We start from the raw sequence: 144,179 nt of genomic DNA, 5'->3' as shown, positions 1-144,179 counted from the left end.
TATTAAAATAGGGTCCCGACCCTGTTCCATTTTCAATTCCCCTTGAGGCTAGAGTGACCCATGATTTTTTCCATGTTCAATTTCCCTTGACGCTAAAGTTGCCCATGATTTTTTCCCATGTTAAATTTCCCTTGACGCTAAAGTTGCCTGGGGGGGGGGGGGTCTGTAATGCTAATTCACCTTGACGCTAAAGTGCCCCAATTCACTACTATCAGGCCTTTTTTATATTGGAATGCGTCGCCACTGATTCTCTTTACGTCGAATCAATTTCATGACAAGCATCACACGTCATGGAAGGGTTCATAACGGACTAAATCGGGAGAGTTTTTGATTGGACAAATCCAGTAAACTCTGTAACATACACGATGTCTCCTGGACTTTGATTGTGGGAGCAAGTACTTTGTGAGCAGCTGCTACTGCAGCTAAAGAAGAGGAGGGTGTCGCCGATGTAGAAGAAGTATTTGGTGACGCAGGTTTCCATGTTTCATCAAATGAGGAAGTACGGGTGTCAAATTGGGTTCGGCAGGTATCGCCAACAACGGAGAAGTGGAAGTAATTGAGGCTACTTGAGACACAGTCACCGTCGCTTCCAGTCGTTGTTTGCGAATATGAGATTGCTTCGTGTCTGAAGTGTCTCTCTTGAAGGTAGAATTGTTTTTTGTCTCTACTTTTCTTTTTTCTGGGGACTTTTTCTTTATCTGTGGGCTTTTTTATGGGGATGTGACCTGGTCTTGACACCGTTGCTCTTTTTCTTCTTTTGGATTAGTTTGGCGTCTTTGGGTGTGGCTTTTTTCTTGGGGACAACTTTGGCAGCATTAGGATCTGATTTTAAGAGGGATCGAATGATGACATGTCCTGGAAAACCGCTACATCCAGGTTTCAATATGATTTACTTTTTGGTTTGAGTGTCCATGCGGCGATTGACCAGATGCATCAAGGCTTCTTTGTTTCTCTCCCAAAGTGTTTAGTTTAATGAGGAATGTGAATGATGCCTTGCAGTCATTGACGTGATGTCAACGTAAATCATGGTAAGACGTCTCTGAGACTGGCTTCTAAGATACGAGTACGTATTCGTGGATTTTTTTCGCGACTGATGCCATAGGCACGAATCAATTGACAGGAATATTAGACTGAAGGGAGGTCATGTTGACTCTGTATGAGAGAGACCCAAAGTGTCTGAGGTTTGTATAGATTTTTTGGTTGTCAAGTCAACGATTGCGACGTGTACACGACATGTAATCCGTCTTGGAACTAGTGGTGAAACAGATGGGTACGAAATCGCAAATAATCGGGGTCGTTGGAATTTAAATCCACAAGTAAATAGGCGTGTGGGTATGAGTGGCATCGTCTTACTCATGAGTCAGCCAAGGCGTTCCTAACTGTTTGGCTAAGACTTGCACTTACGATTTATCTCTAGTGCTTTTAAACAAGACCACGTAATGAGCATTGAGACTGATGGTACGATGGGTTTACTTTTTTAAACAAATGTTGATTGATGTAAAAAAAAAACATACTAACATTACGATGACTTCCTTTGTGCGTAAACCACAGTTTAATTTCTTCTTCGTCTTCTCCTAACATGTCGAAAATGGCCTAATGTGCTTGACTAGGCTCAGACTCGATCCCGTCGTTTTCGCCAGGAATACCATACAGCAAACACGATGGAATTGCCTTGACTTTCTCGCAAGAGGTTGTACACCGATTGCCGCTCTTTGTAACACCACACGATCCGTTGGGATGGACTTTCGATCAAATGATGTTTATGTTCGATCAAATGTTTGACAAATTCGGTTTTACCTGAACCTTTAGGTTCGGAAATTACAATGTTGAAAGATGGCGAATATATAAGGCCTCCCAAATGGGACGATTTAAGTCTTCGTCGATGACTTTGAAAGTGGAGGAAGAGGGAGAAGAGACAGTAGATGTAGCCGTAGTGTAGGGAATGTCACTTTTGACACAAAGACAGACAAGACACGAGTTTTCATACTTTTATCAAGACACCTTTATTACAAGTTAATATGGAAAAACATGAAAGACAAAAATAAATAAGAGCCCAATGGTTAAGTTCAACGATGAAATACACATGAAAACGATCAAAGTGGAATATAAACAGGTTACTGTACAACATGGTTTTGGTAACGAATGTGTCCTAGGGATTGTGTGTAATGTTCATAGAATCTCTACATTGGGTACAGTCACACAGGTGTCATTCTTGAATGGCATTTCGGGAATGTCCATGACACCCCTGTCCAGAAGGGAGTAGTTGTCATCGGTGACGGGTCCTTCTTCTGGCACTGTCACTAACACTGTTAAAAAGTTACTTTTTGCACTAGACGTTTAAATTGAGGATCGCAACTTTTGGGCATAATTGGCCACTTCTTTGGTCTAAGACTCGACACCCAAACTTTTCCAGTCACGTACATCTATCCAGTGAGGGTGCAAGTCATATGCCACACACAAATCGTCGTACACCTCTTCAGTACCTACAAGTTGACGAGTCTTTTTTCCCCGTAGGGATCGAGAAATATCCAGATGAAAACGGAAGGCTTTTAACAAAATGAGTTTCTTGTGATCATTTAAAGGGACCACTTTGATGCCTTTTTTTAGTGGTAATTATTGTTCGTAAAGAGTTCACAATGAATCGACTGGTAAAGGAAATAAATCCCAGAAAGAAGGTCACTAAGACACACACCACACGTCGACCCTTACTCCACAAAATCTGTTGTATCAGCACTGATAAAGCTCGTGGCGTGGTACTCCGTTTCAATACCTCTTTTTGTCGGAGGCAATAAGTGTACTTTCTGCACAGATATGATCGTACTCCAGTGGCAATTCTGAATGGTTTAGTCACTAAGTTTCACAACACACCGTTCAGAAGATTCTTCTTGAACTAAGTTTATGTTGTGTAAAGGATTTAGGAAACCCTCTAACTTTTCCTCTTGAATTCGTTGCAGAAAGTATACCTTGTAGTACATCCATTCAGTAAAAAACCAATCCTTCTCGCCCTCGAGTAGTTGATCAATGTCTGACCACTGGGAGACTTTGATCTGAATCAGTCCTCAAATAGCATTCAGGTACCAGTGGTTTAAACATCGGTGACGTAATGAATGCAATATTTTTTGCTTATCATTTGTATTTTGACCAGCTCCTGGTAAATGCGCTCTCTCTCCTCCTTAGGCAAACAACGAATGTTCCCATGTAAAGTATCCATGATCATGTCGGTCAGCATTATTTTATTTAAAATCTTCTCCTCGAGCGAAAGTAATGGACAGAGTGAATAATTTCTGACCACTGCTATTCATGACAAGGGTAAAGAATGTCAATAAAATCTTCTAATGTAAACGTTCTAAAGCGGAACAATCGGACGAGCGCAGACTTGACCCAGAGAAATCTGACGAGTTTGTTGACTTTTTTCACTCTCTTCTCATGAATTTCTCGACATCAACGTTCTACAGTCACCAATTTTGCTTTGACAAGTCCCTTCCAAACAGCTTTGTAGATCTTCTCTTGCAGTTTGTTTGGTAATCCTTGAATATTATTTTTACATGGGTTTTAAATACTTGTCTAGGTGTTGTCTTTCATTTGACTTCTAGCCAAACGGGTTTCTTAAACGATATGGTATGCCGCTTTAATGACCACGGTCCCACTAAAGGTAGGTAGTGACAATACAGAAACCATTGAACATGTTCCAGATAAGCTGAATCTTTCTGCGCCCACTCGTGAAGTGATACACCGCAACTGAAGCATTTAACTTTTCCCCCTTTGCCCAAGAAGAAAATTCCGGCTCTTTCTAATTCCTTGGGGATAGGTCCTTATTTAGGCCATTTTCCTTGTAACGTTTGGAATCGACTTTTAAAGTCTTTCTATTCAGGAAAACGTACAGGGAACGATTATTCGTCTTTCAAAGGTTCATTTCGATGAGGGTACGGTGAAATGCGCAGGTGTTTGTTCATTTTTGAATAACCTCCGTAGGGTGGTAGCTGCATGGTTTCACTTGGAGGATGACATCCACCATGAAAACCAGTAAAACGTCCACGATAACGATTGGTATCGCTTTCGCATCCGTCAGGTTTGACACGCACAGCTTTACTTACCATGGTAGATGTAGTAGTAGCAGTCATAGCAAATTTCTCATGAGTTGGTACTGAATCCCTGAGGTCACAACGTACAGCTCCACGGCCGGTGCACCCAATTGATCGTCTTCTTTGTTTCCGTCATGTTTGAAAACTCTGTTGCATTGATTCAATGTGCACAGACGCTAGCGCATCTGTATTAAGAATGTGACGTCACAGACCCCTCTCTTCTGATTGGAAGACAGACTCCACACTGTGACTGAATTTTGTAACGTGTGTTAGGATTGGTGAAAAAAAATCAATCAGTTTCGATCCGCTCTTCCACTATAAATAACAGCGGACTATTTCATCCCCTTTACCTGTTCTCGTCACAAGATGTGGACAAACGTAGAATCATCTACTCTCGTGTCGTCAATGCTGTTCCGTACGGACTTACCCATGTATGTCAAATCATCATAGGCAATCGTCCGGATCACCGATACGAGCGTTTGGAAAAGAAGAATTTATGCTGTGAGACAATTTATAAAAACTTATTTACGTGACTGTTACTAATTTTGAATTAAGGTCGGGAACTAGGTCAGCTTTATGTGTTTATAAATGAGTCAGTCAAGGTCAAACTATTTTCTGAAAACAAATTCCAAATCACGTGAACAAGATTATATTATAATAGCATGAACAATAAAAAATAAATTTTTAAAGCTGACAAACAAACAATAAAATTAAAATAAATATGAATTAAATCAGATATACGTAACAAGAAGAAGACCTATGCGATGCCTTCTATGTTAACCGAATGATGTTAACAAAACAACAAAAAAACAAAGGCCCTTTTCAGAGCCACTCATAAGCCTCGAAAAGATTTGCTTACTTGCCTAAAAACAATTTTTAGTCGGTTGTAGTTTTTTATGCCATAGACGTGTGTTCATCAATCTATGTATGGTGGATGTGTTATATATGTCTATGTCTATGTCTAAATCCCGTCAGTCCCCCCCCCCCACCGCCAAGCGCGATACAGTGTGGTATACTTTATGAACTGAACTCAGCCCCTTGCAACACTGTTACCCATCTTCATTACCGTGACATCACCTCACCTGTTCCATTCTTATTGTCCCTATACAACAACCCCACTTTCCCTTGTCCATATACAGTCCCAATATTCCCCATGTTAAATTCCGATTTTCCGTATATAGTCCTTGTGGGGTCTGAAAAACCTTGTCCGTATATCGTCTGGGGGGTCTGTAATGTATTTTCCAATTGTCCGTATATAGTCCCACTATACTACTCACAAGACTATTTGTTTTATTGACGTGTCTACCTGAAGTAGATTTTTCTCTTCGTCCTGAAACAGCAATATTTTTTATCAAAAGATTTCTACGTCCACAAATTTAAAAGTATCAAAACTATTGTAAAACTGTTGCAACGGCCTTTGTGGAGTTGTGAATGGCACCATTTATTTTTCATTACCTCGGCATAATGTGGTCAAAATTGTGTTAAAAGTACTGAAAGAAATCCGAAACAGCATCAAACCAACCTGAAAATCTTTGTACATCTCCACATGAATACAAATAACACTACAAAGTTTACTTTTTTCTACCTCGTGTGTTGTTCCATTAATTTCACTAAAATGTATTATATAACAAAGCCAGAACGTCTTTTATAAAAACGTTTAAAAAATTTAAGATAATCCTGTAATGAGCCGAACAAATATAATCAGATACGCTACATACAATATGTCTAACACATTTGTCATTGTTTGTTAATTTATTTAATTTTTTTGTCTTCGTTGCGTAGTGTTTTCAAGATATGGCTAACAAAGCGTTTTGGGATGAACGGATGGATGGAAGAACACACAGACGGAAGGAGAGACAGGATAAAATCAAGATGACCCCGCTGCATCTGAAGTCTCAGTTTTATCCTTGGAATAATACATGAAATGAATGTTATATTGGTTTGTCTAACAAAAATAAATGTATACTTGAATTTTAGTCCTCGTTAGCAACATATATTTTTGTCAATGGTTTTGTAGGGTTGAGGCCGTATTATGCACATGGTAGACGATGCATGGCGGCCAGTAGATTTGGTGGCGAAGAACTAGGGTAGAACCATATTCTTGCTGGAAGCCAAAGGCAAGCTTTCTCAGCTACCAAGTAGGTCGAATTCAAGCGGATAGAGATGAGATGTGCGAGTTATCTGTAATATCTACTCGCTTATAAGCCCAGTTCAACTTCAAACTGCACAAACCGAGATCTGTCGTCGCATATTGTCCTGGTAGATCTGGGTCAACGTAGTTTGGAGTGACAAACACTAAAGACCCTGATCTGCCAACATATTATATGACGACAGTTCAGGGTCTCTATTGTTTGCAGTTGACCTTGATTTAAAACGAGCGTAATCTGTATATAAGCAAATATAAAAATATATACACAAAACATGCTTCTCTAACAGTAAATAAATTTCATTTTCGTATGAATCAAGCAGCTCGTTTCTTAAAAATTACTTATTGTTTTACATTTCATATCGCACATGCATTTATTGCATTGTATGATTAAGTTATATATCATAGAATATAAAGCGCAATAGGTACGTCAATGAATAGCGGTTTCTTTGTATCTCTATAGACTATTATAATTTAAAATCTATCTAGGAACCTCGAAAAATTATGAATGCATGCATACTGGCCAATGTTTTTTTTCCCCTAGTAGTGACCTTGACAGTTGACCTTTTTATCAAGATTTACGTTGAGAAGATTTCATAATTCACTTTTGCGGTCGCTAAATTATAAAGGCACTAAAACAGGTGTTTCAAAAACAATCCTTCAAGAGGAAGGCCACGATCATATTTCCATTTGTAACACGTTACAATGTCAGTCATACACACTGGATAGAACAAAAGTTGTTTTCAAAGTTAGACAAGTGGGGTTTTCATAACAGTTGCAGATTTTTTAATAGTTTTAAAAATTCTAATAAAAACTGAATTAAAAATATATTGAAAAATACAAGTACATAAAGTTCAGTTATGTAAAAATTTAAATTGTGGGTTCCTACCAGTCTTTCATGATCAGGTGTCCTTAATTGGGGTTGTCATTGAACACTTACTGTACACGATAACAGATTCACTTTCATATTAGACTGACTGATATTTTGTTTTTTCATTTTTTCAGAATAATAATTGTCATAGTTGTAGATATATGGACGGATTAGCCACTTGTGCGGAGATTTATAATATATGTTTAATTATTGCACATGCTGTTTACATTTCTTATATTAAAAAAAATATCTCTATCTGAAAAACACAAACTCCAAGCTGGGTCGGTATCCCGGATGAATTGCAGACAATGGATATTTTTTTGTGCAAATGATAGAATTATGTTTTGACGAGTGAGGTTCGATCAATTATTACAGATATGTAGTCTGTCTGAAGAGTGGGTTCCTATAAAATATTACAAAACATTAAGTCTGAAAGAATTATTTTCGATGTTTTGTGAAAGCAAAAGATGAGAGTAGTTATTTAATTAGGAAGAATAAAATATCATACACACGCATACAAATGTAAATAATATTATCGTTCAGGATGAGGATTTTTTATTCGCACTGTAATTCCGCTGAAGTACATTTACTTGCCAACATTTACCACATCAGTCTAGACAGAATTATAACTATAAGGAAATGCGAGTCAAATTGAGGTTTTAAAAAATTGAGAAGTGCGTAGTCGAGACATTTGATCATTCCCTTTTAGTAAACAACGTTTCTTTTCTAGCTGCGGCGGACGGATCCGTAATGTGTCAGTCTCGGTAAATATTTAAATATTTCAAAACGAAATTAGGCACACTTAGATTTTTTCAGTTCGGTTTCTTGGACTGATATAATTATTTTACTGTTGAAGAGAGTTTTCGCCAGCCATGTCACATCGTTTATTTCTTTATTTTTGCACAAAGAAAAAATTCAAACTAGTGTGTGCTGAAACAATAATAATAATAATAATAATAATGATAATAATAATGATAATAACACTAATAATGCAATATAGATTAATAATTATTAAACGATTGTTTGTTTTATTTACTACAGCACAACATTCAGTTTCGACCACACATCGTTTGAACTAGTCCAAACCACACTCACACTGGAGCAAAGGTCAATCCTATTTTTCTGCCTATACCGCCCTCCTCCTAGTAGAAAAAACAAGCTGGCTGACTCTCTCTCTCTCTTTCGAGCAGTTTCCGAATCTCCTGGACTATGGAAATTCGATAGGTGGCAACCTTATTGTTCTTGGAGATTTCAACTTTCACTTTGACTGTCCCGGTAACTGAAATACATCAAAACACATAGATTCCATTAATGTTTTCAACCTCAAACAGTCAATTCACCAACCCACCCATAAACATGGTCACATTTTAGACTGGATTCTTCATAGACCTGATGATAACATTCTACGGTCCTCCCTGATATCCCATGACCTTGCATCAGGTCACCTCTGCATTATATGCCATCTTGACGTATCAGTCCCTAACCCTCCACCTTTATCTGCTACTAAGAGAAACCTCCGTATGATAAATAGAACCAAGCTAATGCACGACATCCAAGCTAACCTAACAACTTGCTTACCTCCTACCGCAAAACAACTCGATAACTGTCTGCGTTCATTACTTGACAAACATGCCCCAGCTACCAAATGCAGAGTATTAATTCAAAAGTGTTCTCCATGGTATAGCAGTGTTAGGGACCAACTTCGCACTGCTAATAGAGACCGTCGTAAAGCTGAGAGGCTCTGGCTTTCCACCAGACTCACTATTCATAAGCAAATCTATGAAGTCGCTAAGAAGAATATCACAAATATAGTCCATGCATCGAAATCAGCTAACTACACTACTAAGATCATGGAAAGTTTCAGCTGCAAAGAGCTCTTCGAGACTACTAACAAGCTAATGTCAAGGAACAAATCAACACCAATTCCAACTACCTTCTCTCCAGTCGACCTTCCGGACATGTTTGCAAATTTCTTCCATGACAAAGTACAAACCATTAGAGATAAGCTTGACACCACAATTTCAATTGACTCGTCGTCACCATACAGTTGGGATACAGAATTTGAGCGGCAACCATTAGCAGCATTTGAACCTGTCTCTATGGATTTCGTACGTAGATGCCTGATGAAGAGTGCACCAAAGTCATGTGAACTTGATCCAGTTCCAACATCACTGCTGCTTGAGTGCTTGGAACCGGTATTGCCTTCACTAACTGATGTTATTAATACCTCTCTCACCCGGGGAAATCCCATCATTTTTCAAAACTGCCATTGTAAAGCCTCTGCTGCAGAAACCAACACTAGACCATAACGATTTAAAGAACTACCGCCCAGTTTCTAATCTCCCATTCATATAAAAAAATCTTAGAAAAGTTTATTCTATCCCACCTTGTATCTCATCTAAATTCAAACAGTCTTTTTAGCAATGTACAGTCTGCATATCGCCTTTGCCACAGTACTGAAACTACTCTTCTAAAAGTAGTTAATGACATTCTCTCTGCGTTGGATAGCGGAAAGATTACAGTCCTCACCCTCCTTGATTTGTCTGCAGCATTTGACACAATACACCATGATATATTACTTCACCGTCTCCAGCATGTAATTGGCATTCATGATACAGCCATACTGTGGTTCAAGTCCTACTTGGTCAACAGGACACAAATTGTATCCGTAAATGGAATACACTCCAGCCCAGTTGATCTATGTTGTGGTGTTCCACCGAGGTCTGTTCTTGGAACTGTTCTCTTCATTCTGTACACTCAGCCGCTTTCAAGTGTCATAGATCATCATCCAGTATCTCACCAATCGTAAGCTGATGACACCCAAATATACAAATGTAGCCACCCAATTGAAGTTGATGCTACCACCCAAGGTGTAGAGAGGTGCATTTCTGATGTGAAATCATGGATGACATGTAACAAGCTGCAGATGAATGATGATAAAACTGACGCCATTCTGATCACAACACAAAGACTTTCCCATTCACATCCTTTACGTCAAACAATAAATATCAGCAACACCAACATTAAATTCACACAATCAGTACGAAACCTAGGTGTCACTCTGGACAGTACTCTCACATTGCACCAACATGTCATGAACATATTCAAGGCTGCATATCTTGAACTGAGATGCATCAGCTCAATTTGCAAATATCTTTCAGTTGATGCCACTAAAACACTTGTGTGTTCATTAGTACTTTCAAGACTGTACTACTGTAACCCAATTATGTCTGGTTCATCTCAATATCTAGTCCAGAAACTTCAAAAATTTCAAAACACAGCTGCTCAGATCATACTTAGAGTACCACGATCAGAGCACACCTCCCCGTTGCTCTGTACCCTACACTGGCTATCTATTCGATCCAGAATCAAACACAAAATTTGTTCTCTGTGCTACGTTTCACTGCCGGACTCTAGTCCAACATACCTATCCAATCTCACCCATGTGTACACACCAACAAGATACTTTCGCTCCTCTTCTGACAATCATAAACCAGGGCCCAGCAATGTGGAATGAATTGCCCATTGAACTTAGACACAAGACACAGTGATCACATTCAAGAGGGCTCTCAAAACTCACTTATTTCGACTGCAATAACAAACTTAAAGACATTATAATGTTTCCTACCTTAAATATTCTCAGCATGATTTTTGTTTTTACTGTTTTTTCTAATTTTATGTTGTTTGTTTTTGTAATAATATTATATGTTTTTTATCTTATAGGTCTTGTCTAATGTTGTAAAGCGCTTAGAGCTCCTAAAGATTAGGCGCTATACAAAGTCCTCATTATTATTATTAATATTATTATTATTATTATTATTATTATTATTATTATTATTATTTATCTACTTTCACAATTAAAACGGAAGTTTTATCTCTGTGCTTTTAGAATGAGCATCTATAAATCCGAGCTTATCACGGAGAGAGAGAGGTTTGTTTGTCTGTCGGATTGATTGCTTATTTGTCTGCTTGTTTCCTTTATGGAAAAGGTTTCCGAAATTCTAGAAATAGATTCAGGTTCCGATTTTTCTGTATGCCTATGTATGGCATGCATTCAAGTCATCAACAAAATACTGTGAACTTGGATGGAACTTGATTCAACCAGTCTACATATATACGTACGTACTTATTTTATATCTTGTTATTGCACGATCGGTAAGCGGGTAATCAGCGGAATATAATTTGTGCAGCATCAGTACGTACAACAAAATGTAATTGCCATCGTTTTAGTTATTAAACTAATCGTGTTATAATATGAGCTAAATTCTAGTGATTAAGATAATTAAAACTAACAACGTGCGCAAATAACGCATGACACCTATTCAGTGATTAATATTTATATTTGAATACTTTATTTTTGATTGATGTCTGCTTATACAGGTGTCATGCTGTTCATCACACGCGTAACTGTCCAAGTCAGACCTCTATACCTTATAGTCAGAGTGACATATCGGAAGAATGTAAGCTAAGGTAGTCAGAACAGGTATATACAATATGCTAATACATGTAGTCAGAACAGGTATATACAAGTTACTTGCATCAACAGTATAAACTACAGATTGGTACCCTAGGGACTGTTGACAGGTAAAAGACGGACAACACTCTACATACGACAGAGGCCCTGCCATACAATAAGCTGAATGTCTAACGTTCATATGCAGCCCAATATTAAGGTTACATTTACTAAACAATATCGAACCTTTTTAAAATAAGAAACTGGTATAAAACTAAACGTGCCTCCTTCTAAGCAACTATATGAAAACTTTGAAAAACATGTCAAATACAAAGGTTAGGTTTGTAGAGAAAAACAACTTAACGATATTCGCTGCAGTTCAATAAAATTTAACAAGACAATGAGATGGAAACATATCCTGCATTAAATAAAGTCGAAAGAATGATATACCATGTAAAAGGTGAATGGGTGGAGAAATAACAAAGATCCTACATTCATTAAAGGTGCATTACTCCAGGTCCCTATGGTTATAATAAAAGCAATATTTGTAAACTATTCTTCGTGAAAGATTTTCTGTTGTACATATAAAAGTAAGACTTCTATAAAACCGACATTGTTTGTGTTGCGTTATCAGGGGGTTCAGTATGCAGAGGTTTCATTAGCCCATGAACGGACTTGTTGGAATTAAAGTGTGGGTCCCAATTTGCAACGTAATTCGGTTACAGAGGGTGTGTTATAGCAAAATATCCATTTTTAGTAAAGTAGACATGACTGTGCCCAGTTCATGCAAAACTCCAATATTATGGAGTTCCAACTTCTTCTTCTATATATATATATATATATATATATATATATATATATATATATATATATATATATATATATCCACCATTTTGAATGATTACATTATTACATTAGTAAATATTCTTACGAAGAACTGTTTTCAGCTCTACACCGAATTTTTTAGTTATTTGGAGAAAACAGAAAATGAATTGCGTCGTCTCGACTTCCTGTGGTCGAATTAAAATGTTTCCTTTTTTTCGTCCTTGGCCACAGGTGTGAAGAACATAAGAGAGTACTGATAAATGCCGGCGTGAAACAATGAACATAGCAACGAAAGCTGACAAATTTGATCATGCATAAACGGACAATACTTTGAACAGACTTACGCGATGTATTAAACACTATATGCTTCATTAATTATATAACTTTGAGGTCTGGAATGAATTATATAACACTTGCAACACCACATAGTCCCCTATATTTACTTGTCGTAGATAAAATGACACACATGAATCTTTCTTCCTACAGTCTGATGTGTGGATTATAGGTTAATATAATTTTTGCGTGCTGGGTCGCCTTAATATGAACCTGGTTCACGTTGGTGTTCTTTGTAATTAGTTAATTGTGACGAAGGCCATTTTTTAGTGGTTGACTGGTGGTATAAAGACAAGACGTGATGCTCTCGTAGAACGTATCTGGTAGTTTTGGAGATCAGATCAAAAGTTTGTCTACATACATCAAAAATACATCGGAACCTGAAAGTACGTTGGAAGTATATTGATAATACACTAGAAGAAAGCTAATAAACCCGGTAATAGAGTGATGTGATAGAATGGCCAAACACTGTTGGATCGTCGCCATTTGCGTAATGTATGCGTGTGCTGTTCATGGAGACGAAGACGAGAACAGATGGAACACAATATGTATCCCTTGGATATATGCAGGTATCATTTCTTTATCGATATGATATATGGATTACTACAACCACCTACATATAAGTATACGGCAGTATACAGATTACGATACAAGCATTAACTGGTGGTAGAAGGTTGAACTAAATTGCAAATAAATTGCAGGTATAAATATAGGAAGGTAGTCAAAAGGGATCTTTTCTAATAACATGTAGTCAATCCACGAGTCCATATATTACCAAAAATTTGATCGAAGTCAATATAAGAATAATAACATCTTGTTACACTGTCTTGTTTATTGTCTTCTCAGTGTAAGATGTTTGAAATGTGTTATTCAGATGTGACAGCACAATCTCCGAAACCAAAATAAAACTTAAAAATGTCGATATTCTTGTACAGTGTTAAGTTGAAGTCATGAGGCTATAAATCTTGTAAATCTATAAATAGTACAATCTAAAATTAGTACATACCCTGCGTTTCTTAAATTTTCATACTATGGTAACTAACAGTTCTTCTGAATTACTGCTGAGGTCTTGTATGGATTTTCCTCAAAAAAGGCAAAGCCATAATTAGCAAATGTCCCGTGTCCCCTATATTGTCAATATTTTGCGTAAGTCAACCTCTGCTCTAACAATGATACAAATCATCATCATCATCATCATCATCATCATCATCATCATCATTAACAACAACAACAACTTCAACAACAACAACATAATCTGGAAAACGTTTTATCACAATATCTGCACGTACATTGTATGTCATTTTCAGATGTGTTCTGTTGAGAAATGCCATTTTTAATAAATTCGAAAGTTCCAACATAATATTATAAATCTTAATACCAGACATGTATTAGGAAAACTGTATGGCAAGCAAATATCCTTTGCAAGGCTCAGTATCTAGGAATAGCCTTTGCATGGCACGGTATCTAGGAATAGCCTTTGCAATGCACATTATCTAGGATGACGCATTGAGAGCACAGCTTAGCAAGTAATGCTGTGTAATTACACAAAAATGTGCAGATATTGACACGGTTTCAGGCCCAGATTGTTTGAGTGTATCAAATTATATAGGTATGCATGGCAAAGGAAAAAATGACAGTCTACTGATGGAACACGAATGAACCGACAAGGTTTCTGAGAATTTGAACTAAACTTAAAGATTGCTGGCGGTATATACATACCACTATGTCGGCCAATTCTGTGGCTCGGGTAATTCTGCGCAACGATACGTCATTTCTGTAAACAGTCGATCACGTGTTATTTTGGGTCTAAAATCCATTTTGTATCATGAAAGAATAATCGAACTTTAATTAAGGAATATGTTATTCATAAAGTGTACAAAAATATCCCACATTTCGATTCGAAAGGAATATGAAAATGTGATTTCTCTATGTCAACATGAAGACCCCACTATAACCCAGAAAATCCTATTTACTATGTATCTGTTAGAATCATGCAATAAATACGTTATATAAAAGCTGGAAACGTATACTTTAAAAAATTTCTGCATCTTAATCCAAGTTTCCAAATTTGCAAGAAGTTGTCCCACACACAAAATCGTCCGCTACCCATCATGTCAGCTTGCCGCTATAACATAATTGTCACGAAATTTCCCCGGCGTTAAGTCTGTTTCTTTATTAATTTTTACCCATAAACGAGACGTTGTAAACACATTACACCCTATTCGGTGTTGTTTCTCTTCCACATAATAGCTTATTATTTTAATAAAATGTTGAAGTTTACTCATTTGTTTACAAGGTCGGTTCAGCTGGCTTAATATCGCTTGGCATCTATTGGCATTGTTACGTTGAATTTTGTAAAACTAGCTATAAACCTGACGTAATTACTCGGCTGAACTGCTGACAGAAACAGTAAAAAGTAATGTATTTCATTTATATAGACCGATGGATAAACATTGCATCTTTTCAAAGCTGTCCGCAGAATTAGACGACATATCGCGAGTCATGAAAACACGGTGGTGGTATCCCGTGCGTCCAAATTTAATATTTTTTGAACGGAATATTCTGGTAACAATTGCCGCTTGTCGAATGGTAAGCACTGCGGTATTTTATTTTCGTCGATCGGTCAAATTAGATATGCGTTTTGCCTCAGTATTGGAGAGGGAACCCTTAGTTGCGCAGAAATGCCCGAGAGCATTGCATTCATGTACTAAGGACAAGGATGAAAATTCTTTTTAAATTTTTACAAGTATTCGTTTCTACCCCTTACAAGAGGGCACCAGCTGAAGACCGCTCAGTAAGAGTTTCTTTCTTTTGAATATGTTTATATGCGCAGTGTCAGCGATGAGAAGACCTGATAAATGCGAAATACGAATGCCTGAAAGATAAATAAGTGAGAGGAAACAAGGCCGAGTATAATAAGATACAGATGAGTGGCGTAATGGATCGTTGGAATGCCGCAAAAAGGAGACAAAGGCAGAAGGGAACCGTTAAGGGATGAAATTCATGATCTACTCGTATTACATATGTTTAAATGCCTAACGTGGCTCAACAATAATCAAGATTGTATAAAACATAAGCCGTCTCTTAAAAACTACTTTCAAATGATCATCGTTTGTATGTTAGGACGCAAGATTTCTATTGATACGATTGTTCACTTATTCTACGTGTCAGATTATACAAATACTTTCTCAGTGTCAACAGGAATAAGTATATCGTTACAGATATGATAGCATTGGTTAAGAGGTCCTTTCCTTTGCTATATTGCTATAACCATTTGAATACATATCCAGATTTCTATTAAAGAAGGACGATGGCATAAATGTCTCTAGCCAGATCACAACGAGGTTAACATCAGTGTGGACAACTACTACTTCCTTCTTTAATGAAGCGTTTTGCCTTTAGTCCTTCTAACACTGAAGCCTGTGTAGACTTGTGTACTTAAGGAAAAGCACACTACTAATCCTGTTACATAAAAACATACTGTTGGATGCACGCATGATTTATATTAATCCTAGTTCCTCAAGAGGATCACCGCGTAGATCATGGATATTTACATGTCCGTGTGCCAAAGTTGGAATACAATCATCAAACATCAAACACATTACTTGTGTCGTCATAAGAACGCAATTCGAATGTGATAATATGATCGTATTGTGTTCATCTGCACACCTTAATTTTACTTCTGTCAGTGTCAGCAGGTAATTTTGATGTGGTGCACAATTTGTTTACCTTTTGTTTTGATTCTTTTTTATGTCACCGTTGGCAAGTTTGAGTGAATACTCTTTACAACGTAGTCTAAAGACTGTTATTGGGACCGATGATGTTGTGAGTGAGATACTCGGTTTTGTCACCGAATTCTGCAAGTGTTTGTGCATGAACTGCTGGGGATCTTTTTTTCATCATGTCATCAAGACAAGCGTTCATGAAATTTAAACTTCCAATGAATCGCAGTTTCCCAGAGAAAAGCTCAAGTACTTTTCTAAGGTGTTGGGATGTATGTGAGTTTTTTTCTGTAACTGCCACAGCAATTTACGATTAGATACGAATTATATACTCGCAGGTTATGCAGCAAGAGTAATGAATTTTGACTGTCGTGGTTTATTATTACATTCATTGCGCACAGCTCCATGGCATCTCCTAGTGGAATGACAATGATCCCATATACAGTCATCGCCAAACACCAGGTAATAACATATCAGTTAACCCTGTTGGTAAAGTCATGCCCGTCTGGTTTTATCATCACCAACGTGTGGTTAATGCTGTCAACACACCTGATCTCAGTCAGCAATATGACAATAACACGAGTAAAACGGTCGTCGCCACTTAAAATTACCATTGGCCGGTTATGCGCAGGATTGACGTACATAAGCTTGCATGCAGAATCGCATGACACATGCTCTTGATACTGGCACGTCGATAAATATCCTGTATCACTATTAGCTCCAGAAATCGGGATCAGCAATGGTTCGAAATTAGTGTTCACAAATACTTCTCGAATAGTTTCCAAAATGTTACAGGTTCTCATCGCCTTTTAGTAATATGGTGCGTTCCTCAATAACGCAATCAACACAGTGTTTGTTCATGCCACACACCCTATACAATATTGTAACTAATACGGCAGAAGGGTGGACGTTTAAATTTTGAATCACTCATGAATCCCTTTTCAGCAATACCGACAGCCTAAATACATGTAGTTGTGAGTTCAGTAATCTGGCATTCTTAGCAACACTAAACACTTATTCATTCGAAGCGACTAGCCGACTCAACTGTCTAATTACTAAATAAACATATAGCCGGCCAACCACTGTTTGCGTTACACGTTTAGCTGATGCTTATAAATCTTGGGTGGCTAGTAAGTGTTAGTTCGTAATTGCTTATGCCTAAAAGGTATAGAAAATGGCTATTATTTCCCACAAACTTTGCTTTTGTGACAAGGAAGGTGATATTTTAAAATTTACCTATTTTCAATGAAAACACGGGTGAATTTGTGTCTTTTCGTTCACATAAAGTCAGACAAACAGCACGTGAATCATAATTAACATGTATTTATACTAAAGTAATAGAAACATGACCACAAACATTTAGAAGTGAGTAGCGTTTCGGGATTTACGATTAAAAATCAGCCCTCAAAATATAGTTTTCCATCATGTTTTCATTATACTGTCCTTGGTAACGGCGTTCCAAGTCCAGTATGTCCTGGTGGAAGTGTTCAACTTGCTCGTCCAAGGATGTTAGCATATTCTCCTTGAATTTATCAAGATGAGCATAAATGATATGGACTTTGAAAAGCGTCCTGCAGCCCATTGTGTTTTAGTTCTTCACCAGAGTCTCAATCAGCTCAACATAGGTTTCGACCTTGTGATTGACCAGGAAGACCCGAACCACTGCGTCAAAGCTGTTCCAAGCCAATCTCTTCATACTAGTGAGCTTCTTGGGGAATTCATGGCACTCCATGATCGTCTTTATCTGTGATCCAACGAAGACATCGACTTTGACCTTTGCCTCAAACAGCTTAGGGAAGTAGCCTTGAAGGTACTTTTCTAGAGATCTGACAAATTGGTTCATAAGGCCCAATTTGATGTACATTGGTGGCAGCAGCACCTTCCTGGGGTCCACCAGTGGTCCCCGCTTGATGTTGTTCCTCCTTACAGAGAACTCGGTCTGCTCAGCCGGTCCCACCTGTCTTAAAGGTAATAATAGCATGGAAACTTGGAAAACCGCCTTGCAGACCCTTCAGGAATGCTACCACTTTTATGTCTCTCATGACCTGCCAGCCCTACTCATCATACTTCAAGAAGTTCAGCAAGGTCTTGGTGCTGTTGTACCCTTTTTGAGGTGCACTGATTGAGCAAGGGGAAGAGACGAGTACATGTTCCCACTATAGCGCAGAACGGCGTTGAGGCTCCCGGATGAGCTGTCAGTGAAGAGGCGGCACTCATTCTGGTTACATGTCAATACCGACAGCCTCAAACAGACCGGTCACATTGTGGCAGAAGCAGAGCCAATCTTGATGGGTGAAGAATCTGGAAAAAAGCTTGGTGACGCTCCGTCTAATCTGAGACCTGCACATTTTCATCCAACACGCTCCACTGCTTGAGCATAGACGTCAAAAGCTCGGCATAGGACTTGGTGAAACCAAGATCTATGATCAAGTCGTTGAGGTATTTTTGGTTGGAGTAGTATGGGTTTCTCTCTTCATATCCACATCTGAAATTGTCATCTGGATCTACATAGTGTTACTCCCTCTTTGACTTGCTACGCTCGCTTCCTCAGACGGATGCACTCTCTCCGGAAGAGTGGGAATGGGGATCTCAAGACAATGTGGCACTGGGGCAATGAATGAAGAAAGGTTTGGATACGTGATAGTGGGTGCATTCGTGCCAGTCTGACGTTTGGAAGGGTCCACCATTAAGAAGTAGCAGTGCTTGAGTGGTCAGTTGGTTCCCGTGAAATCTTGGGATGGAGAACTTCATGGTTCTCTTTTCCTCTCTGTACCATCCTAAAAAATACATTTATTTCACCCATGACTAATGTGTAAGAGGTTCTCGCAACGTTTTTCATATATGATATTTTTTCAATAATATTGAAATTTGTAAAACGTTTTAACATTAAAAGCTTTTACAATTTTAAAAAGTTTCACAATTTGTATAATGTCGAAACGAGCAACAATTGTCCATCCTACCTTCCGTAAAAATTGTTGACAGTGCTCGCAGGTAAAATGAGGTACACAGGTTCCGGAGAGGCATGCCGAAATATGACTCATAGGCCTCATACACCTTAGCAGGTGCTTCCACGGAGTCCTTATTCGCTCTTGTCTGGTTAAATTGTTCGCAGACATAGCCAAATGCGTCAGCCAAGTTCTTGCAGCCTCTTGATGCCATCTCAGAAAATGCAGATATGTATCCATTAAGGCAGCTGGAACTAAACTAAACTAGTGGGCTTAAGTCCCCTGTATTTATACTACTATTTAAATTACTGCAAGTTCTAGAACGTTCTAGAAGATACTCCAAGTTTCTGCAGCACTGATTCCACCTGGAATGTTCTGAAAAATAGGTAAATTTCAACATATCACTGTCCTGGTCACAAAAGCAAAGTCTGTGGGCAAATAATTGCAATGTTCTATAATTTTTAGCCTTAAGCAATTAGGAAATAACACTTGCAACCAAGGAACAAAAAGCCTTTACAAGGTCTTTTCTTTTTAAAGTTAAAACTAGTCGAAACGTTATGACTACTAGAAACACACAAATGTAGATGCCTCTAACCATCAAGCGTGTTCTTGAATAATGCGTTCGAGCCTGTACACGTCTGATTTTTGCAGCATTTTCTCGTTAAAGGATCTCTGAACAGGCTCTCTGAGCAGGTCGAAAATCCTGTACGTCGCCGAAATAGTTTTCGAAATCTCATCGACTACGAATACTTCTTCGGTCCAGCTCGTGGTGTTTAAGTTCTTGAAATAGAGTTTGAATTTTGGATCCTGATATGATCCCCTACCTGGTATTGGTATTTGCAATATAAGGCTGATGCAAATCTGGTCATGGCATTTTTGTTTTCGCTTCCACGCACGTAACAATCTGACACTACCGTGTCTGGTCTTGTATTCGTCGGTAAACTGCAGTTAGACTTCAAATTATATGTTGGTGCCATTGTGCATCTACATTTTAAGTTTTATCGTCTTGTAGAGTTGATTCGGATTTGTCTTGAGTTTGTATCGATCACAAGTTATGTTTTTTTATTTTGAAAAACTACCGTTATCCACCCAGACATCATTAGGTTCATCGTGTCTGCTCGTAAACTCATCTCTGATAGGAGTTCCGGTTTTCCCCGGAATGGTATGCGTCACACGTCTTGCATTCCACAAATACTTGATTCGCGTAGTTGTCCTTTGAGAACTCTTGTATGTCTAACAGACCTGACTCCCAAATATCATCGACATCATGTTTCTGTTAGGAGCATGTAGTTCATCATCAATTCCTCGAACGCTTGGTCCAATCCAGATTTTGTACTAGGTACCGATCATTCCACAGAGAAATGCGCAAACGAACACGCTCTCTGCATGCGTATATCCGGTTAAAGTGCAGCAGCTAGTTTCACTGTTTGTATAAGACAAAGTCATCGTCTAGCATAATTAATGCTGGTTACTGTGGTAATCAACCGCCTGACTTTCAAAACACAGATTTCGCACACGTTGACTTTGATAATCATATGTCCGTGTATTGGAAAAAATGGATCAAGATGGCCGCTAATCGCTTAACCGGATTGAAGCAGCTGTTCCGATTTTTGTGCCGTTTTCATGATGTTTGTGCTTGTTGTCTGTCTTCGTATACGTTATTGTGTTCAGTATGTATTAGCTGTTCAGTTCGTATGTGTTTCTTCGTCTCCTTGTTTTGGAAACAAGAACAATTAGACTTTTTGCTCCACTGCTACAACTTCACTTCTTTTTTTAACAAACCGCCATCACGTGATACTCGACAGTCAACCTGTTTATGCTACGACGGACCCTCCTTAATTGCTTTAAATGACGACTCCTTGGCTCTCCACACTACAATGTGCTCTAGACTAAACGAACTGGAACTACATTGATCATTACCTAAATGAAAACAGAAGCAAAAACATAAACGTTGTTTCAAAACTGGCAGCCGTAGAACAGGAAGAAGAATTCCAGTTGTCTCCCTTATGCCCTTTCCGGCTCAACAATTTAACAATTCGACCGTTAATTTAGATAACCTAATTCAAATCACTATTAATTCCTCAACCTTTGTGTCAACTATCCTAGAGATACCTCTGCGTATGCATTATTCAATGCCCAATCAGTAGGACCACCGAAAAAGCGAACACAAATAGTTAATTTTATCAACGACCAGAATATTCACGTCTTCTTCCTGACAGACGCATTGGCTAAAAATATCAGGCAATGTGCCCAAGTGTGCGGATCTAACACCCACTGTTTACCCCATCAAGTCGTTCCCCGTAACTCTCGCAGAGGTGGAATTGCTGTCATCACAAAGAACTATATGATCAAATGTCTTAACCACACCACAACATTCAATTTTGACTATACATCGTTTCAACTAGTCCAAAGCACACTCACACTGCAGCAAAGGTCAGTCCTATTTTTCTGCCTATACCGCCCCGCCCCCTCCCCCCAGCAGGAAAAACAAGCTGACTGAATCTCTCTTTTTGGAGCAGTTTCGAATCTCCTGGAGTATGGAAATTCGATATGTGGCAACCTGATTATTCTTGGAGATTTTATCTTTCACTTTGACTGTCCAGGAAACCCAAACACATCAAAACTCCTAGATTCCATCAATGTTTTCAATCTCAAATAGTCAGTTAACCGTCCGACCCATAAACATGGTCACATTTTAGACTGGACTTTTCATAGACCTGATGATAACATTCTACGGTCCTCCCTGATATCCCATGAACTTGCATCATATCACCTCTGTATTATACGCCATCTTGACGTATCAGTTCCTAACCCTCCACCTTTATCTGCTACTAAGAGAAACTTCCGTGTGATAAATAGAGCCAGACTAATGCATGACATTCAAGCAAACCTAACAACTTGCTTACCTCCTACAGCAGAACAACTCGATAACTGTCTGCGTTCATTGCTCGACAAACATGCCCCAGCTACCAAGTGCAGAGTATCGATTCAAAAGTGTTCTCCATGGTATAGCAGTGTTAGGGACCAGCTCCGCACTGCTAAAAGAGACCGCCGTAAAGCTGAGAGGCTTTGGCTTTCCACCAGATTCACTATTCATAAGCAAATATATGAATGCCGCTAAGAAGAATGTCACAAATATAGTCCATGCAACGAAATCAGCCCACTACACTACTAAGATCATGAAAAGTTTCAGCTAAAAAGAGCTCTTCGAGATTACTAACAAGCTAATGTCAAAGAACAAATCTCCACCACTTCCAACTACCTTCTCTGCAGTTGACCTTCGGACATGTTTGCAAATTTCTTCCGTGACAAAGTATAAACCTTTAGATATAAGCTGGACACCAGAATTTCAAATGACTCGTCGTCACCATACAGTTAGGATACAGAATTAAAGCGGCAACCATTAGCAGCATTTGAACCTGTCTCTATAAATTTTGTACGTACAATCCTGATGAAAGGTACACCAAAGTCATGTGAACTTGATCCAATTCAAACATCACTGCTGCTTGAGTGCTTAGATCCAGTATTGCCTTCACTAACTGATGTTATTAATACATCTTTCTCATCGGAATTCCCATCATATTTCAAAATTGCCATTGTAAAGCCTCTGCTGAAGACACTAACACTAGAACATAACGATTTTAAGAACAAACGTCCAGTTTCTAATCTCCCATTCATATCAAAAATCTTAGAAAAGGTTGTTCTATTCCATCTTGTATCTCATCTGAATTCAACCGGTCTTTTTAGCAATGTGCAATTTGCATATCGCCTTTGCCATAGTACTTAAACTACTCTTCTAAAAGTAGTTAATAACATTCTCTCTGCGTTGGATAGCGGAAAGATTACAGTCCTCACCCTCCTTGATTTGTCTGCAGCATTTGACACAATAGACCAGGGTATATTACAGCAGGTATTTTACATTCGTGATACAGCCATACTGTGGTTCAAGTCCTTACATGGTCAACATGACACAAATTTTGTGTGCAAATGGAATACACTCCAGCCCAGTTGATCTATGTTGTGGTGTTCCACAGGGGTCTGTTCTTGCACCTGTTCTCTTCATTCTGTACACTCAGCCGCTCTCAAGTGTCATAGATCATCATCCAGTGTCTCACCAATTGTACGCTGATGACACCCAAATATACAAATGTAGCCACCCAACTGAAGTTGGCGCTACCGTACAATGTGTAGAGAGGTGCATTTCTGATGTGAAATCATGGATGACATGTTACAAGCTGCAGATGAATGATGATAAAACTGAGGCCATTCTGATCACAACACAAAGACTTTCTCATTCACATCCTTTACCTCAAATAATACATATCAGCAACACCGACATTAAATTCACACAATCAGTACGAAACCTAGGTGTTACTCTGGATAGTACTCTCACATTGCACCAACATGTCATGAACATATGCAAGGCTGCATATCTTGAGCTGAGACGCATCAGCTCCATTCGCACATATCTTTCAGATGATGCCACTAAAACACTTGTGTGTTCATTAGTACTTTCAAGACTGGACTATTGTAACTCAATTATGTCTGGTTCATCTCAATATCTGCTCCAGAAACTTCCAAAAGTTCAAAACGATCAGAGCACACCTCTCCGCTGCTCTGTACCCTACACTGGCTTTCCATTTGATCCAGAATCAAACACAAAATTTGTTCTATGTGCTACGTTTCACTGTGGGACTCTAGTTCAACATACCTATCCGACCTCACCCATGTGTATACACCAGCAAGATACTTACACTCCTCTTCTGACAATCGTATACTCATTATTCTAAGTATGAAAACAAAGTCCTATGGACAGCGTTCTTTTGCATACCAGGGCCCAGCAACGTGGCATGAATTGCCCACTGAACTTAGACACAAAGACACACTGATCACATTCAAAGGGGCTCTCAAAACTCACTTATTTCGACTGCAAGAACAAACTTAAAGATCTAATAATGTTTCCTACCTTAAATATTCTCAGCATGTTTTTTTTATGTTTTCTAATTTCATGGTGTTTGTTTTTGTAATCATATCATTATATATGCTTTTTGTCTTATATGTGTTGTCTAATGTTGTAAAGCGCTTAGAGCTTATAAAGATTAGGCGCTATACAAAGTTTTCATTATTATTGTTATTATTGTTTACAAAAAGATTTTATCTACATTTTATATGTGTCGTTTTTAGCAACGGCTATAAAAGGTTGTCATATTCAGGTGTGTAGCTTAGATTTACACAAAACTCGTTAGTTTCTCTACGACAAGTGTTGAGCAATATTCCATGTTGGACTCTCTGCTCTACGAAATGTAACATAATCTCGATCGGAGCTTTTTCTTGCGAGCGTGACTTGATGTAGTAAACAAAGCAGAGACCACATGTGCCGCTGTTCATGTGCTGAATCTGTGTCGAGTTGTAGACGGAGATATACAAATGAGTCAAGATATTCCATATCACCGATTTGTTTGCTGTAATGGTACAATATTAGTAGTAGAGACGGTCATTTCCGTCCACGTTTGTTCTGGTTAGAGATAGTCACGACATCGCAAGATCACGCGTCTTTTTAAAAGCATTAAGGGCAGAGATCGAGTTAGATATCATAATACTGAATCAGAACGGTCCTCTCTACCATTACTTACGATAACAGTATGCAGAATACACGCCAAACACTCCACAGTGCTCATCAAACCATGATTAGTCACTTTCCTCCTTTCATACATTTGATATCCCAAAGATATGTAACTCGCTGAAGGCTATAGTCACTCTAGTCTCAGAAAAGTCTAAATTTGTAATTAATACATTGTGGCTTTTCAACTTAATATTTACTTAAGATCACACAATACTGAATTGCCAATAAGATCCCACGACATTTAATTACCAAAGAGATCATACAATATTTAATTGCCAATAAGATCCCACGACATTTAAGTACCATAGAGATCACACAATATTTAATTGCCAATAAGATCCCGCGACATTTAAGTACCATAGAGATCGCACAATATTTAATTTCCAATAAGATCTCACGACATTTAATTACCAAAAAGATCACACAATATTTAATTTCCAATACATTCAGAGAATATTTCATTGCCGATAAGATTATATATTTCCTCAACTAAGGACAAATCAGAGAAAATTTATTGATATGACCTTATTTGGATCTTGGAGATGAAACCAATATGAAGATAGCTAACATTAAGTAAAACTCAAACATCCTTTCAGACTCAAGACTAATATTTGTGACACAAATATATAATTGAAAGAAACAACTTTGAGATTATCAACCCTCTCAATCAAAACACCTATTGCAATTAATTCAGCTCAATAAAACAACAAAGCGATAGTTAAAAAGCGGAAGATTATTTATTTATTTATTCATTTATTTATTTATTTATTAGATATTGGGGAAGCGGATCGAGTCATCGTTCCTGCGGCAGTGTCCGACGTTTATTGCGCCTACTGCCAGAGGATTGGGGACCTAACTTGCATCCGAATATGGTGTAACAAAGGTTTCAGATTGGCAATAGCTGCTGCAACCCAACGTCCATTCGCGGTCACAGAGCTGGAACAATATTACGGATGGCCTCTTTATCCCATGCCGTGGCCCTATGTCAATATGTGTCTTTGGTATCCGCATAATGATGATTCGGACTGACCCTGGTATGTGACTTATCATTATGGCCAACGTGGCCTTATTCAAACGTTTTTCCTTGTTGTCCGACATATCTGAAATTCCGATGGACAAACGCATTGCATGGCTTACTATCTTAGCTGTGGTGTGCACGGGCAATATATGCACAAAATATATTCGTAAGTGTAACGTATACTGTTCGATACCTATTGCGGCACGTTAACGTCTAAATGTAATGTGTCATAAACTGGTTTCTTCTATATAATCTGAATGTAAGACTGGCTTCCAATGATTAATAAGCAGAGTAGATCAGTATCACGTGATTAGTATAAACTCACTTAACTAACACATAACTTTCAGAAGAATCATTCATGTAGAACTAAATGTATTAAACATTATCACATCGTCGCAAGAAATATAGATTTTATACATTTAGTTGCTATGTAATGACAAAATTACAGTTTTACTAATAGTCTTTGTTTGAGTATTGTTGTCACTTATGCCCATAATAGTGATGTATGACATAAATTACTAACCGTACTGACTTGAACTGAAAAGAAAATCTGACTCTGTGCCTCCCCCCCCCCCCATTTATTTTCGGAGCTTCCGGAAGAAAAGTAGCATAAATAACAAACCAAAAATAAAGCCGGAATGATCCGTCGCTACATGTTGTCATATTTTATTAAATGTTTGTATGTTGAGCTAATTTCCACAAATTACCTGATATCATTTGAAGGGGTAATAAGTTCCTTCCTAGACTGACCATGGAAGTTATATTCTCACCACGATTCCCAATAAATGTTTTGTGCGGAAACTCCCCAGGCCTGAAAATTGGAAACTCCCCAGACCTGAAAATTGGAAACTCCCCAGGCTTGAAAATTGGAAACTCCCCAGACCTGAAAATTGGAAACTCCCCAGACCTGAAAATTGGAAACTCTTGAGAGCATTCTGAGTAAATATCCTTGAGGCGGACCAAGTAATAGTGATGCAAACCGGTGGTGCTACTTCAAATTTTATATCTTTCCGCTTCAAGCTCCCTTGACAAGACTTCATATTTCACTCACCTTGCGTTGCTGGGGCCAAGAATGTGATAAAAGGTACTAACGCAATGTTTTATTGCAGTTTAAGAATGCTGTTTGAATCGAAACTGAGACTGACATCATGGTCCATATATTCATCCCCCCTCTCTATCTCTCTGTGTGTCTGTTTTAGTTTAGATGTATTTGGCTATCTTTAGTGGCACCCTTATCGATCGCAAGAAATCTTATTGCAGTTTGCATGTAAGGTAAGACAATATTTATTTTTAGTCGGCATGATTTAAAACACCAATTCAACATAAACTCTAACGAACGTTTTACCGCCATAACATGAAACAATAAAGACATAAAAACAGGTGATCTATAAGACATATAACCAGACATTAATACATAGATAAAATTAAACAAAAAAGCCCACATGGCGTTTAATTTTAACTATAAGTAAGCAAAGCATTTTAGAAAGGAAGTAGTTTATAGTAAATTTAGTATTCAGGTAACACACAAAGTATATATATCAACATCTCAAAGTGTATTTCTTGTATTTATAACATATCAATCATCCAATCATTTCGGAGCACGCATGCTCAGAATGTTAAAAGTCTTAGGAGCCATACCCAAAGTCCTGAGTTGTCATTTTTGCCCAAAGTAAGGGTTTGTGATAACTGATTGTGCAATCATTATAAACATAAGTCAGAACACGCAGCTGAATATTTCTTTCAAGTTTATCACTGCATAAATGACAAACTAAAGGACTGAAGATGCCAAAAATACATGTATACAAAGTTATCGTTTCGTCGATTCTAGTTAACTTTCGACCAATATGTTTCAAGATAGATAGTTGTCTTGACGCTTTCCTACAAATACTTTTTACATGTGAATCGAATTGCAGTTGGTAGTAAATATTAATTCCTATTTCTTTAAAATTGACCAAGGCACTGCTTACGATAAGTGCAAGCTTTATACTAAGTGTCTTGTTACAAGCGTCTTGCAGCCAGTGGTATTCTTCATGAAAGGTTTTCTGTTCTGCAGACCAAACAGTGTGTCGAAATGTGCGTGTCGGAACTATAACAGCAAGACCTCTCAGCCGGACAATGTTTTGGCCGCTTTATCGAGTTATATAATGTGCTGAGGTTTCACCAATCCCATAGCGACTTTGTTGGAATCAGATTTGGGGGCCAATTTACAAAAGAATGTCGCATACGGAGTATCCGTGATAGTAAAGCTACACTGTATGATACAGTAGCCATGACTGAAGAGCTCCGATTTTTTTTTAATTCTAGTTCCAAGCATGTGTGCGTGTGTGTGCGTGCATTTCAGTTCATCACCGAAGTTTATTTTAAAGATTCAGAGAAAACTAATACTGAGGATTGTCTTGTCGACCTCCTGTGATCGTAGTTAAATTTGTCATTTTTTCCCCCTTAATTACAGGTCTGAATAGCACAAAGGTATCATAATACATGCCGGAATGATCTAACTCACATGTCAGCAGAAGCTCTAAAATGTGATCATCCATAAATAGATACAATGCTAGTACTTAATACAGACTTATAATGTGGGTTGAATACCATGGGCAGCAATTATTGCACACCTTTGAAGTCTGAAAAAAAAATACAATACTCTCCGCATGCTGCGCATAGGTGTCAGTAAAACCAGTTTACTCTATAGAGTGACTTTCTCCGAATACTATAATGAATGGAAACACATGTGGACAGTCCCATTACAAACAACCAACAATATTTACCTGTCATCAAACAACCAACAATATTTACCTGTCGTTGATATGACGACCCACACAAATCTTTCTTCCATCAGTGTGATGAGTTGAATATAGGTTTATAGAATGTTTGCGTGCTGGGTCATCTTTAAATAAACCTTGTTCACGCTTGGTGTCCTCTGTAATTAATTAAAGTATGACAAAGGCCTTTGTTAGCGTTTGAAAGGTGGTATATCAGCAGTAAGTTATGATAGTGTAGAACGTATGTGACACTAGTGTGCATCTAGAGCTCTATTTTCGAGATCTGATCACAAGTTTGTTAACATACATCAAAACGACATTGAAAACTGAAAGTATTTTGAAAGTGCACAGTCAAATAAATCAGGAGAAATTTAATATCACCGGAGACATTTTATTTTTGGTGAAAGAATGGCCGGACAGTGTTGGATCGTATTAATGTGTCTAATGTTTGTGATTGCGGCTCATGGAGACGAGGATGTGTACCGATGGAACACATTATGTGTCCCTCTGATAGATGCAGGTAAGATTTCTTTATAGATATAGTGTATGGAATAATGCTTCTTATTCGAAAATATCCATATATAATTATAATCTTCTCTGTGTGTTATGATTCTATAATTAATTGTTTGTAGAAAGTTAGACTAAATTTCAAATAAATTGCATGCATGAATATAGGGAATTAATCAAATAGGCTCATTTGTATCACTTGAAATCAATCCGTGAGTCGATATGTTACGAGAAATATTTAATCAACGTCAGTTTAGGAATTATAACATCTTATCCTATAGTTTTGTTCATTGTCTTCCAAGTGCAATATATTTGAAGTGTTATCCAAACTAACAATACGATCTCCGAAATAAAAATACAACTGAAGATATGTCCGTATTCTATTATAGTTCTAACTAGCAGTGAAATGGGTTGCTTAATCTGTTTGATGTTTTCCTCAAGTTTCGTATGAATTTCTTACGATGGCAGCTAACAGTTCTTCTAAATTGCTGTTGAAGTCTTTTATGGTTTTCCCCTTGCATATGTCCTGCCTCTCTGAATGTAGAATTATCAATATTGTAGACAAGTTAGCTTCTGCTGAAATAATAATGATAATTAAAAATCATTGCAATCAAAACAAGCTTTGTCAGTTTCCTGCCTTCAAAATATTTAATAATAAAGATGAGACATAGACCGTGGAACACTATATACACTGTAGTCACAGAAAGGTAATGCATTTGTAATAAATACCTTGTGGTATGCAAGAAAAAAACTAGGATTGTTTTCTTTCATCACATTTCCTACAGAAGATACAAAACCTTACCTTTGCAGCATAAAGAAGACAGGTCATGCCTGCAGAAAGTTCACAATCTATAAAAGAATAGTTTCTTTGTCTTCATGTGTGTGTGTGTGTGTGTATGCGCGCGCGTGTGTGTGTGTGTGTGTGTGATTCGGATTTTTAAGGTAGCTTTAAACGTATTTCAATCATGACGCTACGACGTCTGCAGTGTGACGGTTTATAGTGATGTCAACCACTGGGGCATCATGCCGCAGACATGTCCCACCCAGTCACATTATCCTGACACCAGGCCAACCAGTCCTAACACTAACCTCTTCATGCTGAGCGTCAGAAGATATTACGGTTATTATAATATTTGATATGACTCACCAGGATTCGAACCCGCAACCTCCCACATCCGAGGCGGACTATCTAACCCCTTAGGCCACATGAGCGGTCGTCTTAAGAAGAAACTATTACATATAAACGGCATAATTACATAAAAACGCTTTATCCAAACTAAACGTATTTTCATACCACAAGAGAAACATGAAGTAGATTAAACTAATTACAAATTAAACCCGCCACAGGCATCAATCCAAAAACATATACGATAGCATTTACGTTTTCCGAAAGCGTTCACTTCCTTGAACTGACTAATTTGAATCTTAATTTGTAACGAAGACACTCGGGTCATTTAATAGTTGTTTATTGGATTATGTATTATTATCCCATTTTTATGGGATCAGAATGATGTTGGCATTTTTGTTGTAAATGTAACAAAACGTTCAGGAATCTATAGTTTACATCAATGGATGTGCATGTATGTATGTATGTATGTATGTATGTATGTATGTATGTGGCCAGCATACAAAAATGTCTAAATTAAAGAAAACGATTTTAAATATCATTCATGTAAAAGTGAAAAATGCAGCTATTGCCTCTAAGGTTCTTAATTGGATTGAAGATCACACAATGTTTTGAAAGACAAATCAGAGAAAATGCACTGATATCATATTGTTTACATTTTGGAGATAGAGCTATACCAGGTTGACTAAAATTAGGAAAAACTCAAATATCCCTTCTTAGCCAGGGCTAAAACTTTTCAGACGTATATTAAATTGAAACATGGATGTGTGGGGGAACAACTTGGAGATTATTTACCTTTTTAATTAAAGTGATAATAATAATGATTTAAGCTACATAGTGATAAACAGCAAACACACATTTAAAAAGAGGAAGTTTATGTATTTATTTATCAGGTAGTGGGGCGATGGATCCAGTCGTCATGGCTGCCGCATCGTCCGACATACTCTGCGCCTACTGCCAGAGGATTGGGGACCAAGCTTGCATCCGAAGATGGTGTAACCGGGCTTTCGCATTAACCTTAGCTGCTGTTGCCCCAGTTCCTTCTGTGATGACAGCGCTGGAACCATACTACAGACGACCTCTTTATCCGACATCGTGGCCCTCTATCAATATTTGTCCTTCGTATTCCAATTATTACATTTCAGATTCAGTCTTGAATCCGGTATTATGATGATGGTCACTTTGTCAAAGACGGTAGCCTTGTTCCAATTATATTAACTTGCTACCCGACATTAAATTTTTGATTGAAAAACATGTTTGGACGGCTTCTCTTCAAACAATTATTTGCACACGCATCACTTATATTTCAATGTTTCATAGCATCACTTGTGTTACTAAGTACCAGTAGTTGTATGGGTGGTTGGGTTGGGTTGGAGGACATAACGATACTTAATATTGTGGGTTACGGTAACATGCTGGCGTGGGGTAGGGGCGGTTTGATAAAAAGCAGAAATCCTATGTTGAATTGGCCCATGGGTTACCATGGGGGGGGGGGAGTTATGGGGATCATAGGAATCCTATGTTACAATTGCCTTTAGATCTAGCAGGGTAATGACTTTAGAGGAACAAATGTGTGTGGGACCAAAATGCTTACGGGGACTAGAGAAAATGTGGTGTTAAAATTTTGATCTCATACGGAACAAACATGCTATCACACAATTTGTAAAAGACGTGGGATGAAATACACACGCTCACTTTCACACACTAGGGTACAGACCTAAATCACACACACTCACACACACACAGAAGGGTAAGGAAATGTTTAAATACAAACTACTATATCATTACATATATACAAACACATACTATCGCAAGAGAAGGAGTTGTGTGTGTGTGTGTGTGTGTGTGTGTGTGTGTGTGTGTGTGTGGTAAGTATTGGTTGTCCACAACATATACGAATATAAACACATGCATAACAATACATACATAAATCATTATTTTTTTTAAAAAACGATTATGTTATGTTCTATATTCATATTATAAAGAAAAGATTTTCCATTCAAAATTTTATTTAAATATTATGTTTGTTTCGGGGATATTTTCCTACAAGACAGTAATAATAAGGGATCGCAGGCTGGCTCCCCAACGTTCCCATGTTTGAAATTCAGGGGCCCGTACTCCTCGCCAGATACAGAAGTATAAGGCTGGTTTCCTTCTCCCTTCTTATTGTGACCTTTGGCGAGAAGGTCTCCCTACTGTCCTTTTGTATGCTGTATGCGTTATGCTATTTGTGTGTATGGATGGTTTCTTTGTGAGGAAGACACACATATCAAATTCAAATTCCCTTAAGTCGTCTATAGCTTGTTCGTTTTTTACTTTTTTATTTTAATAAAAATAACCCCCCCAAAAAACCAACGTGTCCGTCATCTACTTCGCCTACTGCATGAGGATTAGGGACCTAGATTCCATAAGAATATGGTGTAACCAGGTTCTTAGATGTGCCTTAGCTGCTGCAATCCAACGCCTCTTCGTGCTCATAGAACTGGAACAATATTACGGATGGCCTCCGGATGATGACGATTCGGAAGGACCCTGGTATGTGACTTATGATTATGGCAGCTTGGTGCAACAATGTGGCCTTATTCAAACGTGTTTCCTTGTTGCCTGATGTATTTAAAATTCCGATGGACAAACGCTTTGGATGTCTTAACCTCTTGACAGTGGTTTGCAGGGGCAATATAGGTAAAACAATCTTCGTAAGTGTAATATATATTGTTCAATCACGTTTACTTCTAAATGACATCTGTATCAGAAACTGGTTTCTACTGTATAATATGAATGTACGACTGGCTTCCAATGTTTAATAGGCAAAGTAGATAAGTATCATGTTATTAGTACAAACTCATGTAACTAACACATAACTATCAGAAGAATCATACATATAGGAATTAATGTCTTTAACAAATCGGACACAAAACGGAATATCAACTCCATCTGGAGAACTATATTTTGTTTTCCTATATTATTTCATCGTCGAAAGAAATGGAGGTTTTATCCATTTAGTTGTTATGCTAAGAAATAATTACAGTTTTATTAATAGTCTTTATTTGAGTATTATAGTCACTTATGTCCATAACAGTAATACATGAATTACAGTACTAATGGTACTGACTAGGTCTGGAAAGAAAATCTGCCTTTGTGCACCCACCCCCCTTTTTTCGGAGATTTCGGAGAAAAATATAAAATAAACAACAAGCCAAAAAACAAAGCCGGTATGATTCGTAGCTAAGTTTTGTTACATACGATGAAAAATTTGTATGTTGAGCTAATTTCCACAAATTACCTGATATAATTTGAATGGGGAATATATTCCTTCCTAGATTGATCATGAAAGTTATATTCTCATCACGATTCCAATAAATGTTTTGTGCGGAAACTCCCCAGGCCTGAAAATTGGAAACTCTTGAGAGCATGCTGAGTAAATATGCTTGAGACGGACCAAGTAATAGTGATACAAACCAGTGGAGTTACTTCGAAATGTGTAAGACTCACAATTTACTCACCTCCCATTGCAGGGGCTGGGTAGGTGATAATTACGGTATTGACGCAATCATTTATTGTAGTTTAAGAATGCTTTTTCGAAGCGAAACTAAAACTGTGAAATCATGGTCAATAGATTCATACTTCCTCTCTGATTCTGTTTAGTTTAGATGTTTATGGCTATCGTTAGTGGCACCATTCTGATCGCAAGGAAATTGAATGCAATTTGCATGTAAGGTAAGACAATAATTATTTTTAGTCGGCATGATTTAAAACAATAATTCAACATAAACTCTAATGAACGTTTTACCGACATGACGTAAAACAATAAAAACATAAAACACGTGATCTGCAAGACATATAACCAGTTGTTAATTCATAGATACAAGTAACACAAAAAAACCCACATAGCGTTTAACTTAAACTATAAGCAAGCAAAGCATTTTAGAAAGGAAGTAGTTAAAAGTAAATTTACTATCCAGATAACTAAAAAAGCACATATTTGGATGGTCTAAAGGATGAAAAAATAAATGGCTAAGTTATTTAAGATTATAGATGAAAATTGAATTTAAATATAAAGCAGCATCACCAATGTAGGACTAAACATGGTGCAGTACAGATTCACCAGAATGAGCTAACAGTATGGCACGTGATAGCACATGAGACAAGGACAGTAAAACAAAGCGGTAACACAAATATTAGTAGTCATCATTGCGACAGGGGAGTTTGGGGAGATGTATAAATTACATTTATATTTTATTTACAGTCTTAATAATTCGTAGATAAAATTAATGATACAAATGATTCAACTTTTACTGGTCTCGCAAGGATAATGTAGCTCATTTCATGGACGGGCATCTGCATATCGAAAAGATTATTTTTGCCATATGTTGAGGTCTTAATTCTTGGGACATCTAAAATACATAAACATCTAAAAACGTATTGCTTGTGTTTAAAGTATATCCATCATCCAAAACATTTGAGAGAACACTTATTCATAATTTTAAAGTCTCTACAGCCATACCCGAAGTCTTCGCGCCATCAGGGTTGACACGTTTGCCCAAGTAAGAGATTATTATAACGCTTATGATAACGCTTACGTAAGCATCAAACGTATCTCAGAACACGCAGCTGTATTGTTTTCAAGCTTACTAGTATTCATGTCCTGCAGAAAGGCCAGGTTAAGAGATAGAAATGCCAAGCTAAAGAAAGAAATGCCAGGTTAAGAGAAAGAAAGGACAGGCTAAAGACGGAAATGCCAGGCTAAGAGAAAGAAGTGCCAGGCTAAGACAAATATATGCCAGGCTAAGAGAAAGAAATGCCAGGCTAAAAGAAAGAAATGTCAGGCTAAGAGAAAGAAATGCCAGGTTAAGATAAAGAAATGCCAGGCTAAGACAAATATATGCCAGGCTAAGAGAAAGAAATGCCAGGCTAAGAGAAAGAAATGCCGGGCTAAGAGAATGAAACACCAGGCTAAAACAAAGAAATGTCAGGCTAAGAGAAAGAAATGCCAGGTTAAGATAAAGAAATGCCAGGCTAAGAGAAAGAAATGCCAGGCTAAAGAGAGAAATGCCAGGCTAAGACAATGAAATGCCAGGCTAAATAAAGAAATGCCAGGCTAAAGAAAGAAATGCCGGGTTAAGAGTAAAAAATGCCAGGCTAAGAGAAAGAAATGCCTGGCTAAGACAAAGAAATGCCAGGCTAAAGAAAGAAATGCCAGGCTAAGAGATAGAAACTCCAGACTAAGTAAGAGAAAGAAATGCCAGGCTAAGACAAAGAAATGCCAGGCTAAAGAAAGAAATGCAAGGCTAAAGAAAGAAATGCCAGGCTAAGACAAAGAAATGCCAGTAAGACAAAGAAATGCCTGGCTAAGACAAAGCTGTACCAGACTAAGAGAAAGAAATGCCAGATTAAGAGAAAGAAATGCCAGGCTAAAAGAAAGATATGCCAGGCTAAGACAACGAAATGCCAGGCTAAAGAAAGAAATGCCAGGCTAAGACAAAGAAATGCCAGTAAGACAAAGAAATGCCTGGCTAAGACAAAGAAGTACCAGACTAAGAGAAAGAAATGCCAGATTAAGAGAAAGAAATGCCAGGCTAAAAGAAAGATATGCCAGGCTAAGACAACGAAATGCCAGGCTAAAGAAAGAAATGACAGGCTAAGACAAAGAAATGCCAGGCTAAAAAAAGAAGTGCCAGGCTAAAGAAAGAAATGCCAGGTTACGAGACAAAAGTTGAGGCTGGAAATCATAAAAGAATGCAAAGTTCCCAGTTCGTCAAATAAAGTTAACTTTCAAAAGTTTTGTTTCCAGACAGATAGTCAATGGGAATGCCTAGGGGTTTGACTATTTATTCACAGCTTATGAAGGCATTTCTTACGATACCTATATTCCCAATGCTACGTGGTATTCTCCACGAAAGGTTTCATGTTGTGCAGACCAAACAGTGTGTTGAAATGCACGTGTCGGCAATTATAACAGCAAGACTTCATTCAGCTGGTCACTGTTGTGGACGCTTTATCGAACTGTATAATAAGCAGAGGTCTCACTAATCCTGGAACGACTTTGATGGAATTAGATTTGGGGGCCAATTTACAAAAGAATGTTGCTTACTGAGGGTCCGTGACATTAAAGTTACCCTGTATGGTACAGTAGCCATGACTGTATCTAATTCCAGAAGAGTTCCAATTTTATGGAGTTCCAGTTCAAAGCGTGTGTGTGCATCTCTCTCTCTCTCTCTCTCTCTCTCTCTCTCATATATATATATATATATATATATATATATATATATATATATATATATATAAAATGAAGATTGTTGCGTCGACTTACCGGTGATCAAAATAGAATAATAGAATGTGTCATTTTTACCCCTTTAACACCGGTCAGAAGAGCACATACGTACATACGTGTCATAATAAATGCCGGCGTGATATAATCCACATGTCAACGGAAGCTCTAAAATGTGATGATCCATAAATAGATACAATGCTAGTACTTACAATTGACTTACAATATGGGTTAAATACCATGTGCTACAATTATTACACACCTTTTGGAGTCTGAAATAAAAATATAATACATGTACTCTCCGCATGCTGCGTATATGTCTTTATACACATCTTACTATTATGCGATTGACTTTCAGAAAATGCCGCTATAAATTGAAACACGCGTGGACTGTCCCACAAAGAATAACCAACAATATTTACCTGTCAGATAAAACAACAAACAAATTTTTCATATCAGTCTATGGGTTGAATATAGGTTTATAGAATGTTTGCGTGCTGGGTCATCTTTAAATAAACCTTGTTCACGCTTGGTGTCCTCTGTAATTAATTAAAGTATGACAAAGGCCTTTGTTAGCGTTTGAAAGGTGGTATATCAGCAGTAAGTTATAATAGTGTAGAACGTATGTGACACTAGTGTGCATCTAGAGCTCTATTTTCGAGATCTGATCACAAGTTTGTTAACATACATCAAAAAAAAACATTGGAAACTGAAAGTATTTTGAAAGTGCACAGTAAAATAAACCAGGAGAAATATAATTTACCCGGCTAAAATATTTTGTTAAAAAATGGTCAGTGTTGGATTGGGGTAATTTGTTTAATGTTTGTGCTTGCAGTTTGTGGAGACGAGGATGTGTACCAATGAAACACATTATGTGTCCATCTGATAGATACAAATAAGATTTCTTTATCTCTGTTGTTATGAACTAATGCTTATTAGGCGAAAACATCTATGTATAATTATAATCTTCTCTGTATGTTATGATTCTATAATTAAATGTTTGTAGAAAGTTAGACTAAATTTCAAATACATTACTTGCATGAGTATAGGGAATTAATCAAATAGGCTCATTTTTATTACTTTATTACAAGAAATATTTAATCAACATCAGTTTAGGAAATAAACATCTTATTTTAAATTTTTGTTCATTGTCTTCCAAGTGCAATATATTTGAAAAGTGTTCTTCAACCTAACAATACGATTTCCGAAACAAAAATACAAGTGAAAAGATGTCATCAAGCAACATACCACTTGCTGGACTGTACATTTTTGAAAAATAAAGCTTCCTACGAAAAATGAAAATAAAAAGTCAATAACGTCAATCCGAAGCCTCTAACTAAAACCGAAAGTTTCTCTAATTGGGTTAGTTTTTTGTTGCTTCATCTTTGTCGTTCGTGATTTTCAAAATTTTGTTTACCCACCGTGACACTTATTTGTGGTAGCACCCTCTTTGCTGCTATAAATGTGTGAATAATTAAATCATTATTATATCAATAATGGAATCTTATAATAACTCTTTGTCAGGATCAACTTGTAGCAATTGGACCATCGCAAGGGTCCTCGTTGATAAATTCGTTCCAAATCAAAAGAAACTTCAGCTGCTGTTTTATTCGATAATGGTTCTGCTTCCTTATATCCACTTGCAACGTCAATTACAGTCAACGCGTATTTGTAAGTACGTGATTGACGGCTACCAATTTTAATAGTATCATGTGGTAAAAATAAAATATCTGCTTGATAAAATCATTAGGAGCACTTACATCAAAATGTGCATGCGGAATTTTTGTAGGTGGTGGTAGATAAATATGCCATACTGCCTGTCGTGCTAAGCAATTTGCAGCAACAGATCGTGTAACATTTGCTGCATCTAATACTAGTTTACCTTTCGTTTTAGATCATGCCAATCAATTAGCTAATGATTCTCTAACAGATTGATTTGTTATGGAATTTAACGAATGAATCAACTTCAAATCTGCAATATGTCGTTGTTGCAGATCAATTTTCAATTTGCAGCAACAGAACGTGTAACATTTGCTGCATCTAATACTAGTTTACCTTTCGTTGTAGATCATGCCAATCAATTAGCTAATGATTCTCTAACAGATTGATTTGTTATGGAATTTAACGAGTGAATCAACTTCAAATCTGCAATATGTCGTTGTTGCAGATCATTACTTGTATAAGCTACATCATGAATGTTTATCCTTTATCGGTTTCGTTTATAGGATACACTTCAGGCCTTGGTTGATCTCTCTCGTCAAGTCGGATATCAAGTTCGGTTCCAGGACCAAAATAATTATATCCTGGAAGATGTTTTTGTATCCTGGGTATTTTGCCTATGGAATTCCTGGTAATTTTCCCAATGAAGTAGCGATATCACCACCAGACACTTTGTGTCAGGAAATAAATTTATATTTATTTATGTCATATTTCACTTGCCTGTAAGTGCACGCTTTTCATTTTTTTTATTGTTGTTAATCCACTTGTGGAGGTGGACGCTTTACATCGAAGACAATATAAATCCATATTATTTATTATATTTGTATAACATAGCTGTCATTCATTTCTCAGCGACATCAAAAACAAAAGCAAGTACAACATATTTCAGCATTACCGAATTCCATCAGAATGATAATAATAGGTCCATCCGGATCGGGAAAAAACAAAATTATTACTTAATTTGTTAATGAGATGGCTCAAGTGGGATAAGTTGTATTTAGCAGCTCCGTCAGTTGATGATAAGAGATGCTACGACGTACTTAACAATTTTAATCAAAATGCAAGATTGTTAGATGAGGACGGCAATGATATTAATGATTTTATCACCGATATTGATGAAGCACATCTGTAGATAACCTCGATGAATTTATTAATAATCTCGTGGTATATGATGATGTAATGCTGGACAAACAAATTTCAGCTAGAAGATCGAGGCAGGCATAAAAAACAGACGTGATTTATGTTACTCAGCGAAATACACAAATACTTAAAGTGATCACAGACAACTGTAATATTATAGTTGTGTTTAATGGTGTCGATACACATACTCTGCGAAATATTCATTAGGCTTGGTGTTCAGGAGATATGGACATGATCAGATTTATACATTTCTTTTCAAAAGCACAATCTACTCCACACGGATTTATAACAATAAATTTACATGAGAAAATTGATTTAATTACTCACACATTTATAGCAGCAGAGAGGTTGCCACCACAAATAAGTGTCACGGTGGATAAAGACAAATTTTAAAAAAATGCAAAGCAAAATGATAACGTAATAAATAAAACTAACCCAATTAGAGAAACTCTCCATTAGTTAGAGGCTTCGCTTTGACGTTATTGACCTAATATTTTTCCTTTTTTTCGTATGAGGTTTTATTATCATAAATGGACTTTCAGCTAAATGGTCTGTTGACCGTCTCTGCTGCTCTGCATTCTTGTATATTTCTACCTAGTAGTTAAGTGGATCTTATCCCTGTGAAACTATACATATTGCTCAATCTGTTTGATATCTTTTCTCAAGCTTTCTATGAACTTCTTACGATGGTAGCTAATAGTTCTTCTAAATGGCTGTTGAAGTCTTGTATGGTTTTCCTCTAGCATATGTCCTACCTCTCTGAATGTAGCATAATTAAAAATTATCATCATCAGAATAAAAATAATTTTGGAAAATATCGTAAAAGTACTCACACATTACATCTTCACGCAAAAAAGAATTAAAAGACTTTAAAAATGCCATGTTGAAGAAAACCGAATGTTCAAACATAGTGTGATAAATATTGGTCTCAGACGTATTTTAGTGTAATGATCTTTCACTCCATTACGAGTTTACAATTTAATTACTATGCATCATCTTCTAGATGAGAAGTGTGTTTTATGCATGGTAATATGTATAATGTATTTATCTAGGACACGTCGTTCAGTGTTTAGCAAGTCAATTTTGTTACCTGCATTGTGAATTTGAACACCCTGACTCATGATATTTTGACACCATGTGACAAACAGATTCGGTATGTATTGCAACCTTGTATTATTATTTTGTGCATATTTTTCGTGTTAGTCATAGCAGTATAATGAAATTTTACCTAGTATTTTTCTACCAGGACATGGTCAATTTATTCACAATTCCAATGCTTTGCTGTGCACTCGCTGCCAATACATACTAATCCGCCATTTGCATTAATAACGTTAAGTTGCTACTAAAGCGTTACTCTTCACCTTCGTTAGAAGGCGAACTCGAGTTCCAACTTCAATTACGATGCTCACCACCTTCAGCACCTGATGGTTAATATTTCACCTTCACCTTATTCACCACTCCGACTTAAGCAACTCTTTTCTTGTACTTCCATAACGTGAATTCTTTATGATATAATTCATTACAACTATATTCTTAAATCCACTCAAGGAGAGGTGGAGAAGGTGCAATTATCTTTGAAGCTCCATCGCACCTTCCATCACGGGAGTCGATCACCTTTGTCCCCCGTGATTATCTGGGTTATACTAAGTCACGTATTTAATCTTAAACATCAATGTATATGTAATTGTATTGACATTCAGTAATTGCATGTTCACACGTTCTTTTACTTAAGTTAATAAACAAATAAATATTTTCGATGTTTATTATATACTGTCTTGTATTATTCTTTCTAATAAAAAGCTAGACATGAGCACACAAAAATACAGAATGCATGATACGTCGTTACATTAGAATAGCGATGAAAACAATTACCGTTCCGAAAGTACCTGATGAAGCACCCTTTTATGAGGGCGGTTGAAAAAGTATTCCTGCAAAAACAGCAAAATGTGTAAATATTAACAAATTTTCACGCTCATTTTGTCTGAAAATTTTGAAAATAATTGCATAATGTGCAAATTTTAAGTATTTAGGCTATTCTGATTTGAATATATCAAAATCAGTGAGTGTGGTTAAGGAAAACAATCAATGTATCCATGTAATACACGGTTACAAGTTCGAAAAAATCGATCTAAACGCAAACAAAGCCGGAAATATATAGGTACCAACGGAGAAGAATTACAACATGTGCCCCTTCCACATTCATAGCTATATGCAGTGTTTTCGGAATGGTAAAAAACTTTTAACACGAGATTCTAAATATGCGATTCCGCACCAATTGATACATAGCTGCCATTGATCGTAAGAAATACCTTTAATCACTTCAGTCTTGATCAGCAAACAATAATCGATCTAAATTTGTTAAGTCCATTTCTTAATTTTTATTTTCTTGTTTCTGATACTGTCTGCAAATGTTATTCACTTATAAAAATAATGATATTCGAATGCTTTAAAAATTTGAAAAGTCAGTCTTTAGAAGATAGAATCTGGTTAAAATTATTTAAAATCCTTATAAAAGTATTTGTTTGCTACCTCTTTTAACAGGACACCAGCCCATATCCACGTAGTAAGTGTTTCCGTTATTCAAACATGGTTAGTAGTGAAGTGGGATACCCTAGCCTCAATGAAAAAATACATCACAGAACCCCAAACGACACTCTAGCCATAAAGCTTTGTTAGCACACCCTCACTCTAGCCTCAAGGGGAATCGAACATGGGGAGTGCTGAGCCTATATAGCGTCAAAGGAAAGTTGGTTTATTATATAAGGACAACAGGAATGGAACAGGTCAGGTGACGTCACGGTTCTGAAGATTGGGAACAATGTTGCAACAATGTAGGAACAGGTGAAGTGACGTCAATCGGGACCAAAGAGAGGGAAAACTCCTAGAACGCTTGGCGGGAACGGGACTGGCGGGAAAGAGACATTTATAGCACATACTACTACAACATACAAACACAAACACTTATACAACCAACTAAAAAATAGTTTAGGCAAGAAAGCAAATCTTTTCGAGACATATGAGTGACCCTGAATAAAGACTTCGGGTTCTTCTTCTATTTTCTCCATTTCTTTCATCATTTCCTCACTTTCTGAATGATTCCTTTCTTCTCCATATTTTCCTACTCTGGCATACAGTCAGGATGTCCCATAGATCTAAATTTATTCTGCACCTTCATCCAGTTTTTGTTCATTTATTTAATATTTAAAGTCCTCTTTTTTCGTTGCTTTTTCTTACTGTCGTCGTTTTCCGATCTCTCCTTTGCCTAGTTATCTTTAATCTTTTTCACCTCCTCTTTCATTAGCCCTGTCATAATGTCTTCAGGTTTCTTTAGTTGGCCTAGCCCCCACTTCACAAATGACCACTCTGTCAAATTCAGTATATCTTCTAAAAAGCACGTGACGTTGATGATATTATCAAGTGCCTCCTTCAAGGTTCCGGCTCTCACATACTGAGGATGAATGAGTCCTCTTAATTGCCCCACTTCCTCCTCTGTCATGCCTTGTACCAGATTCCTGGCAACATTGAGGCTGGTCACTTGACTTGCTACAAAGTATTTGGTAACTTGATACCTCCATTCATGTTCTAGCCTTTCCACCACATAGGCGGCATCCACCATCCAGTGCCAACTGTTGTACATATATTTGATCTAATTCATATTTGATTTAATTTGTGTTTGATTTGAATTGATTGTTTGTGGGTTTTTGAATCTTTTCTTCTTCTTTACATGTCAATGTATTGTAATTTTGTTTACTAGGAATTTGATATTTTCCAGAAAATTCAGTTTGACTTTAATTTTTCAATAGATACCTTATAATAGAAATACTTGTCAATATTTTTGACTTTGTTCCTGGCCTTGACTGAGTGTCAAGTAAGCAACTTTTTCTCGGAGTAAAATGGTTGGTTCTTTACAAGGAGATGCAGGAGCTATGTGACTTTTACATGTAAACATGATAAAGTGATCTTCTATTTCGCAATTAGGCATTTCCAAAATTGTGAAATATTTAGTATTAATTGGTATGTTGAGAGAGAGAGAGAGAGAGAGAGAGAGAGTCCGGGCTTTTAAATACTTGATGTCAAGTTGTTTTCTTCTCCTGTGACCAGTATTTAAATTTTTAGTTTTTGAGAAAAAACGAACCCAAAATATACTATCAAAAACCCCAATATTTACTATACGCACAAGGGAAGGAGAAAAAAACAAACCCAAATATACTATCCACACACGGAACGGAGAAAAAACAATCTCATAATATACTATCAAAACCCCCAATATTTACCATCCACACAAGGGAAGGAAAAAAAACACAATATCTACTATCCACACAAACGTACGTGAACGCTTACAAACCACTTAATCTTCTATCGACACAAACGTACGTGATCTTATTCAAAGACACACACACTATCACATCAGCAAAGGAGTGCGTGTTGGGTCTTAAATCAATTTGGCTTGAAATCTCGACTTGATAACACTATGATAACATAATATGATCATTTGATCACCGTTCTAAATCATAACCACAATATATAATCACAGTACTCCACACTCATACCATTTGGCAGCTTGAATAGTCTCTTTTCTAGAGATTTGGATAGTTATGAGAAGGGTTGTTTTTGTTGTGTTTTTTTTAAACTCCAAATCCACCTCTCTTAATGCTGACATATCCATGGCCGGGCACCACAAACACAACGCTGACTCCAATATCTGTCCCAATTCAAAGTTGTGGTTGGGAGCGCAAACGGGGCGTTAGTGTTTTCACTATCCCACACCCCTGTTTGAGGGATAGTGAAGACTTGTTCCCTTCTCCTATGCCATCCGTGGATGATGTGGCCTTCTTATTTTCTTATTTCATTTTCCCAGTTTTCCGTCGGGGGGATAACGGCTCTCGGTATTGGTGGTAGTGGCTGATGTGGCTGTAGTGGCTGTGGCTGTGGTTGTAGCTGACTTGGTAGTGCTGATATTGCCTGTGGATGTGTACTGACCATTGGCTCCACTTCACACACAAGCCTTATCAACAGGTGAGGCAGTATCCCTCTCTTCTTTTCCTTTACTTCTTTTTTCTTATTGTCATCTTCCAACTTCTCTATTCTTTCACTTTCGTCTCTGGCCTCCATGGCTAACTGTTCCAGGATGAACCTGACATATTCCAGGTTCATCTGGAGTTCCAGAAGGTTGTTTATTCTGCTGATCATTCATCGTAGTTTACGAATCAACGAAGGGTAGCCAGACGGTCGGTCAGTCGTTTTGATTTAAGTCGCGTTCGTCCTTATGGGCATGCATGATTAGTTAGTGCCCTGTTTGGGGCTGATCGATTGTTTCGAGGGGGCAGGAATGGTTCCACTTCCCCCAACGCGTTATTGCACTCACAGAGTGCTTATTAATTAGTCGACAGGTATGGGGACGATATATCTCTTTAGACCTGCATGAAAGGCTATCTCGAGTGGGATTAGACCCAACACGCACTCAAGGTAAATAAATGTCTTTGCGTCGGCATAATTGCAGGATAAGAAGTCTCACAGGATTGGGCTCTGGTCTTCACTCCGGTTCAGTGCGTACACGCTCAAAGGGGCACCTGATTTATTGACGAGTGGGAACCACTCGACACGCTCGTATTTTAATGTCCGAGCAGGCAGGGAGGGGAGGTACTTGGATGGATGTCCACATGCCGCCGGAACGTACCTGAAATTCCAAAATTAGTAATACCAAATTCAACCCAGTTACTTGTATAATGGGTATTACCTATTACCAATTATGTGTTAGCCACAATCGTAATTAGAGTCTCGGATGAAGGTTTTAAATTTTCTTAATCTTTATTAATTCCAAAAGCACGTAGTGTGCACTAACAATTTCAGTCGAAAGGAATGTAGGTCTGAGAGACCATATGTAAGTTTTGAATGTCAAGGTAGGTATTGTGGTTATGATTTAGAACGGTGATCAAAGGATCATATTATGTTATCGTAGTGTTATCAAGTCGAGATTTCAAGCCAAATTGAAATCTCTTTTATAAAATGGCAATTTTTGTTAGCCCTAAGAAGGGCAGATGTTAACCCTTGGAGAATGGATACAGGAACGGCTGGATGTTTTTTCTTTGAAGGCTGAAGCTTTCCCTTCTTCATCCTGCGTATCCATCAATACCTCATAAATCTCCCAGGACCGGGAGTTTCCACTGATGTTTTTTTTTTTAAAACTGGTTTGGGCTGCACTCCACGGCACTCCAGAAGCTCATTTATCAGCATTGCCAAGATTGGTATTGGGCAGTCATAAAATTCTTCTCCCCGGGTGCTAATGTCAGGATTGGTAGATTTACTTCCATCAATTTTCCGGCTAGGTGATTGGGGGGTGGGAGGGGTAGTAGAGTAGGAGATGTCAGTGTAGCTACTACTGGGGTTGTTAAACCCGTGTCCACTTGCTGGGCTATGATTCCTAATGCTGCTGGTACCAATCTTCTTAATTCGTTTAGATACTTGATTTCATGCGGTACTGGCATAATTGTATATTTCCTTTTTACCCTCCCTTAGGAAAACCTATATTGCCACTGAATCCGTTCCAATTGGTCTATGACTTGTCTTCACCTCCATGCCACTCTCTTGAACCTCTTTTCCATTTCTGGTAGAGTTTTCAACTGTTCTTCTTTCCAGTTGAGTAGTTGGAGGTGATGTAACAGTTGTTAACATCATTCCGTGGGTAGGAATCATTATGATGCCGACACTGGGAGTCACATGCAGTTGGGTATATGCATTCTGCTGTTGTAAGGTTTCCTACCTCTGCCGTGCCTCATTTGGTCTTGTTGGTGTCGGCCTTCTCGAGGGCGCATTTCTCCAATTTTTCCTATTGGTACCTCTCCAATTGTTTTCTTTCCATATTAGCAATAGCGTAGTACGCACAAAGGCTCCATCCTGTGGAAATTTGGCGGTTTAACCCACTTATCGCATTTAACACTTGTTGTGGGGATATGGCTTCCATCACTGACTCTCTTAATGCTTCACGTGTTGCTTGCTTCTTCGTTATTCGACGACTAGATAGCCAGACTATCAATAAATCTATGTTGAATTCAATAGGTTTGCGCTTTTCCAAGCATTTACCTCTGCTTTATGCCTACATGGTAGGCTATTTAATTGCTCCTAGAGGAAGGAATTTGAACCGCTTCCCCCAGGCATTATGTAATCAGGGAGCACTCTTTAATTGAAACCGTCATGCAATGGATTTAATAAGTGGTCCTAACTGTCTGAATGGAGGTCTTGCAGGCGAGTGGGAATAGACCGAGCACACACTCAACCTATTCAGTTGGTAGCCAGACTGACGTGCTCTACCTTTATATATGTATAGCGCGGACGTGAAGGAAAACATCAATTGAGCCATATCTTCACCCTAAAAGAACTTACTCACTGTTTACTTACATGGTTTGATAAGCTACGGAAACAAGGTGCTTAGAGACACACTTCTAATTGTTAACTTACTAACATACCATTGGCAATTGAATTAGTATCCATTTTCTAGATTATTGTGGTAGCCCTGAAAAGGACTGTTTTGGATTGGGAGTTATGGCAATCTTTTATTGTCTAAGATTGCGTACCCGTCTGGTGACAGGCTTTCGCATATGATAGTGTCTGCTTCTTCGGAAAGAGAAGGAAAACTCTTTCATGTCTACAGGGCAGTCGCCAAACCTATGTCTGGTTTCTGTTGTTGCTGCTGCTGTTGTTGTTCTGTACTACTCCGTATATTCTTCTTTCTCTTTCCTGATTTCTTCTCTGAAGAGTTCTTCTATCAGGTCTTCGGTCACTTTCAACATTCTGAATTCTCTTTCTCTTCAGGCTTAGGTATCAGGTATTGCCTGACACGATGTAAATACACGTAAGCTTAGTTCAGCTTGGTTAGTCTTGAACACATCTTCGTAGGAGGATGAGTCAACAATGGATAGTCAGACTGGAGACTGCCTAGCTTTATATGGTTCAAGCGAAGACGCGATATAAAAGAAAAGTCCCTATTATGTTTAAAACCAGAACGCTACAATAGATCGATTTTAGGATGAGAGATAGGATAGAGAGAAATCAAAGTGCATGTATCATTATAAAAATTTGAAACAAACGACAGACGCATTTTTTTCAAAACACATATTTATTCAAATAACGAACAAAAAACAATTAACCATATAACATTTTATTTCAAACAAACACTTTTTCAAATAACAAACTATTTTTGACAAGGTTTACAACGTTGTGAAGTCAAAATAGACTTCCACTGACGGTAGTCATTGGGCCATTGATTTACACTGCGTTTCATATCTTAAGACAACAAATAACCACAATGTTCACAAAACTATCGATCTATTTTGACATCGTTTCTAGAAGAGTGACCATCAAAATTAGTTACTAAATCTTCTAAAGAATATCCAAGATTGCATTGATGAAGAAATTACACACAATATTGTTCACACACCATGGAATGTGTGCCTTGTAATTTCACATTATTGAATCATGTCGTTTGGGCAATAGTGCTCATAAAGTCAATGATGTCGCCTTCCAGTGATTTCCATGGATATGACTGTGGTCTGTGTTGATGACATAGGCTTGATGGTTTTGAGGTTTACAATGATGAAGTTCATCTTTATAACACACGACAGAATTCCAAGAAGCAGTGTACGAACTGTGGTTCAAATGGTATACATTTCTTGTCTTGTTTTGCTTTTTTTTCTTCTTGTTTTTCTCACAGGTGATGATAAGTTACCATTTCAATCCGAACTTAATGTTTGAAAATCTCTGACAAGTAACCGTTTCTTGGCTTCGTCTCCGCACTCTGAGACAAGAGAGCTTCGATGTGATGGATCTCTAGAGTCATCAGTGGAGGAGAAAAATGATCACGTAAGTCTTTATACAACTGAAACAACGCGGTTTCTTCTGAGATGAGACTCTAAGCTTCGTTCTCATATTCGTCCAAGTTTACTTCTTGACTCAGTATCAGACATAGATCGTGCTGAATTTTCCTGGGATGATCGTTTTGACAGCCAAAACAATCTTTCTTAATTCCGTAATGGTTTCTGCCAGGTGTTTTGCAAAACATGAGAGTAAATGTTGTTCTTGTTCTGGTCATCTGGATTTCGTGACAATGTCGTTTTCATCTGAGTGTTGGGGTTCTACATCCACGGTTTTCTCCCATTCCATTTTTATAGATTCTCCACTATTCAGTCTTCCATAGTTTCTAATAGTCTAGAATGACTTCTCTCAAACTATTGATTTGTATGGTATTATCTAACTCGCCGTACAGGATGACGTTCATCTTCTCAGGTACAGCTTTAGCACACCGAAGTGTCATCACGAATCTGACCGGAGTGTATAGGGTTGAAATGTCCCTCGTTGCTAGCTTGGAATGGAGTGAAATCAAAAGCCCACAAAGCGTAGCCTCCTGCATAATATTTGTCGTTATTTCATGATTGGTGTTAGTCATTAACTGTCCGGTAGCTTCATACAGGATAACTACGACTCAGGTTCGAAGTGCCTTCTACACAAGGTCTTGTCATCGCGACTGACTTTGATCTTGGACCCGTCGTAGTGCTGAAACTCGAAATAATTTTGATTGTGGGATCCGTTGAGGGCAGCATTGCTAACGATGCCAACTATTAATTACTTGCGTAACTGTCCTTGGAACAGATGATCTTCGATCATGGATCGGAGACCAGTGGCAACGGTGAAGTTTTCACTTCCACGCGCCGTATCGGATACATGGCGGTCGTTCTGCTTAAAGTGTGACTGATGTCGTTTCCCACTTTAGGTAACACTTCCACGCGTCGCAGGTAGAGTCTGGCTTCCTCGATGAAGTTTTGTAATCGGCAGCACCAGTAATCAAATGGAAATTGATACTGCTGTGATTCAGTCTCAGGAAAAAATCCAAGCCATTCAGCAAATACTTCTCTTGCAACCCCATGCCCAAATGCAAGCGGTTCGTCAGTTCTAAACATCGGCTTGCAGAAAATCCTTTATTGGTGCGATCTTTCTCTACCGCCTTCCTTCGTTTTTCTACACGTGGTCCAAAGCGATGCTTTCCTGATCATGTCTTGGGAACGTGGTAAATTTCGTACACTTCTAACAGTTGGTATCCCAGGTCCAGACCTTTAAACTAGTCCACGCTGGCCCACGTGCGTTCTTTCTCGGTGTGATGACAAGGTTGGTCTTGGTTGCACGTTTCGACACAAGTACGGCACAAGGGAAGCATCAGCTTTCCTTGGCAATGCTAAGGTAAAACGAAATGGTACAAGTCCGTGGGGAGCAAGACTTTACACTTGATCAATCCTTTATATTGCTGAATGTTGTCCAGGTCGATGTGTTTCGTCAGCTATTACGAGTACCCTGCGGGAACATGACAATATTTGCACACGTAAGGACACAGCGAACACACAAACATGTATATGATTTCTTCTTCTTTCTCCTCGTCGGCGTGGTACAGAAAACAGGTGCATTCGTCCCTCCTTAGTACAAACTATCCCGTGGGTTTAGTGGGTCCACCTACTTGTAACTTTCCACGATACGTTTAAACTCGTAATCGGTCTTCAAACGGTGATTGTACTAGTGTTCCCACATTTTCACCAGTTGGTATCCTTGTTGTTTTAACTTCAAGCGACGCTGACAAATGGCGTGGTACAAGTATTCCATGGTACGTTGCAAAAACTGATTTTTAGTGTCACATTGGGGGTAGCAGAGTGGACATCCGTGAAATAAGCCCCCGTTAGACTCGTACACGATCTGAGGGTTTTCTAGGTCCCAGCCATCCACTGAATACGTTCCGATTGTTTTTTCGACCCCTCCGTTTCGTGCGTGATGGATCATTTGTCTTCCTTGTCACACAAGTAATGTAGGATCGATCCTCCGTGTTCCATGAACAATTCTCGCAATTTTCCACAGCAACGACGTAAAATATCCATGTCGGAACGACAATACTTTAACATTTCTTCCTGAAAGTTGAAAGGGTTTGAGGCGTGCGGCGTGAATTTGGTACTAAGCTTAGAAAGCTTCTCATTGTTCGTTCGCATGTTGTCGAGGTCGTAGTAGTGAGCCTCAGGCAAATGGGGTAGAAGGCATGTTGATTGGCTTCAGTACTGAAAACGTTTTAGGCATTCGGGGCACGGCATGGCCAAGTAACTCATCGAATCTTTAAATTTTACTCGTCCCACTTGCACGGAAATGATTTTGACTCCGTTCAAAGTCACTTTCGCACGTTCGGTACTATGCTCCGTATAATATCTCAAAATAAACTGTCCATCGTATCCCGAAAAATTGTGAGCCAGCACCGTGGCATGGCGATGACAATCTCCATAGCGTTCGATGTCCTCTTGGCTTCACATCTCGTCGATGGGATCTAAGATACATTGGGCAAAATCGGCTAGTGTGTTCGTTTTAATACAGATTTTGTCACGTCCTCCAGGAAACTTGCTACAGTGAGGGCAATGACTAAAGATAGGTTCTTTGATGTACTACTAGGACGCTCGATGAAATTAGGAATGCGAATGCCAGTCTCTTGCATGCATTCGAAATCGAAAAAAAATAAAATTAAATTTATTCATGTCATCATCTTCATGTTGGGGCTGACATTTTTGTAAATAGCATTCGTGTTCCATGTCCACGATTTGGTGACAAATGTGATATCGTTTCTTTCCTAAACATACGTGCGCCTGCTGTGAACCTTGCTTTTTAGATGTTGTTGGTAACAGGTTGGACTGACAAAAGTGCGCTGACAAGCAGGGCAATGCACACGTTCTTGTCCTTTGTTCCGACAGGGTTAAGAAGCCAAACATCCTGAGCATTTCGATCCACAATTCTTGTGCTGCTCTCGATTGTTATAGCCATAGTCACATTTATCACAGTAATAAACGTATCCTATAAATCCGGTATTACTGATAATGTCATCAAAATGTTCATTGTGATAATAGACGTAAATGTATTTTCGGTTTATGAAATATTCGCCTCGAAACACCAGTGGTCCGCGCATTTCTAGAGGATGTACTTTCAACGTGTAGTGTGGAGCCAAGACGTCTTGTAATGTTTGCATTTCAGGAATGCCACAAGGTGTGTTTTTGGAATCCCCCGCTTGTTGTAACTAGAGTTTTGCTTCTCTTCTTTGCTTGGCTCGATCTAATTGTCGAATAGTTTTCCAGGCTCTTTTCCATCCTGCCATGTCGTTCATGTCGGAATATTTTCTTCCCACCACGATGACATGGACTAAACACATCTGGTCTTGAGGGTAGTTAATTCGCACGAGGCTAATTTTGGTGCTGCGAAGGTCGTCCACCAATATCACCTTTTTGTGTCTTGTCCCATGGGGAAGAGAAACGTGTGTCATGAACAGTGTCGCTTTTACATCGGTAATATGAACCTTGTTGTTAGATTGTTGCACGTGTTGAATCTTGTCAATGACTTTAGAAGGTGTCACTTCTGCTGGGTTGCTATATTTGATCCAATCAGGAGACTTCAAGCTGTCGTGATGAATGGAAAGTCTCAAGCGACCGTCTTCTTTGGTATGACATTGCCATTTCAGTGTCCTTAACAAAGAATCCCATACCTCGGTGATGAACATCTCTGCTTTCTCCGTCGGTACTTCGGACTTGAAATCTTTACACTTCGCGGTGTTTGTGTAAGCCATAGTTCTAAATTTTCTAGAGGAGCACTTTTCCGTCACGAATGTGGTAGTACTTTTCCGGGTTTACTGGTGGTGAATTTTGGTTCGGTGATGACTCTCTGGGTCTGGATTCTGGCTCACTCATTTCATGTTCAAAATCGCTAGAATGAATTTGAACCTAGACTTCAGCTACTGTGTGAGGTGATAAGTTACGTTTCTGCCTCTTACTTTCTTCTCCTTTCTACTCGAAATGAGGCGATCGTTTCATCATGACTGAAGATTGTCAAATGATTACATTTGAATGCCTTGGGTTCCTTTATATCCATGTCAGACCAGTGAATATATCAAGGGTCAGTTTCTTCCCTCTCAGTATTCATTTCACTCTCAAACCTACCAGAAAGATGGAAGAGCCAACAACAATCTAACTTCTGATCAGAGCTTTGGGAGGTGTCATACCAAAGATTTCTTCAGACAAACCGACGGACTACCCCCACCCCCTTTCGAGATAAAAGTCAACATACTAGCTATATCTGTAAGAAGAAAGAGCATTGGGCTACAGAGTGTCCAGACCGTGAAAAATGGAAGACAGGTATCAAAGGAGACAAAAGTGAAGATACGAGGTGTATCACTGTCGAGAGAAATGACATTGGTCTTCAGAATGCGCTAGAAAACAACAAGAACAAGAGGAAGACATGGGTGCCTAAGAGGAAGAAGAGGTACCCTCCCCAAAGGAAGAACTAAGACACGTCCAGAAAAAGAAAAAGAAAGAAGAAAAGAAGATGAGGAGAATGTGAGGAAGAAGAGGAGAAAAAACCCTTTGAAAGTGAAGAATTTAAAAACCCAAAGAGTGAACAAAGACAAAGAACAAGTCTGTGAACGATTTAAAGTGTTGTGTTATGAAATGGATTGTAAAATTTGTACCAGATTTGACCAGACAGTAAACGTAAGTGTCTCTTGGTTTTGATGTTTTAGAATATGGATCTACACTCACGCACTCACTCACACACGTACGTTCTGGGCAGAAAATGGGATTTTGAGTTTGAATTGATTTTGGCAGAATGAATGATATCTCTTTTCAAGAGAAGTGGGTGACCATGAAAAGGACCGTTTGGTGTTTGCTTGCTGACCAAAAAATCAAACTCAGAACGTGACGTAATCAGCTTAAACTGCCTTAAGCCTTTGCCACGGTCAAAGCCTACTTCTTGATTTGCTCCTGCCGAAGATTTGATAGAAATCACTAGAGGTGGTATCGTAGACGTAGTAACAGGGCTAGGTTGTTTGGCTCGGAAAGATCTTTTTCTCTTGGGTCGTATTAAAGAAGTCTGATAAATTAATTTCAGACTCCTTAACTAAAATGTCTAAGAGTACCGTCACCTTTTGACTTTCACTGTCCTCCTTCTCTCCCAAGCTTTGTTTCGTCTCTGCTGCTTCTTCTTCTTTTTGTCGTTTCCTTCTTCTTGCCTCTTTTTCTACTCGCTGTTGTTGCTGCTGTTGAAGGAGAAAAGCTGGCTCTGATCCTTTCTGATGTTGTAAAATTTCTCCAGTTCTTCTTTTCATTCTCTGTTTAAAATCCTCTTCGTGTGGTAAAGAAAGAGAAGGTTGCGAAAGTACTGGTACCGGAACAATTATTGCGAAGAAGAAAGAAAATCGACTAAATCCCAATTACAATCGACCTCTTTTAGAAGTAGGAGTGTGTTAAGTTTGCTAGCCGCTCCTATACCATCGCTTCTTGTCTCCACGGTCGGTGCACCAAATATACATTGTCTTCTTAGTTTCCATCATGTTTGAAAACTCTGTCGGATGGATTCACTGCGAACAGACGCTAGCGCACCTATATAGGGAATGTGACGTCACAAGTAGCTATCTTCGGATTGGAATACAGACTCCACACAATGACTGAATTTTGTAACGCGTCTTAGGATTGGTGAAAAAACTCAATCCGTTTCGATCTGCTCTTCCACTACCAATAACCCCGTTCAGTTCAATTCATTCACCTGTTCTCATCACAAGATGTGGACAAACATAGAATCGTCTACCCTCGTATCGTTGATGCTGTTCCGTACAGACTTACCCATGTATGTGAAATCATCATGGACAATTATCCGGATCACCGATACAAGCGTTTGGAAAAGAATGTATGGGAGAGAAAAAGCTGTTTGAAAAGAGTCTTTATCTACGGACTAGAATTCAGAAAAAGTTTGAGGAAGATAAGAAGTCTTATGCGATGCCTCTGTGTTAACGGAATGATGTTAACATAAACCCAAAGGCCCTTTTCAGGGCCACTCATATGCCTCGAAAAGATTTGCTTTCTAGCCTAAACATATTTAGTTGGTTGAATAGTTGTTTGTGTTTGTATGTTGTTTGTTGCATGTGTTATAAATGTCTCTGTCCCGCCATGGTTACACGCTTAGAGAAAGCGACAGGTACACATGATAAATACGGACAGCCTGAGAGAAAAATGAGTGAAATGAGAAAAACACCGATTATAAGAAAGAACCGAATACATAACAATGATCAAATGAATCATGAGATTTTGTAAAGCAGATGATTTAGGCGGCTTAGGATAACAGTTATGTGATGAAGTTGTTGATCGTTTATCTTTACATTACCATAATCTTGTATTTAGTTTAAAATGCTTAAAGTGTCACAAAAGCAATGATGATTTTGACAATAGCAAACAGTCTATTACAAACTGGTATGAAGTGGACATTTTTAAATGATTATTTTAGTACGTTGTATTAATGTTAACAATTTATTTTGTTCTATATTCAGTGTGTCAGGTGAATCATATACTTCTCAGTGACATCGAGGATAATTATAAAGTTATGGATAAAATAACCATACGCAGAATACACACCTAACACGTACCACACAGTGTTCATTAAAACAAGCTTCGTCAGTGTCCTGCATTCAAAAATTGTACTATCAAAGATGAGTCATAGACCGCGGAACACTATATGCACTCTAGTCTCGGAAAGGTAATACATTGTATTTATTTGTAATAAATATATTGTAGTTTTAAAAATGAATCCGAAACTTTGCGCATGAGGTATGCAAGAAAATAACTAGGATTGCTCCTTTTTATAAAATTTCCCACAGGTCATACAAAAAGTAAATTTGCAACATATAGAACACAGGTCATGCCTGCAGAAAATTTACAATGTATAAAATAATAGTTTCTTTGTCTTAGATTTAACATAATTTCAGTCATGACGCTACGATGTCAGTATGGCAGTTTATAGTGATGTCTAGCACTGTGGCATCGACCCGCAGACATGTTGCATGTTGTCCCACCAAGTCATATTATCCTGAAACCACACCGACCAGTCTTAATACCAACCTCTTAATGCTGAACGTCAAGCGAGAAAGATGAAATTACCATTTTTATAAGTCTTTCATATAACTCGCTGAGATTCGAACCCGCAACCTGCCACATCCGAGGCGGACACTCTAGCTACTTAGGCCACAGGAACTCTTTATCCGAACGAAACGTATTTGCATTGCACAAGAGAAACATGAAGCAGATCAAACTAATTACAAATTAAACCCGCCTCATGCATCAATCCAAAAGCATATACGATAGCAATTACGTTTTCCGAAAGCGTTCACTTCCTTGATTTCGACTAATTTCAATCGTAATGTGTTACCAAGACACTCGGGGCATTTAATAGTTGTTAATTTGATTATGTGTTATTACCCCATGTTTATGAGATCAGATTGCTGCCGGCATATAATTGTTGTAGATGTCACAAAACTTCCAGGAATCTATAGTTTGCATCAATGAATATGTATCTGATGAGGGCTACATGTGATAAATCATCGTCTTCTCTCCGTAGCCAGTGGTGTTCGTTACTATGGTAACTATAATGTCCCGTGGTGGGTAACCTTTCTAGACGATATCAAGCTAAAAGGTTAAAACTCCGATACAAATTACCCGTGTCTTTGTAACCTGTTCCATGCTTAATTGCAACGCATTTTCAGAGCATGGTACTGGATTTATAAGGTTGTCTTTATTCCCCACTGAATATAGTGCGATAACTTGACTGAGATGTCATGTCCACTTTTGGCTTTACATTTGCTTGTTATAGGGGATTTGTCAACGAGGTTATTTACCTTTTCAATTAAAGTGCTGATGGAAATTTTTTAAGTTACATAGTTATAAACAGCAAACACATTTAAAAAGAGGAAGTTTATGTATTTTTCTGGTATTGGGTGGGCGGATCCAGTCGTCATGGCTGCCGCGTCGTCCGACATACTCTGCGCCTACTGCCTGAGGATTGGGGACAAAGCTTGCATCCGAAGATGGTGTAACAGGGATTTCGCATTAACCTTAGCTGCTGTTGTCCCAGTTACTTCGGTGATCACAGCCCTGGAACCATACTACAGACGACCTTTTTATCCTACACTGTGGCCCTCTATCAATATTTGTCCTCCGTATTCGAATTATTACATTTCAGATTCAGCCTTGAATCCGGTATTATGATGATTATCAATTTGTCCAAGACGGTAGCCTTGTTCCAATTGTTTTAACTTGCTACCCGACATTAAAATTTTGATTGACAATCACGTGGAAGGCTTTTCTTCAAACAATCATTTGCACACGCATCAGTTATACTTCAATGTTTCATGACACCACTTTTGTTGCTAAATACCAGTAGTTGTATGGGGGTTTGAGTTGGGTTGGAGGACTATACTTAACGTTATGGCTTAGGGTAACATGAGGGCGGGGGTTGGGGCGGTATGATGAAAAGCGGAAATCCTATGTTAAATTGGCTTGTAGGTTAACGGGGGGGGGGGGGCGGTATGGGGACCATTGGAATCCTATGTTAAATTTGTCTTTAGGTTTAACATGGGAATGACATTAGAGGAACAAATGTGTTTATTGGGACCAAAATGCTTACAGGGACTAGGGGAAATGTAGTGTTAAAATCTGTATCCCATACTGAACAAACATACTATCACACAAGTTCAAAAAGAAGTGGGATGAAAGAGACACGCACACTTTCACACATTAGCGTACAAACCTAATATCACACAGACTCACACACACACACACACAGAGGAGTAAGGAAGTGTTTACATACAAACTACTTTACCCTTATATATATATATATAAAAACACACACTATCGAACTGAAGGGGTAAAGTGTGTGTGTGTGTGTGTGTGTGTGTGTGTGTGTGTGTGTTAAGCTTTAGTTGTCCACAACATATACGCATACAAACACGTGCATATTAATACATACATAAAACATAATTTGTTTTGGTAAATGCGATTAGAATCTCTTTTCTTGAGATCTGGGTAGCCCTGAAATGGGCCTTTGGGATTGTTAACCAGACTTGTTTGACATATAAAACACCGCTTCACTGTTCTTCTCCTCAAACTTCTTCCCGCTGCTGGTCAATACACCAATACCATCTACCGACAACTCTGCATTTTCACATAAATTTTTATATTCGTGATAACTGTGTCCTTATTCTTTGCAATGGCCCGCTATGCCTTCACATATAGTGGGCAGTCTTTTATATGTGGGCCCCTCGCAAGCTCCCAGCTATGTTAACTGATGAACATTGAGGAGTCCCCCATCCATATTTCCGAAATTACAAAGGTTTTAATATTTTAGTGTTTCCCCCTAAGGTTAATGTTTCCCCCTAAGGTCTGTTATGCTGTATATTCATATAAAAATAGAGTTTTCATTCAAAATTTTATTTAAATATTATGTTTGATTCAGGGATATTTTCCTACGAGACAGTAATAATAAGGGATCCCAGGCTGGCTCCCCAAACTTCCCATGTTTGAGATTCAGGGGCCCGTACTCCTCGCCAGATACAGAGAGAGAGAGAGAGAGAGAGAGAGAGAGAGAGAGTTGCATTTATATTAATATAATGGGAGAACTGAAAGCTGCAGTCTGTATGTGTGTTTAGCATATATTCTGCTAGCTTGATTTCATAGCTTCTCCATAGGCCTGTCCACTTTGGTAGCGCCATGTGCCATAGCCCTATGGTATCTTCCTTGGTACTTTTCAAGGGTCGCAGTTCCTTGTCCCTGTATGTTATTCTTTATTGTACATACTGTGGTGTGTTAGATCTAAGTTAGTTAGTGCGTAATCCTATTTGTCTAGTTATTTTTAAATTATTAGTTATTATAATCAATTTTTCTTTTGTATAGCGGATATCATGACTTTGTGAAATTTTGTATTTTAATTTATACTAAATAATATACTTGGTTCCCAGAAGACTCACTCCCAACCCCCATCGAGAACACGGCTTGTGAGAGAATAGCCCCAAGCCCGGTTTAGGTATCACACCTTTGCGCGAAATACTGGAGCCCGGTTTGTTTGTTTTTTTTAAATACATCCAGACCAGTATGGTATAGAGCTTCCCAGACATGTTGTGGTTTCCCTGTCAGTTTACTGATTCTATTTAATATGTTTGCTAGTTTCCTGAATTTATGACTATGTAGATTTATCCCCCCCCCCATGTTTTTCCATAAAAAGATAATCCTTCGGCAGATAATACAGCTTTTTGTTCCAGATATAATCAATTATTAGCATATCTAATTTTTCTAGAGTTTTCTATTTTTTTCAATACGCAATTAATATTGCAAAATATGTCGGTTTTAGCAAACTGTGCTATCTTCGTAATGCTAGCGGCGTTAGTGCCCTAGTCTCTATATTTTGTTTCACTTTCCTCTTTATTATAGTTATCTATTATTCCGTTTTCCTTACGATAACTCGTAGGGCTTTCACCTTTGTCCCTTATGAGGTGGGAAGGAAGTCCAGGGTGGTCCCCTCTCTAGTTTCCTATTAATATAATCTCCGTCTTCTCATGATTAATTCTTGAGCCCGATGCTTTCCCGAACTTTTTAAATTCCTTTTGTACATGCATAAAGGTGCTTGAGTCGGTTATAACGTTAGTATAATCAACAGCATGTTGTACCATTTTTAAGTCATATTTCCAGTTTGGAAAATTGTATTCTTTCTGCATCCTTTTTCTCTCTTACCTTGGCGCATACGACTTCAATTGGTATTACGTATAATTGCATTGACAGGGGGCATCCCTGCCTCACGGATTTTTCGATATCAAAGTTTTGAGTTAACGCTCCATTTACCTGGACTCTGGAAAAGATTTGTGTATATAGGATTGGAATCCACTTTCGGAAATTGTTTCCGAAGCCAAATTTATATATAACCTTGTCTATATAGTTACGTTCCAATCGGCCAAATGATCTAAATAAGACTAATGCTCCTTTGTATCCTTTTATCATTAAGTAGTCAATTGTTGTTGAAATGGTTAATATACTATTTTGTATGTCTTGTCCCTCTCCCCCTCTACAAGTTTAATGTGTGTTTGCAATTGAATTCATCCTTCCCCTAATTTTTTGTGCTAACAGCCCACTTAATATCTTGTAGTTTACGTTTAGGAGGGATATCGACCTCCAATGTTTAAGGTACTCTTTATCCCTTTCTCCCGTATATTTGATTGTTATAATCCCACCCCAATGGACAACGTCATTTCTAGTTGCACAAAAAATATTTGTGTAAGGTGATTCTAGTATTGGTAACAATTCTTTTCTAAATGTCATGTAATATTTTGCCGTTAATCCATCTGATCTTGGCGATTTCCCTTGAGGTAGCTTGCTAATAATAATAATAATATTAATTCCTTCCCTCCTTATTAAGCTTATACTTTCTTTTATTTGCTCCTCATTGACCTATTCCACTTTTGTATTTTGTAAATATTCTATAATCTTCTCATGTTTTGCCTCTTGTGATGTGTAGTAAAACCCTATCTTTTGTAAGATTATTTCGTTTTCTTAATATATTGTGTACCCGTCCTTTATTTCTTCTATACGTTTTCACTCCTCTTTTGATCTTTTCCCGTCTATATAATCCTTCAGCTTTTTCATACAGAGCTCCATATTTCCAAGCTTTGAATTTTTTCCGTTATAATTCTTCCGTATGGTCCATTTCACTTAGTGCATTCCTTTTGTTTTCGTCCTCTATATCCCTCTCCTAATCAAATTTCGAAATTCTTCTTTCTTTTTCCTTAGTTTTATTTTTTCCATGACTTACAATATATTTTGTTTCATTCACAGTTGTCTTCATTAAACTATCACATCCCCCCTTAATGTTCAGATTCTCATTTTTCGCGAATTTTATAAACTTTTCTTGTAATAATCATTTGTATTCTGGATCGTTTAATATATTGTTCAGTTTCCTCATTCCCGGACACCATTTCTCTCTTTTCGTTATTATAAAACAACAGGGTTCATAACAGATTTCTAAAAAGTTCCTTGTTTGAGACAACGAAACCACAGTGCCAAGCCAAAGATGACGATCCATCAGTTTGAAGTCTCCTGTCTGGATCGAATTTAGTACAATTACAGAATTACACCTTCCAAAGCCATCTACACAATTCAGCATGTTCAACAATCCAATGACGAGTTCAACATGACCGATGGAAAACCCACTCTTCGCATCGCCCACGTTTCATTCCCTAGAAAGAAGAGAATCCCATAAAGTGTTACTGGTGGACGAAATTCGAAGTACCAAACGCCGTATCGTCCAAGTTGACAACTCACAAGACCAGATGTGCTTGGCCCATCGTCGTGGATAGAACGCATGTTGATAAAATGTGACCTCAGAATAAAAAAGAGACTGGGAGACCATTCGAAATTCGGACAGAGCGGAACATTGAATTCCTTTTGCAACAAGAATGCATTTTGAAAGAGACCGTGTGTGTGGTTTCTGAAATACAAAACTTCAAGACGTGTTATCTCCTCCCTATACGTTGAACGTATGTCATCAAATCTTTCGCGGAGCATTCATGTTTCGAGGACAAAACTTTCCCAGATCAAAATACCATTTGTGTATTATTATTATGAGCATTACTCTTGCTATTCTGAGAAATGTGACCAAGGATTTACCAGTTTAGAGAAACGCACTTTGTGGCTGTTTGCAGTCCACGCTATGAATTCCTGAAGGAAAAGAACAAATTCATTGTTTATTGCAAGCGAACATTTGTCAGTGAAACAATATCAACAACAGAAAGTGTTTTCTAAAAGTACAGGAGTGGAAAGATGCGTTTCTTTTTACCAAATCGTGGACTTTGAACATCACTGTTATATAAAACAATGAGAATGAACTGGAGTCAGGCTTCAAGCCAGACGAGCACAGGAACAAAAAGAAACCAGTGGATATTATCTTTTTTTATTTTAAATGTACACAAGAATCTGGTATTCGCGTTCCATACCTTTTGAGTAGCTCGTCGGGCTATTGGGAACTGTATACAAGAACCTATAATTTTTCAAATCCTAATTGCAGTAAGATTCCAGGAAGATATGGAAAAAAAATCATTCAAAGATCTCGTACTCTTGCTGATGTTGCCGAATTGAATGTAGATACTACCAAAGACACTTGGGGCGAATATGGCATTCAGCGTTTCTACAGTCATGGCTCACAGTTTCTCGGGATACGACGGACATTTTGTTTTCAAATATTATTCGGAAAAAGGCACCGAATATCCCACAGTCAGCATGCACGAAGTCAAACTCATTTCCATAAAAGTATGAAAATTATTGTTTAAAGATCAGATGAGTTATCTGACGGCAATGACTAAAGGTTCTTTTCCACACATTTTCAGTAAACAAGCTAATCAACACTTTGTTATCTTGTATCTGCCTAACGTTCGTTACTATAACCCTAACGGTATGCACACAGAACATCGAGAAGCATTCTACACTTGATACCAAATTAACTCTAAACTTTCAGGAAGAAATCTTGTCGTATTGTCAAACTGATGTAGACATGTTATGCTGTTGCTATGGAAAATTTCGACAATTATTTATTGATCACGGACATATCGACCCTTGAAATGAATCATCAACCGTCACTAAAGCGCGTAGATTGGTCTATCGAAAGAAGTTTATTCCCGAGATCGAACTAGGCATGGTCCTTCAATCCAATCTCTCCGTCAGCCATCGATATTCCGCCAAAAAGCTTTGCACTGGCTGCATAAATGGTGTAAATGTGAAGTCAAATGGATACAATATGCTCGAAAGGGTTGATAAAAGAAACTCAGAAGTCTTTCCTTGTATATCTAGGATTTAAAAAACTCCCAGAGCATCTAAAAATTATAAAGATGCTTATTTCACGAATGCCCTGTGTTTTTAACTCAATGAAACTCGAAATCATAGACGAGTTTTACTTTTTGTACCACGAGCACTATGAGAGCGCGCACTTGCGTCCAGCCATCTGGGGTGGCAGCTACTGACCTGGCATCGGCGAGCATAGAAAGACCACTGAGGTGGTACGCAAAGACTTAATGGTCAGAATGGTGGTAGGCAAGGGGCCGGAAATCTCAGAATACAAAACACTCCGTCACCAGAATACTTGGCTACCAGTCACACCGGTCAATCAAGCAGTCAGCAGTACCGTGGGTCGGGGAAGACTCAGGGGGCAGAGAAGGATACCACGGGGAGGAAATATGAACTGGTGTGTTACGGCTGCAACAGACCAGCCATGTCGTTAAAGATTGTACGAAGTATCGTATGACAACAATTAATTCGGTAACTCCGAATACTGCTATTCATAGTAACGGAGAAAAAGTCTAGGCAGAACTACTGTATCCGGATAGGAGACAAGGAGAAGCTGTACCACGTTAATCTCCTGAAACGTTACCGTGAAAGAGTCACCAACAGAGTTCGTGGTTACTACAGTTCTGACTGCAATGATTTCTAATGTCTGTGTCGGAAGAGGATTGGATTCTTAGTTAAGCTTTCGTTTATTTAACCGTCAGACAGACTAGAAATGGAAGGTTAACTTCGAGTTTATATCGGAACTGTCAGAGTTGAGTTTTCCCAGAATCAGGTATTTGGAAATCTAGAAGTCAGGCTGACCGCAATGTTGGCGCCTTGTTTAAAAAAGCCAGTAGATATGTTTAATCCTGATTGGTTATGCTAAATAGTGGGGCGTGTTTCCCCACACTAAATTTCTTGGTTTTAATATTGCCCCTTTGAAGAATCTAGTTAATCTACATTTCTCCTGCAAGATTGAAAATATGAAGGTACTCCGATGCTTAATTTGGAAAAATGTCTCTCGTTAAAATATTTATCCGAGGAACCGTACGTCTGGAAGGTCGACAGACAAGTCTGGCGGTAGAAGCGAACAAAGCTTGAAAGCACATGGTATTTGCGTCAATCTCATGTAATTCGTTGATACCAATATAATGATTTACTTGAATTTATTTGCTTATATTTGCACGAATTTATTTGTTTAAATCCATAAATCAGTTTTCATGATATGAGTATAACTGTGTTTGAGTTTATCTGTCTGAATTCGTACCATGATCTTCTTTATATAACTTTGACGAATTGTTTGAATTTTTCGTCTTCGTTGTTATAGGAATCTAAGAATTTCATGCATTACTTTAGTTGATATGAGTTACGAGAATCCGTGTGAATTCACCGATCTTAGACGATTTCACGTATGATAAAGTCTTGAATATGTGCATTCGCTGAAAATAACGTAGTTAAGGCATATAATGAATTTCATTCATTCACTTGTGTAATTGAAACGAGAACGGAAATGTTATGTCTCGTGTGATGTTAATGTGAGTCAGTGATGGAATAACCATTAGGAAGTACATTAATCTTATCATACTTGGTCTGTTTATGGTCTGCCATGTTTAGCTTGGCCAGATAGCCTTTGGCATCAATATTGAACTCCGATAGGACGATATCTGACATAACGAGAGGGGAGTAATGATCTTTTCCCAGTAGGATATCTGACAGAAGATTTAGGTTACTTCTGTTTTTTGAAAGGGGAAATATCTCCACTGACGTATCCACGTACCTAATTATCCAAGTATATACGTATCCACGTACTTACGTATCCACCTAACCACGCCAAGTGTGAGGGCCGAAATGAGACGAGACATTAGGGAGGTGGGAGAAGTAATAAAAAGCGTAAGGACTGAAAAGCTCAGCCACAGTGAAGTTGGAGTGAACCGGAATAAGCAACTTATGAAGTTGTGCAAGGCAATGACTTCGATTGTTCACTCGATTATATGATGAACCAATCCTATCATTTAAAACAGATTGGATATTTATATAAATATAGTTCTGTTTGAAATTTGCTGAATGATTTATTTCAAAAAGAAGTGTTTCTTTATAATATAATGTCTTATCACAGTTGTTTATGTAGTTGATTAAATTGTTAGTTTTCATGTACGGCGGCTCGTGTCATTATGTTCTATATATCTGCTCAGATCTCTATTTATGCCATCTATAAGTTTCACACTTTTATTTTAATATTTACTCGATCTGGCAACAATACAGAGGTAAATCATCATCTAGATAACGATAGCCAAATAAAAGCGGACACCTTGTAAGAAGGTACAACCCCACCAACCCCACCACCAGCAGATCCACTACAAAACCCAAAATTAGCCCACAGCTAATAGAATAAATATATGGAGTTACACAAAACACTCCGTCACCAGAATACTTGGCTACCAGTCACACTTGTCAGTCAAACGGTTAGCATTACAGGTAGTCACCGACCACCATACAATCCCTTGGTCAATCAAGCAATCGACGCCCACCAATCGGTCAGCAACGCCCGAGCACCTACTACTCAACCAGCAACACACTGTTCAATCAGATCTACGACTCATATGGTCAGCTTTACAACTGATATAGTCAACTTCTATGGTCAGCTCTACAGCTAGTACCGCGTCGACACTGATCAGCTGAAAATAAATCTAACACCTTGTACTTAAGAATAACACGGGCATATACGATAACACGTATTGACGTTATATACGGTAAGCTATACAAATTACAGTACCGACACAACAGTACAAAGCAATAAACATGTTTAGAAATGAACCTACTTGTGTCCGATATGAATCATATGGTACTAAACGTTTCCTAATAAAATGCAACTTTATTGCTAACATGGATCTCCTGTTAAGTCACATACAAGAATAGAAAATATTTTCGTTACACTACGCAAGCCGGAGCAATATAGAAAATATACAAAAATAAACGCGGTAGTGCGATAGTTATTACCTATAATATGCATAACAAATTAATAAATAACTCACATACCTCTACAGCTGAAGACGTGCAAGTCCTTATTTTATTGGTGTGGTCCCTCTCAGACTTGCATCATAGAGGAGACCCACTAGTGCCTGAAGTTGCAATGGTTTTTATGGGTTTATGTTTCCCCCATAATGTTGTATATGTTAATTTAGCAAAATTTGGATTTTATAAATTTCGATCTAGGGTTTACACACCTCCCTACTCTAGTGTTTAAATGCTCTTCAACCCTAGCTGGTCTTAGAGCTTTATTAACATTAGTAATCCTTGCCAAGGATAAATGGCGTCCAGTGTTTGCTATGTGTGCATGTTATATGTTTTGTATGCCATCCCTGTGTTTCAGTATGGACTGGCTCATATGGATCAAATTCTCTGAGTTATTGATTATATTAATTTATAATTTGTGTGAGAACATATAGGTAAGTTAGATAGAGTGGAGCGGGAAATAATATTTATTAGGTGATTTGTTGCTATGTGTATGTGTAAGTTTATACATTTCCTGTGATTTTGTTTTCGTAATGTTCTTGTTAATTGGTCGTGTTTTTGGGAAGATCTGGTACGACCCGTACTACCTCGCGTTAGCCACGTAACTTAGGTGTCGTACCATCATCTGCTCCTTAATCAGCAAGGCCATGTTCCCTGTCCCATTGCACGTGTGCATGTTTCTGTTTGGTAAGTAATATGTTAACTTACTTGTTAGAGGACCTCTTGTATAAAGTGTTTCGTTTCTGCTTTAAAGCGGTATTATACATATTTAATTATTTGCTCTTACTGTCTTCATTATAGATTTAATAAATCCTATCAAATCCATGTATATTTTCCTATCTATAACATTGTTCATAAATAAAAATTGTTGGCTTATACTGTGTCATATTTGTTTTTAATTGTATTCATTATTACTTGTCTATCAAAGTCATTATTAGGACATCTCAGAATTAAGCGCTCCTTCGAGTCTATATAGTTACCATACAGCATACACGGTGGTGAGGTTTTAATGAGGAGCCTATTAAATGTCATTTCCACTGTTAACCATTTATTTTGCAGGTATAGAAAGAGTCTACTTTGTATAGGGGCCGATCCAATACCTGCCCAATTTTTCCGAATAACTATCCAGTTTAGGCTCGGAGAAAGAAATTCTGCTTAATATTTTTCCTTACAGGCATTATCAATCAGTATTTAATATATGCTTTTGTTTTCCACCAATATTTCTTTATTATATATATATATATATATATATATATATATATATATATATATATATATATATATATATATATATATATATACATACATACATACATATAAGATAAGAGATAAGAATTCTTTATTTCAGACTACAAAGTCCATACCTCTAAATTAAAATATAATTATAAAGTAAAAACATTGTAAACATAAAAGAACATATGTATCATACATACAAGTATACAGATACATTTAAAACAAATAATTGTGCCATGCAGTGTTAAGAAAAAAATTAAATGGCACATTTAAAGAGTAATTTGTTCCATCTACTAATGATGTGAGAATTTAAATAAATGTCATAGTTCCAAAGAGATTTCAATATACAGTTCTTACTATTAAATATTCTTGTCATCATTGAGAAAACATACTTTCTGATTACTGCATCAAAACTGAATACATTATGATTTACAAACAAGCTGGAGGCACTGTTCCACCTAGGAAGACCTATTAGAAAACGAAGACTATTATTATAACCAATAACTAGTTTTCTTTTCATAGATTCACTAAAGTTTGTCCACAGAGGAGCACAATACATAGTGCAGCAATAAGATTTGAATAATCTAATTTTGATATTCAATGAACAATTTTTAAATTTACGTAGAAGCATGTTTGTTCGAGTACACAAAGATCGGTAATGTCTCATCATATCTTCATTATCCGACCGATTGGATTTCAAAATATGACCCAAATAGGTATAACTGTTGACATACGTAAGAGCAATGCCGTTAAGATGTACAGGGGGAGGAGATTGTAATTTGAAAGAAGTTGGCTGAAAGACCATGCATACTGATTTTTTTTTGTATTATAGATTATATCATTCTCAAATGCGTATTGTTCACATATCTTTAATAATTTCCTTAAACCTGTGATAGAAGGACTTATCAATGACATATCATCAGCAAAGCTAAAATTGTTAAGAAACAATGCATTTGGTGGCAGACGTAACCCCGCGCAACACTGACCGAGCTTACGGTTTAACTCGTATATATATATATATATATATATATATATATATATATATATATATATATATATATATATTAAATAACAAAGGGGAAAGAATACCCCCTTGCCTCACCCCATTGGTTACATGGAAAGCGCTGGATATTACACTTCCCCATCGTACACAATACAACTGTTTGCCATACCAGTTAACTAAAATATGAACTATGTAGACAGGTATTTTAATATCAATCAACTTTTTAAAGAGTGTCCAGTGATTGACCCTATCAAATGCCTTGCTAGTGTCTAAAAAGCATGCAAATACTGGGCTGCCATGATCCACATAATAGCTAACAGTTTCCTTAAAGGCATATATGCATTAATCTGTTGAATGCTGCTTTTTAAAACCAAACTGATTATCGGAGATTGTGACTTCACATCTTTGCAGTATGATGCATTCAAATATTTTTGAAATAATAGTCGTAAGAGCTATGGGTCTGTAGTTATTTTTGTCCGCCAGGTTACCAATTTTGCTCTTTAGTAGCGGTATAATTGCAACTTTTGTGAAATCATCTCGTACAAAGTGATGCACAAACACACAATTAAATAAAATCATCAAAAGCACATGAAGTCTAGTATCTGAAAATTAAAATGTTCCACATATAAAAAATCTGATCCTGGACATTTACCGCCTTTATGTCTTGTAATTGCACTTTGGATCTCAGATAATGTGATTTCCTCAGTAGGAGCAGAAGGGGTATTCAATGCTGAAAGCACATGCTTCTTATTCGATTCATTTTTAACACTATTGAGTAAGTCTTCAAAATGATTTTTCCACATGTTGCATATATTATTCTGACCATGGTTCCTATCAGCGCAAATTGGTAGTTTATTGGAAGTTGTCGTAGCATTTTGTTTAACTTGCTTCCAGAATTCACGTTGGTCGACATTTTCAAATTTTTGTGCTAACTAGTCTGCTCGATGTTTTACTCCCTCCATCTTACATAATCTAAGAGCACGCTTAAATTGTGCTCTTGTTTGGCGCATTTGGTTACTGAGATGGCCGTGACGAGGTTTACCGTTATCACGCCACATAAGGTAAGCATTTCGTGCAAATTCATGTAGTTCTTTGACACACTCATTCCAGCCTGTTATAATCCGGTGACCGCGTTTGGATTTACTGTTCAAGTTATTACCAGAGCTCGACAAAGCTTTTACAATATCAGTGTATATAATCCATTTATCTGTTTCGTATGCACCTGGTTAGTGCAGCCGTGGTTATTACAGATCGCAACACAACGTGGGATCTCAAACTTGCTTAATAAGAATGCAGAGGTCTGAGTATAATTCAGTTATTCATCAGAAGTAAGGTCTGACTAATTGATGTTGTACTAAAAGTGTAAGAGTTCACTGGGGCATGAATCAAATCTGGGAAGTAGATCAGTCTTAATAGTCATTAAAGTAGGACGATGGTCGGACCCTACTAGGGTGTGAAGTATTCTCATCTCAGCTGTAGCGGAATGAGTAGACTGTGTAGAGACACAATGATCCAACCAAGACACTGTATTGTGTGAATCACTGATGTAAGTAAAAAAAATGTTGTGGTCTACGATTAGTTTTATGTCCGATATGATATAACCATATTCGTCACAAAATAGACGAAGTTCATCTCCAAAGGCAGTGGATTTGAGCGTATTAGCATTCCAATCTCCTACTACATAAGCATTTTGAGTATAAGCATTTTCTACAATAGAATTAATTTTGCCAAAATAATCTACAAATTCCGCAAAATTTTCCGCAAGATCACAAGGTAAATAGACACTGACAAAAAACAAAGAGGAATCCCCCGTATGGATATTAATACCTATTAATCTGGGATCATCGAGGTGTTGTACTTCTATAATACTTGAGAGATATCTACGGTATAGTACCCCGACACCTCCGTAAGGTCTGCCTGTATGAATATGGTTAGAAGATTTGATTGGCGATTCCCCTGATCGATAGAACTCGTCGTGTACGGATGAGAGACAGTCTAACTCACTGTCGAGAAGCCACAATTCTTGTAAAAAAAAAAAAAACAAATATCAGAACTATCCAATAAAGTTCTTACATTTTGTATATTTCTTGCTAATGAACGACAGTTATAAAATGAAATGCGTAAAGTATCCATTATGTATAATTTGAGTCCAATTTGTGGATATGATGGTTCAGTTACGACTTTGATAGTAGTCTCTAACTAACGCGTTTCTTGGCCACGCATCCACGTTCATCATCGCATTGTGCGTAGGGTTATCACGTGTGATTTTGAAGCTGGCATAGGTATTAAATTTTGTTTGCAACTTTTCCACATGGGTGGGCTTAATTCCAGAGTGATGCTCAATATGCGAGGAAATATATACATATATACACATATATATACGCATATATACGCATATATACACATATAAACACATATATATACACATATATATACACATATATATACACACATATATATACACATATATATACATATATATACACATATATACACATATATATACACCCATATATATATATATATATATATATATATATATATATATATATATATATATATATATATATATATATATAAAGTCCCTTATTCTTCTACAATAACCTCGTGGTTCAAAAAGTTTACTAAATATATTGTTTTCATATATTGCATTGTATCCACAAGTATCGATATATATATATATATATATATAGAGAGAGAGAGAGAGAGAGAGAGACCAAGGAAATTTAGGTGTGTTATTTAAAGATTTAAATCGATTTAAAATTGTAGCCTTTTGCTTAATGCTGAGATATGGTAGGACTAGCCCACCCTTCTCTCTAGGTATGCATAATTGTTTCTTCTTTAATTAGTGATTTTTTAATTCCAAATAAAGCTCAGTATTGATCATGCTTCCTCGAGGTGCACTGTGTTCATTATGTAATTCAATTCGCTGCATATATAGGTTTTAGCATTGTGTATTCTGTCCTTTAAGTTAATCCTTGTATGCGACCAAATTTCTATATGCGTGCCTATCTTAATTAGTATCTCAGGAAAGTTCAAGTGAGTGGAGTTCTTTTCATATATTATCCCTAGTGTTTCAACATGCTTCTTGATCAAACTCGGAGGGAAACCGGGGTGGTTACCTCTCCAGAATCCTATTAGTAAAATTTCCGTTTTATCGTGGTTTATTGCCGAGCTAGAGACTTTCTCAAATTGCAGGAATTCATATTGCAGGTGTTTAAAGGATAATCCGTTTCTGGTGAAGTTGGTGCGGTCATCTGCATGTAACATAGTTGCATTCCTGTTTCAGATTTGGTATTCTAATTCCCTGAATATTAGTGTTTTTATTTATATTTATATTCAGGGACGTTATCGCTATAGTACAAAGCAGCTTAGATAGAGGGCAGTTCTGCATTACTTATCTTTGCATGTTAATTTTACTTGTTAATCCTCTGTTTATACTTGTTCTTGATGTAATGTTATTGTACATTGCTCTAATCCATTTAACTATATTTGGGCCAAAGCCACATAATTATAAAGTTTTAAAAATGAAGTCATGCTCTGTTCGATGGAAAGCCTATTCTTCATCGAATAGAAGCATCATGACTAATTTCTCCCCCATTAATATTTAAAAAATCTATTATTGCATTATTGGATAAAGTATTATTTAAAACGTTCCTCCCTATTCTCCCACAGCTTTGATTTATATCTAGTAATGTATATAAATAAGGTCTTATTCTATTAGTTATAATTTTGCTTAAGATTTTATAATTAGTATTTAATTGTGTAATAGGTCTCCGATTTTTAATTTCTTTTTTTTCTCCATTCCCTTTATATATTAACGTGATTATCCCCTTCCCTCAGGTTCTCTGGTATATCCCCGCTAAAAAGTATGTTATTATACAATAATTCTACTATATCTGCTGATTCGTTTTGGAATTTGATGCAAAAGTCAGATGTTATCCCATCCGATCCTAGAGACTTTCCCTTTTCTAAGCTGTTAATCGCTGTCAAGATTAAGCTGGCAGTAATAATTTTATCGCAATTTTCTTTATTTTCGGTTGATATTTGTTTATATTCAGTTTTAGTCAAATAGTTGTTTATTGTTTCCATAACAATATTTTTGGTTCTCTATGTATTATCATAATACGTTTTAATACCTTCTAATATATCATGTTTGTCCCCTCCCATTTTTAAATTATTGCTTTCATTTTCCGTTAATGGTCCAGTTTTGGTTTTGATTTCAATTTATTTTCCTTGTACACATTGTTTCTGAATTCGTTTTATGTTACTAAAGTATTTAGTCAATTGTTTTATTTCTTTTTTCATTTGTTCCCAGTTAGTCATAATATCGCCACAGTACTTTAGTTGTAGATTATTTAAATGAAAGCGAACAGCACTCACAAAATCGCTATCAAGCACGTGAGCACTGTTCATCTTCTATACTCCTTGGCCCCATTTAATTATATTGGTGGATAGCAATTCCAGTAGTACAGTGATATGATCTGAGATTTTCCCATGTAATATAGTGCATTTTTGTAAGACATATATTTGCCTTTCCGATATGTAAAAGGTATCTAAGCGACTTCCTTTGTTGTTGTCATATTTATGTGTATGCCCTAATCTCTCCATTTAAAAATGCATCTACTAAGCTATAAAGTTTTCAAAAAGATTTTTTATCAATTTTTGCATTTTCTTTTCTGAATCCATTAGTCCCTCACTTTTGTCAACATCTGAATATACCCAGTTAAAATCTTTCCCTATAATACATGGTCCTGGCGCATATCGTTGAATATAATGATTGCCATTAGTTTTGAAATTAATTTTTAGTTATCCCTCTAGCTGATATGTATATATTAAAGAAGTTCCATTTATTTATATTTATTTGGACTAGGCGTCCTTGTAATTCACGCGGGACTTTATAATTTTCAAGGTTCAATCCTTTGGCGTTACGCCTGACTATTGTAGCCACCCCAGATTTAGTTTCTTCAGGTGGTTACTGGAGAAAACTAATTGGTCTAAATCTTCTTCCAATTTTTTCACCACATATTCTGTCATCCGGTGTGTTTCCTGAATTAAGATCATATCAGAGTTTTTAGATTGATTTATTATTTTATCAATTTTATTTGTAATACCATTGATATTCAGTGAAGATTTGCAGGTTCAATCCCTCCATCTTGGCTATGTCAAGGTATTATACTGTAGTAAATTTCAATTAAAATTTTTAATTTCCATAACTATTAAAATTACCAATCAATTCTTAATCAGTGGGTAGTTATCTTAGCTCTGCACTCCTCTAAGCTGATAACGTTTCTGTTCTCGTTTCTTGTTAGAGAAGCCGAGCGCCTACTGTGTTGTTTTTTTTTTTACTTTGGCTTGTTCCTTTTAATTGGTCCCACGAAGGGCTTCTGTTGCTTCCACTACCCTTTTCTCTGGTGATTTATGACTTTTTATGAAGTCGACTGTCTCTGCCTCAGTCGAAGTTCTAGGCGTGGATGATGTCCTTCTCCTTTTTGAAAGTATCCTGGTGGTCGACGCATTGGTTGCATTGGCATTTACTTTGTTGTTGGCTTTCCCCTCTTGTGTTAGTATTGGGGATTATATCTCAGCTTATAGACACATGGACTCTTCTACAGCTTTTTCTGGTATAGTTTCTATCTCTATCAAGGGACTTGCCTGGATCCTTTCGCATGCTAGTATGTCTGCTTTGTTAGTGGTGTCACCAAATTGTGGCTCCAGCAGGACAAAAAATGACGTGGTGTTCTTTTCCACTAATGTTGCCTCTTTCGCTTTTTTTCTCTTCCTTTTTCTGGTTTGCCTGGCTCTCTTCCTCGCCTTTATCTTTTAGGCGGAGCTGGTCTGGTCCGCCGATTCCCACTTTTTTTTATTTGTCCATACTGTCTTGTTGTGAATATAAGGTGGTTTCCTCTAGTGACTGGCTTTCCTCATGTTCTTCCGTAGGATCTGGAATGGTTTGTAGTGTTTTTCACAGCTCTACATTTACTGTTGTCCATGTTGTCGCTGCCGCTGCGTAGGTCTTTGGAGCTGTATTTTGTTGTGTTACTGACACTCCATTTGTAGGTGACCTGTGGCTCCGCAACGGTTACATTTGTGGTGGTAGTGACAGTTCTTATACGACGTTTTAAGCATAAACCCCCATGATATATATGAATGGAGGGATTTTCTTAGCGTCATCTGGTGTGACGCTTAAGATCCTGACTCCTGTATATACTGTGGGAAAGCCCCAGTATGTAGCCATCTGTGATTTAACCACTTTAACTCCGTATTTTCTTTCTATTTTAAATTGCAGTTCTTTGGTTAGGACTTCCAAGGGCAATCCAGAGCAGTGCACTTTTACTACTTTTTCTCCCAAGGCCTTAATCGGCGGGACTGGGGGTGGGGGTGCGTAGATTTTCACTAATTTTCCTTTGAAATCTATTGCCTGGTTATTTCCATAGAGTGGTACTTTGCCTTTAGCAAACAGAAAGTAAGTCCTCGTTTACCATTTTGTAAAGCCAGACTATCATTTGCCTTTGTCCCTCTTGCTACCAGATGTTGAAGGATCTCTTCAGGGCGCGATCGTTCATTATCAGTGAAGTTGGTCAAGTCTAGAATCTGGCATCCTTTCGTTCTGTAGGCCATTATCAGTCTCCCCTGGTCTATTTCATTGGTTTCCGTAGGAAAACAGTTTCCAATCTTCCCTCCTTGCCCCATACTGTATGTGTGTATGTTTGCCATTTAAGGGCCAGGAAACTACCCACTACAGATTACCTTCCAAATGAAGAAAGATATATCAACAATTTGAAATTTTACACTGTATAAATAATGGTATTTAAGTGTAATAAAATATTAAATAATAGTGTACCTTCTAGAGGTCCTCATATGTGTGTACGTGTATATATTTGTGAATATAGCTCACACGTGGGGCAAATTATCCTCGACAATAAATGTCTGAAATAGGAACACTCCTGAAGATACAGGGTACTATCATAAGACTTTCCTTGTCAATCAGACCTCTCACTTACAAGATGTTCCGTTATGTACAGATTTCGTCCTACGGTAAGGCATTTATACACAGACAATTTACCCTGCATAGTATGTGCCCTTGATGAATATCGGTTTTGCCCATCGAAAGCACTTCGCAAGTGCGGCATTGAATGAATTGAACTCACTGTTTCGAAATAGTGTACAATATATAGAAATCACCTTCGGGTATCGTTGTACACAAGAAGCGAAACCAGAGTACACGTATTTAATAAAGAAAAGGATTTATACCGTTCAGTGACACCCCTATATTTACTTGTCTTAGATAAAATGACACACACGAATCTTTCTTCCTACAGTCTGATGTGTGGATTATATGTTAATAATTTTTTGCGTACTGGGTCGTCTTAAAATGAACTTGGTTTACTTTGGTGTCCTCTGTATTTAGTTAATTGTGACGAATGCCTTTTTGTAGTGGCTGACTGGTGGTATAAAGACAGGACGTGATGCTCGCGTAGAACGTATGTGACACTAGCGTGCCTCTGGATCCCAGTTTTTGAGATCTGATCACAAGTTTGTCTACATACATCAAAAATACACCGGAACCTGATAGTACGTTAGAAGTGTATTTGTAATACACAAGAAGAAAGATAACAAACCTGGTAACAGAGTTTTGTGGCAAAATGGCAAAACACTGTTGGATCGTCGCCATTTGCGTAATGTATGCGTGTGCTGTTCATGGAGACGAAGACGTGAACAGATGGAACACATTACGTGTCCCTCGGATAGATGCAGGTAAGATTTCTTAATTGATATGATGTATAAATTACTACAACCACCTACATCTAAGTATATGGCAGTATACAGATTACGATACTAGTAATAATTGGTGGTAGAATGTTAAACTAAATTGCAAATAAATTGCAGAAATAAATATAGGAAAGTAGTAAACAGGGATCTTTTCTAATAACATGTAGTCAATCCACGAGTCCATATATTACCAAAAATTTGATCGAAGTCAATATAAGAATAATAACATCTTGTTACACTGTCTTGTTTATTGTCTTCTCAGTGTAAGATGTTTGAAATGTGTTATTCAGATGTGACAGCACAATCTCCGAAACCAAAATAAAACTTAAAATGTCGATAGTCTTGTACAGTTTTAAGCTGCAGTCAAATGGCTCAAAAACTTGTAAATCTATATATAGTACATGCTCAGCGTTTCTTAAATTTTCACACTATGGTAGCAAACAGTTCTTCTGAATTACTGTGGAGGTCTTGTATGGATTTTCCACGAAAAAGTCAAAACAATAAGTAGTAAATGTTCTGTGTCTCTGTAGGTAGCATTGTCAGTATTTTGCATAAGTTAACTTACGCTCGAAGAATCACAATCATCATCATTATCATCATCATCATCATCATCATCATCATGAAATTAATATCATGGAAATCGTTTCTCACGATATCTCACATAAATTGTATGTCATTTCCAGACGTGTTCTGTTCAGAAATGCTATTTTTTTTTATAAATTCGAAAGTTTAAACATAGCATTATAAATCTTAATACCAGACATGTATTAGAAAAACTGTATGGCAAGCAAATAGCCTTTGTAAGGCACGGTATCTAGGATGACGCATTGTGAGCACAACTTACAAGTAATGCTGTGTAATTACACAAAAATATACAGATATTGACACGGTTTCTGGCCCAGATTGTTTGAATGTATCGAAGTATATAGTTATGCATTGCAAAGGAAAAATGACAGTCTATTGATGGAACACGAACGAACCGACAAGGTTGCTGAGAATTTGAACTAAACTTAAACAGCTGGACGTATACTCATGTACTAAGAACAAGGATGAAAATTCTTTATGAATTTTTATAAGTATTCGTCAGCTACCCCTTTCAAGAGGGCATCAGCTCAAGAACGCTCAGTAAGCGAAACGTTTGGTCTTTTATTCCTCCTAACACTGAAGGGTGGTAGCCTGTGTACTTGTGTACTTAACGAAAAGCACACTACTAATTCCGGTTTCATAAGAACATACTGTTGGATGCACGCATGATTTATATTAATCCTGGTTCCTCAAGAGGATCACCGCGTAGACCATGAATATTTATCTGTCCGTGTGCCAAAGTTGGAATACAATCATCAAACACATTACTTTTGTCGTCATAAGAATTCAGTTCCATTTTGTTTAACGTGCACGTGTAGAATGTGATATGATCGTATTATGTTCATCTCCACACCATGTTTTTACTTCACCGCTCCTGTGGCCTAGTGGTTATAGTGTCCGCCTCGGAAGCGGAAGGTCGTGGGTTCGATCCTCGGCCGAGTCGTACCAAAGACTTACAAAAATGGTACTAACAGCTGCCTCGCTTGGCGCTCAGCATTAAAGGATTAGTGTTAGGACTCGTCAGCCTGGTGTCAGGATAATGTGACCAGGTAGTACATAATGCTACATGTCTGCGGCATGATGACCCAGTACTATAAACTGCCAAACTGCAGACATCGTAGCGATATGACTAAAAAATTTTTAAAGCTACGTTAAAACAACAAAAACACACATACACACACTTATGATGACTATGTAGTGCTCATCAAACCGGGATTAGTCACTTTCCTCTTTTAATAATTTTGAAACCCAAAGATTTGTAACTGGCTGAAGGCTATTATCACTCTGGTCTCAGAAATGTCTAAGTTTGTAATTGATAAGTTGTGGTTTTTCATCTTAATATTTACTTAAGATCACACAATATTTAATTGCCAATACAATCAGAGAATATTAAATTGTCAATAAGATTATATAATAATTCCTCAGCTAAGGACAAAGCAGAGAAAATCCACTGATATGATCTTATTTAAATCTTAGAGATAAAACCAATACGAAGATGGCTAACTGTGGTGTGACGGGTTGTCATGCCACCACTGTGGTCGGTTTGTTATGGTTGGGGTAGGGTGCTCTCAATATTCTATTTAAATTATTTTAGAAGTGCCACCAAGGCTCGATTTTGGTTGAAAGTTAAATTAGTGGAAGATAGATGTAAAACTCCGAGCTCCCAGTCATCAATGCCGACGGTTAAATGATTGAATATACAAAAAAGTGAAATTCAACGAATAACAATTTAAAAAATTAAATACTGCTTGAGATTTCCCAAGTACTTGTCTTCCGCTCGACCGTGATAACATAATGCATCATTTGATTTTTAGTGTGTGATAGCTTTCCATCAGTCCTTGTATTCTACTCATCTGTGTATTCTTCTCTCCTGTTCATCCACGTGCTTCTCGACTTCCCGACTTTCTCAAAATTCCTTCTCCTCGACTTCTCTATACTCCTCCTCCTTCACTTTCTCCTCCTCTACTCCTTTTCCTCCTCCTCCTCGACTCTCTCCCCTGACTAGACTTGTCGACCCCGACATGCTCTGCTAGTCTCACTTCCGTCTCCCATCTTAGAGACTCGGGACTCATCTGAACCGGAAGTTCTGTCCCCCCAAAAGCTTCCCGTGAAAACACAAAGACGGTACAATATTTAACTTAGCCCTCTCATCTCACACTACACCCAGCCTATCATCAGATAACGGCTATTAAATTTCTTTGGTCACGCATTTCATTCACATCGAAATACTCATACGTTCTTGTATGGTAAAACAACGTCGTAATAAAGGCACGGTATCAATTACATACATCAATAAATTGCGTCACATAAGTACATATTCCTAATCTCCATTACACTAAACAATATCACAGCAATCAGATGCATTTCCTTACATTACAACTCATACAAAGTACACAAATATTAAAATATCCATGCACTGATATATTTATACATCCATATTAACTAATCTTACACACTTCAAACATTTTCCAAATAGCAGCAGGGAGGGCGAGCCGACCAAGGTGTTCCGACAAAAATAAACCTTCCAGAGAAATCTAATCCGGAGAAAGGTTCTATTTACCAAATAGAGGCTTCCTGGAGGAGTTACATCTTTATTGACCCCCAATCCGAAAAACCCTGGTTCGAAGATCTAGCTGCAGAATAACCTGTTCATGATTTTTTATTTATCTCTGATTATATTTTTGTCGACCGACTTGAGGTAGGCGCCCTTCCTGCTGCTGTCGTGTTTAAATGGATTTTAAGATTTTCACTGTTAAAAGATTCTATCTAGGCCTACTCGATATCTGCTTCTAGGATCACATGAATCCACTGTCACAAATCCATATGGTGTAGACTGAGCTCGTGCAAAGAAATTTTTGAATTTGTTTATATCCATATCGCCGCTACACCACGTTTGATGAATATTTCTCAGAGTATGTGTATCTACGCCGTTGAAGATCGCCAACATATTACAATTATCTCTGATTACCTTTGGAATTTGTGTATATCTCTGAGTTACATAAACAACATCAGTATTTTTATGTCGTCCACGAGAGAATATTCTAGCAGGGTTCGTTTGTTTATCCTGCATGACATCATCGTAAACTACCAAATTATTTATCGAACCATCTAGAACATCAACCGAAGGAGCTTCTTCAACATCTGTGATAAAATCAATTATATTTTCACCGTTGTTCAACAACGCCGCATTTTCATTAAACTCTTTAAGTACCTGATAACATCGTTGATCATCTACGGATGGTGCAACTAAATATAGCTTATCCCATTTTAGCCACCTCATAATCAGATTCAATAATAATTGTGTTTTACCTGACCCTGATGGTCCTATTATAATCATTCTAATCGAATTAGGTAAAGCAGCATGATGCTTCACCGGAACAGATTTCTTCGTGGCTGAAAAATCAATTACATTCATGATATAATTATATCATGGATTTATATTGTGTACGGTGTAAAACACGAACACCAACGGTGGATCTAGTTACTGTTGTCACAAAAAATAATAGATCAGCCGTCACCGGTAAATGCGAAATATGTGGCACAAAGAAGTTTAGATTCTCTTCATCTGATCAAAAACCAGCTAAAGTAAAAACCATTAACAAAAAGAAGAAAATACGGAGGTGATATTACCTCAGGATTATCGTCGTTACCAGGATTTTTTTGGTCCAAATATCCAGGAGAAAACATCTACCAGGATATAACTAGTGCGGACAAGGTACCAGACTCGATATCAGATTAAATGATCAAGATCAACCAAATCCTAGTGAGGACCCTGTAAATGCGATTGATCGGGCGTGTTATATTCATGATCTTGAATATCGAAGCAAGGATCTACAACAGCGACATCTAGCTGATATCAAATTGCTTCATGCGATAAATTCGATAAAAAATAAGACTATCAAAGAAAGATTAGCCAGCTGGGTGATTAATGCCGCTATGAAAGGCAAATTAGTTCTAGGTGGTAATTAGTATTATATGGAAGAGATTTATTATTCTCCTGTTGGATTTTGGAAAGGTAAATCAGCAATCAAAAAACTAGCAAAAGCTGCTAAAGTGAAACCATCAGTAGCTGCTACGTGGTTATCTAAACAGGCTATCTGGCAGATTTATCTACCACCACCAAAACGAATCGAATACGCACATTTTGATGTCAGCGTTCCAAATGAGGTTCATCAATCTGATATAATGTTTCTACCACACGATACCGTTAACGATAAAACCTACAAGTATGTATTAACCGTGGTAGATATCGCTAGCAGATACAAAGAAGCTGAGCCGCTGATAACGAAAACAGCAACTGAAGTAGCTAATGCTTTTGAAAAAATATATCAACGAGGTCCATTAACGTGGCCGAGATTACTTCAGGTTGATCCTGGACGAGAATTCCTTGGTGCTGTTACTTATTTGATGAACAAAAAGAATGTTGCAATAAGACGCGGTAAAGTAAATATTCATAACGATCAGGCTATTGCTGAGCGATTTAATAAAACACTGGCCGAAAAATTATTTGGATATCAGTATGCAAGAGAATTCATTCAGGATAAACGATCCAGCGACTGGGTCGTCAGGTTACCGAGTGTTATCTCAGCAATAAATAACGAGATAAAAAGATCGATAAACATGAAACCAATAACAGCAATACAAAAAGAATTTATACCGATCCGTAGAAAAGATTTTTCAATTCGACCGGTCCTCGGTGATGTTATCGTTAGGTACTTATATAAACATGGCGAAGCTGAGGGAGGCAGAAAAAGAGCAACAGATCCTATTTGGAGTGTAACAACACATAGAATAATATCTGTGACGAGATCATCAGGTAGACCAGCAATTTATATGCTCGATGTTTTCGCTCCGCAACGCGGTTTTACACGAGAAGAATTACAGGTGATTCCTGTTGATACTCAGTTACCTCCTCAGTCGCTTAAATAATCAATTCCGCGTCTATTACACTCTAAACAGGCTAGAGTAACGTTTTTTCTGTTATGTCCTAGATTATTATTTATTCTATCCACGGTGAATTGTCTTGAATCATTCCTTTGATACGTCCAAGTCATAATACAATTACAACCGGAACAGTGGTTACCCTGTTTTTCTTTCAACGATAAAATAAAATCCACATCCAGATCGAATTCGTGATTATTTTTCTTATCAGTTTGTTTATAGCTGAATATTTTTTTTAAACACGTATTCGTGGGTTTCGTCGCTGATAACCGATCTATCTAAGGTGATTCTACCCAACTGAGATATTTTTCTCACTCTAGATACAGCTAAATATACCAGATTAGACCATCCTATGTTGTCATCTACAATCCAAACTCGACAATCAGAGATAGTCAATCCCTGTGAGGAATGTATCGTCATAGCATATCCTAACGTCCACGAAGATTTTTCTGCACCTAGCATATCATTAACGAAATCAATATCAACGACGACGATATCATTCAATACAAGATTCTGCTTACCCCGTCCTGGTATATCGACGTCAATATTTTGTAATCTGGTATCGATTGGTCTATAACACAGCGGAACAGACATCGATGGGAATTTTTCTTGATGTATCTTGAATAGTTTTTGTTAAAGTACGTCTCTGATTATTTTTCTGCTAGCTACTATAAGATCATTTGGTGTCCACATTGATAAGAAATCTTTCATTGATGTTTCCTGGATTACCTCCCTCATTACGTCACATTGAATTTTATTTGATTTTAATCGAATTAGTTTTTTGAATTCACTCAATCTGCCATCAAGTGATCTGTAATCAGTATCAACCTCCTCATAGTAATCAACAAAACCTTTCAGCCACTCGTGAGGAGATTCTCCATCAATAGGATTTGGTTGACCGTGATCACCGCACATAATCACAGCAGTATTTTTTGTTGATAGCCACTCTAAGAACATTTTTAATGTACCAGCAAATACAGTACAAATTTCGTCCCAAATAATTGTTTTATTTATGTATTTTTCTCCCATCCTAGACGGACTCCACGTACCACCGTTGTACTTGAAAAAACTACGATGCGTACACGAATTTACTCCTCGCTGTTTCATCTCCCGCGCTAATCGATGTGTTGGTGTCAACACAATCATATCAGAGTTAAATAATTCTATCATTCTGGTTGTTTTTCCTGATCCGCCCGGTCCGTTTATGTAGACCATCTTATATCTCGCAGCAGGATATAAACAGATAGTGCTGTTGATGTTTCTGATATACTATCTGAGTAGTATTTTTCTTCATCAGCTACGTTAGCGTCTTCGCAATAATGTAAGATATATTCATCCTTTACTCGCCACGTACCCCATGATCCATCTCCGGTCAGTTTTTCTAACTCTGGTAGGTATTTTTTTTTCAATATAAAATGAATCAGTAGCTACTCTAACCGCGGTATCAGGAAATTTGTTTATCATCGATAAAAGATTTATACTCGCATACTCTAACATCGATGATCTTAAATGGACATACTGCGGTGATTCTCCCTCAAGATAATTAACCACGGTACCAAGTTTCGTTCCATCAGCAACATAAATATCCTCTCTGGTACAAAATATACCTCTCTCAGCGGTATCAGCTATTATAAAATGCAACTCAGCCTCATCCATAATCAATCTACAGCTACGTCTCTGATGATCATACGCACCACCCTGAGTGAATTTACCAATAATTTTTCTACCTAAATCTTTTGCGTCATCGTGTTCGGTTGGTAGCCAAACATCAAATTGTTTCTGATATGAAATAATTGCTTCGCTGACCGTCAACGATGTTAACATAGCAGAATCTAACATATACCTCAATAAAACTATCGGAACCCAACGTTGTTCTGATAAATGTCTTCCAAACCAAACACAGCATATTTTGTGTAACCCTGTGGCGAACTTGAATGATGTGACCTTAGCGAATCCTGTTAGAGGGAAATCCGGTAACGGACCGTTAATTGATATCCTCGTCATCTCGTCACACGGATGACCAAACCGAGTAAAGTATTTGTTGCATTCTCCCATTCCTAAGAAACTACCTGGATAACACGCTATCATGTCAAACGAGATCATATCAATAAAATTGTATTTTGTGTTCCACAATCCACCATGACCGTATTCAACGCAACTCTATTGGATATCTTAAAGAAAATCTTTTCTGGTTGGTTTCCATGAATTTTTCTCCCTTGCTGCGTGGGCAACAACAGACGGAATCGTGAAACAATTAACAAGTAATTCCTTATTTACTGAATATTTTTCTGCTATCTCCGTCATCGAATTATGTAAAGATTCACTTCGATATGTATCCCCATTGGGTCTGACGAACTGATCATATCGATCATCGCTGGAGAACAACCAGACAGATACAGGATCTGATTTACTTATTTTATAAATAAAATCAAATATATTTCCCGCAGCGGTAGAATAGAATTTAATAACACAATTCCGAGGAAAAACGGTTACTGCGCTACTCCAAGCATGTGAGTTATGATCAATTATTTCGATAGGAGATCCTTTGGATTTATACGCAGAAGAATACAATATCTCACCAGATATCGTTTTCACAGTGATTGGGAATTTTAATTTCGCTGATAACACATCAACGTCACTTATTGATGCACCATCAGCAACTGATTCTGCCCATTTATTTATTTTTTCTTTTCTTAAGTCTGTTAATCCGTTACCGCGTTTAATGTTCATGAAATGTTATATGACTCGTTCAGCTACACAATTTATCTTCACTGACATTTTCATCTTGGCAAGATTCTCAGCAACAGGCTTATTTAGTCTGTAGATACCATAAACAACGGCTGCTACAGGATATGCTCGTACATAATACGGTTTATCTATGCCTGTCAATAATCCTGGCTTGGAATTATTGCTCACCGTCACAGATTTTTTTCCGTTAATTAATTATTCACAATAAATTTTATTCTGAATATAAATTTATCACTACCGAGCGAATTAATTATCTTTTTAGCTCGTGTATCGTTCATCGTGTTATCAATATCAGCTGCTCTCCATGTCGACCATACATGAGCTGCTCCGTCATCGCAAAATTCTTTCTTAGCCTGATCTAGCTCAGGAATAATATATTCTGCTTCGTCGAGATCAAATACCATTGTTATATTTTAAACAAGTATATCTTTAAATATATAATGAATAACTGCAAATGGCTCATGGTTGGTTCGTTTACTTCTTGCGACAGATCGTGTAGAAAAGAATATTGCGGGATACATTTAGCTTACATACGACGAGGTGGAGTTGGTCCTACGAGATGCATCAGATGCAACTTTGGAATTCGTGGAAAAACTAGAATATGTGCAGAATGTGGTGGAAAAAGATACAGAGAACTAAAACGGCATTATGATAAAATATCTCCTAATAGTAATATCGCTATCAAGTGTGAGGAGGATTATTTAAGTAGGTTCTCAGACAAACTTTGATTTAAACAAATGGAATATATAAAATGAATCCTATATACAGGAGACATCCGATTCATGATAACTATGAAGCATCAGCTGATGGTACGATCAGAAATTGCAGATTAAAAAAAAACACTCGGTAACGTTAATAACGCCGGTTATCTCATGATCACTATTGGTGGTAAATTAAATTATTATAATCACCGATTCGTGTTTGAATGTTTTCATGGACCAATTGAGCGCGGTCGGGTAATCGATCACATCGATGGAAACAAACTCAATAATTCCATAGATAATCTTCAGGCAATTACTCAGAGTGAGAATATTGCAAAGGGAGATGTTGGTGGAAGAAAAGTTTCCAAAGCTGTTAAATCAATCAACACAGAGACAGGTGAAGATTTATATTTTCAGTCAATGACCTCTGCTGGTAAATATTTTAGTATCAATTCATCTTCAGTACAAAAATGTGCAGAGGGAACATACGGATCATCCTTCTCATATAAATTCGGTAGCTGGATAAAATTCTCTTACTTTCCTTTCATATTAGATAAATAAATTATTTATGAATATATGAATCAAGAATATATCAACGAGATAATAAAATCTATTGAGATACTGAAAACAAAAGAAACACAATTATCTGATGATTTAGATTCTGATAAGATCGCATCAGATTTTGATACCATCATGCAACACAAACAAGAAAATAGATATACTCTGTCGTCCGAATACAGACTCATCAAAAAAATACAATCTGCGATGTATAAATCGCTCATTAATATTGATGAGGCTGATATAGGTGATTTTGCTCCGTTAGCGCGTGTCGTTGAAAAGATTCGATCATCGTTATCTGATGAATACGAATCCAAAACAACAATAGACACACGTGCACGACAATTGCGAAGGCTGATAGATAGTGAAAAATAATTTTATTTTCTGTAAATATTTTATTTTTTTTCTGTAAATATTTTTTCTGTTATTTTCAGTGAATTTTGGCTATTTTGGACGAAAAAATGACCATTTTGGTCGATTTTTGACCATTTTGGTCAATTTCACTCATTAGATAGGTTGAGTAGGATACCCGATTCTTTAATTGATTTCAATTAGAGATGATGCAAGAGTCAATAAAAACCAGTAAATTTTGACCTTTTTGACTGTTTTTTGGCTGTTTTCTGAGTTAATTTTGTTGATTTTTGGTCGATTTTGGTTGATTTTTACTTGTTTTTGTTGACTCTTGTATTTCTTCTAATTGAAATCAATTAGAGAATCGATCAGGTTGGGTAACTCATCTAATGGTAAAATGGGCAAAATAGTAAAAAAATCGACCAAAACAGTCAAAAAATCGACCAAAACAGTCAAATTTCACTGAATTTTACAAAAAATCACTAAAATTCACTAGAATCTACAGATTATAAATATTTTTTATTTTTATGATTTTATTAATAGATTTATACTCAGCGTTTCTCCACGTGTATCTAGCAGATGTCCGGATTGACCAGTCAGGGAGAAATTCACTTGTTGCAACAATCTATTGTGGCATCTAAGATAAACAGGATTAATTGGCTCTTGTATCAGCAAAAATCCTGGTGGATCCTTTGGTGAAAACGAATACAAAACAAATCCTTGTTTCGCCTGATCAGAAACAGATGCATCAGCGATGTAGCTGCCTTCGACGATATCACAATTGAGACTGACCGCGATGGTGGTGGTTATATTGACTATCTCGGGTGAGAGATGCCTGCCAGTGCCATCTTCGGCGTTGTCGCGTTTAAGAATGGATGGTGGAGGCAATCTTTTTCTCCATGCAGCGTGTAATTCAGAAAACCTTTCATCGATGGTATCAGTAACCGATTTTCTCATCATGCCTCCATCAAATCCAGGAAATTTATGATGAAGTGTCATGTTACCCTTTCTCAGTGAATATGCATCAATAAATTTTTCCTCCATAGAAGGGGTGGTATCGCGCAATATCACGGTGTTTAGTAGATTGTTGATATCAATCATCATGCTTGATAGATAATTCAGTATCTTTATCTGCTGAATAATTTTTTCACATGAAGCCGCTGAATCAAAAATACATTCATCAAAATATTGCCGCATTGTTTGTAATTGCCTCTCATGTTCTCCGTTGAATTCTCTGAACCATTTAACGACGTCATCAAATTCAAGAACAAATTCATCCACGTCTTGTTGGAATCTATTCCGCGAAGCTCGAAATGTCCACATCATGTCATCCTTTCCTCGGAAAACATATCCGTTGTTGCGATTTCTTTTGGAGGATTCATCGAATCTATTTGTTTCCTCTAAATCATTTAATTTTTTCATAAAACTGAGGTTTACTCCGTGACTTGATTTATCAGATGTATTGAAATCCTCTCTCCGCGGTTCTGGTGGTATCGGTGGTGCTGGTGGTTTGATTACTGGCCAACCTAATACGGTTCTTATTGAACTAGCGTAGATATCAACCTGGTAATTCGAGCTTATCTCGATAATCGATTTTGATGTTGGTTCGTGTACAGTTATCTTTATTCCGGGATCGGATCCTGTTATATTTTTTATTCTGTGTATCAGCTCATCGTTGATCTGATCAATCTGATAACTACCCGCTGGTAATCCAACCACATTCCAATCAGGAGTACCATCGTCTTTGTTTTTATAAGCAAAAACAAAGGAATTATTTGAATGTAGTCCACCAAATGATTTTGATCTGATATTTGGCCAGCTGTAATAGACGCGTAACTGAGCTAATGCTATCTCGCTGATAAAGATAGGAGTAGGAAAAGTAATACTGAATTCGGGTTTAGTTGAACTAGCTGAGATCATGGTCGTTCTTGTCACCGTTGTGTTCGTTGCAATCTATTGCAGCAACTCGGTCATCATTTATATTGATGTCTTTAATCGTTTGATTGTAAATCCTAGATATCAGCGCGAATTCTACGTCGGATATAACGCCGTCGTTGAGACTTTCTAATAGCAGCAAAGATAATTTGGAGTACGCTGCTGTTGCTGTATTTAGTTTATCTTTATACGCGATTAATTTTGTGTTGGTACACGAAGATATCTTTTTTGTTATGATACCAAATACACCAGCTAGCGTGGTGGTTGTAGAAACAATAACCGTGATAACAACAGGAGCGGTCATCGTTAACGCGGATAGAATTATACCAACACCAGTTATTATTGCCGAAACAGAATAAACAGTAACATCGATGATAACTAATCTGCGTTGGTGTTTTTTTTATTTTTACCTGATAGACGTCGATGATACTCTTCAGCGACATCTGCCACGCACGAGCTTGACTGTACCTGTATTCCATTATATTTATCGATCAAAAACTAAATGAAGGAGGTGTCTCAGCGATAAATTCTATGCACCACCATATGGGTGTATCTGGTGGTGGTGTTGGTTTATTAGCGTCAGTGGGTTCGAATTTAAATGCCTCTTCGATATCTTTATTTAACAAAATATTTAGCACGCCGAGAAATCTATCTGAGTGATGTCTCCATTTATATTTATCGCAGGTGATTCTGAATCTCTCTGAGGAAAAAATATTTATTCTGTATGCGCCAGTGACAGGTGCTGTATAATTGAAAGAAACATTTGATACATTCGTCCACTTGAATACTCCTGATGCAATAACAGGCGTTAGATTGATGAATAAATCCTTCATCGCTGATGGAATTTTGCTAAGATCGATTTTACCATTGACTGAGGTATTAACGACGGCGAGTTTTTTATTTATTTTATCTGTTTCATCTACGCCAGTCTTTTGAATCATCTGCTCAGACATGATCTTGATGTATCCGCTATTTCTCTCGATGGCGTTATCATTTTTCCTGGTATCTTCTTTGACGACGTTAAAATCAGCCACGTGAGTGTCGTATTCGTTTCGTTTGATTATATCACCTATCTTTACGTTGCTAGTCTTTAGTTTTCCGTATTCATCCTGAAAAACAGCAACCTCACCAGGATCTGCTTCTGCTAGCGATAAAATATTGTTAACGTCGTCTTTCGTAGCGTATCTTGATAAATCACCGGTATCAAATTTTTCTCTCTCTAGTATTTTTCTTATTGTTCTTGTTAGCAGAGATCTACCGTAAATGTCAACCATTATACTCTTTGTTTTTGATCTAATTTATCTGACGTGTACTCGTGGACCGTTTTATGATAGGGTTTTTTTTACCTGGATATCGCCGATAAAATATTGATTGCTTCGTCGCCACATATCGGAGGATCAGTTAGTGTTTGTGTTGGTAGTGTAGAGTACCACGTTGGAGTACTTAGCTGAGCTACATATTTTAAAAACCCTCTAGGTGGGGCTAACCCGTATGAGTCAGCATAGATAATCTCGCGCGGATTAATAGCGTACGCTACCCAATGAGTACCAGGTCCGGTATTGTTATCAAGATTTATGATCCCCGTTTCGTATTTATTCGGACGAGCCGGTAATTGATCTCGCATAAATACGCCTCTGAAAAATTTTATTTTTTGTTTTTTGGCAGCATTAATTAGATCGTAATTCGACATCGGCGTTATCTTCTGTACCACACCGCGGAAGTTCCTGGCAGATTGGTACCCCTCCCGTAGTACCATGGAGGTGTCCCTGGTAATCGGAGTCCTCGTCCTTTTTTTTTTGTTGTATTTACCACCGGTGATTTTATCAATGACCTTCGAACCCACAGCACCAGCAGCACCCAGTGCTACAGCCTTTGCGATAGCTGGTGCGGCCGCGGCGGCTAATGCGGGTAACGCAGCTGCCTTTGCTGCAATCAATGCTGGTAACGCGAATAATAACGGGAAAAATCCACCTACCTTAACTATATCTTTTATAGCAGCTGGAGATAGCGCAATTTGTACTCCGGTGTTAGATGATTTAGCTGCGTTAAAATATTTTTGTTGCGTTTTTCTTATCGGTATTTTATTTGGACCACCCTGAATCTGACTGTTTCAGCGTTAATTTTGTCCCACATTTTTTCTCTAATCCTGATTGTAGCTTTTTTATCTGACCCGAAGTCAGAGTCACACTGGCATGTTCATACGACATTTATAAAATCTACGATTGATTTAAATCACATTTTCTCCACAGGAGCGTCGACGATCCTCATTTTACCCTCGATACCCTCGAGCATCATGGTTCTATCGCTGAGTATGACAGCAATGGCTCTGAACGCAGCAGGACCTGGATTAGTTATTCTAGCCTTAAAATGTATATCAACGACAGATTGTTATATCAAATCCATGTGTTCCAGTGAAAAATATAGATAGGATAGAAATTTTTGAAATCTAACTGAGATTTTTGCAATCCGGTATCAATATTTTGATCTCGACCCATATAGCTCCACAAACGATGATAACCACGTGCTACTGAGTTATTTGCGTAATCTAGTTGAATCTCTTCAACTGGTTCTTGATGTCCGTTTATCCTCAGTGATACATCACTGGCATTAAATGTATCAAAGATCATATGTGTTCGAGTTTGATCATTTAATCGATCGGCTAGTTGAAGAGCCACAAAGATGTGTCTTGGCGCAGATACACCCTGCTGAGATGCTATATGCCAGGTAAAGTTACCGCTGATGTTATTCTGGATGCTATCTGTGTACGTCGTAAGCCACGACATCACTGATTTACCACCTTGATTCATAAACGATAACAAATTCCTCTCTTCTTTTATCGATGGTGTCATCGAAGGCATCCACAGAGTTAGTTTTTCTAATACAACTTTACCAACATCACCTGCTCCTCCAGTCCTCCAGATAGCGTCGTTGCTGTCGCCTTTTCGATTAAAAACAACCGTGTGTTTAGCTGCAAATATGACCTTTCTAAAATCTCTACAAAAACCAAATATATGCGACAGCGGGATAGCACATGAAAATCTTTTACTGTTACCCGACAACATAGCTGTACGCGTTTTAAATCAGAGATTGTACCCAGCGTTTTCATTTATAATCATATCCTCAACATCAGGATTAGCAACCGCAGGATTAGCACGATTTACTGGTTGTCTCACGAGAAACTGTACATCCTCAGCAACATTTGAATGATCTTTGGTGAACATCATGCTAGGACCACCTGATCTGGTGAAATCATCTGAGTATCTCGCTAGGCTTATGATTGTGGTTGCCACATCTACGTTGTCGTTAATTGATTCGATTTCTCTGCCATCGATCATGTATGCAGCACTCTTGAATAGCGCCATAATACCGTTGTTGACTAATCCAACCTTGATAGCTGCTCCGTAATTAGTATCATCGTGTTTCACAATCTTACCAACAACCTCGATAAATGCCTCACACGGAAGAAAATATCTTGTTGTATCCTGTACTTGTAATTCAATTCTGCTGCTGCTGTTTGGTGTTATTGCGTCGTATGAATAATACTGGTAATCTCGCACTGAGTCGTCTCTATCCGCTGGTTCATCCAACTTAAAAGCTTCATTAGATGCACGCGAGAACATATTTATTAATAAAATATTTTTATCGTCTAAAACGAAGACGCCCTCCAAATGAGGTACTAATTATTTCCTGCTGTGGTTGTTGTACCTGTTCTAACGCCAAAGATGCTAGTTTTTGATTAGCTGCGTTATTTATAATTTTGCTGATGTCGCCAGGCATCTCAGCAGTAACAGGCAATTTATCAATTGGCTTTGGTTTCCCTCTCACCAATCGCAGTATTCTATCTTTAATAGCGTCGTATGCTTTGCTGGTAGCAGTACCGACTGTACCTATGACTTTGTCGCGAACAACCCCTATGGCTTTTGACGATAGCTGCTTAGCTAACGGACCAACCTTAGGACCTATTCGAGTGAAAAATTTAATAATTGAATCACCTATCCCCGATCCGTATTTGAGTTTATACACAGGTAACCTTGAATTCATGATACGAGCCTGTATCGCTCTCTGATGACTTTTATGCACGATCATCTTTATTTATAATCTAATTATTTAATCGCTGTGATAATCATCGACGAGTTCATCAATAAGATCGCGATAAATAGATACGTCGATGATTTTTCCTTGAAACAATCTTCGACAGATATCTGTTGCTTCATTAACTATCTCGTGCGAGTTATTTCCGGCTCGTTTTCCCCCAATAAGAACCTCCACTCAAGATACATCGTTAACTACGCTATCGGGGCAGGTAGAATTATATCCACTACCAGTAGGAGGAGGTCGTAAAAATTCTTCTCTTTTTTTTTTCTCCCATTGTTTTTTCATAAAAATCTTTATATTCTGGATCAGAAGAATCGGGTTCTGTACTTTTATGTACAGCATATGCCATTAGTGGCCATATATCTTCTGGTATCAATTTATCAAAATGTTTTGGTTTTATGTACTCATTTTTCATTTTATAACGAGAAGTAATTGTAATTGCGTTTTTCTCACTACTTTGAATTATCCGGATAACCGCATCAATAAGTAAATCTTTATAACGATCCAAGACCGACAATTCACCAACAGGAGAAGTAGAGGGAGTACTTTGACTAGATGAAGCTATCTTAGTATCAGGACCACCTGTAGCACCAAGTGAGAGAGATTTTTGTTTATTCTCGCTAACTTTTTTGAGAAAATTTTTAAAATCCGGATCATTAGGTTCCATTTTTTTATTTTTATGAACAGAATAAATTACTTGATTCCATAAATGTTCTGGCACTAAATCAACATATTCCGGTCTCAAATAAAAGTCTCTATTTTTATAACTAAAAGCTGCTATATCAGCTGCTAAATTTTCACTAGAACGAATTGTATCAATAGTAGATTTTGAAAACATTTCGGAATAATTTACGGGTATTCCCTGAGGTACAGGATCAGATTGATACATTTTCGCAGAAAATTTTTCTTCTTCTTTCTTTTCCTCCTCTGGTTTTCCTTTTTCTGATAATTCTTTACTTTTTTCTATTTTCTGTTTTCTCTCTAATTGTTTTTGTTCTTTTTCTAATTTTTTTGTTCTTTTTCTAATTGTTTTTGTTCTTTTTCTTTTGCTTTTCTATCCTCCTTCATTTTTTTCTCAAGTCCTTTAAGTCTTTTTTGTTGTTCCTTATATTCCCTTTCTTGTTGTTCTTGATATCCTTTCCTTTCCTTCCGATCATCTTCTTCGCGCTTAAATCCTGCAATATACGCATTATACTTTTCATCACTTGTATCTGGTTTGCTAACATTTTGTTTCGCCTTAAATAATAAACCTATCCATTCTTTTCGAGTGTCAACAAAATGCTCGGGACGTAAATAAGGCCTCCTAAATGAAAATTTTTTACTTGCGAATCGACCAAATTCAAACGCGTCTTCAACATCTTTTAGTGGTTCTCCTATCCTCATTTCATCTATTCCTTGATCAGTAAATCTTTTTGCAAGTAGAACAGGACGTTGTATTTTTTTTAGCCCTAACCACTGCAGGTACAACAGGTGCAGCAGCAGCAGCAGGTTGCGGTCGTGTTTGTTCCTCAGTTTTTTTTTAACACAGGAAGTATACCGTGTTTTCTCACCTCAAGATCTTTTATATCACCTAAAAGAATCTCTTCTGTTTTTTTTTTTGGTCACTGGTTTAAATAATTCCTGAGTCGCCTCCGCAAATCCTTCTTTTGCGTCTTGAATAGCTCGTATTTTTTTCTTAACAGCTTTTTGCACTGGTAGGTATTCTTCTATTGCTTTTAGTCGCTCTCGTGCTATTCTTGATCTAAGTGATTCCCCTACATCCATGTTATTTTATTTTTATTTGTATCTTGAAATTGAAAATTAAAATTTTTGTGAAACTCTGATATAGAATATTTTAATACAATCTGAAAATCTTAAAATCCATTTAAACACGACAGCAGCAGGGAGGGCGCCTACCTCAAGTCGGTCGACAAAAATATAATCAGAGATAAATAAAAAATCATGAACAGGTTATTCTGCAGCTAGATCTTCGAACCAGGGTTTTATTTTCGGATTGGGGGGTCAATAAAGATGTAATTCCTCCAGGAAGCCTCTATTTGGTAAATAGAACCTTTCTCCGGATTAGATTTCTCTGGAAGGTTTATTTTTTGTCGGAACCCCTTGGTCGGCTCGCCCTCCCTGCTGTTCCAAATTCACAATTCAAGCATGTGTAAATTCTACCATATCACATGAATAAAAGCATTAGTTTACTACGAAGTAACATAATAGTGATTACAAAATTAATTCTGATCACAAGCTGACAATCTACATAATTCTCTACATAGTACTCAAGCTCATTTCTCAAATACGCATGTAAATTAAACACTACAAAGGTATTCCTACGTACTAAACGATCCTAGTAATTAAATATACATACTACAAATAATTACAATTACAATGCCGTAATATTCTGCAAAAGTCGAGCAAATAACTTACTGGTCTTTACGAAGCTTTGTCTTTCCTTAGGATCTCCTCTCTTAAGTTTTACCGCCAAATTACTTTTTTCTTTTCTTTTGGGGCACCAGACAGAGCCCCCCCCCCCCCAAGCCAAATAGTAAATGTTTTTATGTGTTACTGATTTCCCCCGATATGTTGCAATGTGTTTATATAAAAAGAATTTCGTTCACAAATTTATTGAATTTTTGACGGGGTATTTTAACTTCCTAGTGTATTCTATAGGTTTGTTCTTCCGAGTAGGTTTCTATCACCTAACTCGGAGTCCCGCTCCTATTTTTATTTTGTGACCTTGAGCAGCAGAGGGGCTGTACAGACCGAAACTTTTTGCACAATAAACCCCTCCAGGAAACTATTCCTCGATAGAGGGCTTATTTCGACGAAATAAACCCTTCTATTCAGAATACAGGACAAAAAAAAATGTCCCCCGAAAACTCCAAGAGTTTCCAGGGACAAACTCGTTGAGTTTGCACTGACAACTTGGGTTACTTCAATAAATCTGAAACAGTTTCCGTGGCGGGGTCGTTATTGAAAAATCCATGGGTCGGGTCCATCCCCTCTGCTGCTCTGGGAAATGAGTTTCCAAGGAAAAACATTTTTATGTTAGCGGAATTAAATCATTGACAAATAAATAATGGCAAATATTGGAGAAGCACATACGACTAGATTAGCTCGAGAACGTCTCGAAGCAATTCAGAAATTTCTTCCTGTCCGTGATAGTGTCAGACAAAAATTACAACTAAGACAGCAAGCACGGGAAGGCTTTGCAGAGACTACGGAGGAATTATTTAAACCCGTGACCAAAGCTACTGAAAAATCCGCAGCTGTTACCAAAGAGGCTTTAATAGAGCAAAGGAAAATTTTACAGGATATTTCAGCTGGACTTAAACCCCCGCCTCCACCCGATGAAGTTGTTGTGTCAGTACCTGCTGGTAAGCGAGTAACAGGGAGAATTACTGACCCCGCCAAAAGATTTACGCCGGATTATATTGAACTTCTTAAAAATGTACCAGAAGAGAAATTACCTGAGACAATACTGTTAGGATTGATTAGAAGAGATGTGTCTTTAAACCCAGAACACGGTTCTATGACAGATGATAATTTTATCAAATATTCGTATCGTATACGTGAAAATAAAAAACAAATCAGCAGGGACGATACAAAATACGATAGACTTGTAGATGCTATACGTAAACTTGAAATTCCACCATCGCAACCTCAAGAAGAAAAATCACCGTTGCAACACACAGAACGACAACAATATCCTTCACGGCGAAGAGCAATAGATCCTGACCTAACTCCGTTAAGTGAATACGAGGCTGCATCTGAAGGAAGTCCGCGGGGCCAAAAATTCAAACAAACTAGGTCGCCGATAATTAGCTTAACAACATCTTCTGAAAGTTTGCCTCAAGACATTTTATCCCCAAGAATTGTACCATCAACAGGGGAGGGTTTAGGATCCGGTTTTATTGCCTGCCCTAATAATATCATCGATGATGTATCACGGTTGGAAGTTCTCATCGGAGGAAGACGTGCCGGAAACAATTCTCCGGAAATTATAAATGAAGCCGCAGATATCTGTCAGAGACTATTTCAGCGTGGCATCATGGATATCATCATCTACCGGGGGCTCATTGATGAACTCGCAGACGGTTACCACAGCGACTAATAATTAAATTTGCTAGCAAATTCAGTTAGATAAACAATAATTAAATAAAATGATACTACACGATTCTTTTCGCAGACCAAGAAGTGTCAGAGTAGTAAACTCACGATTACCAGTATACGAGGTTGTTTACGGAGATGGAGTCGGTGATGTTGTTAGGGATTTAGTCACAAGAATCGCTCCGAAAGCTGGACCGTTAGCAAAACAATTCGCGATGAAAGCCGCTGATGTTGTCAAGGATAAAGCCATTGGCACTGTTGGTAGTCTTGCCGGGAAAGCATTTCAATCAATCAAGGATCGACTAGCACAGCTGATACGAAAAAAAAACCCAGTCGAGAGGTTGGTGCCAGTAAAACTACCATCCACTGAAGCTATGCCGGCAAATGTTAGTAGCGTAGTAAATAAGGCCGTAAATCAGAAATTAGCTGAGATCGCAACAGCAGGAATTACCTCCAAAGCGTTGCAAGATAGTGTAACTGCTAATTTGATAGCTGGTAGTGGTTTCCGGTGACGATAACATTTTAATTAGATCATCACAAATAATAATAATGTTTGCACGAAAATCCAATGACGCGTTTGATATGTCCAAACCAGTACTTAAAGATGATTCTGTACGTGATTTTCAATATTATTCTTATGAAGCACGTGATCCTAACCAACGCGGAAGAATTGAACTACAGGTCCAGGATACAAGTAGATACTTCTTGCCCGCTGAGGCCTTCATCGAAGTTGAAGGTAGGCTTTTAAAGAATGATAACACTAACTACGGAATCGGCGACCGAGTTGGATTTGTTAACAACGGCATCATGGCGTTATTTAAATCCGCTATTTACATGATAGATGGAAAAGAAATTGAAACAATTCATGATAACGTCGACGTTGCCACAACAATTCTCGGGTTGGCGAGATACTCGGATGATTACACCAGATCAGCCGGACCATCAATGATGTTTGCAAAGGATATAACCGACAGCCCCGAGAACAGGAATGTAACAATGAATAATGCCGGTGACGCAGTTGCATCGATGAACGAAAATTTTAATTTGGGTTTTGCAACACGTAGATCGATGTTAAGTGGAGATGAAGAGTTCTCAGGTGTGATTCCATTGTCTCACATCTTTGGATTCTGCAGAGATGTCCACAAGGTCATATTCGGTGCCAAACACACAGTTGTACTTGTGCGAAAACCTGATGATAATGACGCTATCTGGCGAGATGCTGCTGTTGCCCCTGGTCAGGTAATACTAACTAAACTGTGGTTGTGGATGCCAGTGTTGTCTCCGTCAATCACCGAAGAACAACGACTGTTGTCTTTCATGGACACGGGCGGTAAATCACTGCTATCCTGGAAAACAACAACCACAGACGTTATTCAGGGTGATAATGGTGGGTTGTTTACATGGCATATATCATCGCAACAAGGAGTATCAGCACCACGACATATTTTCATTGCATTTCAATACCGTGCTAGAACAGATAGCCAGGAAAGAAATCCAATGGTATTTGATACACTTGGAGTTTCTGAAGTTTCGTTGAGAATAAATGGGCATCAGGAGCCATCTGAGGATATATTAATAGATTTCGAACATCATCGTGTCGCACGCGCGTATCATCGTCTGATGTCATTTATGGGGCGCGACCTTAATGTAGACACTGGCCTGCAAATATCACAGCGAGACTTTATGAGTTTATATCCGATTTATTACTTTTCGCTGGAACATCTTGATCTGGTTAAACAATCTGTTGTCGACCTACATTTCCGAGCTCGTGTAGGTGTTCCTGCTGGTGGTTACAGAGCGATTGCTGTCATACTCTCCGATAAAGCAATGCTGCTTGAAGGTGTTGGCGGACGAATGAGGGTCATCGACGCTCCAATCGAGAATATGTAACGCAATTAAAATCAAACTTAGGATATAATGTCATACAGTCATGTTAATGTCACCTTGACTTCCGGTCAAACGAAGAAATTGCAATCAAAGAACGCAAGCACGTGCGGGACATCAATAACACTAAAACGAGATCAGATTACTGGTGGTCCAAACAAATTGTCGTTGACTAATACTCAGCTTAAACATTTTAATAAGGCACTAACAGCAAAAACCGGTGTCCGACTTGATTTCTCTGCTGCAGCTATCAAGGACATGACTAAAACCGGTGGAATATTTCCTCTTCTCGCAGCAATACCGGCGTTGATTGCCGCGGCAGCACCAGCCGTAGCAAAAGCCGCAGCACTCGGTGCAGTTGGAACTGCAGCTGGAATGGCACTAAAAAAGGCAACGGGAAAAGGATACAAGAAAAAAAAGGGACGCGGTCTAAGACTACCAGGAACTCCACCATCATGGTATCCAAAAAAATTCTAACGCCGTTGAGCAATTTTGATTTACTCGATGCTGTTAAAAAATTGCGTGTAAAACATTTCAGAGGCGTATTTATGCGAGATCAATTACCGCAACGACCGAATAATCCAGAAACTGGCATTATCAATCTCGACAACAAAGATGGTCCGGGAACTCACTGGGTTGCTTACGCGATCGATCCACGTGGAATTATCTATTTTGATTCGTACGGTTTAGCACCGCCAGTTGAGTTTCTCAAGTATGTCAGCAGATTTTCTAATGTTCCAGTGTGGCAGTCGACGTTACCAACACAAACATTAATTGATCCGCCCATTTGTGGGAGGGAGGTTTTAAATGTTCTTGATGCAATCTCAAGAAATCCAGCAACTCCTCCTCATAAAGTAGTGTATGAATATACCGCATCGAGAAATGCTAGCATTTGAAAAACAGCAATAAGAATAATGGTGGATATTTACGGAAGACCTTTCACACGAGGAGGTAAACCAAGCACAGATGCTGATCTCTCAAAATATGCGACCAAAGATGAAGTCGATAATCTTTTGAATATAGCTGGAGTTGACCCAGATGAAGTTGCTATTTTCCAAGACAGGCAAGGAAAACTAAGAACGAGCAACATTAAGTGGAATGATATAATTCGCAGAGTTCTTGGAGCTACCAAGGATAACTTCGTTGCATTTAGTGATGGCGGCCGGATCAAGGACTCGAATATATCAATCGCAAGCATCAAAGACAGTATTGATAAAGGTGTTGATAAATGTGTGAAAAAAGCCGGTGACACGATGACAGGCGAACTCAGCATGAGCGGCAACAAAATAACCGCGTTAGCGAATCCCGAATCCGACCAGGATGCGTCAAACAAACAATACGTGGACATCGTCAACGGTAAACTAAATACGCTGCGTGCAGAGCATGATGTTCACGTGGGCGCGTTTACAAGATTTCGAAGAAACTTCGTAAAAACTGATGAGGTCGTGGATAAGTTCTTTGGGACTCCTCCAGTCGTCGATGTAAAACTCGCTGATGTAAAGACCGACATTAACACGATCAAACAAACACAGCAGGATATCGTATCGGGTATTCCTGATATCGTTAACAAAACCAGTTTGATTAAAGTTCCCACTGGAGTTACTCCGGGGCATATCACCAACATCGTATTCACGGTATCATCGGGATTCGCAACATGGTCACGACAAAATAACACTATCAAATATAGAGCAACAGCCACCGGTGTTTACAGGTTGTCTGTGTTTTCAGCCGCTAAATTTGAAATCTTCACAACATATCCTTGGAGACATTCCACCGATAAGTATTCCGGGGTTTGCACTGTAATACTAAACAGCGGAACCGAGGAAACATTTATGCTTGAAGCCGAGGACGATAGTTTAACAGCAACATCTTACTGGTTTTGTTTGGAATTCGTCGCTGCAACGCCTCAATTGGTTACCGCGTAATTGAATAATGTCAACGACGCCAGATGCTCAACAATATCGATACAATCAAGTCCGTGAGTGGCAATCTGAGTTAAAAACTGTCATCGAAGTAACTAGTCAAAAAGTAAAAAAATACAAGCGCCGCATAACAGTGCTGGATATTATGGTTTATTCAGTATCTGCCGTTGTTGCATCTGCCGGAGCAATACTATCAGCGGTCACTCCGGTAACTGCAGCAGTCGCCGCCACGATCTGTGTTTCCGCGGCCACAACAACAGCTGGAGTTTTCGGCATCATAGCAAAAAAAATATCATCATGTGCTAACACAAAATTACACGATTACACGACAAAATTAAATACAGCCACGACCGCATATCAGAAATTATCATCGCTGATATCATCATCGTTAGACGTGCAAAGTAGCGACGCTACGATATCAGATTCTGAATTCAGACTAATGTCAGATGCGTACAATGACTATTTGAAAACTAAACAAATAAATAATGTCAATAGAACTGCTTCAACAAATAGTCACAAACACAACACCGGTAAGGACCACAATGATCTCAGTGTCCTCGACGACACCAGAATTCGGTATTAATTTTCGAACTCCAATTCCAGTGAGTGAAATCGCGTTAGCAAAGCTCAGTGTGTATCACAGCTGGCCCAATGTTAGGTCGGCATCATTTGGTGGTCTGCAGCCAAATAATTCATTCGTGTTCGGGAAAAGCAAAGCCGACTCCGGCGAACAGGGTGAACTTGACTGGAATACAATTACACTTCCCACTGGGAGTTATCAGATCGAAGAAATCAATAATGAGATACAACGCCAAATAAAACGAATCACCGGCAAGGAAGCCAAAATATCTATAACAGCTCATGAACCAACGCTGTCTGCGGTCATTGAAATCTCAACGCCAGGATACGCCGTGGATATTTATAACAGCTCAATCCGAACATTATTAGGATGGCCAAAGGCCCCCGAGGTTAAACCTCGTCCACCAAAACCTGAAAAATCGGATTTTATGACCTATAAAGAAGCACTACACGACCTCGAGTACAATTATTATTTACTCCTTGCAGATCAATTACTAGCAAGAAAAAGTACTTTAATGCCCGATACTTGGAGTATAGAAGCTCCACGTGTTAAGGGGGGGCAGGAGCTCCGTGTTTACCGTCTAGATGATATAGAATCTGAATTATTTATTCCGATCAATCTAGTACATAAACAACAGCTACAACTCCTGCGAGTATATTTCCAAGATTATATTTCTGATTTAACAAGTCCGCGTGATAATATTATCACAACCATAGAAAAACTAAACAAACTCGCATCGGCCATGGAAACTATAAATCTAAGAATAATTCAGGCTTTACTGGATCTTAAAGACTATATCGATGATAATTATAGACAGATAGCCAGAGCAGATTTTGCAATTAAATATGGTATTCAAGTGAATGATATTTCAGATTTTAAATTTCCTGGATATAACGTGCCCGAGCTGAGAAAATCAGTCTCTGATCTCATCGATCAATCTTTCGAAGATATTCTTGCCGCGTACGAACGAATAAAACCACAACCTGTTATTCTCAAGCACGACAACAGTACAGCATCCGATGGCAGACACATCTCACCCGGGATCGTAAATATCACAGATGTTATTGCGGTCAATCTTGTATGTGACGTCATCGATGGCAGTTACAGCGCATCAGATACTACGACGGCACAACAGGGGTTTATCCTGTATACGTTCACACCAAGAGACCCCCCTGGTTTTCTGATTGTGCAAGAACCAATCAATCCGGTCTATCTACGGTGTCATAACCCGTGGTTGTCAACGATAAATTTCAAACTCACCGACCAGAGGGGGAATTTGTTGGACCTGCGTGACGAGACTGTTAGTATAAACTTACTGGTGAAGTCCTAAGTCAAGGGATCCATAATATTTATAATAGTTTTTTTTTTCTGCACTGATCCATTTTCGTCATTTTATCGTGCAAATACCCTATCAAAACCAGCATAAGTTATCGTTGAAAGTGCTAGCACGCATTTAAAAAAAAACGGTTGTGTATAATGTATCAACCCGAGTACATTCATGCACGAGTTCATATTCATGATAAGCAAATTCTTTACGAGGCAATAAAAACCGCATTTCAAATACAGACATTCCCAGAACAGTATTTCCCCGTTAAAATAGTTATTGACGTGTATGGTGACGAAGACTTCTTGTTAACTCCGTCACAATTAACACAGCTACAGCAAAATCATATGATCATAGTTTGGTGTCAACGAGAACAGATTATGAACTATTCTCATTCCTGTATTGATGTTGAAACGCTTAAGCAAATCCTGAAAATCTGAAAGCGCCCTTCACTTGAGAAACTCTTTGAGTTTCCAAGGGCAAAAAAAATAATACACTTTTTTTTTTACCCGTGGAAATGTGCTTTACACTCCAAGCGGGGGGGGGGGGGCGCTAGCGTTCTCAGGTTCTACTTTCACTTTGTGCTGTGAGTCACACGCTATGCGGTTTATACTTCCTTGTCGGCCTCGTAGTCAGAAACACTAGTATTTTTGTCAGAAATGCAAGGCATTTCCGTGTCTAGATTCTTTATATAACCTTTTAACCGTCTCACCCTGGTGCTAATTAATTTTCGAGTCTCATACTCTTGTGACAATCCAAGACGAATCTTCTCAACTGCACGGCACAGTGGAATAAATTCAGATACCTGATTTTCAGTTATCCCGGCAAGTGATCTGTAAACACGATCTTGCAAACCCTTAATGAACCTATAACGAGCAGGGAGATTGTTCTTCCCCAAGCGTGATAGCTCATTCAAGGATTCAAAATCTGACATAATTGTTTCAGTGTCTAGTAAAATATTAAAACCTCGCTGTTGTAATTCTTTAATTTCAACAAGTATGGTATTTATATTTTCGTGATTCATATTATTATATATTTTTATATTTTTAATAGAAACACTTTGCATGAGAAACGCTAGCTTTCCAAAACAAAACGAGACAGTCGGAAACATTTATCCCCTGCAAGGGCCTAGATCGTCAAATAACGTTCTAGAACCCCACGAGGACTGCTTCCGACATGACAATACAACATGTAACACGAAACACTTTATCCCCTGCAAGAGCCTCTAGATCGTCAAATAACGTTCTATAGGCTCAAGAGGACGTGTTTAGTGAATTGACAAGGACACACATATAACACGTAACTTATCCTAAGGACGGACCCCTCTGACTGCCAAGTGACTCAGAGGCACATTTATTTACAAGACGAGACAGCCCTGGCTTCTAGGATCGAGTTCTCTAGCAGGCCCGGCAAACATTTATTTGACAACACAAACAACCTTTACCTCTGATTCGAGTATCACAGCAAGCAAAGGTACAATGAACATGTAATCTTATCCTAAGAGACGGTACAGAACAGACAACCTTTACCTCTGATTCGAGTATCACAGCAAGCAAAGGTACAATGAACATGTAATCTTATCCTAAGAGACGGTACAGAACAGACAACCTTTAACCTCTGATTCGAGTATGACAGCAAGTAAAGGCACAATGAACATGTAATCTTATCCTAACTTATCCTAAGACCTTATCCTATGACGACACAAACATACACAGGTGGGTCATTTTCTACGGTCAGCAGCAGAGCAAAACCATCCATTGAATCGACCATTGGATGGTGCACAAAAGACACCCGCCATTGGCGGATTAAATTTATGGTTTTGCTTGCGCGTGCTGACTTTCGATCGACCCAAAGGTCTTAGGGAGCGATTTCGTATATAACCCAACTGTTACTTGCGAGTTGGAAATTCGCTCTAGCAGTGGGCGGGACTTGTTTAAAATATTTTAATTGTATGTTTTCTTAAGCGCGGTCATATAACAAGCACAGAAGAGCAAAACAGTCGGATATATTCAGTAAAACGAGGATATTGTTTGTAAAAAAATATATATTCTACGGTAAATAAATGATTACATGTTATGAACTCGATAAAATATTTTATCAAGGTGGCTTTCTTAGGGGGAGCAAATCCTCTGACCAGCAACGACAACTCTGCAAAGCGTTACACACTCTCGGAGGAGTTATCGTCGTTTGTGTCAACGATAAGAGTTATATAACAGAATGAAATCTTCTGTTTGAGCTTCTTTGAAAATGCTGTTTTGTAGATCCCATCTGCGACATGCTGTACAGAAGGTGGACAAATACCGAAATACCTACCGGCTGCGCTCATTGATTGAAATATTATTTCTTCACGAGTCTCAACATTCACAGATTTCACTGCTCTTCTTATAGCTGTTTTACATTTAACTCTTCCTCGTATGGTATTCTTGCTCTGAGTGATCGCTTGAAGGTTTTCAATACTGTTATCAAGTCTGTTCCCGTTAATATGATCAATGACAAGGCCTTTAGGGATCTCTCCGTTAAAAACCTCATAGACGAAACGATGACATAAATACCTCCCTTTCCTAACAGTAAATCTTAAATAACCAGCATTATCAACTGTACCAACTTGTTTCCTCAGCCTGTAGTTTCTCACTATGCCATCTCGGTTTGCCTCATAATTTGGAATAGTTGGATGTCGGACGAATTCTTGATTCATTATACTATAAGCAAATCATTGTCTAATTCATAATTTGTCTGAAAACTTATTTATGTAATCACGCTCGCATTTGAGAGCGTTATCACAGTCTGGATTTTTTTTATCATAATACCGTTTTAGTTCTCGATAGCGTTTTCCACCACACGCTGAACATAATTGCGTTTTTCCTCGTACTCCAATGCCGCATCTGATACACGGTATCGGTCCTAGACTCCCACCGCGGACCTGTTGAGCATGTTGTCCACAGTATTCGCCTCTGCAGGGTTTGCTACACGGCGCTGATGAATTTAGTTTGATCCACTTGCATTGGTTCATCATATAATATATTTGTCTATTTAAATATTTGTCTTAATTATAATCATGGGTTTTGAAAGACTATCCAGAATAAAACCCATATCAGGTTCTAGATTCGATCTTGACCGGTTAACCGCTGATCCACGACGAAGAGAGTTAGCAGAGGTAATTGGTGTTATCAAGAATGCCAAAGAAGAGTTTCGTCGTGATGGTGCCGCACACACGTGGTCTTCGTATAAAATTATCCTCGGAAACGCGAGCATTTCTCGTGACCGTATCATTGATGCTACCATGAACGATACAATCGCGCGTAACATAATTGGGTATCTCGACGATAGAAGATATTTCGTACAGATAAAATTTATTGTTGGAGTCGGCGAGGGAACGTGGATTATCAGAGACAAACTAGACCCTGTTCTTGATGCCAGAGGCGTTCGTGGAAAAACCGTTCTGTTAAGTAAAGACTCAAAACCGGGAGTACTTGTTGGGATTGATATACCATATTATGCCAGAGCGTATCCTGTGACCGCAGTTGTTTATGGAATTTATCCGATGAAGAAACCACGCGTTGATAAACTCAAACCGATGAAGGTGTCGGTGTTGAATTGTGTAGCTGAGCGAGTAATGGAACATTTTAAAAATGCAATGCGAGGAAACGGCCTAACACCGCTAAGACAAACTAAAATAACAGCGTGGGCGACACGAGTAGCGGATAAAGGAGCGTCAATAAATGATGTTGCTGAGCTAGAGCGATTACTAAAATTTCCTATAACGGTTTCATCGTTAACCGGTGAGGTATTGTATGAGTGTAAATACAATTCCCGTGGAACACCAATAACTATTATCGATCATAACAGTCACGCCTGGACTGACTCGGTTAGGATATTTCCGCAAGACCGTGTTGTGAAGTATTATCCGGAATTGCAAAGCAATTCTGGGAGCATGTTTGATTTTATTTATCAGATAAGTAAAACCGATCCAGTGTCTGTGTGGTTATTCAGAAGTAGCGAAGATGGAGAATATGATCAGTTTGTGAGACCCAACGGGGAAATATACAGAACAATGGCGTTACAGCAGGAAATGAAAAAACTCGCAGAAAAATATCATGCTGGCAACACTGATACGTTACTGACACACTGTTTTACTGTCCCGGGTGTTGTCGCGCATGTAGCCCGGGAACGAAATTCATGGAGACCAACTCCGAAAAGTTTTCTTGCTGATATCCAGCAGAGCTGTGTCGAATACGGACACGGCGGTTTGTGGAATACTCAGTATGATCACCGCGGTATGATATCCGTGGACATGACGGCGTGTTATCCAGGAAGTTTCCTTGGGCGTGGAGAATGCAGCGAATATTTTAAACGGTTTGGCCACGCTGGCAATACCATGACAAGAGTAGCTGTGAACGGTGTTTTACCCGATTTTGACTTGACCGGATTTGCTTGTGTGTCGTCGTTTAAATTCGCTAAGGATTTACATCCTGTGTGTTATGTTTGGTTTGGCAGACATTTCGTTGAGAAGCGATGGGCACCGATAGTGTTATTGCGATACATGCTTGACAGTCGAATACTGTTGTCGCTGACGGTCAGCGAAGCGATTATATGTTATTGTCGTCAAACCGAAGTTTGGTTGCCAACTCCAACGCCGGTTACGTTAGAAGAAGTCATCGAAGATTGGTCACGAGAATATCCAGAAACTTCTATCGACGCTATCATCAAGAAAGCTCCTGAAGTACTTAAAAGCAAACTCAGAAATGATGAAAGCACAGCAAAAGATCTAGGACGAAGAATAATAGGGAAATTCACTCAAGGTGGAGCGTATGATCATAAACAACATCACAGTCGATTAATCATGGACAAGACTGAATTGGATCTTATTGTCGCTGATGCAGCCACGAACAACATGTTCTGTAACCGCAAAGATGTGTTTCTGTCAAACGGGGAAAAACTAGGGACTGTTTTTAGTTATATTGACGGAGAATCATCTCAGTACATACATTTGAGATCTTCGATGCTGGCTTATGTATCCATAAATTTGTTGTCGATGATCAATAGATTCCCTGTTGCCGCAGTGAGAGTTGCAACGGATTCATTTTATATTGATAAAAAACACTCAGCGCTGTTGGATAATGTTATATCGGATGATCCATCGTGGGGCTCGTGGAGAATAAAGAATGAAATGTTACACGGATATTGTAAATCGGCTGATGTTGAAATCGAGGATGAGTATCTCAGCGCAGAAATATCTTCGATGGTTTCGTCGGGGGCAACTTCGTTGTTGCCGCCGGTGCACGATCCTGTTACAAGACACAAAACAGTTTATCTGAACGGTCCTGGTAGTTCTGGTAAAACAACTCGAGCGATTGAATTATTTAGAAACTCTGACATGATTGTGCTAACACCCACACACAGACTTGCCAGGGAGATGAGACAACGGGATGTTAACGCGTGCACGTATCACAGTTTTTTCAAATACAGCGGCGGCACGTGGACACCTGAACGAATGGGAACGAAATATATTCCCGAGAAAATCATCTGGGATGAGATAGACACTGTGCCGTTGGATACATTAAAACAGTTTCTGGATTGGCTGCTAAAGAAAAATACCGCAGTGGTGATGTGCGGCGATCATGGTCAACCACCCCCATTTACAGGTGAATCTCCACACGAGTGGCTGAAAACTTTTGTAGATTATTATGAGGAAATAACTAACGATGTTAGAGCACTCGATGAAACGCTGAAAGAGTTTAAGGCACTGATCAGGCTACAAACCAATAAAGTCCAGTGTGAGATAATGCGTGAAATAATTCCAGAGACTTCGCTGAGCGACTTTTGGGAAACGTGGAAACCAGGTGATTTAATTGTGGCAAGTAGAAAGATAGTCAGGGACACACTTCAGCAGCGGTTATTTCAGTTACATCAGAAGAAATTTCCCATGTTGCCAGTGCCGTTGTGTTATAGACCAGCTGATACGCGATTGCAGAATATTGATGTTGATATTCCAGGGCGCCTGACTGCGTCGGGTCCGGAGAAACAGAATTTAGTATTAAATGATATTGTCACAGTTGATGTTGATGCTGTTGAACAGGCACTGAAAATGAGCAAATCCCCGTGGACGCTAGGATACGCTATGACCATCCACAGTTCGCAGGGACTAACTATTTCAGATACAACAGTTTGGATTGTTGATGATCGCATCGAGTGGTCAAATTTAGTTTATTTAGCCGTGTCAAGAGTAAGAAGGATAGGTCAGTTACGAAGAATTGTATTAGATGATGTTGTCAACGACAGCTCAATCGCTGATGACACAATAAGAAAGAAATTAGCCGGTTACAAACAGAGCGACAAAAAAAATGGTAGAGAGTTTGATCCCAAACAAAGTTTGGATGTTGAATTTGTAATACAATTACAACAACAGCAGAATAATCACTGTGCGAGTTGTAATTGTTTATTGCTGTGGCAGTATTCGAAAAACGACCCAAGGCAATTCACCGTAGATATAATAGATAGCAGTCGCGGTCATACACGTGAAAATGTGATGTTGACCTGTCTTGAGTGTAACCGACGCAGAGGTGTTGCTGCAGTTATTTAAATGATTGAATCACTTCAGTGCGGATCACTTTAGTGATCGGGGTGGTAATTGTGTATCCTCGGGAATCACCTGAAGTTGCTCGCGTTTAAATCCGCGTTGAGGAGCAGTCGAATCTAATCTGTAGATTGCGTTTCTCCCAGTTGATCTGGTTATGCTGGATATCTTATGTGTAGTAACACTCCATGTGGGATCGGTTGCTCTTTTTTTTCCTCCTTCTAGTTCGCCTGGTTCGTATAAATACCTAACGGTGACATTACCCAGCAGTGGGGACGCTAGCGTCCCTGGCTGCGTTGAAACATTTTGTTGCTGTTGTCCGCGTTCACTGACGCGGGGTATATATTTTTTTGTGATTGCATTTACAGGTCTCATGTTTGTTGTTCTGGTAATTTCATTATTCAGTGCGGCTATCACGTTTGGCAGTCTTGCAACCCATTCACGAGATCTCGTATCGTAAATGAATTCCCTCGCGTACTGGTATCCGAATAATCTCTCAGCGAGTGTTCTATTAAATCGCTCAACAATTGCCTGATCCCGATGAATTTCAGTATGTCCTCGTCGTATGGTAACGTTATGCTGCTTTGTCAGTGATGACACCGCGCCCTGAAATTCCTTGCCAGGATCAACTTGTAATAATCGTGGCCAGTTTAGAGGTCCTCGTTGATAAATTCGTTTAAACGCAGAGGCGACTTCGGACGCTGTTTTAGTCGCTAACGGTTCTGCTTCTTTGTATCTACTGGCAACATCAACTACTGTTAGCGCGTATTTGTATATTTTTCTACGGACAGTATCATGAGGCAGGAATAGTATGTCAGCCTGATGAACTTCATTGGGCACACTAACATCAAAATGTGTAAAGTTGATTTGTCGAGGTGGTGGTAAGTAGATTTGCCATATTGCTTGTTTTGATAGCCAATTTTTGGCAACCTCGCGTGTTACTGATGCCGCGTTGGCGAGTTTATTAATTGCTGAGTTACCTCTCCAGTATCCGATTGGGGAATAATAAATCGCTTGCATTTTTATTTAATTATCCAGCGCCTAATACTAATTTAGATTTCATCGCTGATCTTACTAACCAATTAGCGAGTGACTCCTTAAATGATTTATTTTTTATGGCGCTTAGTGCATGAATTAATTTCACATCCGCGATATGCCTGTCTTGTAGATCTTTACTTCGATAAGCAACATCATGTATGTGACACGCTGCGTCGATAGCGTTTATCGGATACTCTCCCGGTTTTGGTTTAGATTGTTCATCAAGTCTGATATCTAGTCGGGTCCCTGGACCGCAGTAATTGTATCCTGGGAGATGTTTTTCTCCGGGATACTTTGCCCAGGGAGTTCCGGGGAGCTTTCCAAGTTTGGCTGCAATGTCACCTCCGCTAAATTCTCGCTTTTTTTTTGAAATCTAAATTTTTTTGTGCCACATCGCGTACACTTACCAGAAAGTGCTTGTCTGTTATTTTTTGTTGTAATGGTTGTTAGATCATTCGTAGGGGTTCGTGCCTTACACTTCACACAATATAGATCCATAATTATTATTCTTTATATACAAATGGAAATTACAGATTTTTCTGCGACAAAAAAGAAAGAGCCAGTTAAGCATAATTCAGTGCTACCAAACTCTATCCGCGCGATTATAATTGGGCCATCCGGTTCAGGTAAAACACAGCTGTTGCTGAACTTGATAATGAAGTGGATGAAATGGGATAAACTGTATTTGATAGCTCCATCTGTAGATGATCAACGATGCTATAACGTTATAAAAGATTTTAATGAGAGTGCAAGCGCGCTGAGTAAAGACGGTGAGGATGTTGTTGAATTTATCACTGATATCGAAGAAGCCCCCAGCGTCGAGGATCTTGATGAATCAATTAACAACCTAGTAGTGTATGATGATGTTATGTTGGACAAGCAAAAAAATCCCGCAAAAATATTTTCCCGGGGACGTCACAAAAACACTGATGTGATTTATGTTACTCAGCGTTATACACAAATTCCTAAAGTAATCAGGGATAATTGTAATCTTCTTGCGATATTCAATGGAGTTGATACACATACACTGAGAAATATTCATCAAACCTGGTGTGGTGGCGATATGGATTTAAATAAATTTAAAAATTTCTTCAGTCATGCTCAAAGAAAACCTCACGGATTTGTGACAATAAATTTACACGATCCCAGAACAAGATACCGTATTGGACTTGATACACTATTTGCAACATAAAAATGTTTTTCCTTGGAAACTCATTTCCCAGAGCAGCAGAGGGGATGGACCCGACCCATGGATTTTTCAATAACGACCCCGCCACGGAAACTGTTTCAGATTTATTGAAGTAACCCAAGTTGTCAGTGCAAACTCAACGAGTTTGTCCCTGGAAACTCTTCGAGTTTTCGGGGGACATTTTTTTTTGTCCTGTATTCTGAATAGAAGGGTTTATTTCGTCGAAATAAGCCCTCTATCGAGGAATAGTTTCCTGGAGGGGTTTATTGTGCAAAAAGTTTCGGTCTGTACAGCCCCTCTGCTGCTCCTTGACTCGCCAAATTACGAGCGGCTTCCTCGATGTAACCCTATTTCTTAGCAATCTGTCTAGGCGTTAACTAAATTTTGGCTCGCTAGTTAGAAGTTATAATTCTGATCGATATTGTTATCACACCCTCTATCTCAATTCCGTTGGGTGTCGCTGTGACCCGATCCAATCAAACTTAGCGGACAATGTCTTTTCACTGTCTGTCCACGTGGGGATGGATTTAGATCACGCACCTTTCCCCTTCGTGGGTTCCTCTGATCTTAGGACTGAGCTGTAACACATAGGTGGGAAGACGCGCGATCTAATACCTGTGCCGATTCAATATACCTGGTCCTCTCTTTATCCTGTCACTGTAACCTTGCGTAAGAGATTAGCTCTAGCCTGCGGCAATGTTTAGACATTAAACCATGGGTTGTAATAATACCTTAGTTTATACACGGCTTACTAACTGTGGCTGACCAAACGTGACGCTAACATTAAGTAAAACTCAAAACATCTTTTCAGACTCAAGGCTAATATTTGTGACACAAATATATAATTGAAAGAAACAACTTTGAGGTTATCAACCCTCTGAATTAAAACACTAATTGCAGTTACTTCAAATCATTAGTGTTAAAATAACAAAGTGATATTTACGAAGCTGCAGATTATTTGTGTGTTTTTATTTATTTGTTTGTTTGTTTGTTTGTCTGTTTGTTTGTTTGTTTGTTGTTGTTTTTTTTTTTTTTTTTTTTTTTTGTTTATTTATTTATTTATTTATTTATATTTATTCATTAGGCATTGGGAATCTGGATCGAGTCATCATGGATGCGGCCCTCACAGACATGCTCTGCGCATACTGCCAGAGCATTGGGGACAAAGATTGCATCAAAAAATTCTGTAACAAAGCTTTCATATTAGCCTTTGCTGCTGCAGCCGAACGTCCTTTCGCGGTCACTGGAACAATATTACGGATGGCCTCTTTATCCACCGTTGGCCCTCTGTCAGCACGTACCTCTGGTGCTCGCATGATGATGAGTGGGAATGAGTCTGGTATGTGACTTATGATTATGGCCGCTATGTCCAACAACATGGCCTTATTCAAACGTGTTTCCTTGTTACCTGATGTATTTGAAATCCTATGGACAAACGCATTGAATGGCTTAATATGCTAATTATGGTGTGCACGGACAATATATGTACAAAAAATCTTCGTAAGTGTAACGTATATTGTTGAATACCAAGTGAGTCACGTTTACTTCTAAATGACATCTGTGTCGGAAACTGGTTTATCCTGTATAATACGAATGTAGGACTGGCTTCCAATGCTTAATAAGCAAAGTAGATAAGTATCACGTCATTAGTAGAAACTCACGTAACTAACACATAACTGTCAGAAGAATCATACATATAGGAATTAATGTACTTAACAAATCTGACACACAATGGAATATCAACCACGTGGTATTGCATATGTCCTGCTTCCCTGAATGTAGCATTATCAATATTTCGCACAAGTTAGCTTCTGTCAGAATAATAATTAAAAATTGAGCAGCAGGGGGGGCGAACAGACCAAAACAATTTTACCAGTAACCCCTTCCAGGAAAATATTCCTCGATAGAAGGCTTATTTCGACGAAATAAACCATTCTATTCAGACCACAGAACAAAAAAAAATATCTAAAAAAATTCGAGAAACGCTAGCGTGCGAGAAATGCTTCGACGCCAAGGAAAAACATTTTTATGTTAACCATACAATGTATCAAGTCCGATACGGTATCGTGTCCGCGGGTCGTGTAAATTTATTGTCACAAATCCGTGCGCGATAATTAAATCGCAGGTTATCAAATAATGGCAAATATCGGAGAAGCACTCACAACTAGATTGGCACGACAACGACTAGCCGCGATTAAAAAATTTATTCCGGTCCATGATTCCGTTAAAGAAAAATTAAAAGCAAGACAAGAATCGCGAGTTGAGTTTGCAACATCTGCGGAGGAATTATTTAAGCCTATTACAGCAGCTACTGGTGAAGTTAAAACTGCAATTATAGGAAAACCTGATCCTGCTGACCCTACCAAAACAAAACGAGGGTTACTTCAAGCAATAGAAGAACTTAAACAGCAACAGGCAGATGCAGGTGCTGTAGCTGATCCAGGTGCCGCCGGAGTAGTGACAGTTGCTAAGGAAACATTTATTAATAAATTTACCGAAGATGGTATTACTGAAATAAAAAATATTCCGCTTACTAACATAGATGAGCTTAGGGAGTTTTCTGCTTGGATTGTCTTAAATTATCCTAACCGGCAAGAATTTCTAAAACCAGGAGCTGGCTCGGGTATGACTCAGGGTGAGTGGCGGGATTATGTTTATAAAGTAAACCGAGGCATTTCTCGAATATCTAGCATTGATGATACCTATAATTTTATAAAAACTGGCGTAATTGGGGTTAATAAGGAACTAAGAGACAAACGAATGAAGGCAAAGGAAAAGGAAAGGCAGGCAAAAATACAGGAAAAGGAAATGAAAAAGCAGGCAAAAATACCGGCGAAGAAAACACAAGCTCTAAAACAGACCCTGCAAATGACACTGCCCGATCCAGTGCCTGAATTTTTATCGCGTGAACAAATGGGCGCTAGCTCTCCCGATGACGATGATGATTTTTCCTCTCCTGTTTCGTCACCCATTCTGCAACCCGATATGTCAGAAAGGGAAATACTAGAAAGGCAACTAATCGAATTAAATGATAAATTAAAATATGTAAACGAGGAAATAGAAGACATAAAAAAACTGAAGGGTTCTGGTGCTAAAAATGCTTTATTAAGCAAAATCGATAGTAGAAATTCTATAATTATTGAAATTGATAAAACAAAAGAAAAACTAAGGAAAATGGGAAAAGGTTACACCGGTTACGGTTATAATATCTGTCCTGATAGCGTCGTCAACGATGTGTCCAGACTAGAAGTTCTCATCGGAGGAAGACGTGCCGGAAACAACTCTCCGGAAATAACCAATGAAGCAGCTGATATTTGTCAGCGATTATTTCAGCGTGGCATTATGGATATCGGCGTTTACCGGGGACTCATTGATGAACTCGCGGATGGTTACCACAGCGACTAATAAATTTAGTTAGAGAAACAATAATTAAATAAAATGATACTACACGATTCTTTTCGCAGACCAAGAAGTGTCAGAGTAGTAAACTCACGATTACCAGTATACGAGGTTGTTTACGGAGATGGAGTCGGTGATGTTGTTAGGGATTTAGTCACAAGAATCGCTCCGAAAGCTGGACCGTTAGCAAAACAATTCGCGATGAAAGCCGCTGATGTTGTCAAGGATAAAGCCATTGGCACTGTTGGTAGTCTTGCCGGGAAAGCATTTCAATCAATCAAGGATCGACTAGCACAGCTGATACGAAAAAAAACCCCAGTCAAGAAGTCCGCGCCAGTAAAACTACCATCCACTGAAGCTATGCCGGCAAATGTTAGTAGCGTAGTAAATAAGGCCGTAAATCAGAAATTAGCTGAGATCGCAACAACAGGAATTACCTCCAAAGCGTTGCAAGATAGTGTATCTGCTAATTTGATAGCTGGTAGTGGTTTCCGGCGACGATAACATTTTAATTAGACCATCACAAATAATAATAATGTTTGTGCGAAAATCCAATGACGCGTTTGATATGTCCAAACCAGTACTTAAAGATGATTCTGTACGTGATTTTCAATATTATTCTTATGAAGCACGTAATCCTAACCAACGCGGAAGAATTGAACTACAGGTCCAGGATACAAGTAGATACTTCTTGCCCGCTGAGGCCTTCATCGAAGTTGAAGGTAGGCTTTTAAAGAATGATAACACTAACTACGGAATCGGCGACCGAGTTGGATTTGTTAACAACGGCATCATGGCGTTATTTAAATCCGCTATTTATATGATAGATGGAAAAGAAATTGAAACAATTCATGATAACGTCGACGTTGCCACAACAATTCTCGGGTTGGCGAGATACTCGGATGATTACACCAGATCAGCCGGACCATCAATGATGTTTGCAAAGGATATAACCGACAGCCCCGAGAACAGGAATGTAACAATGAATGCTGGTGGTACCGAAGTTGCATCGATGAACGAAAATTTTAATTTGGGTTTTGCAACACGTAGATCGATGTTAAGTGGAGATGAAGAGTTCTCAGGTGTGATTCCATTGTCTCACATCTTTGGATTCTGCAGAGATGTCCACAAGGTCATATTCGGTGCCAAACACACAGTTGTACTTGTGCGAAAACCTGATGATAATGACGCTATCTGGCGAGATGCTGCTGTTGCCGCTGGTCAAATAATACTAACTAAACTGTGGTTGTGGATGCCAGTGTTGTCTCCGTCAATCACCGAAGAAGAACGACTGTTGTCTTTTATGAACACGGGCGGTAAATCACTGCTATCCTGGAAAACAACAACCACAGACGTTATTCAGGGTGATCACGGCGGGTTGTTTACGTGGCATATATCATCGCAACAAGGAGTATCAGCACCACGACATATTTTCATTGCATTTCAATACCGTGATAGAATAAATAATCAGGAAAGAAATCCAATGGTATTTGATACACTTGGAGTTTCTGAAGTTTCGTTGAGGATAAATGGGCATCAGGAGCCATCTGAGGATATATTAATAGATTTCGGACATCATCGTGTCGCACGCGCGTATTATCGTCTGATGTCATTTATGGGGCGCGACCTTAATGTAGACACTGGCCTGCAAATATCACAGCGAGACTTTATGAGTTTATATCCGATTTATTACTTTTCGCTGGAACATCTTGATCTGGTTAAACAATCTGTTGTCGACCTACATTTCCGAGCTCGTGTAGGTGTTCCTCCTGGTGGTTATAGAGCGATTGCTGTCATACTCTCCGATAAAGCAATACTGCTTGAAGGTGTTGGCGGACGAATGAGGGTCATCGACGCTCCAATCGAGAATATGTAACGCAATTAAAATCAAACTTAGGATATAATGTCATACAGTCACGTTAATGTCACCTTGACTTCCGGTCAAACGAAGAAATTGCAATCGAAGAACGCAGGCACGTGCGGGACATCAATAACGTTAAAACGAGATCAACTTGTTGGTGGTCCAAACAAGCTGTCGTTGACTAATACTCAGATTAAACATTTTAATAAGGCACTAACAGCAAAAACCGGTGTCCGACTTAATTTCTCTGCTGCAGCTATCAAGGACATGACCAAAACCGGTGGAATATTTCCTCTTCTCGCAGCAATACCGGCGTTGATTGCCGCGGCAGCACCAGCCGTAGCAAAGGCAGCAGCACTTGGTGCAGTTGGAACCGCAGCTGGAATGGCACTAAAGAAAGCAACCGGACACGGGTATAAGAAAAAAAAGGGGAGATCCGCTCGCGGATCAGGGCTAAGACTACCAGGAACTCCGGCATCATGGTACCCAAAACGGGTTTAAAAACGCTTCGTCAGTCTCCAATGAGCAATTTTGATTTATTAGATGCTGTTAAAAAATTGCGTATAAAACATTTCAGAGGTGTATTCATGCGAGATCAATTACCGCAACGACCAATAATCCAGAAACTGGCATTATCAATCTCGACAACAAAGACGGTCCGGGAACTCACTGGGTTGCTTACGCGATCGATCCACGTGGAATTATCTATTTTGATTCGTACGGTTTAGCACCGCCAGTTGAGTTTCTCAAGTATGTCCGCGGAGTGCCTCGCACTCTCAACAGCAGATTTTATAATGTTCCAGTGTGGCAGTCGACGCTACCAACACAAACATTAATTGATCCGCCCATTTGTGGGAACGAGGTTTTAAATGTTCTTGATGCAATCTCAAGAAATCCAGCAACGTCTCCGCATCGAGTAGTGCATGAATATACCGCATCGAGAAACGCTAGCGTTTCCAATGCTAGGCATTTTCATGCTCGCATTTGAAAAACAGCAATAAGAATAATGGTGGATATTTACGGAAGACCTTTCACACGAAGAGGTAAACCAAGCACAGATGCTGATCTCTCAAAATATGCGACCCGAGATGAAGTCGATAATCTTTTGAATCTAGCCGGAGTTGACCCAGATGAGGTTGCTGTTTTTCAGGACAAACAAGGAAAACTAAAAACTAGCAACATCAAGTGGAATGATTTAATCCGTAATGTTCGTACAGCTGTCCCTGGTAACTTTCCCGTTTTTACTGACCGTGGTAGCATCAGGGATTCAAGTATATCGAACAAAATCATCAAAGACATCAACGATGAAATTAAAAATTGTGTGAAAAAAACCGGTGACACAATGACCGGCGAACTCAGCATGAGCGGCAACAAAATAACCGTTCTAAAAAATCCGAAAGGTCTCGAAGATGCCGCAAATAAACAATACGTCGACGCGCAGTACCAACTCGTTGCTGGCCTATTCAGCGATAAAGTAACAAAATCCGGCGACGTAATGACCGGAGAACTCAGCATGAACGGCAACAAAATAACCGCGTTAGCGAATCCCGAATCCGACCAGGATGCGTCAAACAAACAATACGTGGACATCGTCAACGGTAAACTAAATACGCTGCGGTCAGAGTATGATGTTCACGTGAACGGGTTTAAAAGACTCCAAAGAAACTTCGTAAAAACTGATGAGGTCGTGGATAAGTTCTTTGGGACTCCTCCAGTCGTCGACACGAAACTTTCTGAAATCATACCAAATCTTACTAATAACGCCAACGATATCAACAAAATTAATACCCGGTTAGGTGTAGTCAGAACGGAAAAAAGTTTTTCAGATCAAGTTCAGATAATAGAAAATAACATTAACACGATCAAACAAACACAGCAGAATATCGTAGCGGGAATTCCTGAGATCGTTAACAAAACCAGTCTGATTAAAGTTCCCACTGGAGTTACTCCCGGGCATATCACCAACATCGTATTCACGGTATCATCGGGATTCGCAACATGGTCACGACAAAATAACACTATCAAATATACAGCAACAGCCACCGGTGTTTACAGGTTGTCTGTGTTTTCAGCCGCTAAATTTGAAATCTTCACAACATATCCTTGGAGACATTCCACCGATAAGTATTCCGGGGTTTGCACTGTAATACTAAACAGCGGAACCGAGGAAACATTTATGCTTGAAGCCGAGGACGATAGTTTAACAGCAACATCTTACTGGTTTTGTTTGGAATTCGTCGCTGCAACGCCTCAATTGGTTACCGCGTAATTGAAAATCGGCAGCGATTTTTAAATAATATGTCAACGTTGAAATCCGAAGGATTTCCAGATGCTCAACAATATCGATACAATCAAGTCCGTGAGTGGCAATCTGAGTTAAAAACTGTCATCGAAGTAACCAGTCAAAAAGTAAAAAAATACCGCAGACGTATAACAGTGTTAGACGTTATGGTTTATTCAGTATCTGCCGTTGTTGCATCCGCGGGAGTAATACTATCAGCGGTCACTCCGGTAACAGCAGTAGTCGCTGCCACGATCTCTGTTTGTGCGACCACAACCACGGCAGGAGTTTTCGGCATCATAGCAAAAAAAATATCCTCGTGTGCTAACACAAAATTACACGATTACACGACAAAATTAAATACAGCCACGACCGCATATCAGAAATTATCATCGCTGATATCATCATCGTTAGACGTGCAATCCAGCGACGCTACGTCGATATCAGATTCTGAATTTAAACTAATGTCAGATGCGTACAATGACTATTTGAAAACTAAACAAATAAATAATGTCACAGGAACTGCTTCAGCAAATAGTCACAAACACAACACCGGTAAGGACCACAATGATCTCAGTGTCCTCGACGACACCAGAATTCAGCATTAATTTTCGAACTCCAATTCGGTGAACGAAATCGCGTTGTCGAAGCTCAGTGTGTATCACAGCTGGCCCAATATCAGGTCGGAATCATTTGGCGGTCAGCAGCCGAATAATTCGTTCGTGTTCGGGAGACCCAGCGCGGACCCACAACAACGTGAACTTGAATGGGATACAATTACGCTACCCACTGGGAGTTATCAGATCGAAGAAATCAACAATGAGATACAACGCCAAATAAAACGAATCACCGGCAAGGAAGCCAAAATATCTGTGACCGCGCACGAACCAACGCTGTCTGCGGTCATTGAAATCTCAACACCGGGATACGCCGTGGATATTTACAACAGCTCAATTCGGACCGTATTAGGATGGCCACGATCCCGACCCGAACCTGAACCGGGTCCACCAAAACCTAAAAAATCAGATTTCGAGACCGTTAAGCAAGACCCACACGACCTCGTCGGGGATTATTTATTATTTGTGGATAAATTAATATCCGGAGAAGCCTGGTTTTCAACATCACCTAGAATTCCCGTAGATATAATAGGGGCAGCTTTCACGGGCGGGGAATACCGTCAATACCGGCCAGAAGATATAGAAGCTCATTTTTTTAATCCGATCAAACAAGCACATAAACAACAGCTAGAACTGTTGCGAGTATATTTTCAAGATTATATTTCTGATTTAACAAGTTCGCGCGATAAAATTATCACGACCACAGAAAAACTAAACAAACTCGCATCCGCGATGGAAATTATAAATCAAAAAATAATTCAGCATCTACTGAATCTCAAGGGCGATTACGGAAACGAAAAAAGATCCAAGTTCGCATCCCAATTTGGTATTCCCGTGGAGAAGATTTCAGAATTTACACTTCCTGGATATAACGCGCACATGCTGAGAAAATCAGTCTCTGATCTTGTCGCGGAATCTTTCGAAGATATTTCTGCCACGTACGCGCGAACAAAACCACAACCTGTTATTTTAAGACACGACAACAGTACAGCATCCGATGGCAGACACATCTCACCCGGGATCGTAAATATCACAGATGTTATTGCGGTCAATCTTGTATGTGACGTCATCGACGGTAGCTACAGCGCATCAGATAATGCTACACCCCATCAGGGGTTTATCCTGTATACGTTCACACCAAAAGACCCCCCTGGTTTTCTGATTGTGCAAGAACCAATCAATGTGGTCTATCTGCGGTGTAATAATCCGTGGTTGTCAACGATAAATTTCAAACTCGTCGACCAACGGGGAAATTTGTTGGACCTGCGTGGCGAGACTGTCTCCGTGAACTTACTGGTGAAATCCTAGAAACGCATAGCGTTTCACAATTAAAAAAAAACAGTTGTGTATAATGGAACACGAATACATCCACGCACGAGTTCATATTCATGATAAGCAAATTCTTCACACGGCAATAAAAACCGCATTTGGAAACTCAAAGAGTCAGCCCCCAGAACAGTATTTCCCCGTTAAAATAATCGTTGACGTGTATGGCAACGAAGACTTCTTGTTAACTCCGTCACAATTGACGCAGTTACAGCAAAATCATATGATCACAGCTTGGTGTCAACGAGAACAGATTATGAACTATTCTCATTGTTGTATTGATGTTGAAACGCTCGAGTTAATCCTGGAAGTCTAAGGACTTCTCATGTAAAACATTTCCAAAATCTGAAAACGCCCTTGAGAAGTCCTTGGACTTCCAGAGAAATGCTTGAGTTTCCAAGGGCAAAAAAAATAATACACTTTTTTTTTTACCCGTGGAAATGTGCTTTACACTTAAGCGGGGGGCTAGCGTTTCTCAGGTTCTACTTTCACTTTGTGCTGTGAGTCACACGCTATGCGGTTTATACTTCCTTGTCGGCCTCGTAGTCACAAATACTAGTATTTTCGTCAGAAATGCAAGGCATTTCCGTGTCTAGATTCTTTATATAACCTTTTAACCGTCTCACCCTGGTGCTAATTAATTTTCGAGTCTCATACTCGCTTGACAATACAAGACGAATCTTCTCAACTGCACGGCACAGTGGAATAAATTCAGATACCTGATTTTCAGTTATCGTGGCAAGTGATCTGTAAATGCGATCTTGCAAACCCTTAATGAACCTATAACGGGCGGGGAGATTGTTCTTCCCCGATTGTGATAGCTCATTCAAGGATTCAAAATCTGACATAATTGTTTCAGTGTCTAGTAAAATATTAAAACCTCGCTGTTGTAATTCTTTAATTTCAACAAGTATGGTATTTATGTTTTCGTGATTCATATTATTATATATTTTCATATTTTTAAATGCATGAGAAGTCCCTTGGACTTCCAGAGAAATGCTTTGCATGAGCGATGCTAGCATCACCAAAAACAAAAATAAACAGATAGATGATGAGCGGTTATCACTTACTGGGTACTCTTCACCGGCCTACGGTTCTTTCATGAGTCCTTTGTTAGGATTTTTTTTTCTTGGTCTTATATTAGACCTTCGTGTTGTGATTTTTCCCTTAGGCACCTCATGTTACCGTTTATTTTTGGCCAACACTCTTTCTGAATGTTTCTATTGGTGGGCACCCAGGTGACGTAGAGCTTTATGCATCCATCTATCTGTTTATTTTTGGGGGTCACTCACCCCATGAGGAACTTCTAGATCGTCAAATAACGGTCTAGAAGCTCGGGAGGGACGATACAACACAGAACAACCTTTAACCTCTGATTCGAGTGTCATAGCAGGCAAAGGCACAATGAACATGTAATCTTATCCTAAGACCTTATCCTATGACGACACAAACATACACAGGTGGGTCATTTTCTACGATCAGCAGCAGAGCAAAACCATCCATTGAATCGACCATTGGATGGTGTAAAAACACCCGCCATTGGCGGATTTAATTTATGGTTTTGCTTGCGCTGCTGACTTTCGATCGACCCAAAGGTCTTAGGGAGCGATTTCGTATATAACCCAACTGTTACTTGCGAGTTGGAAATTCGCTCTAGCAGTGGGCGGGACTTGTTTAAAATATTTTAATTGTATGTTTTCTTAAGCGCGGTCATATAACAAGCACAGAAGAGCAAAACAGTCGGATATATTCAGTAAAACGAGGATATTGTTTGTAAAAAAATATATATTCTACGGTAAATAAATGATTACATGTTATGAACTCGATAAAATATTTTATCAAGGTGGCTTTCTTAGGGGGAGCAAATCCTCTGACCCAACGACAACTCTGCAAAGCGTTACACACTCTCGGAGGAGTTATCGTCGTTTGTGTCAGCGATAAGAGTTATATAACAGAATGAAATCTTCTGTTTGAGCTTCTTTGAAAATGCTGTTTTGTGGATCCCATCTGCGACATGCTGTACAGAAGGTGGACAAATACCGAAATACCTACCGGCGGCGTTTATTGACTGGAATACAATTTCTTCACCTGTAATTGCGTTTATAGATTTAATAGCTCTTCTTGCAACTGTTTTACAACGCCCTGTGTTACCCAGTAGGCAGTTCTTGCTCTGAGTGACCACGCGAAGATTGTTTATAGAGTTATCAAGTATGTTACCGTTAATGTGATCAATGACAAAACCCTTAGGGATCACTCCAAAGAAACATTCATAGACGAAACGATGACATAAATACCTCTTTGAGCACGTGGCAGTAAATCTTGAATAACCACCATTATCAACTCCACCAACTGGTCGTCTTCGCGTGCAGTGTCGTACTATGCCATCTCGGTTTGCCTCATAATTTGGAATAGTTGGATGTGGAACAAATTCTTGTTCGGGGACGAATTCTTGATTCATTATACTATAAGCAAATCATTTGTCTAATTCATAATTTGTCTGAAAACTTATTTATGTAATCACGCTCCGAGAGAGTGTTCGAGGCTGGATATTTTTTATCATAATACCGTTTTAGTTCTCGATAGCGTTTCCCCCCACACGCTGAACATAATTGCGTTTTTCCTCGTACTCCAATGCCGCATCTGATACACGGCATCGGTCCTAGACTCCCGCCGCGGACCTGTTGAGCATGTTGTCCACAGTATTCGTGTCTGCATGGTTTGCTACACGGCGCTGATGAATTTAGTTTAATCCACTTGCATTGGTGCATATAATATATTTGTCTATTTAAATACTTGTCTTAATTATAATAATGAGTTTTGAAAGACTATCCAGAATAAAACCCGCAGGCGGTCGATTCGATCTTGACCGGTTAACCACTGATCGTCGACGAAGAGAGTTGGCAACGGTAATTGGTGTTATCAAGGATGCCAAAGAAGAGTTTCGTCGTGATGGTGCCGCACACACGTGGTCTTCGTATAAAATTATCCCCGACGATGCTAGCATCGCTCATCGAAGAGTTTCCCGTGAAAACTCCTTGAGTTTCATCATTGATGGTACCATCAACGATACAATCGCGCGTAATATAATTGAGTATCTCGACGATAGAAGATATTTCGTGCAGATAAAATTTATTGTTGGAGTCGACGACGAGGGAACCCGAAAGTGGATTATCAGAGACAAACTAGACCCTGTTCTTGATCCGCGCGGAAAAACCATTTTGTTGAGCAAAGACTCAAACCCGGGAGTACTTGTTGGGATTGATAAACCATATTATGCCAGAGCGTATCCTGTGACCGCGGTCGTTTATGGAATTTATCCGATAAAGAAACCAAGTGTCGATAAACTCGCCCCGATGAGGGTGTCGCCGTTGACAGAGTCAAGGATGAATTGTGTAGCTGAGCGAGTAATGGAACATTTTAAAAATGCAATGCGAGGAAACGGCCTAACACCGCTAAGACAAACTAAAATAACAGCGTGGGCGACACACGTAGCGGATAAAGGAGCGTCAATAAATGATGTTGCTGAGCTAGAGCGATTACTAAAATTTCCTATAACGGTTTCATCGTTAACCGGTACGGCATTGTATGCGTGTAAATATGATTCCCGTGGAGCACCAATAACTATTATCGATCATAACAGTCACGCCTGGTCTGTCTCGGTTAGGATATTCCCGCGAGACCGTGTTGTGAAGTATTATCCGGAATTGCCGAGCGGAACCGCTAACGGGGAGAGTGCGAGGCACTCCATGTTTGATTTTATTTATCAGATAAGTAAAACCGATCCGGTGTCTGTGTGGTTATTCAGAAGTAGCGAAGATGGAGAATATGATCAGTTTGTGAGACCCGACGGGGAAATATACAGAACAATGGCGTTACAGCACGAAATGAAAAAACTCGCAGAAAAATATCATGCGACGGACATTGATACGTTACTGACACACTGTTTTACTGTCCCCGGTGTTGCCGCACATGTAGCCCGGGAACGAAATTCATGGAGACCAACTCCGAAAAGTTTTCTTGGGGATATCCAACAGAGCTGTGTTGAATACGGACACGGCGGTTTGTGGAATACTCGATATGATCACCGCGGTATGATATCCGTGGACATGACGGCGTGTTATCCAGGAAGTTTCCTTGGGCGTGGAGAATGCAGCGAATATTTTAAACGGTTTGGACACGTTACAAACTCGATGACAAGAGTTGCTGTAAACGGACCATTGCCTGATTTTGACCTGACCGGATTTGCTTGTGTGTCGTCGTTTAAATTCGCTAAGGATTTACATCCTGTGTGTTATGTTTGGTTTGGCAGACATTTCGTTGAGAAGCGATGGGCACCGATAGTGTTATTGCGATACATGCTTGACAGTCGAATACTGTTGTCACTGACGGTCAGCGAAGCGATTATATGTTATTGTCGTCAAACCGAAGTTTGGTTGCCAACTCCAACGCGGGTTACGTTAGAAGAAGTCATCGAAGATTGGTCACGAGAACATCCAGAAACTTCTATCGACGCTATCATCAAGGAAGCTCCTGAAGTACTTAAAAACAAACTCAGAAATGACGAAAGCACAGCAAAAGATCTAGGACGAAGAATAATAGGGAAATTCACTCAAGGTGGAGCGTATGATCATAAACAACATCACAGTCGATTAATCATGCACAAGACTGAATTGGATCTTGTTGTCGCTGATGCAGCCACGAACAACATGTTCTGTAACCGCGAAGATGTGTTTCTGTCAAACGGGGAAAAGCTAGGGACTGTTTTTAGTTATATCGACGGAGAATCATCTCAGTACACACATTTGAGATCTTCGATGCTAGCTTATGTATCCATAAATTTGTTGTCGATGATTAATAGATTCCCTGTTGTCGCAGTGAGAGTTGCAACGGATTCATTTTATATTAGTAAAAAACACTTAGCGCTGTTGGATAATGTTATATCGGATGATCCATCGTGGGGCTCGTGGAGAATAAAGAATGAAATGTTACAAGGATATTGTGAATCAGCTGACGTTGAAATCGAGGATGAGTATCGCAGCGCAGAAATGTCTTCGACGGTTTCGTTGTCTCCGCCGGTGCACGATCCTGTTACAAGACACAAAACAGTTTATCTAAACGGCCCTGGTGGTTCTGGTAAAACAACTCGGGCGATTGAATTATTTCGCGGTTCTGACTTGGTCGTGCTGACTCCCACACACAGACTTGCCAGGGAGATGAGACAACGGGATGTTAACGCGTGCACGTATCACAGTTTTTTCAAATACAGCGGCGGCACGTGGACACCTGAACGAATGGGAACGAAATATATTCCCGAGAAAATAATCTGGGATGAGATAGACACTGTGCCGTTAGATATATTAAAACAGTTTCTGGATTGGTTGCTAAAGAAAAATACCGCAGTGGTGATGTGCGGCGATCATGGTCAACCACCGCCATTTACAGGTGAATCTCCACACACGTGGCTGAAAACTTTTGTAGATTATTATGAGGAAATAACTAACGATGTTAGAGCACTCGATGAAACGCTGAAAGAGTTTAAGGCGTTGATCAGGCTACAAACCAATAAAGTCCAGTGTGAGATAATGCGTGAAATAATTCCAGAGACTTCGCTGAGCGACTTTTGGGAAACGTGGAAACCAGGTGATTTAATTGTGGCAAGTAGAAAGATAGTCAGGGACACACTTCAGCAGCGGTTATTTCAGTTACATCAGAAGAAATTTCCCATGTTGGGCGTGCCGTTGTGTTATAGACCAGCTGATACGCGATTGCAGAATATTGACGTTGATATTCCAACGCGCGTATCTGCGTCGGGTCCGGAGAAACAGAATTTAGTATTGAATGATATTGTCACAGTTGATGTTGATGCTGTCGAACAGGCACTGAAAATGAGCAAATCCCCGTGGACGCTAGGATACGCTATGACCATCCACAGTTCGCAGGGACTAACTATTTCAGATACAACAGTTTGGATTGTTGATGATCGCATCGAGTGGTCAAATTTAGTTTATTTAGCCGTGTCAAGAGTAAGAAGGATAGCTCAGTTACAAAGAATTGTATTAGATGATGTTATCAACGACAGCATCAACAGATCAATCGCTGATGATACAATAAGAAAGAAATTAGCCGGTTACAAACAGAGCGACAAAAAAAATGGTAACGAGTTTGATCTTGACGAAGCATTTATTATACAATTACAACAACAGCAGAATAATCACTGCGCGAGTTGTAATTGTTTATTGCTGTGGCAGTATTCGAAAAATAATCCAAGGCAATTTACCGTAGATAGAATAGATAGTAATCGCGGTCATACACGTGAAAATGTGATGTTGACCTGTCTTGAGTGTAACCGACGCAGAGGTGTTGCTGCAGTTATTTAAGTGATCGAGGTGGTAATTGTGTATCCGTGGGAATCACCTGAAGTTGCTCGCGTGTGAATCCACGCTGAGGAGCAGTTGAATCTAATCTGTAGATTGCGTTTCTCCCAGTTGATCTGGTTATGCTGGATATCTTATGTGTAGTAACACTCCATGTGGGATCGGTTGCTCTTTTTTTTCCTCCTTCTAGTTCGCCTGGTTCGTATAAATACCTAACGGTGACATTACCCAGCAGTGGGGACGCTAGCGTCCCTGGCTGCGTTGAAACATTTTGTTGCTGTTGTCCGCGTTCACTGACGCGGGGTATATATTTTTTTGTGATTGCATTTACAGGTCTCATGTTTGTTGTTCTGGTAATTTCATTATTCAGTGCGGCTATCACGTTTGGCAGTCTTGCAACCCATTCACGAGATCTCGTATCGTAAATGAATTCCCTCGCGTACTGGTATCCGAATAATCTCTCAGCGAGTGTTCTATTAAATCGCTCAACAATTGCCTGATCCCGATGAATTTCAGTATGTCCTCGTCGTATGGTAACGTTATGCTGCTTTGTCAGTGATGACACCGCGCCCTGAAATTCCTTGCCAGGATCAACTTGTAATAATCGTGGCCAGTTTAGAGGTCCTCGTTGATAAATTCGTTTAAACGCAGAGGCGACTTCGGACGCTGTTTTAGTCGCTAACGGTTCTGCTTCTTTGTATCTACTGGCAACATCAACTACTGTTAGCGCGTATTTGTATATTTTTCTACGGACAGTATCATGAGGCAGGAATAGTATGTCAGCCTGATGAACTTCATTGGGCACACTAACATCAAAATGTGCAAAGTTGATTTGTCGAGGTGGTGGTAAGTAGATTTGCCATATTGCTTGTTTTGATAGCCAATTTTTGGCAACCTCGCGTGTTACTGATGCCGCGTTGGCGAGTTTATTAATTGCTGAGTTACCTCTCCAGTATCCGATTGGGGAATAATAAATCGCTTGCATTTTTATTTAATTATCCAGCGCCTAATACTAATTTAGATTTCATCGCTGATCTTACTAACCAATTAGCGAGTGACTCCTTAAATGATTTATTTTTTATGGAGCTTAGTGCATGAATTAATTTCACATCCGCGATATGCCTGTCTTGTAGATCTTTACTTCGATAAGCAACATCATGTATGTGACACGCTGCGTCGATAGCGTTTATCGGATACTCTCCCGGTTTTGGTTTAGACTGTTCATCAAGTCTGATATCTAGTCGTGTCCCTGGACCGCAGTAATTGTATCCTGGGAGATGTTTTTCTCCGGGATACTTTGCCCAGGGAGTTCCGGGGAGCTTTCCAAGTTTGGCTGCAATGTCACCTCCGCTAAATTCTCGCTTTTTTTTTGAAATCTAAATTTTTTTGTGCCACATCGCGTACACTTACCAGAAAGTGCTTGTCTGTTATTTTTTGTTGTAATGGTTGTTATGTCGTTTGTAGGGGTTCGTGCCTTACACTTTACACAATATAGATCCATAATTATTATTCTTTATATACAAATGGAGATCACTGATTTTTCTGCGACGCGAAGAAAGGAGCCAGTTAAGCATAATTCCGTGCTACCAAATTCTATCAGAATGATCATCATAGGACCGTCAGGATCAGGTAAAACGCAACTGCTACTGAACATGATAATGAAGTGGATGAAATGGGACAAACTATACTTGATAGCTCCGTCTGTGGATGATCAACGTTGTTATGATGTTATAAAAGATTTTAATGAGAGTGCAAAAGCGCTGAGTGAAGACGGCGAGGATGTTGTTGAATTTATAACTGATATTGAAGAAGCTCCGTCCGTGGAAGACCTCGACGGGGAAATAAATAACCTAGTAGTGTATGATGATGTGATGCTGGACAAGCAAAAAAATCCTGCAAGAATATTTTCACGGGGTCGTCATAAAAACACCGATGTCATTTATGTTACTCAACGTTACACACAAATACCAAAAGTAATCAGGGATAACTGTAATCTTCTTGCTGTGTTTAATGGAGTTGATGTTCATACGCTGAGAAATATTCATCAAACCTGGTGTGGTGGCGATATGGATTTAAATAAATTTAAGAATTTCTTTAGTCACGCTCAAAGAAAACATCACGGATTTGTGACAATAAATTTACACGACCCGCGGACACGATACCGTATCGGACTTGATACATTGTATGGTTAACATAAAAATGTTTTTCCTTGGCGTCGAAGCATTTCTCGCACGCTAGCGTTTCTCGAATTTTTTTAGATATTTTTTTTTGTTCTGTGGTCTGAATAGAATGGTTTATTTCGTCGAAATAAGCCTTCTATCGAGGAATATTTTCCTGGAAGGGGTTACTGGTAAAATTGTTTTGGTCTGTTCGCCCCCCCTGCTGCTAATTGTTATCATCAAAATAACAATACTATGGAAAATATTTTAAGGGGACTCGCTCATTACATCTGCACATAAAAAGAATTTGTAGACATTTTGAGTTTAAAAATGCAGTGTTGAAGAAAACCGATAGTTCAAACATAATGTGATAAATATTGGTCGCAGATGTATTTAGGATATCTAGTGTAAGCATTTACCCTTCACAAAACACCTGACGAAGCACACTTTCATGCACACTTTTATGAGGACAGTTGCAAACGTAATCTTGCAAAAACAAAAAAATGTGCAAATATTAAGTTTTCGCGCTCATCTTGCCTGAAAATTTTGAAAATAATTGCATAATGTGCAAATTTTAAGTCTTTAGGCTCATCTTCTTTGAATATTTCAAAATTAGTGAATGTGGTACAGGAAAACGATCAATGTATCCATGGGATACACAGTTACAAATTCTGAGAAATCGATCTAAACGCAAACAAAGCCGGAAATATATAGGTGCATAAGTACTAACGGAGAAGAGTTGCACCATGTACCCCTTCTATTTTCATGGCGTGAATGCAGTGTTTTCGGGATGGTAAGAAGCACATCTAACACGAGATTCTAAATATGCGATGCCACACCAATTTGTACATAGGTATATATTATCGTAAGCAATACCTTTAATCGTTTCAGTCTTGATCAGCTAGAATCGATAGAAATTTGTTAAGTCCATTTCTTAATTATTTTTTGGTTTCAGATACTGTCTGTAAATTTTATTCACTGGTGCAAATTATGAAATTCAAATGCTTTAAAAATATGAAATATCAGTCTTAAGAAGAAAGAACCGAGTGAAAATTCTTTAAAACCTCTGTAAAAGTATTTGTTTGCTACATCTTTTAAGAGGACACCAGCCCATATTCGCGTAGTGTTTCCGTTATTCAAACATGGTTACACGCGCAGAGAAAACGACGGGTACGCATGATAAATACGGACAGTCTGAGAGAAAAAAGAGCGAAAAGAGAAGAATGCTGATTATAAGATAGAACCGAATGCATATCAATGATGAAAATAGATCGATGGAATTTAGTAAAGCAAAAATTTAAGATAAGTTATTTGATGAAATTATTAATTTTGTCTTTACGTCACCATGATCTTTTATTTAGTTTTTAAACAAAAATGCCTAACTTGACGCAAAAGCAATGAGGATTTTAACAATGGCAAACAAACTATTACAAACTGGGTTGACGTGGACATTTTTTTAATTTGTAGTTTAGTAAGTTGTATTAATATTAACAGTGACATCAAGGATAATGATAAAGTTATGGATAAAATAACCGTAAGCAGAATACACACCTAACACGTACCACACAGTGTTCATTAAAACAGGCTTCCTTAGTTTCCAGCTTTCAAAAATTGTTACTATCAAGGATGAGTCATAGACCGCGGACCACTATAGACACTCTAGTCTCAGAAAGGTAATGTATCTCTTGTTGTTGGGTTTAACGCCATTTTTCAGCACACGATAGGCCATACATGGCGGCCAGTATTAATGGTGGAGGAAGAACCCGGGAAAACCTCGTAAAGAACCACCGACCCACGAGAAGCTACTGGCAAGCTTTCTCACATACCCACATTGGCTGAATCTGAGACTCGAACCTGCGCAGACAGAGGTGAGATGGCAGTGATCCGTAACGGAGTGCGGTTTAGACCACTCGGCCACTCGGGGCCCCCCGACTATGTATCTGTAATACCTTCTACCTTCTGGTATGCAAGAAAATAACTAGGATTGCTCTTTTTTTTAAATCACATTTCCTACAGGACATACAAAAAATAGTATTGCAGCATAAAGAAGGCATGTCATCCCTGCAAAAAATTCAGACTATAAAAAAATAGTTTCTTTGTCTTGTTGGAAGTGTGTGTTTGTGTTTCCGCGCTTCGGATTTTTATGGTAGCTGTAAAAAAAAAAATTAGTCATAACGCTACGATGTCTGCAATGTGGCAGTTTATAGTGATGGATAGCACTAGGACATTATGCCACAGACATGTAACATCATGTCCCACGCAGTCACATTGTCCTAACACTAACCTCTTATTGATGAGCGTCAAGCGAGGCAGATGATATTACCATTTTTATACGTCCTTGATAGGACTCTGCCGGGATTCGAACCCGCAACCTTCCGCATCAAAGGCTGACTCTCTAACCACTTATGTCACAGAAGTGGTCGTTTTAGGAAGAATATATTACATAGAAACGGCATACTTATATCAAAACGCTTTATCCAATCAAAACGCATTTTCATATCACGAGAGAAACATGAAGCAGATTAAACTAATCACAACTTAAACCCACCACAGGCATCAATCCAAAAACATATACGATAACATTTACGTTTTCCAAAAGAGTTCACTTCCTTAAAGATGTATTTGATGGAGGCTAAATGTAATACATCATAGGTATGACGATCTGATCTTCTTCTCGGCATAGCCAGTGGTGCTTGTTACTATAGTAACTATAATGTCCCATGGTCTGTAACATTTCTACAAGATATTAAGCTAAACGGCTAAAACGGTAAGTAAAACTACCTCCGATAAAAAATTACCCGTGTCTTTGTAACTATTCCATGCTTAATTCCGGCGTCTTTTTCAGAGTATGGGTACCGGATCCATAAGGTTATCTTTATTCCCCACTGAATATAGTGCGATAACCTGACTGAGATGTCCTGTCCACTTTTGGCTTTACATTTTCTTGTTTTAGGGGATTTGTCAACCTCATAAATAAATCAAGTGTGGTGTACACGTATTGCGCGTGCAATGTGTGAGGAGACCACGTTAGTGCCATACTATACAATAATGATGCCGGTAGAGTGGAGTAGCTAAGAGTGGAGGATCATTATGTCATCTCTCTCTCTCTCTCTCTCTCTCTCTCTTGCTATATAGTTATATCACACCTTGGATATACATACACCTTGGAGATCATAGCAATACCAGGTTGACTAACATTAGTGAAAACTCAAATATCTCTTATCACCCAGAGCTAAAGCTTTTCAGACGTATATTAAATTGAAACATGGATGCGTGGGTGAACAACTAACAGATTATTTACTTTTTTAATTAAAGGGTTAATAGTAATGATTTAAGCTGCATAGTGATAAACAGCAAACACACATTTAAAAAGAGGAAGTTTATGTATTTATCAGGTGCTGGGGTGGAGGATCCAGCTTCTCTAATATGCGCCTACTGCCTGAGGTTTGGGGACAAAGCTTGCATCCGAAGATGGTGTATAACCGGGCTTTCGCATGAACCTTAGCTGCTGTCGCTTCTGTTCCTTCTGTGATGACTGCGCTGGAACCATACTACAGACGAACTCTTTATCCTACACTGTGGCCCTCTATCAATATTTGTCCTTCGTATTCGAATTATTACATTTCGGACTCACTCTTGAATCCGATAGTATGATGCTGGTCACTTTGTCAAAGACGGCAGCCTTGTTCTAACGTCTTAACTTGATACCCATTATTAAAATTGATTGACATACATGTGGACGGCTTGTCTTTAAACAGTCATTTGCACACGCATCGCTTATACTAAAATATTTCTAAGCATCAATCGTGTTGCTAAGTACCAGTAGTTGTATGGTGGGTTGGGTTGGGTTGGAGGATAATTAACAGTATGGCGGGGGGGGGGGGCTTTAGGGGGACCATATAAATCGTATGTTAAATTTGTCTAATGGTTTAACATGGGAATGGCATTAGAGGAATAAATGTTTATTGTAACCAAAATGCTTACAAGGACTAGGGGAAATGTAGTGTTCAAATTTTTATCCCATACGGAACATACTATCACACAAGATGTAAAAGAATTGGGATGAAATAGACAAGCACACTTTCACACACTAGCGTACAAACATACTCGCTCTCTCTCTCTCTCTCTCTCTCTCTCTCACACACACACACACAGAAGGGTGAGGAAGTGTTTATATACCAACACGCACTATCGCAAGAGAAGGAGTAATGTGTGTGTTTTTGTGCGTTAAGCTTTGGTTGTCCAAACATATACGCATGCAAACACGTGCATATCAATACATGCGTAAAACATAATTTGTTTTAGCAAATACGATTAGAATCTATTTTCTTGAGATCCGGGTAGCCCTGAAATGCGCCGTTGGGATTGTTAACCAGACTTGTTTAACACATGAAACACCGCTTCATTGTTCTTCTCAAACTTCTCCGCACTGATCGGCAATACATTAATACCCTCTTCAAACACCTCTGCAGTTTCACATACATTCTTCCATTCATAATGTGTCCTTATTCTTTGCAATGGCACGTGATGCCCTAATATACTATATATTCCTTTATACGTGGGCCCCTTAAAGCTCCCTGCTATATAAACTGGTAACCATTACGATGCCCCCCCCCCCCATGTTTCCGAAAATATTTTATATGATGTCGTATATTCGTAAAAAAATGAAAAAGAATTTCATTTCAAACATTTATTTAAATATTATGTTCAATTCGGATATCATTTTCCTACGAGAAAGTAATAATCAGGGATCACAAGCTAGCACCCCAACGTTCCCATGTTTGAGATTCAGGGGCCCGTACTCCCCGCCACAGAGAAGCATGAGGCGCCGTAGCGGACAAAAGCTGGTCAAATGAGAAAGTTGCAGTTGAAATTTCGATGTCGTATGTCGAGAAATCCAATATCACGTGTTGGAACAAATTGCATGACCTTAAAGTTCCATTTTCAAGATTTAGATTTTAGAATTTATATGTTGAATTATGCAATGATGGTTTAAAGCTCCATTTCCTGTGTAGACGTTTTACAGTGTATATTTTGAATTACACAGCGGTGGTTGAAATTTCAATATCATATGTCGAGAATCCCTAATTCACACGTTGTATGTAACTGTTTGTGATGAAAGTTCCATTTTATACGGCGAGCATTTAGATCTCATCTGTTTAATTTCTCAGCAACGCAAAGCAGCCTCCTTGTTTAAAAATAACGTGGTCCGTTCACGCGAGTGACCTCCAGCGACAACATTCATAGTAATTCTCTACCCGTGAATGGTAACTTTCAAACTATAAATGCTTGAAATGTAATGTCGCCTCATAATTGAATACACGAATGATTTATCTTAATACTCGATCTTATTTTGAATTGTTAAAGTGGACATTGTGTAATGTTACTTTTAACACCAACACATCATTTCACAACATAGAAATACCAATTCTGACAAGCACAATAAAAAGTCCAATAACTTGTGTAATTCAAAAGATACAATCTGAAAACTCAGCATATGAAGTGAAACATTCAGCACAATCAATGTGCTTCAGCATGTTAAATTGGAACTCTAGACATATGACATTAAAATTCCAACAACCGGCGTGTAATTCAGAAGATACTTTCTAAAAACTCTACATTGGACATCGAATTTTCAACCAGTGCTGTGTAATTCAATAGATGAAATCTAAATACGCATCATATGAAATGGGACTTTCAACATAAACTCTTTGAACCAATACGTAAATTAGGAATTCTCGACTAAAGACATTGAAATTTCACCTACCGCCGTGTAATTGAAAAGACACAATCTAAAACCTCGAGTTAGAAAATAAAACTTTCTACCACTACTGTTTAATTTAACAGATACGTTCTAAAATTTCGACCTATAAAATGGAATTTAAGAACAAATATTTTTGATACAACACGTGAAATTGGAATTATGGACATATGACATTAAAATTTCAACGGCAGCGTTCTGATTGGACCAGCTTTTGTCCGCTAAGGCGCCTCATACAGAAGTTTAATGCTGGTACTCTTCTCCCTTGCTATAGCGAGGTTTTCCTACACATACATCAAATTCAAATTCCCTTAAGTCGTCTATAACTTTGTGTATTTCATTGTGATTATAAAAACAAAATAACACCAAAAAAACCGAATTGGAAGTAGCTTACAAATTACTCTTCCCTCGCACAATCATTTAAAAAAAAAACTGAATTTGACTATCATTTGAGAGAAGTGTATTTTGTATATATCAAAAAATGAATATAAAATAAACACGTATTCCATGTGTATATGGTTTTGTGTTTCTATATTTATGTCGATCTTACAAGGGTATGGATTTTCCATCTGTATTATCCCTGTGTATTTTCTTACTGTCAAATCTGACTCTAAAAACATGAGAAAGCAATATATATATATATATATATATATATATATATATATATATATATATATATATATATATATATATATATGCTTGCTTTTATATTTGTTTTGAACGGGTGCGTGCTTTTTAATATAATGGGAGAACTCGAAGCACTTTGTTTCTGTATTCCTAGTCTGCATGTGTGTTTAGCATATATTCTGCTAGCTTGATTTCACAGCTTCCCCATAGGCCTGTCCACTTTGGTAGCGCCATGTGGCATAGCCCCATGGTATCCTCACCTGGTGTTTTTCAAGGGTCGCAGATCCCTGTCACTGTATGTTATTCTCTATTGTACATACTGTGGTGTGTTAGATCTAAGTTAGTACGTATTCCTATTTGTCTACTTATTTTTAAATTATTAGTTAGTATTATCAATTTTTATTTTGTATAGAGGGGTATCATTAAGTTGTGAAATTATATTAATTGATACTAAATTATATACTTGGTTCCTAGAATACTCACTCCAAACGCCATTTAGACAACGGCTTGTGAGTGAATAGCCGCTGGCAAGTTTTAGGTATCACTCCCTGAAGCGAAATAGTGGAGCTCATCTCACAAAGAGGCCAAACTCATAGATGTTTTGAGTGTTTCTCTCTTGCCAAGTAGTATATATAGCCATACTTCATAACTAGTTAATATTCTATAACTTTACATGTCTATTTTTTTTTTCCAATGATAATGATTTGGTCGCATTTCCTCATTGTGTTAATTATAAAGTCAATTGTATTATGTAAAATTTCACAATTGGGTAAATTAGTTCGGCTCTCTTCTGTTCATTAGCTCTGCATTGCGCGATAACATGTTTCTTGTGTCAAATTTTTCTTTGTTCACAAAGGGCACTTTGGCATTATTCTGATCATGTGCCTGCGCATTGCTACGTCACCCGTGAGCCAGACATCATTTAGATAATCTAACACAATGCTCTGCTTTTGAAAGAATAGATACTTGCCGACGTTTTCCATTGAGTCGTCCTATTTCGCCATTGTATTTTTATAATTATATTCTTTATCATTTTCTCCTGTATTATGCTGTAAATGTTATAATCGTATTTTTCCTCCAACAACTTTTTCTGTTCCCGATATTTGAGTAAGATCTGTCTTATATACATACATATTCTTTGTATCTCCATTAACCTTTTCAGGCTGTTATTCCTGTATATATACAGTTTATTTTTTTAAAAATAAATCCAAGCCAGTATTGTCTAGAGTTTCCCAGACAAGCTGTGGTTTCTCTGTCAGTTTCCTGATTCTATTTAATATGTTTGCTAGTTTCCTGAATTTATGATTTGGTGGATTTATCCCTCCCCTGTATCTTGTCATCAAAAGATAATCCTTCGGCAGATAATACAGCTTTTTGTTCCGGATATAATCAATTATTAGCATATCTAATTTTCTAGAGGTTTATATTGTTTTTAATATGTAATTAATATTGCTACATATGTAGGCTTTTGCAACCTGTGTTATCCTCGTGATGCTTAGTGGCGTTAGTGACCTGCTCTAAATCTTGCTCCACTTTTCTCTTTATTTGTTTATAGTTATTTATTATTACGTTTTCCCTACGACAATTCGTAGGGCTTTCATCTTTGTCCCTTATGAGGTTGGGAGGAAGCACAATGTGGTTCCTGTCTAGTTTCCTGATAATATAAGTCACCAGCATGTTGCACCATTTTTAAGTCATATTTCCAGTTTGGTATATGGATTCCTTCTAGATCCGGTTTCTCTCTTACCTTGGAGCATACGATTTCAATTGCTATTACGTATAATTGCATTGACAGGGGACATCACTGCCTCACCGATTTTTCGATATAAAATTTTTGAGGTAACACTCTGGAAAAGATTTGAGCATACACGAGTCCACTTTCGGAAATTGTTTCCGAAGCCAAATTTCTATACAACCTTGTCTATATAGTTATGTTCCAATTGGTCAAATGCTATCTCCTGATCTAGATAAAACTAATGCTCCTTTGTATCTTTTTATTTAAGTAGTCAATTGATGTTAAATTGGTTAAATTATTATTTAGGGTGCCTCGTCCCTCTCCCCCTCCAAAACTTTGATGTTTATTTATGATTAAATTCATCCTACCCCTAATTCTTTGTGCTAACATCCCACTTAATATCGTGTAGTCTACATGTAGGAGGAATATCGGCCTCCAGTTTTAAGGTAATATTTCCCTTTATATTTGATTGTTACAGTCCCTTCTGTCATGTACAACGTCATTTCTCCTTGCAAAAAAAATTAGTGTATCTAGTATTGGTAATAATTTTTTTCTAAATATCATTTGAAATTCTGGCTTTAATCCATTTGATCCTTGCGATTTCCTTTTAGGTAACTTGCTATAAGAATAATAATTTCTTCCCTTCTTATAAAACTAACTTTCTTCTCTTTGTTCTTCAGTGACTTTTTCCACTTTCGTATTTTCTAAATATTGTATAATCTTCTCGTTTTTTTTATCTCTCTTTACGTGTACAGTTCCTCGTAGTATAACTCTATCATTTGTAAAACTCTTTCCTTCCCGTTATATATTGTGTTTCCCTCCCTTTTTTCTATATTTTTTCTCTCCCCCTTTTGATCTCTTCCCGTCTATATTATCCTTCAGCTTTTTCATACAGAGATCCGTATTTCCCAGCTCTTATATATTTTTCCTTGTGATTACTCCTTATGACTTTGGTCCATTTCACTTGGTGCATTCCTTTTGTTGTCCTTCTCTATATTCCTCTCCTAATCACATTTTAAAGTTCTTTCTTTTTCCTTACTTTTTCTTTCCTTAACTTACAATATGTTGTTATTCATAATTGTGTTCTTTAAACTATCCCATTTCACCCTAATGTTAAGATTCTCATTTTTCATGAGGCTTATTCGCTTTTCTTTTATTATTCCAATGTATGCTGTATCTTTAAATATATTATTGTTTAGTTTCCTCAAAATCCCAGACCCGATTTTTTTTTTTTTTTTTTTTTTTTTTTTTTGCTTTATTATAACGGTTGCTTCGACGATCATATAGTGATCTGAAATTTTTCGTTATGTAACATTCTTTCGTCCGTTTCGATTCTAGTTCCGAAATATAAAATTTATCTAATCTGGTCGCTTGTATGACCCTGTATTCATAAGTGTATTCAGTTCCTAATATATTTAATCTTCTGTATCCCTCACTCAGTTTGTTCGTTTCTATTCATTTCCTAAATTCCTGTTTCAATAAATATATATTTGACTGTTAAACTTGTTTTCCTATCAATTTTATTTTCTACCAAATTGAAGTCCCGCTCCCATTAATTTTTCCATTGTATATTTCTGGATATATTCTGTGAGTTTTTCAACGAAATGTACATTCCTCGCTTTGTATTGTGAAGGAACGTAAATATTCTAAAGGTGTCAACCATTTATTTTCGTGTATAAAAGTTTTCCCTTAAAACCGTTTCCTCCTCCTATTTCTTCCCATTGTGTTTGCCCCTCTATTTGGGGCTCCAAGTGGCCGAGTGGTCTAAAGCGCTCAACAACAACAACAACAACCCCCTTTTATTTTTTGGTAGTCGCTTTAATGTCATTCTCGTTATTATTCATTAAAGTTATTGCATCAAGTTCTTCCTCCATCAGGGCTCTCATTTTTCCGTCCTATTATGTGTTTCTTGTAATATAATTATCTCGTATTCTTCTGTCTTTACCTTAATTATTTTTTTTACTTGTTTATGCCGTTAATATTTATGCTCACAATTTTTGTGTTTTTCGGTCATTTTTTTCTCTCGATTTATTCTGCCTATGTGACCGGGGGTTCTGTTTCTTGTATTATTTCCTCCTTTTCCTTGTTTACTTCATTTGCTGTTTCAATTGTGCTGTTTTATTCTTTCGTCCGTCTTTTTTGTTCTTTCTAATTCCATGCCCGTCTTCATCATCTTAACCTCGTCTTTGTCTTCTCTCTTTTCCTCATTAGTCTTTGCATAATTTCCATTTTTCGTCATCAAAGTCTTGTCCGTCTGTCCATTTCCTTGTCCTTTTTCCTATCTCTTCTTCTTATAACCAAGAATATAAATTTTCTGACGGGGTATTTTTGTCTGGGGTGATTTAATCGAAAGACTTTCCACAACATCCTCCTCCTCCTGTATCGACTCTACAGAAGAGGATGTTTTTCCTTTTTCTTTCTTGTTTTGCAGGGGTGGAGTTGAGATCTGTATTCCAATAAGGTTTTCTCTCATTCTGGGTTTATCCTTCAGTGGAAGTCTCCCAGTCTTCCTCCTCGTCTCCTGAGGGTTCCCCACTCTATTTGCAAGGACACGTCTTGCAGGACGTAATATTTATTTTTCAGTAGAAGATTGTCTCCTATGTCCTTTAGAGGGGTTAAAGCAAATTATACTTCTGTCGAGGCTGGGCTGCCTCCTTTCAAGTTTTCCCACTCAAACTCTTTTTGTGTCTTATCATCCCCATCTATGCTTTGCTCTACGTTTCCAACAGATATGCTGGCGGCATTGATTTCATAAGTCTTTTAGTCACTGTTGTAGCTATTGGCATCACTTTCGCAGTAGTCCCAGGTCCTGTCTTGTCACGGGAGTATTTCCGACCACAATTGCTCCTGTTTTTAACTCCTCCTAGGCTTCATCGAGTGAGGCATTTCGCTGGACATAGGGGCATCCAGTTCTTTTGTAGCTCTCCGATATATGTTTCTTTTTTTCTTTTTTTGGAGGGGGGGGGGGGCCTTTTGTATTTGTACAAATTCCCTCACATCCTCCTCCATTATGTCTTCTTGGTTAGTTATTCCCTCTCCTATTATTTGTTGGGTGGGTTCATTACCATCTTTAGCGGCATATGGTTCCTGTTCTGGGATGTTCTTAACGTCCTTTGGCACATGTCCAAAAGACTGGCATCTAGAACGTCTGCGATGCTCCACGTAGCCCCACAACCAAGTTTTGGCAAGGAAGCCCATTACATAAAAAGGAGAAGGATTTTCAGCGGTCCTCTTTCAATACTGTAAGAATTCTAACACCTGATTTAACTTTCTGATATCACTAGATTGTTGCTAACCCGTGGCTTCACACTTGTATGAGCAACTGTGTCCCTAGCGTCCGCACAATTTCATCCTAGTTAATCTCCATCGGTAGCCCAGAGACAATATTTCAGTCTGTTAACGCTCGTAATTTCTTATTATTGGAGTAGCATCTCTTCTTTTTGCTTTTATTCCTTTTATTTCAATTTCCTTCATTGCTAACAAGCGGTTTACACTTTTCTTTTAGATACAGTATGTATTTCCCTTTCCCTCCATTTTGTAGTGCCTCAGTTTCCTCTATCTTGATACCTTTTAATTACAAAGTTTTAAGTATATTCGGCCGCCGCGGATAATTATGGGTATCTCCGAAATCCTCTTCTTGACATTCAACGTGGTGTAAAATGAATGTGCAGTGTAACAATACTTATGTTTTTCTCTGGTTCTTCATCCTTGTTTCGTTCGTACTATGGCATATCAAAATCCGAAGACTTTACTTCTCTAGAAGGAGAGTCAGTAGGTATTCCGGGTTGAACAATGTGTGTTTGAAAAAGAGTAGAAGATCATACAGTGGTACACACGGTGACTTAACCTTGAAAATAGGTGAATTAATGGTTAATTCTTTGGATTAGAGTCGCGTACTTGCACTTGTATACATAGCCTAAGACTGGATCGAAACGGATTGAAATATCCACCAATCCAAAGGCGCGTTACAACATCAGTCACAGCATGTGGTCTCTATTCCAATCAGAGGAGAGCAGATGCGTAACGTCACATTTTATATATAGGTAAACCCGCGTTATTACGGATTACCATTGCTTCACAGTTTGAGTACCATTCATATGCCTGAGACGATGAAGACGATGTACTGGGGTGCACCTGCTGTGGATACCTCACATACACGAGTTGAAACGAAAATGAGGTAGTGCAGATTTAAAAACCGACTGACTCGTACAAATATCTAGCCGTTGCAACAATATATTCAGAACGAATTAGAAGAATGTATGATAAATTGAAATTAAAAGCATCTTATAATAACCATATTGCAAAAGGATCAACCTGCGTGTGAAAATGTACTACTGACAAAATGAAATTCTTACTATCAAACGAATTGCATAGTACAAGCCACATGTGTCGTGATTGCACATTTACTCATTTTAAATTTCCGTTTGGTGTTTCCGTGCGAAAGCTGTGTGACTCATATTGCATTGGTTCATCAACTGTTACGATATAAAGAAACACAGAGACAGCATACTGAAATTATATTCATACACTGATTGCAAGAGCGAATAAACATTAGAAAAGCTATGAAAGATGGTAAGAGTACTGAGCATGACCGAGTGATGATGGAATGAAATTGTAGGGCCGGATAGTAATGGACCAGGCTCAGTTTTCATAAAGAACTTAATGTAGAAAATGAGTGTGACTATAGTGAAGGATTGCTTTAAAGGTTCAAGAAACGTTATAGAATTTCCATGCATAAAGTGTGTGGAGAAAAACGGTCTGCATACCACGAAGGAGCTGCCGAGTAAGTAGAAAAATTTCAGAAGCTTGTAGTTGATGAGCACCTCAGTCCTGAGCAGGTGTATAATGCAGATGAAACTGCATTATATTGGCGATGCGTGACCTCGTTTGGTCCGGCAAAACTGTTAACCGGGCAAAGGCTTTTGGAACCAGGGGTGCCGGAAAATCGGTTGTTTACCTGTATTCACATATCAGTATTAGACATCAAACAAAATAATATCCCCTATGAGGGCACGATTTAGTCTGTTGTCCGATCAGGTGAATCCTCGATGACATGCAGGCGTAAGGTATTAGAAAACCTGGCCATTTTTGAACGGATTGCGACCGCCAAACTACAGATATGCACTGGATCACAAATCACTTTAAATCTATTGGTATAATGTCAGTACTGCCATTGCCGTAAAGCTTTTTGGCTGGAAAAACGACATGGACACTAATTATGTTCCTGAAAAAGCACGTGCGAAATTGGGTTCCTACACTTAAATCCTATTCTGTGTATGTGCAATGAGATACACAGAAAACGTGAAAGCATCCATGGCAGATTAAAAGTGAAGACGGTCACAAACAGTGAGTAAAGATTCAGATCTTAACCAGTTCACTTAGAATAAAACTAGAACCAAGACGAACACAATGGGTAAAGTTTCGAAGAAAAATAAAAGAGAAAAAAACCAAACTGAATTGATTTTGATTATACATAAAATATAATATTAACCTAATATAACATGATTTCGTGATAAGTATACTCATGTTGTTGCTAAAAGTGTATGGCACGGAGCCTGCCGCGTCAGATCTTGCATTATGGTTGATAAATAGGTCAGATGTCAATTACGAACAAATGTACAATTGAATGAGACTTCCCTCAAAATAAATTATAACAGACAGAAAATAAAATATTGACAAGAACCTTTCATAAATTATGATGAATTTTTTTTATGGAAAGCCACATTGTAATGTAAAATCACGTGTTTGTCAGTCAGTGACTAGTCCTACTCTAAACCAGGTATTTCAATGTATAATGTAAAATGGAATTAACCAACCATGTGCCTGTCAAAAGTTTATTTTGGTGACATTTTTCGAATATATTTTATAAGCTGGCATTGATACGTTATCGATTACCAAAATGATATCAATGCGTGGTTATTTGCCGTCTTTCATTCTGAGAGCAACAACCGATGTCAGAAGTTCTCATCGCAATTTGGATACTCGGAGACGTATTAGGAAATATATTAAATGAACTTTTGCATCACGATGTCGCAACACAAGGAAATATTAGAAATACATCACATGGTCTGTATCTGAGGCCACCCAGAGAAATATTAGGAATACATCAAATAAATTGATTTGTGTCACGATGTCGCCACGCAGGGAAGTATTAGAAAAACTGGATTGTATCACGATGTTTCTACCAAAGGATGTATTTTAAAAACGTCAAATAAATGAATTGTATCACCCAGGGACGTATTAGAAGTAAATCAAATAAAATGGATTGTATCGTATTGTCGCCACCGGATGTATTAAGGACACATTAAATAACATTTTGTATTTTGATGTCGCCACCTAGTGAAGTGCTAGGAATACATTAAATCAAATGATTTGTATCACAATGTCGCCACCAAGTGAATTGTTGGGAATATATATAATTAAAAAAATATTTGTCTCGTGATGTCGCCACCAAGGAAAGTATTAGGAATATAGCATAGAAGTATTATGAACTCAAATCCTTCGATTGTTTTAATTTTGCACGACTGTCAGCAGAATAAATGTCTTATATTTCTCGCAGGCAGCAAGTTATCAAATAGCCACACCTATTGCTCGAAACATATTTTAATGACCGTCTTGTATAACTTTATTTACCTCTTGTATTTGTATGCTGATTAAGTTAAAACTAAGTTATAATAAAATAAAATTACTAGTTTGTTTTGCATCCATCTTCAAATGCAACAATTTGCACACACATACACACATATACACCCACAGTGAAACAGCTGGGTGTAAGAGTGCTGACAATATGGTAATGTAACCCAATAACCAAATGATCGCCTCGTAGGTAATTATTAAACACAAGTCTTAAGTCAGTTCACATAAGTTGAAGAGAAGGAACAGATGTATCAGGATTCGTGACAGGTGCGCTAATTTCTGTTATGTAATGGTTGGCCACAAAAAATGTAACACTAGCTGATGTTTGAAAAAGTCTTGTTTTGTGGCTTTAAACATACAAAATGTATGTCACTTAGATGCAAACAACAAGGAGATTATTGTAAAACATTATTCTGTCTGTTCTAGTTGGTATTATAATTGAACACGGAAGGAAGATTTACTTAAAATATTTAATCTTTTAATACTTGTTCTCTAGATCCTGTACTGTGAAAAGCTAATAAATAGTATCTACACCAATCTACTTTTGTGTTTGCATTATGTTTTAAAAGTTCTGTACTTGGTGTCATCGCCCAGATATTGCTGTTAAATTCCATCTATCAAGACTCATTTTAAAGTACAAATTGTATTGGCTAATATTGGAGTTCTGTCAGTATGATCATCTGATGTAGTACAGGTGTGGAAAGCTTGAGATGATGGTGATAAAGTCTCAATATGTGTCTGTTTGACTGGGTAACACTGAAGCAGTTAAATCCACCAACATTCAGTGACAGAAGCATAATACAACATTTTCAAAGTACGTATGCTCCAGAATATTTGCTTTGTACGTTAATCAAGATGCCATGTTGAAGATATCAGCTCGAAAGACTCCTCTCTTCACGCCATGTTAACTACAATAAGGGCACGTTTATATTTTCGTCAATTATGAAACACCATACAGTTAAATTCATATGCTTATGATTAGTTAGTTGCATCTATCATGCCAAAACAATTTGTTTTCAGTATTTTTAGTTCTTTGATTTTTCCTTTTATCCTAGGTAATTAAAGGTTGAAAGTATCAACACATAAGATACGGTTCTCTCTATGAACATAATTAAGATAGTTGACATTGCTATTGTACAGGCTGAGTAAATACTAAGAACGCACGTGACTGAAACAAAGTCATTTCGCATTATTCTTAACTGTGATGTGCCGCATATATCATCTTTTGATTACTGACAGCTATCAACAAGCCTCGTTAAACAATCCTTCAATATATGATGAAGTCGTCTGATGTCAGTTTAATTCCTTTCCTGGTAATATCAAACAACATAGGCAATTATCTACAAATCTGGCTAAATGGCCTGAAATAATAGGGTTTTGTACTGAATTTACCTATCATCTCAATATTTGCCCTAAATAATTTTGATAGAGAGTGGCATCCTCCCCTGTCATTAATGGTACCTCATAATGGATTGATCCATCATAGACGCCAGGTTAAGCTAAAAGAATGTCATCGAAGTGCTTTTTGAAATCACAGCTAACTGACTATAATTAGATCTGGGAATTGCTTAAATGGTTGTCACTTTGTATCTGCAACCAACATGTACAATTGTACTTGCACGTACGGTTTTATTTTCCTTCCCTGA

General features: G+C 38.3%; 3 protein-coding genes across 3 annotated transcripts; all 3 read left to right on the top strand.

The window, feature by feature from the left end:
- Positions 1–12,955: 12,955 nt before the first annotated feature.
- Positions 12,956–26,480, top strand: LOC149781915 (uncharacterized). The gene is made up of 2 exons (XM_089936122.1): positions 12,956–13,279; positions 25,773–26,480. The coding sequence occupies exons 1-2, from the start codon at positions 13,168–13,170 to the stop codon at positions 26,027–26,029; spliced, it is 369 nt and encodes a 122-aa protein (XP_089792248.1). The 5' UTR covers positions 12,956–13,167; the 3' UTR covers positions 26,030–26,480.
- Positions 26,481–28,956: 2,476 nt separating this feature from the next.
- Positions 28,957–31,664, top strand: LOC149781914 (uncharacterized). The gene is made up of 2 exons (XM_089936121.1): positions 28,957–29,297; positions 31,304–31,664. Exons 1-2 carry the CDS (start codon positions 29,186–29,188, stop codon positions 31,579–31,581), a joined length of 390 nt encoding a protein of 129 aa, XP_089792247.1. The 5' UTR covers positions 28,957–29,185; the 3' UTR covers positions 31,582–31,664.
- Positions 31,665–74,853: 43,189 nt separating this feature from the next.
- Positions 74,854–131,508, top strand: LOC149781913 (uncharacterized). The gene is made up of 3 exons (XM_089934801.1): positions 74,854–75,219; positions 110,842–111,096; positions 131,170–131,508. Exons 1-3 carry the CDS (start codon positions 75,108–75,110, stop codon positions 131,277–131,279), a joined length of 477 nt encoding a protein of 158 aa, XP_089790927.1. The 5' UTR covers positions 74,854–75,107; the 3' UTR covers positions 131,280–131,508.
- The last annotated feature ends 12,671 nt before the right edge of the window (positions 131,509–144,179 follow it).

The sequence above is a fragment of the Sinohyriopsis cumingii genome, chromosome 15 (genome assembly GCF_028554795.1).
Source record: "Sinohyriopsis cumingii isolate HCF-2022 chromosome 15, ASM2855479v2, whole genome shotgun sequence".
In the NCBI taxonomy this organism is placed as follows: Eukaryota; Metazoa; Mollusca; class Bivalvia; order Unionida; family Unionidae; genus Sinohyriopsis; species Sinohyriopsis cumingii.
This window is presented reverse-complemented; position numbering and strand designations above follow the sequence as displayed.

Coding starts and splice junctions, on each gene's coding strand:
- LOC149781915 (XM_089936122.1), top strand. CDS start 13,168: ATGGCCAAACACTGTTGGATCGTCGCCATTTGCGTAATGTATGCGTGT. Junction 13,280..25,772: donor TATCCCTTGGATATATGCAG/GTATCATTTCTT, acceptor TTTATTTATTAG/ATATTGGGGAAGCGGATCGA.
- LOC149781914 (XM_089936121.1), top strand. CDS start 29,186: ATGGCCGGACAGTGTTGGATCGTATTAATGTGTCTAATGTTTGTGATT. Junction 29,298..31,303: donor TGTCCCTCTGATAGATGCAG/GTAAGATTTCTT, acceptor TTTATTTATCAG/GTAGTGGGGCGATGGATCCA.
- LOC149781913 (XM_089934801.1), top strand. CDS start 75,108: ATGGCAAAACACTGTTGGATCGTCGCCATTTGCGTAATGTATGCGTGT. Junction 75,220..110,841: donor TGTCCCTCGGATAGATGCAG/GTAAGATTTCTT, acceptor TTTATTCATTAG/GCATTGGGAATCTGGATCGA. Junction 111,097..131,169: donor GATGAGTGGGAATGAGTCTG/GTATGTGACTTA, acceptor TGTATTTATCAG/GTGCTGGGGTGGAGGATCCA.